This window comes from Eretmochelys imbricata, chromosome 1, assembly GCF_965152235.1.
Source record: "Eretmochelys imbricata isolate rEreImb1 chromosome 1, rEreImb1.hap1, whole genome shotgun sequence".
Classification (NCBI taxonomy): Eukaryota; Metazoa; Chordata; order Testudines; family Cheloniidae; genus Eretmochelys; species Eretmochelys imbricata.
In genome coordinates this window covers 343,974,045-344,117,704 of record NC_135572.1, presented here as the reverse complement: position 1 = coordinate 344,117,704, position 143,660 = coordinate 343,974,045, and the positions used below count along the sequence as shown (strand labels likewise).

The following is a 143,660-nucleotide window of genomic DNA, read 5'->3' as shown; positions in this document are numbered from 1 at the left end:
GTTGCAAGGTTATTGTTGTGTGGGTAGTGGTATTGCTACCCTTACTTCTGTGCTGCTGGTGGGGGAGGTGCTGCCTTCAGAGCTGGGCAGCTGGAGAGCGGCTGCTGCTAGCCGGGCGGCCAGCTCTGAGGACAGTCCCACCCCCAGCAGCAGCGCAGAAGTAAGGGTGGCAGGGTGTGGTGTTGACACCCTTACTTCTGCCCTGAGGCCTTCAGAGCTGGGCCCCTGGCCAGCAGCCACCACGCTCCGGCCGCCCAGCTCTGAAGGCAGCAGCGCAGAAGTAAGGGTGCATGGTATGGGATTGCCACCCTTACTTCTGCACTGCTCCTGGCAGGGCGCTGCCTTCAGAGCTGGGCACCCAGCCAACAGCTGCCGCTCTCCCGGCAGCCCAGCTCTGGAGTCAGTGCAGAAGTAAGGGTGGCAATACTGCAAGCCCCCCTAAATAAACTTGTGACCCCCTCCCGCAACTCCCTTTTGGGTCAGGACCCCCAATTTGAGAAACGCTGGTCTCCCCCATGAAAGCTGTCTAGGATAGGGTAAAAGCACACAAAAGACCAGATTTCACAGTCCATGACACATTTTTCATGACTGTGAATTTGGTAGGGTCCTAGTCATTGTGAATGGCCAAGGGAAGGTAACATAAGAATGTTCTTATTAAAATATAGCCCACACTATTAAAAAGTTGAGTCAAGAGACCTGGGTTCTATTCCTTACTCAGTCACTGTCTGGCCTGGTGGAAATTCACATGATCACCACTTACCAAAGCTGGGAATGATCACATCTGTTTATTATTATTTATTGTTTGATAGTGCCCATAAATGTGCTACATGCTTTATTGTTTCTCATTAAAGCAAGGAGAGATTGTATTTACAGAAGACATGGAGAAATCCGCCATAAGATGTGTACAGTCAAACTTAAGACATGACCAAGGGCCCGATCCAGAGCCTAGTGAAGTACCATTATACAAGGCACTGGTGAGACCTCACCTGGAATACTGCGTGCAGTTCTGGTCTCCCATGTTTAAGAAGGATGAATTCAAACTGGAACAGGTAGAGAGAAGGGCTACTAGGATGATCCGAGGAATGGAAAACTTGTCTTATGAAAGGAGACTCAAGGAGCTTGGCTTGTTTAGCCTAACTAAAAGAAGGTTGAGGGGAGATATGATTGCTCTCTATAAATATATCAGAGGGATAAATACCGGAGAGGGAGAGGAATTATTTAAGCTCAGTACCAATGTGGACACAAGAACAAATGGATATAAACTGGCCACCAGGAAGTTTAGACTTGAAATTAGATGAAGGTTTCTAACCATCAGAGGAGTGAAGTTTTGGAATAGCCTTCCAAGGGAAGCAGTTGGGGCAAAAGATCTATCTGGCTTTAAGATGATGTTAGATGGGGTGGGATCTGAGTTACCCAGGAAAGAATTTTCAATAGTATCTGGCTGGTGAATCTTGCCCATATGCTCAGGGTTCAGCTGATCGCCATATTTGGGGTCAGGAAGGAATTTTCCTCCAGGGCAGACTGGAAGAGGCCCTGGAGGTTTTTCGCCTTCCTCTGTAGCATGGGGCATGGGTCACTTGCTGGAGGATTCTCTGCTCCTTGAAGTCTTTAAACCACGATTTGAGGACTTCAATAGCTCAGACATAGGTGAGAGGTTTTTCGCAGGAGTGGGTGGGTGAAATTCTGTGGCCTGCATTGTTCAGGAGGTCAGATTAGATGATCATAATGGTCCCTTCTGACTTTAGTATCTATGAATCTATGAAATGGATAAACTTCAATGGGCTTTGGACAAAAATAAGTGAGGGTCACAAAGAATAGGGAGAGATCTGTGAATGAAAAGCACTGCAGAAGTGCACAGTAGTATTACGAACATTCTCCAAGCCTTCCTATAATAGCCCAGAAAAGCAATAGCTGTCGTGTTGTGTTATTTAAGTATGAGCGACCATTAGCCCTGTCTTGTTCCAATCAATACAAAATAGATGATGCTTTTGCTTTTTATGCTTTGGTTTATTAAAGAGACACTTCTTCTATCACTCCGTATATCAACATTTAGAGCACTCACCTTTGGCGCGCCGATGATTGATGGTCTGGGGATGTGAGTCTGGACTGTAATGGTATCATGTGTCCAGATGTGATCGTTATCAGGAAACACAGATGAATCTGTAGGAGTAGGTGCAGGCTGAGCAACAACATGATTACTTGAATTGCTATTTGTGCTGCTGTGTTTTTCTGAGCAGCTGCTGGCTTGGAACATCTCCTCCCCAGTGTTCTCTCCCCTGTGACTCTCACTGCCGGCTCCTTTTGCAGATGGTTGCATGCATATCATTGAGTCCGTTTCAGCCTTTTGCACCTCAGCGGCTAAGGGGTTCACGTCGGTTTGGTCGAAAGGAGTGTTTTCTCGCACACTTCCAAAACAGGTAAGCAGGGCCGAACAAGGGAACGGATGCATCTTGGATAACTGGATGTTGTCTCTGCCTAGCCTGCTTTCCATCAAAGCATAGTCAGCAGCCAGTGTTCATATCCTAAAGAGAGCCAAAAATAAAGGCAGGTAGCATAATGTCACTCCAGGCTTCCTAGAGAGAGAGTAGACCGTTCTCTGAAGTCCAAACATTTCCCTCAGTCCTCCGATCTCTAATATCCTCTGGCTGCTATCGTCTTTGGGCAGAAGAGGTGCAGGTACAGTGAAAATGTTTGAGACAGTTTCAAGCTCTTCCCCAAAGCTGTCAGCGGTTAAACAAAGCTCTCACAAAAGCACCATATCCACAGCAGGCTACGGTTACAGCACAGATGCTTCAGCATTAGACAGGGCTAAGTCAATAGGGCTGCGGCCTCAAGTTACCCGGCCAAAGCAGCAAAAAGATAATGTAGCCTGATCTTCCCAGCTATAATCATATCAACGTGTGTATCAGTGACATCACAACAATAGCATAACCGGCTCCAGTGACACAGCTCAAATATTGATTTACAAAGCAAAAATTGAAATCATTCTCCATCACTGATGAAAATCAAAAATGTACTTTCAGGCCCCAGCTGGATCATTCATTATTAAAGAGGGAGGCTGGTTTTATGCTTTCTTCAGAAGGGAGAAGATTAGGTCCTATATTAGCCCTGCATAGTCAATTATATCACGCATCTTTTCAGCCCCACTACTGCATGCGCACATAGGCGTCCAGCCCTTAGAAACTTTCCTTCCTTGTGTCATGGAAGCAATGAATAATGCACTGCTCGTTTCTTTTTATTAATTCATCCACACCTCCCCGCCCCTCTCAGGCAGCACATGCTGTTCTTACTGACCTCCAACCCCTTGCAGAAATACACAGGGGAAGAGTTTCACTTAAAGTCCAGCCAAGAACCAAGACAGTTGAAATAACGTGTAAGGGGAGCTGTTTTCTTTCTCGACATGAAGTGGCTTGATGCTGGCCGCTGAAATGACAGGGACACTTTGCTCAATGAGGAAGGAAGACTGCATGGTTACAGCACCTGAATTGGACTCACGAAATCTGAGTTCTGTTCCCTGCTCTACCCCAGACTTCCTGCGTGATCTTGAGCAAGTAATTTAGGCCCAGATCCTCAAAAGGTATTTAGGCACCTAACTCACATTGAAATCAATTATTTTGATGTGTCCATTTTGGATTGCGAGGCAATTGTTGCTCTATTTGGATGGCTCCATTCATTCTTCCTTTGGCCTTATGCTTTCAGAGGCAGATGTGGTCTACAGCTGCTCAAACTATGGGCCACTCACTGTTTGCTGGTTGTCTGTTGACATGGCTGGTCACATGGTACTGGTTCTCCTCCATGATGGCAGCAGCTACATTGCATTAGTTCCTTTCCTAATATTACATTCATAGAATCATAGAATATTAGGTTTGGAAGAGACCTCAGGAGGTCATCTAGTCCAATCCCCTGCTCAAAGCAGGACCAACACCAACTAAATCATCCCAGCCAGGGCTTTGTCAAGCCGGGCCTTAAAAACCTCTAAGGGTGGAGATTCCACCACCTCCCTAGGTAACCCAGTCCAGCACTTCACCACCCTCCTAGTGAAATAATGTTTCCTAATATCCAACCTACACCTCCCCCACCGCAACTTGAGACCATTGCTTCTTGTTCTGTCATCTGTCACCACTGAGAACAGCCGAGCTCCATTCTCTTTGGAACCCCCCTTCTGGTAATTGAAGGCTGCTATCAAATCCCCCCTCACTCTTCCTTTCTGCAGACTAAATAACCCCAGTTCCCTCAGCCTCTCCTTGTAAGTCATGTGTCCCAGCCCCCTAATAATTTTTGTTTGCCCTCCCCTAGACTCTCTCCAATTTGTCCACATCCCTTCTTTAGTGGGGGGAACAAAACTGGACGCAGTACTCCACGTGTGGCCTCACCAGTGCCGAATAGAGGGGAATAATCACTTCCCTTGATTTGCTGGCAATGTTCCTACTAACACAGCCCAATATGCCGTTGGCTTTCTTGGCAACTAGGGCATATTGCTGACTCATATCCAGCTTCTCATCCACTGTAATCCCCAGATCCTTTTCTGCAGAACTGCCGCTTAGCCAGTCGGTCCCCAGCCTGTAGCAGTGTATGGGATTCTTCTTTCCTAAGTGCAGGACTCTGCCCTTGTCCTTGCTGAACCTCATCAGATTTCTTTTGGCCCAGTCCTCCAATTTGTCTAGGTCACTCTGAACCCTATCCCTACCCTCCAGCATATCTACCTCTCCCCGCACCTTAATGTCATCTTCAAACTCGCTGAGGGTGCAATGAATCCCATCATCCAGATCATTAATAAAGATGTTGAACAAAACCGACCCCTGGGGCACTCTGCTTGATACTGGCTGCCAACTAGATATACCATGTAACAGGAGAGTAAGTGGTCTGTGTCATTGAGAATGGGAATGGAGGTGACATGAGAATGTATATTCTATTAAAATATGGTCCACACTATAAAAAAGGTTGAGTCAGGACACCTAAAACACGGGAATGCAGAGGCAAGGAGGACATCCAGAGGTGGGGTTTTCCCCCGTTTTTACATAAGTTAAGGCAAATGGTGCCCAATTCCCTTAGGTTTCTCTGAAAATTCCACCTTAAGTGTTATGATCCTCTTCTTGTGAGCCCCCTGGAAGAAGTGGCTTCAATAAAGGGATGTGTAGGAAAAGCACATGGGACTCTAGTGGTTTGTGTGAGGAAGAATGGTCTAGTAGTTTGGGTGCTAGCATGGGACTCAGGAGACCTGGGTTCAGTTCCCAATTCTGTTGCAGACTTTCTGGGCAAATCACTTAATCTCTCTGTGCCTCAGTTCCCCACCCATACAATGGGGATAATAACACTTCCCTATTTTATGGGAGTGGTGTAAGGATAAACATACTAAATATTGTGAGCGGCTCAGATACTGCAAAAAGAAAAGGAGTACTAGTGGCACCTTAGAGACTAACCGATTTATTTGAGCATAAGCTTTCATGAGCTACAGCTCACTCTGCAGTAAGGGGGTGGATATATAAGTCCCCTAGAGCAATATCCATCCCGCTTATACCAGTGAACCTCCAAAAGCTCAGAGTTCAAACAAGTACCCAACAGCCTGGGTATTTATTTGAATGATACAGATATGCTGGGTATGTGAGACTGGGCTGGGAATGTCATGAGAACAAACTTTCTCACATGATTTATGGTTCCTCTGTTTTATCCTGGCCTCAGAAGTACAAAGGGCATGGGGAAAATATTCTTAAGACATTTTCCATACATTTCAGAACCTCCAGAGAGGTTCAGTTTGATTCTAAACATGGGCAAAAGTTTGGAGGGATTCTTATTTTTTTCCAAGCCCATTTACCCTTCCCTAAAAATATCTCCTTCTACTAATCTTAGTGCATCAAGCTATTTCGGGGGAGTGGGTTTTTTTCTATTCCCTCCCAAGTTTTCTATGCACCTTCTCTCCTTAATTGTGTATCTTGTCTATGTCTTTGAGTACTTAGTATATGATTGCATATATGAGCTAGATGGGATATTGTACACTATAGCACACACTTGCTCCAGGGATCTACAATAATAACAGAGAATGGGAAGTGAAACAAATGATAGTTACAGACGTAAAGGCATCATGGTCATAGGGGGGATTGAACCTGAGACCGTCCACATCAAAAGCAAAGTCTTTCCACTGGAGCTAAAGGAGTAACTTCTTTCATAAAGGAGTAGTATGGTTTTTTAGATTAAATAATGACTTAAAAGACACCTATCCAAGGCTATAGAGCAGCGGTTCTCAAACTTGTTCAGCCGCTTGTGCAGGGAAAGCCCCTGGCGGGCCGGGCCGGTTTGTTTACCTGCCGCATCCGCAGGTTCGGCCGATCACGGCTCCCGCTGGCTGCGATTCGCTGCTCCAGGCCAATGGGAGCTGTGGGAAGCGGCGGCCAGTACGTCCCTTGGCCCGCGTCGCTTCCCGCAGCCCCCATTGGCCGGGCACGGCAAACCGCAGCCAGTGGGAGCTGCGATCGGCCGAACCTGCGGACGCACCAGGTAAACAAACCGGCCCAGCCCGGCAGGGGCTTTCCCTGCACAAGCAGCAAAACAAGTTTGGGAACCACTGCTCTAGGGGCTCTAACACGCCACTCGTACAATAAAATCCCAGAAGCATTCAAGTAAATTCAGCAGCAGCTCTGACAGCCACCTACAAAACATCCTTTCTACCCCTTCATCAGCTCAGGATGTATACCCTCAGTCCTCTCCAAAAATGCTGTGTATCTAGCAGGTTTAGGTATCTATGGGTATGTGTACACAACACAGCAGCTGGGAGAATGCTAGCTAAATACGAGCTAGCCGTACTCGAGCTAGCATGCTAAAAATAGCGGTGTGGTCACAGCACCATGGGTGGCAGCTCAGGCTAGCCACCCAAGTACATGCCCATTGGGTCAAGTGCAATTGTACTAGGGTGGCCAGCACGAGCCACTGTCCGTACTACTGTGTCCACGCTGCTAGGTTTAGTGCGCTAGCTCAAACATCACTAGTGCGTAGTGGTCTACCTGTGCTGGGAAGCACCCTCCCAGCTGCTCTGTACACGTACCCTTAGAGGGCCAGTCACTAGAGCGGGACATGATCATAGACACTAAGCCAGCCTAGTACTGTGCATGTTGGTTTGAGACAGGGCATGTTCTATAACTGATGCATAGTCCTGTCTGACCTCTGACTGGGAACTGCATTAGCTGCATGGGTCCTAGCATACACGGATCAGCATCTGTAGTTTGTGAACACTTTTAAAAAACACTTTCAATAAACAGAGGGCCAAATCCTCAGCTGGTGTAAGTCAATAGAGCTGTGATGATTTACACTAGCTAAGGATCCGGCCCTAAATTGTAAAAAGACTGAGAAACCGCCTTGACCTGTGGAACTTTCAAGACAATCTTCAGGTGACGTCTCTAAGTAGTGCTGGATCTGAGCCCCAGGGTTCTGATCTGGATCTCAGACTCCTCAAAGTCTGGGGGTAATCAGCTTTGATTTGGACCCATCTCTTTTGCTAACCTCAAAGGTGTAACTCCAGGTTTATTTCATGAGCGCCGCTTTCCTCACACAAGCCAATCAAGTATGTTAGCTACATTTCTATCTGAGACAGGGTCCTATTAGGGCAAGTGATGAGACTGGCTTATTGTTCTGTGAATTTGCTCATAAATCAATTACGAGCTCCGAGGTCCTGGCTTAATGCTTCAGTAGGTTGGACATTGAGTGTAAATGGAGAAGGCAAATTTCAGCCAAGCCACTAGCATGACCTGTCCTCTAAATCATTAGTTCAAAACTACAGTTCCTTTGACGTGGTTTTTCTTGTACTCTTCTAAGGCTCAGAAGGACATATGGGGCCAAATTCAGCCCAGGTGCCCACCTACATCTGGATTCGGCTCTTAATTGTTCTGTTAATTTTGAAAGGGCCTGTTTAAAAGCTTATCACCCTGGGTGCATAGAATCATAGGACTGGAAGGGACCTCGAGAGGTCATCTAGTCCTGTCCCCTGCACTCATGGCAGGACTAAGTATTATCTAGACCATTCCTGACAGGTGTTTGTCCAACCTGCTCTTAAAAATCTCCAGTGATGGAGATTCCACAACCTCCTTAGGCAATTTATTCCAGTGCTTAACCACCCTGACAGTTAGGAAGTTTTTCCTAATGTCCAACCTAAACCTCCCTTGCTGCAATTTAAGCCCATTGCTTCTTGTCCTATTCTCAGAAGTTAACAATTTTTCTTCCTCCTCCTTGTTGTAACAACCTCGTATGTACTTGAAAACTGTTATCATGTCCCCTCTCAGTCTTCTCTTCTCCAGACTAAACAAACCCAATTTTTTCAGTCTTCTCAATTTAACATACTGCCATTTGTTTTCTTCTGTTGCACACATATGGTACTGCTCACTTTACAAAATACTCTTCAAGGGACTGTCTGTAAGCTGAACTACACTTAAATGACAAACTAATGTATCAGACTCTTGATTCCCTGCTGTACCTCATGATAGACCTTTTTCATGTCGATCTCTAAGTGGCAAACTAATACATGTTAAGAAAAATGGCCACTGATATATTAATAAAATATACAATGGTGTATAACGAAAACAGCTTCCACTGCTACTCAAATGCATATGGAAACTCCCCATTGATGTTCAACTTTATGTGTTTATATAGCAGTGGTATCTTCCCTTACAAAGGAGGTTTGGAATGTCAGGTGATTGGTGAGACAATCTAGAATACTGAGTTCGGTTAGAGACATCTATGTATCAGAAAGGTGGAGATTGACTGGAGGGAGTCTGGAGAAGAGGAACGCATGGTGGATGGACTGGTTTATGATGGGAGGTTTAAAGAGCTTTGCCCAGCTAAGCAACAACAAAGCAAGATAACACGATATATATTTGGAAGGCATAAGCACCAAGAATGAAAAGGAATTCTCCTTCTATGCCTTATCTCTGAGTAATCTCATCCACAAACACAAATTCAATTACCAGCTCTATGCTGACAACTCACAGGTCTATGTCTCTATTCCAGACTTGTCTCCTTCTGGCCAAACTAAAAATCACTGCCTGTCTCTCTGACATCACTCAACATGATTAACACACAGGTCATTAACTGCACCCCGGAGCCTCACTGCCCCTTCTCAATCACTGTAGACCACACCACCGTCCTGCCTGTCACTCAGGCACACAACCTGAGCATCATCTTCAACTCGGACCTCTGTGCTTTCTCCCATGCTGCCCATCATGCTTGGGAGGTGCTGTTCATAAGCATCTGCAAAGCTGACTCATTATCCTCCTTCAAATCCCTCCTTCAAACTCTCCTTTTCCATGATGTCTACGGCAAACTTGACAACAGTTGGGCTGCTGGTGAGCTGATACTACTGCCTAGCATGCTGCCCAATACAGTCTCATTGTTTCCTTGTACTTCCCTGTCTGTATCTATCTGTTGTCTTATCTTATACTTAAATTGTAAGGTCCTTGGGACAGAGACTAACTTTTTGTCCTGTGTTTGTACAGCGCCTAGCATAATGGGGTCCTGGTCCATGACTAGGGCTCCTAGGTACTATGATTATGCAAATAATAATAATTAATAATAAAATAGAGAGGTCAGGTTATCCCATGTAAACTGCCAGATTTCTTGCACTTGCTTCTGAAGTGTGTGGTACTAGGCACTCTCAGAGATAGAGACTGAACTAGATGCACTGTTGGTCTGATCTGATTACGGCAATTCCTATATTCCTAATGAGGAACAATACACTGAAATTAGGAGAGGGAAAACGTAGGCCGAATATCAAGAAAAGCTGACAATGAGCTGGTTTAAAAAAAAGTAAAAAAAAAAATACCACAAATGTTTTTGGAATTTGTCACTGGTACCTGACATTTCAAAAAAAGTTGACATTTTACCTTTTGGGTGGGCAGGGGGTGGGGGGGGTATTGAATGATTGAAAAAACAACCAGCTCTGGAGCACAAATCTTCAATGAAAGCTTGTTTTGTTTTTCTCAAATATAATTTTCAATTTTAAAAAATGGTCAAAGACTTGAAATTTGGATAAATTGAAGCAGCCTGGTCAAGTAAATTGTAGAGCATATTCCATGGGTAATCCTGGAACTCTCATAGCTTTGAACAGTTAAAACCAGACTGCACTGAGGCCACCCTGGCTTAACCAGGAGATCTTCAATGATATGAGACTCAAAAAGGAATCCTACAAAAAGTGGAAACTAGGTCAAATTACGAAGTATGAATCTAAACAAATAACACAAGTATGTAGGGACACAATTAGAAAGGCCAAGGCACAAAATGAGATTAAACTAGCTAGAGACATAAAGGGTAACAAGAAAAATTCTACAAATACATTAGAAACAAGAGAAAGACCAAGGGCAGAGGACAGGGTATGTCCGTTACTGAATGCGGGGTGGGAGGGAACAATCACAGAAAAATGTGGAAATGACAGAAGTGATAAATGACTTCTTTGTTTTGGTTTTCACCAAAAGTTTAGTAGCAATTGGATATCTAGCTTCATGCATGTGAGTGAAAATGAGGTTAGCTCAGAGGTTAAAATAGGGAAAGAATAAGTTAAAAAATATTTAAACAAGTTAGATATCTTCAAGTCAGCAGGGCCTGATGAAATACATCCTAGACCTACATTGAATACTCAAGGAGCTGACTGAGGAGATATCTGAGCCATTAGCAATTATCTTCAAAAAGTCATGGAAGATGGATGAGATTCTAGAGGACTGGAAAAGGGCAAATATAGTGGCAATCTATGAAAACGGAAATACAGACAACCCAAAGAATTACACACCAGTCAGTTTAACTTCAGTACCCAGAAAGATAATGGAGGGAATAATTAAACAATCTATTTGCAGACCCCTAGAAGGTGATAAGTAACATCATGGATTTGTCATGAACAAATCATGTCAAACCTTCTTGCTTTCTTTGACTGGGTAACAAGCCTTGTGGATAGGGGGGAAAGTAGTAAATTTGGTATATCTTGACTTTAGTAAGGCTTTTGCTACTGTCTCACATGACCTTCTCAAAAACAAACTAGGGAAATATGTCCTAGATGGAGCTACTAAAAGGTGGGTGTAAAACTAGTTGGAAACTGTTCCCAGAGAGTAGTTAACAGTGGTTCACAGTCAAGCTGGAAGGGCATATCGAGTGGGGTTCTGTGGGGATCTGTTCTGGGTCCAGTTCTATTCAATATCTTCATCAATGATTTAGATAATAGTATAGAGAGTACACTTATAAAGTTTGTGGACAATACCAAATTGGGAGGGGTTGCAAGTGCTTTGGAGGATAGGATTAAAATTCAAAATGCTCTGGACAAACTGGAGATGTGGTCTGAAGTAAATAGGATGAAATTCAATAAGGACAAATGCAAAGTACTCCACTTAGGAAGGAACAATCAGTTGCACACATAGAAAATGGGAAATGACTGCCTAGGAAGGAGTACTGGAGAAAGGGATCTGGGGTCATAGTGGACCACAAGCTAAATATGAGTCAGTGTAACACTGTTGCAAAAAAAAAAAAAAGAAAAGCAAATATCATTCTAGGATGTATTAGCAGCAGTGTTGTAAGCAAGACACAAGTAGTAATTCTTCTGATCTACTCCGTGCTGATTAGGCCTCAACTGGAGTATTGTGACCAGTTCAGAACACCACATACCAGGAAAGATGTGGACAAATTGGAGAAAGTCAAGAGAAGAGCAACAAAAATGATTAAAGGTCTAGAAAACATGACCTATGAGGGTAGATTGAACAAATTGGGTTTGTTTAGTCTGGAAAAGAGAAGACTGAGAGGGGACATGATAACAGTTTTCAAGTACATAAAAGGTTGTTACAAGAAGGAGGGAGAAAACCTGTTCTCTTTAACCTCTGAGGATAAGACAAGAAGCAATGGGCTTAAATTGCAGCAAGGGCAGTTTAGGTTGTACATTAGGAAAACCTTCCTGTCAGGGTAGTTAAGCACTGGAATAAATTGCCTAGGGACCCAGACTGACAGGTGTGGCCCAGCCCCCGCCCCCATCCGACCCCCCTGTTCCCTGTCCCCTGACCGCCCCCGGACCCCCCACCCCTGACTGCCCCCCACCACTCCATCCAACTCTGCCTCTCCTTCCTGACTGCCCCCCCAGGACCTCTGACCCCATTCAACCCGCCTGTTCCCTGCCCTCTGCTGCCCCTGACCCCTATCCACACCCCTACCCCCTGACCACCACCCCGAACTCCCCTGCCCTCTATCCAACCCCCCCTGCTCCCTGGCCCTTTACCACACTGCCTGGAGCACCGATGGCTGGCGGCACTACAGCCATGCCGCCCAGAGCACCAGGACAGGCAGCTGCACCGCCCGGCTGGAGCCAGCCACCCCACCGCGCAGCACAGAGCGCCGGGTCAGGCTGCGGCTCTGCAGCTGCGCTGCCCAGCAAAAGCTCGCAGCCCCGCTGCCCAGAGCATTGTGCCAGTGGCACAGTGAGCTGAGGCTGCGAGGGAGGGGGAACAGCAGGGGAGGGGCCGGGGGCGAGCCTCCCGGGCCAGGAGCTCAGGGGCTGGGCAGGACGGTCCCACAGGCTGGATGTGGCCCGCGGGCCATAGTTTGCCCACCTCTGGGTTAGCTTCATGGAAGAAGAATGATTAAAACTTGAAGCTAGCCAGTGAGACCAAAGAGATCGTTTCTGCCCTTTATTTCTGTTCTGTCCAACAAATTATGCAGTTCTGGTATTAGTTCTGAACAAAAGCTGGCTGCTTAGAAAAGATGCATCCCTCCTCTGCTTCAGAGCAGCTGATGGCTGCATGTATAAACTCTTCTTAGTAGTGAAGTAGAGGTCCTTGTTCATATTCTCTTGTCTACCCAGGCACATAACGGTCACAGAAATCCATGCAAGGGGCATGGGACTGGGCTCCAGGAACGCCTGAGTTCTAATCTTGGTTCTGCCGGTGAAATCTGCAAAATAGAGATAACAATACTTACTTCCCTACCTTCCAGCAGTGCACTTAACATTCATTAGCTAATATTTTGAAAAAGAATATATTATGAATTTACAGGCCATGTGAAACCAAGCATAAGAGGACATAAACTTGGTTTCCCAGGCAGTGTCTCTATTGCTATTGTGGATAAAGCCACAGTTGATACACTTTTAAGAGATTCTCTTGTCTAACTTGCAAATGACTCTTTAAATAAACAGTATGCTGTTCTATAGTTTTTCCATGACCAACCTCTGGCCACACTGCAGGAAGGAATAGCCTGTGAAACATAAATGAAGTTAACCTTTGACACACTGTCAGGCCAGAAAATGTCATACAAATAAATGTTTAGAGAATGTGTGTGCATATGTAAACATCCCATACATCTAAATAGATACATTTGTCGACATTTTCCAAAGGGTTAAAGGAAATTAACAAGTGAGCAGATTCCATATGGACAAAACTATGGGCCAAACTTTGTTCTTATTTTTTTGTATATCTCCACGGCCTTCAGTGGAGTTGCATGCCAACCCCAAACACTCAAAAATCATGAGTCAGCCCTCTTCCCCCCATCCCACAACAACAAAAATGGCCTTGGCTTCTTTTTATTTGCCTTCTGGGTTTTAAACCTTTAGGTTTTGCTTTTTCTCTGCAACCATGTGTAAGCAGTGTCAGGATGAGCTCCACCCTGACATCTGGTGATGAGGTGTGGCAAGTTGTGGAAAAGAACTTCAGGGGCCAATCTCATTTGCATAGGCACACCCACCCCGCCTAGAATGAGACCATAGCTGCCCAAATGGTCACTTTGGCTGCTGTGGGATTCCCAGTGTCTCTGTTATTGGGGCAGAAAGAATAAATTGTTATTACCCTGATTATGGGAACTGTGCTTGGAACTGTATGTGGCCTTTTGTTATGATGGAGGGATTCACCATCAACTAAGTAGCACTTGCTAGGCAAGGGACATGGGTTCCAAAACTCTGTGAATGGAGAGAGGCTGGGGACAAGTATTAATACTTGGTGGCATGGGCTCCTTGGTGAGGGCCTTACATGCTAATTGCACTTCCTCCTCTCTCTCCACTGTAGAATATCAGAGCTAATTTTGATTTCATTAGAAGTCTAGTTACAGACTGCTGAGCTCACTTTGGGCTGACAGTGCACCAGCACTGGGGCTCCCCTACTACAAGCTGAATTCACCTAAGAGCTGAAATCACTGAGTGTTGTGTTAAGTAGTGGGGGAACCTGAAGATATATTGTGGAGCAGTTTGCAGGACAGTTGGAGTGCCTTGTGGACAGGCTGGTGAAGCAGTTCAACGCGGAGCAGTTTGTGGGCCGTGGAGCGGAGTGAAGGAGTTTGTGGGGCGGCTGGTGGAGCGGAGCTATGGGGCGGTCAGCTTCAGATCATGTAAGGTGCCTCTTACCCCTGTCCCATCTCCACCCAGGTTGGGAGGTAAAGCTCCGCAGATAAACTTTCGAACTCTGGGGCTGCCCTGACCAGGGACAGAGACTTTTGGGTCATTGGACTTTTGGGACTTTGGGTGATTTGGGGTTGCTGGACTCAAGAACCAAAGGGAAAAGGGCATGCCCCAATTTGCTTGGGGTGGGTTTTTTTTTTTTGCTCATGGGTTGTGTTATGAATCCTGTTGGTGGTGTTTCCCCAACAGAATGCCACATTGTTTCTCTCTGTTATTAAAAGGCTTTTTGCTACACTCAGACTATGTGCTTCCAAGAGGGGAAGTATTGCCTCTTGGAGGCACCCAGCGGGGGTGGTATATATTTGTCCCAGGTCACTGGGTGGGGGCTTGAGCCGGTTTGCATTGTGTTATTGGAATGGATCCCCTAGATATTGAACCCGGCCCTTGTTGCTGCCAACTCTCACGGCAGAAGGGTTACACTTTAGGTTTTGCTTTTTCTCTGCAACCATGAGGACCACAAAGTTTTGCTTTGTTTTGTTTAATGGAAGCTGAGATACTCATTAAATCACATAGCCCCCCAGGGCTTGGGCTTTAAGAAAGACACTAAATATTGCAATTCCTAGAGCTGGCAATACCTCTGAGCCAATAATTTTAAACTAATACCTAAATAATAATAAAATACCTAGTTCTTATATAGCACTTTTCATCAGGAGATCTCAAAGCTCTTTACAATAGAGATAAGTATCATAATACCTATTTTACAAAGATCCTTCTCCATTACCTCCCCCAAAGTTCGGCAGACGGATTCTGCAGAGCACCCCCTTCTTCACCTAAATTGAAAAGTCAGTTCTGTCCACAACATGCCCCATTCTTAACACTGAAATGTCTTTTAGGAGGGTAAGCTTTGTTCACAGCTTAAGACTTTCCCAGCACCAATTAACAAAGTAAAATGTTCCCTGCAAGTCTCTGGTCAGAAGCAGTCAGGAATAAATGAGATTTTTTTATTTAATACAACTCACCATGTAACCGCCTTCTATTTTCCTCCTTTCTTCCCAGATGTCTTCCTTGAGCTTCCTCCTTGTTCTCAAGTAAATTTTACATTGGATCACTCCTCTTCAGTCAGCCTTAGCAACAATAGTACTTGGTATTTTCCCCATCGCACTGAGATAATATGGTGATGAGTAGTATCAAAACAGATAGATTTAGGAATTTGGTGCTAAATCCAGGTTGCTTAACAGCAGTGCAAATAAAACGGCAGCTTCTAAGAACTGCACTTCCATTTAAGACAAGAACAGAATTCTGGTTGTCCATAGTTCAAGAGATTCAAGACGATACCAAAGATAAAACCCGTATATTGTTTTTAAAATATACTGAAGCAAGCTACTGACACCTTGAGTTGCTGACTTAAAATAACATTTTAATTTTATTGACTTTTCACTGATGGAGCTGGGTGGGTGTTTGTTGTTTTTTTACTTTCTGCACTTCACTCAGTGAAATAGATTTGTCAGCTTCACTTTCTGTTTATAATCAGCTTCAGTTTCTAGGTTTCAGAGTAACAGCCGTGTTAGTCTGTATTCGCAAAAAGAAAAGGAGTACTTGTGCATGCTCAAATAAATTGGTTAGTCTCTAAGGTGCCACAAGTACTCCTTTTCTTTTTTCTTCAGTTTCCAGTTATCGTCCTCTCACAAGAATCTTAGACTGAATTTGCAGCACTGCAGGGCATTCAATATGTCCAAAACAACACATTTTCATGGATTAATCATTTTAAAAGTCAGGAAATACTTTCTAGTCATATTTGAATTTGTAAAAAAAATCCTCTTCCATTATTTAAACAAAATTTAAATGTGGGGCTATTTGGTGAGATTTATAAGCCCGGTCAAAGGCAGTTTACCTTAAAGCAATGAAGGAAAGGGAATAAGTTTGTTTTGTGTGTAAACTCTTCAGGGAAAGGATCTGTCATTCGATTTGTGTAGTACACAGCTAGTGCACTTATGGGCACTATTGGCCTCATCCAGTGTCCACTGAAGTCTATGGGAGTCTGACCAGGAATTTCAGTGGGTGTTAGATCAGGACCAGTGTAAATGAATGATGATAACAGAAAATGGAAATTACAATTCCAGCAAGACTGTCTCAAGGCAGGCAGCCCCTCAGCAGCATAAGTGGGAACAATGCCAATTCAATAGACTGGCATATAAATACAGCAGATGGCTAAGACACCACACGCACGTTTGAAATGTATTTGCTAAAGGCCCATCTGGGAATACTCAGCTCTGATTTCTTTGCTTCCACATATCTATTGTCTGAAGGGATGCACTGCCCTTCCCTTATCTAGCCTTCAGCTGGGTCAACATTCAGCAACAAAAATATAGATTCCCCCTCCGTGTAAGTAGAAACGTCAATCTAATTGACTCAAGCAGAATCATACTCTGGTCTTCCTCTTTATTATTGCACGGAATGAACCAAAACAGACTTCCAGTTCCCCACCACAGATGGCTAATTAGGATCCTGGCATGAGGAAATCTGTTCAGTGGCCTTCTGCACTTGGAATGGGCCCTCTGTGATGCAGCTGATACCGAGACCCACATAGCTTTCATTGATGTAGCCTTTCCCTCACTTTCTCCCGTGCACATGTAACCAAACTGAAACAAGGTGGACTTGCAGCCTCCCCTCCAGTCCAGATTTTGTACCATTACGTATCCGTCTCTCCTGGGCAAGAGTGTACATTGTACTGCCCAAAACATGAGAGATTCACAGTCCCAGCCCTAAGGAACTCCCAGTCTGATTCAGACCCCAATGATTCTGTATGCGCTGAGCAATGGTGCAAACAACAAGAGGTGGCAATGTCTAATAAAGAGCACCGCAGAAAAGCATTACACTAGAGAAAGATGCCTTGGCAATATTCCTCCTTCCTGGAACAACATCCGAAGCCCTTCATTCAACACCATCTGTGCAGCGGTGCATTCATCTCCAGGATGTGTGTCCCTGTCTTGAGCCTTTACCCTCTTCCACCAAGATGATGGACAAGACCACCACCTGTGCTCCAAACTCCTACACTCTCATTCCCAGAGCCTGTAGTCACTGCCGATCTGCTCAGGGTCAGACCTGGCAGTATCATTAGTGCCCGCACGGAGGAGCAGCATGGGGTAGTGGTCAGAGGGACAGATGAGCCTCTGCAACCTTTCAGCGACGTCTCAGATTCAGGCTCCAAACAGGCAGCAAACACTCCGGCATAGATATTAGCACTAGGGGTGCAGGGGGTGCTGGCTTGAAGTGGTTTCCATCACGTACAGGGTTTACAGTTTGGTTCAATGGCTCTCAGCACCCCCGCTATACACATTGTTCCAGCACCTCCGCCCCCCGGGAACATCAGGTCAGGTCAGCAGGGACTCCTCTCAGAAGGGAGTCCCCGGTCACCAACACCCTGCATCTCTTGGGTGTGGTTGCCGTGGCCCTCCCAGCCTTGGGGGGCAGGGGGCTCTTCTTCCTCAGCCTTGGGAATCTGCTTCTCTCCTCCTGTTGACAGAACAGCAAACTGGTTCCTGCTGCTTATTGCACTGGGACAAATTCTTTGCAAGCGTAAACTGGCACAGCTCCATTGACTTTTACTTTGCTAATGGCTAGCTCAGTGCTCTTCACTCTTTTTGGAGTGGGCGCCACTTTGGCAAAAAGACTTCAATGTGAGAGCCACATCAGCCCGGCACAGACGGTTGAACATTCCGAGTTCTTTGTTGGTTGATATGGTAATATTACTGTTATTGGTAATATTGCTTAGGGTGCAGGAGGGGTTATGGGGGGCTGGCTCTGGGAGGGGGCTCAGGGCTGGGGCTTGGGATGCAGGAGTGGGTGAGAGGTGCAAGCTCTGGGAGGGAGTTTGGTTGCAGGAGGGGGCTTCAGGCTGGGGAAGTGTGTTTGGGTGCAGGAGGGGGTATGGGGTACAGGCTCTGGGAGGGGGCTCAAGGTGCAGGAGGGGGCATGGGGGGCTGCTTCCGGGAGACTGCAAGTTGGGTGGTGGAAGAGCTATTCAGAACCTGCCCACTGAAGGGGGCGGCACTTACTTCGGGTGGTCCCGGCCCCACGCCACGCCTGGAAGGGGCTAACACGCCCCTGTGACCCCTGTGCGGGGGCACATGGCTCTGTGCACTGCCCCTCTCTACAGGCTCTGCCCCCGCAACTCCCACTGGCCACAGTTCCCCATTCCCGGCCAATGGGAGCTGCAGGGGTGGTGCTCGCAGGCAGGAGCAGCGTGCTGAGACCTCTGCCCCCCATCCCGCCTACTTCTCCCAGGGGCGTGCTGGCAACTTCCGGGAGCAGCGTGAGGCTGGGGCAGGTAGGGAGCCTGCCTTAGCTGCAGCCCCAGTGCACCGCCCGGGATGGTGCGATCCACAGGGAGCCGCATTTAGGGTTCATGGGAGCGGCCAGTGGCTCGCAGGCCGACACTGACAGAAGGACACATAGATTTTAAGGCCAGCAGAGACAATGATGATCATCTAGTCCAGGGGTTATCAAACTGGAGGTCGGGACCCCTCAGGGGGTCATGAGGTTATTACATGGGGGATCACGAGCTGTCAGCTTCTGCCCCAAACCCCGCTTTGCCTCCAGCATTTATAATGGTGTTAAATATATAAAAAAGTGTTTTTAATTGATAAGGGGGGTCACACGCAGAGGATTGCTATGTGAAAGGGGTCACCTGTACAAAAGTTTGAGAACCACTAATCTAGTCTGACTGGCATAACACCAGCCATAGAAACTCACCCAGTAATTTCTGATATGGGAAGAGATGTTACTCAGATTGCATACCCCCTTGAAAAGACATCATCATCTAGTACTGGAATCACATATTCCATGTATATAGAAATTCCATATGCTTCTACTGAGCAACGTTTAATCTTCATCTCAATGTGTTAACAATTTGTAAGTAATAAAAATGGAACTTTTTTCTCAAAAAAAGGGAAGTATATTATGTGAACATTTAAAAAATTCACTTTTTTTCACAATTTTCCATGAAAACTTTTGGTTTTCCAACAATCAAGATGATTTTTTTTTTTAATTTTATGTTGGGGAGAAAAAACACGTTTTTCCACCAATAGTTAAAAAAGGGGGAGAGCTAAGAGTTTTTTTGATGGAATTTTTTTTCGCTAGTTTTAAATAACTCCTCCTCCCCCATGTAATGGTCTTAAGTAGGAAGATGAATAGTGACAAAAGATAGAATAATCATAGAATATCAGGGTTAGAAGGGACCTCAGGAGGTCATCTAGTCTAACCCCCTGCTCAAAGCAGGACCAATCCCCAATTTTTTGCCACAGATCCCTAAATGGCCCCCTTAAGGATTGAACTCACAACCCTGGGTTTAGCAGGCCAATGCTCAAACCACAAGATATTTGCAACCATTTTGGTTCTTTTGATTTCATTTCAGCTATGTTCACACCTCATTGTTTGCTGTTTGCAAACATTCATACTCTATGTTTGCGGAAATCAATGGTTGTGCCTGTGGCTAAAATATTTGCTTACTCAATAAACAAAATTCAATTTGTGACTAAATCAAATTCATTTCACGCAGAAGCAAAGTAAGTTACAAAGTTAAGGTCATCCATCCAATCAGCACACAGAAACAATGCCATGTGACATAGCTGACTGTGATGGGGTTTAATCCCCCTCACCTGCAAGGCAAGGGAAGAACCCCAGTTAGACATGCTCTGCACCTGGAGGGGGAGGGGTGATTAACCAATTGCCTCCTGGTCAGAGGAAGCAGAGCTAACCTGATAAGTAGACTGAGGGAGCTCAGTTGGAGAGAGACCACAGCTGAGACAGGTCTCCTTGGAGGAGCAAAGCCCTGGGACAGGGTTTAACCAGACAGATAACAACAGAGGAAGAATACTACAGGAGCAGGTTAGGCTCTACAGGGGAAGCTCTGAGGTGCAGCTCACAAAGGAACTCCACTGAAGCCTGAGAGAGGCAAATGAGCTATTACTTTGAAGGTTTGCTTGGAATGGGTTTAGACTTTTGTGACCTGGCAGGTGGGCCAAACCACAGAATGCCCAGAGGGGGAGTTGAGAGAAGAAGCTGGTCTGAGGGAGAGCACAAGAGGGGGTGCCAGAGATGAGGACTCCCTGTAATGCTGTACTCAGGCTTGAGGGGGTTCCCTACAGGTGAGGACACATGCTTAGAGTGGCCAATCCCATTGTTCTACTAGCAAACTGTCAATACGGAGGGCTGGATTATAAATCAGAACAATTTGTGGAGTGAGGTGCTATTCAGCCTGCATAAGGTCGTAGCGTCTGGCCCTGACCGACTGGTCAATATAGAGAGTTGGTGAACAATTTATAAGCTGAAATTTTTGTGTACAACACTAGCCAGGTGTCTTTGTCCCCCTCTAGTGGCTGGACCATGTAAAAATCCTTGAGTCTGCCATTGCCCCCAAGCTAATGAATCCACATTTTTGTTTAAACTCACTGGTCCCTGCAAATGACCCATCCCAAGGTGGTGTTATATTAGCGAAAACTAAATCCCTCTGACTTCAGTTTGTGTAGCCTGGTTGCCATTAGCCTCAATGTATATAGTAAAAAGGCTAGTAGCTTATACAGAGGTCCTGAAACTTTGCTAAACACTGATAGCGCCTTTGGGAGAGACCCTGAACCATTTCTTATTTTTTTTTTTTGCAAGACCATTAATAAGTGATCTCTTACAATACAGCCTCCATACAGCTTCTACGTTGTTAGTTTCACTCTCATTTGATTGAGTTCCGTTATTAAGACTTCCTTCCCTTCTCAAAACCACCCAGACAGGCGCATACACAATGTGCCAGGTGCAGGCTTCCACTTATGAGCTTTTCTCAATTGGTTTTGCTGGCTGCAGCTGGCTGCCTGATCACAGGCTTGAATTCCTGTGTCAATGCCCCAAATGCTTCTAACAGCTGTCTCGTTTTCACAGGCATTCCTGATTTCTTTTCAATGGTTATTTTCCCCCATCCCACACCCCTTCAATTGTGATTTAACAAGGTCAGACTAAACCACAATGTAGGCAATTTTACAACATCTTCAAGAGCAATTGTTTGCCTGCATCGATGAAATCAGTGGTAGTAGCTGGGTGCTCAGACCACTTAAAACGAGGCCACTTATTTAGGTGCCTCAAAAATTGACTTAAGAGCCTAACTTTAGCCAGCAGCTTTGAAATTCTTGGCCCAGCAAAATGTCTTCTCCTGAAGATAAGGGCTAGCAGGTTCCTGGGAGGAATGTCATCTAGTGTGGTGTTTCTCAACCCCAGGGGGGTCATAGGATGGGTTTAGGGGGGTGCAAGTGCAGGGCTGGCATTAGGGGGTGGCAAGCAGGGCAATTGCCTGGGGCCTATGCCGTAGGGGGCTCCGCAGAGCTAGAGTTACATGCTTCAGCCCTGCTGCCCGGGGCTGGGGCTGGAACCCAAGACCAAGCTTAAGGTAAAGGTTTGCAATTGGTTCAAGTGGGGGAGGGTCACAATTTTTGTAAAGTCCAGAGGGGGTCTCCAGCACAAAAAGGTTGAGAAACATTGGTCCAGTGACAGGAATATAATAGTAGGAGTCAAGAGTTCTGGGTTCTATCAGGGCTGGGTTAAGGCATGGGCATGTTGTTAGAGTCCTGGATCCCAGAGGCATGTGATGGTAGAGTCTCAGATTAACTTTTTAAAAGCCATATTTCTAGTGTAACCTTTCTGCTAGTCAGAGTTGGCAGCAACAAGGGCGAGGTTCAGTATCTAGCGGTTCCTTAACAACAACAACACACAGAACTGGCTCATGCCCCCACCAAGTGACCTGGGACAATTATACCTCACCCCCTGGGCGTCTATAAGAGGCAATACTTCCCCTCTCACAAGCACAGAGTCTGAGTATAGCAAAGAAACTTTTAATAAAAGGAGAAAAGTAACTCAGCATTAATTTGGGAAAACACAGCAAACAGGGTTCATAAACATAAACCATGAGCAGAAGACCCACCCCCAAGTAAATTGGGCAGTGTCCTTTTCCCTCAGGTTCTTAAGTCCAGCCACCAAAAGTCCCTTTAATGTGCCCGCCTCTTCTCTGCGCCCCATTCACAGTTGTCCTTGGTCAGTGCAGACCCAGAGTTCAGAAGCACATCTGCAAAGTTCACCTCCCACCCTGGGTGGTGGGGGGGGGGAGTAAGAAGGCACCTTACTCACTCCACTGCCCGGGCACTTGCTCGCCACTCCTCTTAGTCAGTTGCCCTGCAGACCAATCGGTGCTCCCTGCCTCTCCTCCAGGCACCCTGCTGGCTGAGTGCCACACCTCCCCACCAGCTGCCCTGCTGGCCGAGTGCCACGTCTCCCTGCAGGGCTCTGCTCCAGTTCTCTCTACTGGCCAATTGCTGATCCACCAGGATGTCTTCAGGTCCCACTGCTTAACACAACTTTCAACAATTTCAGCTGTTAGTGGGGGAGCCTCCCTGCTGGTGCACATTGGGTAGTCTCTTGCAATAGAGATAATGTTTTAAAGCAGATCTAACGCTTAGACCTACATATCAGTGATTTCAGCTCTGTGGTGTGAACAAGACTCTCAATTAAGTCTAAATTAGCTCTTTCATTACACAGTGAAGATAGGAAGAATCAAACAGTCTAAGACCCTTCAGCAGAACCCACACAGCCAGGCACAAATACCTATCCCCACCCCCTCTCAACTCCCTGGGCTTTGGAACCCATGTCCCCAGCCTAGAGAGTGCCATTTAGTTGAGCGTGAGTCCCTCAATCAGAGTATGCCAGGTACAGTTCTGCTGCCCTCAATTCACACAACAAGGATAACAACGCTTTATTACTCCCACCCCCAATAACAAGAAGACTGGGGATCCAATGCCAGTCAAAAGTGATCATTTGGACAAGCAATCCCATCATGCTGAGCACCTAGGCAGGGTGGGTCTTCCCTTACAAACGAGATCAGCTCCTGAAGTCCTCTTCCCCAGCTCATGACTAGATGTCAGGGGAGAGCTCATCCAGATTCCTCTTACACAAGCAAAGAAAAGTAAAGCTTGAAAACATGCCCAGGGCAACCAATGCACTGATATCTGCCTGATTCTGTAAACAGATTCCAGCAGGGGAAGGAAGAGCAGCCCATAGAGCCGAGGAAGGAGATTCCTGCTGCCAGGCTTACCACTGCAGCCCTTTCTCTGCGAAGGGGGCCACTGCCACCAACGCATGCTCTGAGACAGACTATGATGAGAGAGCCTACTGAGAGGGGTGAGTGCCTGGAGCCTTGGGCTACCTTAATCCAATCCTGGGTTGTGTGCCTCCCCATCTGTAAAACTGGCATATTATTAAAACAGGGATATCTATAAGCACTTAGAGGATAATAGGGATATAAAGAATAGCCAGCCATGGATTTGTCAAGAACCAGTCATGCCAAACCAACTTAATTTCCTTCTTTGACATGATTACTGGCCTAGTGGATAGGGGGGATGCTGTAGCTGTGATATACCTTGATATTTAGTAAGGCATTTGATGCAGCCCTTCTTGAAGTTCTCATAAGTAAACCAGGGAAATGTGGTCTAGCTGAAATTACTATGAAGGTGGACACACAACTGGTTGAAAGACAATACTCAGAGTAGTTATCGGTGGTTTGCTGTCAAACTGGGAAGGCATATCTAGTAAGCTCCCATAGCGGTCCCCTACTCTTTCTGTGTCCAGTACAAGTCAATATTTTCATTAATGACTTGGATAATGGAGTAGAGTATGATGATAAAATTTTCAGGTAACACCACACTAGAAAAAGTTGCAAGGACTCTGGAGGACAGGATTAGAATTCTTGGCAAATTGGAGAATTGGTCTGAATTCAACAAGATGAAATTCAATAAAGAGAATTGCAAAGTACTACACTTAGGAAGGAAAGATCAAATGCACAACTACAAAATGGAGAATAACTGGGGTAGTACCACTGAAAAGGATGTGGCAGTAGTGGATCACAAACTGAATGAGTCAACAAAGTGACGCAGTTGCAAAAAAAGCTAATGTCATTGTGGGGTGTTGTCTGTAAGACATAGGAGGTAATTTTTCTGCTTTACTTGACACTGGTGAGGCTTCAGCTGGAGTACTGTGTCCAGTTCTGGGTTCTACACATCAGGAAAGATGTGGACAAATTGCAGAGATTCCATAGAACAGCAACAAAAATGATAAAAGATTTAGGAAACGTGACCTATGAGGAAAGGTTTAAAAAACTGGGCACCTTTAGTCTTGAGAAAAGAAGACTGAGAGGGGACCTGATAACGGTCTTCAAATGTGTTAAGGGCTGTTGTAATGAGGATGGCGATCAAGTGTTCTCCGTGTCCACTGAAGGTAGAACAAGAAGTAATGGGCTTAATCTGCAGAAAGGGAAATTTAGATCAGATATTAGGGAAAACTTTCTGACTATAAAAAGAAAAGGAGTACTTGTGGCACCTTAGAGACTAACAAATTTATTCGAGCATAAGCTTTCGTGAGCTACAGCTCACTTCATCGGATACATTCAGTGGGAAAAAAAAATGCATCCAATGAAGTGAGCTGTAGCTTACGAAAGCTTATGCTCAAATAAGTTGGTTAGTCTCTAAGGTGCCACAAGTACTCCTTTTCTTTTTGCGAATACAGACTCACATGGCTGCTACTCTGAAACCTTTCTGACTATAAGGACTGTTATACTGTGTAATAGGCTTCCAAGGGAGTTTGTGGAATCCCTGTTATTGGAGGCTTTTAAAAACAAGTTGGACAAACACCTGTCAGGGATGGTCTAGGTTTATTTGCTCCTGCCTCAGTACAGGACTTGATGACCTCTTGAGGTCCCTTCCAGCCCTACAGTTCTATGATTCTATATCAACCTACTTCATAGAGTTGTTGTGAAACTGGCAGTAATTTATAATGTTTGAGATCCTTTGATGGAAGGTACAAGAGGCCAAGTATCATTATTATTTCTGAGACCAACTTGTATCTCTGAATCAGTATGATAACAAAGCCCTAACTTTACAGAAATTATTGGCTCAGATAAGCACAGTCACGCATACAGCAGAGATGTCTCTGCTGGTAACAGCCTCTCCATCTTCAGCTTACAGTAGCCCAATACAGGAGACTGAACAAGCTTGTGTCCTCTTGGCAGAATCATCCTTTATGGCTCAGTTGCCAGTAACAGTAGCTAGTGTTTCACACTTCCTTCTTCACCACCAGCTCTACTATAGGTGAACAAAGGGCTTTCTCTTCTTGTCACAGGACCCGGGGAGACACAGTTCCTCTTCTGCCAGAGTATGGGGAGTGGCATCCTCAGCAGCATGGAGGAAAAAATAGTTGGCATCAACAAATGCAGTTGTTTTTAGAGCCACACAATTCCAAGCTGGAGTATGCTAATAGCAGCTATTCCTCTATTGGCTGACAGGGTATGGCAGCCACCCTTGGTATCCAACAAATTGCACTGTTCCCATATGTTGTCAGTAATGTTTCCCTCTACCCTGGTTTAAAAACTATTGCTAAAATGTCCATGAGTATCCACCCATGTATTATTCTGATGATAAATATCAGTCAAGCTATGAGCCAGATTCTCAGCTGGTGCACACTGGCATAGCTCCATTGACATCACCTGACATAGAGATGGTGAAAATCTGGCCATAGGTGTTCCCTTGGCTCCATGGTAGTTTCATATGAAAATGTAGTCATGACTGAGTTAAAAAAACAAATTCTTGAATAGAAAGTGAAACCTGTTTATCCAACCCTTCCTTAACTGTCTCTCTGCATTATATTTACACAATAGTAAATATAGGTGTATATTGCTACAAAGCAACCTGTGGCATTTCACAAAGTTTACACTCATGTGTGGATAATTTCATGTGCTACTGAAATGCATCTGAGACAAAATGTTGCACAATTTAACACCATGCAGCAAAACTAGACTGTAGTTTTGGGTAGGAAATGCAGAATATCTTATTCAGATCAAACTGGGAGGGACATGCAGGTTGGCAGAATGTTATTAAGCAAGTTGGAGTTTGTCTAGGAACTCGGGGTTAATCACTGATGTTTTGATTAAAAAATGCTTGAAGATCTTAAACGTCCATGAGAGGTCAGAACCTCAGATTTGTTTCTTGCAGAAGACAGTACCTCCACCAGAACAGTGACATTAACACCATTCCCGGGCATTAGTTCATTACTGACTTAGAAGGAACAATGCCACCTACTGGCTCACCAGTATCACTTCCTAGGTTTTCAAGAGCCAGCCACACCTGGACAAGTTTAGCTTGTGAGATATGAAAGGATCATACAGCATTAGGTGATACTAACTTGTGTGTGGGCGGGGGGGGGGGGAATAAATCAGTCTTAAAGTATTAAAACACAAGTTAGTTACTGGAAACCAAGGGCCAAATTCTCCACTGGTGAAGTCGATGGAGTTACATAAGCAAAGAATTTGGTCTAAGGACCTGGTTTCGCTACTGTTTACAACAATGTAACTCTACTGAAGTGTGTGGAATTGAACTACTTTAAATGAGATCAAAATGTTTCTTTGAAGCAGACGTTACATTCTGTCTTTTTTCATACAAAAACAGGATGGACATTAATTTAGTGCATAGGCAAGCTAAGATTCAGCCAGCTGGTTTCTAATAAAAATAGACAACTGGTTTGTTGTAATAAGGACCAATCTGATTTTTTACCGGTAAGTCAAACTGCACTTGAACCATTTCTGAGACTCAAAAAAGATTCTACTTAATTCTCTTTAATCCAGTTTTCACACACCACTGCAGTTCCTTCCTTCAGCGAGAAGCAGAAGTACACAAATAACTCGTGAAAGGGTAATTCTGCAGCAGGAAATACTATAACATTTATGAGAAACCACATATTGCAAGGATACCAGATCACAGATGCCTGGCTATTTCACACCTCTACAGTTGGATACATATCTGAATTGTACCTCAAACCCTTTCGAGATCTGTTCATTACTAGTGTACAAGCCTGGTTCTTTCCTACTACACACACAGCAGACATCTCAGGCTTGATTCTTCTCTCACAGCAGTTTACACTGGAGTAACTCCACTGACTTCAGTGGATTTACTTTTGATTTATACCCATGTAAAGGAGACAGTCATGAAGCCTGTTCTCTAAGAAACAAAGTTGCAATGCCTTTTCAATTCAGTGGGAGTTGTCTCTGTATCAAAGAATAGAATTTTGGCCCACATAATTTAGGATGTGGGCCCACTAATTCCTGGCTCTTCAAAGGCACATAATGCCTAAATACCTTTGAGGATCTGGGCTTAAATATTTTTTGCAAACATAAAACATTAATCGTGCAAATCACCACTGGATTTCAATTAAATGCAGGGATTTATGCAATCAAGATGAAAATATCTGGCAGTGAAGTCATAGTAACCTTTATCTTCCATATTTCAAACACTTCTAAAGATAAGCACTGAAATAGCTTTCTCCAGTGTACACAAAACCTTCTTTTCTGAAATGTAAATGTTTGAGTATTAGGTCACTTTAATATTTCAAAATCAGTTGGAACTTGGTAATCATAATCAGTTAGCCCCAATCCAGAAGAACAATTAAGACCTACTTCACTTTTAGCATGTGAATAGTCCCATTGATTTCAATGGGACTTTTCACATGCTTAAAATTGAGCCTTAAGTGCCTGGCTGGTCTGGGGCCTATGTGCATACATGTAAAGTAATGACTTCAAACAAACTTGGACAAAACTTCTTGATTTAGTGGCACTCTCTGTCAACATTAGTGGTACAACTCACTAACTTCAGGGAATTCAAAGAAGGCCAAATAAAATATGTGAGAGAATGAAGAAACTGAGGAATTCTCAAAAGACTCTAAGGGAGTTAGGGGCCAAAATTCCATTGAAATCCTTTGAAAACCCCATCTTAAAAGAGCAAAATTATGCTTGTTGTGGCCAAACAGCAAGTAAGTTGGATATGCTAGCCAGCTGCAAATACTTGAAGGGTGTCAATACCTAGGAAGGAACCGAACTAGAATGGACCAAAAAGGTAGATTGGTTTGTTTGCAAGTTTCTAAAATGTTCAAACTTTAGCAACCCGAGAACCCCCATTTTGATTTACAATTTTTCCCAGACCCCCAACACTCCTAACTCAGCCCCAGGCCCTGCCCCCACTCTAGCCCTTCCTCCGTGGCCCCACATCTTCCTGCCCCCACTGCACCCCTGCCCCTCCTCTTCCCCACCTCTTTCCATGCCCCCGTGAGCATGCTCCATCTCTGCTCCTTCCCCTCCCTCCCAGCGCCTCCTGCACACAGGGGAACAGCTGTTCTGTGGCATGCAGGAGGCACTGGCCGGGGAGGAGTTATGGGAGGGAGGGTGAGGAGTTGATCAGCAGGGCTTGCAGACCTGCTGGAGTACCTCAACTGGCAGCAATATACTAAATAATCAAATAGGTCTTTTCCGCCTCTAATTTCTGTTTCCAAACTGCTTAAATAAAAATATTGCTTTTCCCTGAATATATCAAGGTGTCGACCTAGGACTGGAAATGCACAAGAGGGACAGTGGATGAGATAACAGCCTCATTCACTACAGAATGCTGGTTGTAAGGCCCCTGCCTCATTCCCTGTGGGAGTTAAAAGGTGTGTAATGAATGAGGCAGAGGCTGCAAAGAAGATTTTCTACGGAAATTTCACCAATTGAATTCAACTGGTGCAAGCCTCTGCATGGAGACTTATTGCATTGGTTTAAACATGGCTTATTTATGTACAAGTTGTGCCTACACATTACAAGCTATACCAATATAAGCCAGGTTTGAATAGACAGAAGAGCTGGTCTCCACACAGTTTGTGTATTGATTTAAACACATTGGTTTAGAAACAGATGTAGCTGAACTGATGCAACCCTCTACTGTGGATGCAGTTATACTATTATCAAATTGCTTATAATGGTATATATGATGTCATGGAAAATAATAGTATTTTGTTAATAATATGTAATGGTTTTTAAACCAATATGATCAAAGCAGTACAAGCCCTAATATTGTCTACACACAACATTACACTGGTTTAGCTAAAGGTCTGTTTTGGGTTTGTTTGGGGGAACAGGTTGGTCTCTCCTCTTCTACTTTAGAGCATAAGATCTCTGGGGCACGGATCATTTTTTTGTTATGTGTGTGTACAGTCCTAGCACAATGGGGCTGAGGACTCTATTTGCTATTGCAATACAAATACAATTTGATTCTTATATATTATGTTCCTTGGTGCAGTGACCTTGTCTTGTCTGTAAAGTACTATGCCCTTCCATGGTGCTAGATAAGCAATTATTAATAATAACTCTGTTTTTTGGCACTTGTGAGTTGTAACCAAATGAAAAGTTTTTTAGCCCAGCTATTCCATTGTCAGTCATTCTTTGTGCACAGAAAGGTGACCTACCATAGCAAGCACTGGGCTGGCACAAGTATCAATCAAAGGTCTGATTTGGGGTTTGTAAGTGTATACTTAGGTGCCAGCTCCTTAATCAAGTTCACAAAGTCTGTTTTCTCTATACATGCTCTGCACACTTCTCCCCAGTTATCCAGGATCTTCCTCAGCTCAGCCACTCTCATCTTGGACAGATCCACCGAATTTAAGTCCAGTTTCCTTTCTGCAAAAACAAAGAACATGAGACATACTTTAGAGACCAAAGGAGGGTTCATATTTGTCCTCAACTCCTCTGTGCTGCCAAAGAAAAAAATTCCAGTTCCTACAAATGTTCCAAAAGTGTCTCCTATAACTCAGGTAGTAGTTGAGTGAAGGACAAAAAGTTAAATATAAGGGGCCAGATCCTCACCTATTGTATATCTGCATAGCTCACGTGCAAAACAATGGAATTATACTGATTTATACCAGCTGAGGACCTGGCCTATAAATTCTGATTCTGATATCATTAACACACTGATGTAAAAGTGGAAACCCCATTGCCTTTAATGGAGTTATTCCTGATTCACATTGTGTGAAAACAGGGTCAGACCCAACTTTTCTTCTCAAAGTGACCACCTGTATAAGAAGTACATGGTTGAAACTATTGAAAATTGAAGTTTTCAACAAAAATCCATCTATTGGGTTTTTTCAACCAGTTACAGATTGTTCAATGTTCTTTCTATTGTTTTTTTTTCAAAATTTCAATAACATTTTTCAATGATTTTTGCAAAATTTGGAATTGTTTTTTGACCAAATCTGATTAAAAGGACAGATCTTCCTCTATCTATTGAATATCCTACCTTCTGTGGCTCAAAACAAGGTCTATATAAAAAGGATGGTGATTCGATCTTTGAAGGAGCTACGACACAGAGCCTTATGGCCCTCATTTAACAAGACATGGACTCATACAAAGAAATTTGGCAACCATTTTTCTGCCTTATTCACCTGACACATGTACCCAGCAGGACCCTTGCTACACATAGTGATGTAATTCCGATCTTAGTTTTTAAGGCAAGTAAGAACATTGGTCTGTCCCGTCATTGCTATTCCTATGGTCCATCTAGCCCAGTATTCTGTCTGACAGTGACCAGTGCCAGATGCTTCAGGGGGGATGAGCAGAAGAGGGCAATTATCCAGTGATCCATCCCCTGAAATCCAGTCCCAGCTTCTGGCAAGCAGAGACTTAAGGACACCCAGAGTTGGAGTTGCGTCCTTGACCATCTTGTCCAATAGCCTTTGATGGACCGTTCCCCCATGAACTTATCTCATTCTTTTTTGAACCCAGTTATAGTTTTGGCCTAGACAACATCCCATGGCAATGAGTTCCACAGGTTGACTGTGCATTGGGTGAAGCGGTACTTCCTTTTGTTTGTTTTAAACCTGCTGCCTATTAATGTTATTGGGTGACCCCTGGTTTGTGGGTTTTGTGAAGGGGCAAATAACACTTCCATATTCATTTTCTCCGCACTAGACATCATTTCATAGACTTCTATATATCCCCCCTTACTCATCCCTTTTCCAAGCTGACCTGTCCCAGTCGTTTTTTAATCTCACCTCATAAGGAAGCTGTTACATACCAATAATCACTTTTGTTGCCCTTCGCTGTACCTCTTCCAATTCTAATATATTTTTTTTAAGATTGGGTGACCAGAACTGCATGCAGTATTCAAGGTATAGGTATACCATGGATTTATATGGTGACAATATTATCCATCACTTTCCTAATTGTTCCTAACATTCTGTTCGCTTTTTTGATTACCACTGCACATTGAGCAGATGTTTTCAGAGAACTATCCACGATGTCTCCAAGATTTTTCTTGAACAGCAACGGTTAATTTAGACACCATTGTTTTGTATGTATAGTTGAGATTGTTTTCCAAATGTGCATTATGCACTTATCAACCTTGAACTTCATCTGACATTTTGTTGCCCAATCACCCAGTTGAGTGAGATCCCTTTGTAACGCCTTGCAATCAGTTCTATCTTGAATAACTTTCTATTGTCTGCAAATTTTGCCATCTCACTGTTCACCCCCCCCTTTCCAGATCATTTATGAGTATGTTGAACAGCACAGTATTTCACGTCTACCTGGAGAGAGACCATCGGTGAGCAGTTTGTGGGGGAAGATGAGTCATGATACATCCCTTTAAAAATAAAATCAAAACCCTTTTAAAAAAAAAAAAAAAAAAAAAGATGGGCAATCACTCTTTTAGAATTTTCAACCATTTTCAACACTTCATAATAAAAAGGAATTGTGCTTTGGAGACTATAGAACAGCTCCCACAACCGCACTGGGGAAAGAATTGGGCCTGTTAAATGTCCAGCTTCTCAACAGTAGCCCTTATTCTGCATAGAAACCTTCACAGCTGGAATTGGCAAAGCTAGACAACACTGCTCACTGATATCAACGGCAGGACTCATGCTGCTTTCAGTGGGCTTTGCATCTCGCCCTGAGGACTCTGAGCTTTAGCAACATATTGGTGTGGTGGACGTTGGGTCAAAGTAACGCTCAGGGGAGGGGGAACAGGACATTTCAGTGTCCTAAAGGCAGGATGGAAATACTGGCTGAATTGGCTACAGAGAATGGAAGAAGGTGCATTTTCATGAGTTAGCAATTTCCTTGGCCATTTCTCACCACCTCTCTGTGGCTTGGCATCCAGCAGTAGAGACTTTATTTTAAATGGCTTGTGTGAGCAGGCTGATTCCTTGTGGAACTGGCTTAGCAGAGCTCACTCCCTAAGCTTCTCAAGCCCTGACTGGCATCTGTTCCAATTCCTGCATAAAAATTGCTTGCAAATATACCCAAGAGTGCCATGTGAGTGGTTCTGCTCAGCTGGGCAACAGGATGCCTTTGCCTCTGGTATAGAGACATTAAAACACAAATGAAGGATAACAGGCATGGAGTCAGCATCCTGCCAGTTCTTCAAATTCAAAGTGACTTGCAAAGAAAAGGACAAAGGGGTTGTGCTTTGTTTCTGCTTCTTCCTGGCGTATACAGGCCTGAAAGGTTTTTTAAGACACAGATAAGTTACAAGGATTTTTTTCCTTGCTTGTTTTTTGCATTATACATTCAGTTTTACCACAGAAAACTACATGGACAAGTGGAAAGAAGTAAGTATTCAACATCAGTTACACAAAGGAAGTGCAGCCTAACTGAAGAGAGAGAAGAGATTTTTTAATTCACCATGTTTAAAATGATTTGTTTTTTGTTAATAGCTACTTAACACAAACACATGCAAAAAAGCTCTCTCTTTAAAGAGTTCCACATAACTGCCCCTTCACATAAGGGCTGAGAGAGTGCCCACCCACATACTTAAGCCAGCCAAAGAATCCTCCAGCAAAAATAGTGAAGACAAGACTTAATGCTCCTGATATTTCTAACTGGGGGAGGGCATTTCTCTCCTAATTTCTGAGAAGCAAAAAGAGTACAAACCTATTTATTTTCCTCTCTACAACCCATTTGACAATGAATATGGTATGTAGGCAGGAGCCAATGGGGATTCATGGGGATAATAAGTAGGTACAGAATGCAGCTAGATCTCTAGGCCCACCAGTTTACTCCAGACTGTGGCCCTACCATATTTGAGCTCACAGATCTGAATGTCGTTCTTCTTCAGTTTCTCGCATATCTTCGACACAGGCACATGAGCACTCATTGGGCGGCTGACCTCGCTGATGATCTTCGTGGCTGCATCACTTGTTGCCCCAATGTAATAGCACTGAAACAAGCAGGACACATCATCAGCACTAAGAGAAAACCGGGAGTGGCTCCTGCCAACCGCTGAGGGGTTCACGTGAAGTACTGTATACCTCCAACTCCCATTGAAGTTGATGGGATTTGAAGATGCTTAGCACTCTGAAGGATTGTACCCTAAAACTCAGACTCCTACCACTTCCTCTTTTGACAGAAAGACCTTCCCCGTAGTGGTGTGTTAAATGGATGCTTTGTTATGCTTGGTGGAATGCTGGGATATTGCAGGTCTGGCACATCTCACAGGAGACGAGGTGTGTTTGTGTTTGATGTACCTTATATATGAGGCAGCTTGGAAGCTGTTATTGTGCAAATAACAGATTTGTGCAAATAACAGATTCCTCTGACTCTGATTACTACTTTGTACAAAGTATTGTTATTAAATAAGCCACTGACAATATGAAATACTGTCTCCAGGACATGAATTATATCACCCTGTTAACACAATCAATCATAATTTGTTACCAATGGGACATTTCCATCTCATCATAACACCTTCTAGAATGGGGTGCATCTGATGGAAAACAATGGCCCATTTTTGTTACGTCTTTCAATAGGCAGAGAGCAAATAGATACTTTCAATCAGAAGGACCTTTGTTTTGTATGAGGGGTCAGATTTTGCCACCCTTATTCATGTTGAATAGTCTCAGTGAGGAAAACGGAACTACTTGGCATATGGGGTACTATTCAGCATGAGAATGGTTAGGCGGTTGGTGTGCTGAGGCCATGGCCCATCATGCTGACCAAGACAGTTTTCTTGCTTCCTTGTGCTCCCCCATCTGTCTGTCTGTATCCACCTGTTGTCTCTTGTCTTACATTTAGACCGCAGTCTCTTTGGGGCAGGGACAGTCTTTTTGTTCTGGGTTTGTACGGTACCTAGCACAATGGGGTCCTGGTCCATGACATGCTCCTACGCAGTGTAGGTACTACAGTAATACAAATAATAACAAAACCTGGCTCTAGGAGGCTAACGAAACAAGAGAGGACACAGTGACACCATTGTGTGACCATGCAGTGTGGGTGTGTCGTTTAACAGTCTTCAGTGAACTGAAAACGAAATGGCTGCCAGTCTTTGCAAACAGCGGTCCTTAAAGATTTAAAGTGGCAGAATACGGACCACCCGTGCATAACAAAGCTAAAAACACCACAGCTCTCATCGGGACTGTCACTAGCCTAAAGCCAGGCTGGTGAGGTGCTGAATAGCACTGCAGCATTGTGCCCTGCCCAGAAGCTCTTCCCTATGGGGCTCAGTGATTCCTCTACCACTCCTTATCATCACTTGGCTGCTTAGCAGAGCAGAAAGAAGAATGAAGGGCATTTTTTTCTCCCCAGCGAACACTGGGAAACAGCTGAAAAGCCTCTGAATTGTGAGGGACTCAGCATTAAGGCATGGCAGGAGAACTTGGCTTTAAAAACTAACATAACATAAAAGTTAGATACTGCAGTAGGCTTCCGCCAGCCCCAGTCTCTTCTGCAGTCCAGAGGCCCCCACTTCCAAAATGGAGGGTGCCTAGTGGCCTTTGGTCTCTGCAGCCTTAGCCCACATCCTTGCACAATGACAGCTCTTCTACTTACTCAGTGCTGTGCAGGACACAGCACAGTAATACTGAGAAGCACCTGCCACAGGCTTGAAATATGTGGTGTCCCCATCGAACTGTAGGGTGTAGGCCTGTGATTAGTGCTACCCCTGAGCCCAGGAAACAGAAATCATCTGTTTATCCACAGAACAGGTATATCATGGGTGGCAGCAGGGCAAACCTCTCCCACATGGTCCCACCAGCTTTGATCTGGAGGGATCACTTCTAGGAACGAAAGGGCAGCTCAGTCCCCCGCCTTGCCCTCTTAGCTAAACTGCCCAAAAGGATGCTAACTAATGCCGATTGTGGTGGTGCATTTGGGGTCCCATCCAATGCCCAATGAATGAAGGGAAAGATTCCCATTAATTTCAAAGAGTGTTGGATCAGGGTCTTAATAATGTGGACACTTATACACCTGAAATTAAACGAAAACCTTCAAACTTATTTTACCTAAGCTAGCAGTTGGTAATAATTTTCAGCCACTGTTGACGTAGCTGGATTTGAACCAGTGCCCTACAGCTCAATACTAAATGACAGTGCAGATTAACCAATATTATCTCATCTAATCAGTATTTTTTTTCAAAGCATCATGAACTTAAAGACAAAAGAGATGAGTACCAAGCGGTGTTCTTTTCCTTTTGTATCCATGCAGCTGTTAACCAGTTCTCTCTCTATGGTGGCCACAGTGAAGTCAGAATGTTTTTCTTTTAATGAGTTGTAAAATCTGTCCAAAAATCCTTTACACACTGTAAAAAGAAAATAAAATATATAAGCCACCCAGTAGGGTCTAGCAAAGCCTCAGGAATTTTAATAACTTGGCTAAAAACAGGGATCCATTAGCACATCATAAAAACAGAAAATGACAGATTTTAACAAATGAAGAATTTAAAAAAACAAACAAAAGGTTTATTTCAGCATTTTAGCTCCCAGTATCGCCAACAACAGGAATGGAAGGAATATGTAGGAATGGAATTCGTCCTGTCAGCTCTGGATGTTTCTCACGCCTTAAGTCTTTTATTATAACAGGAGATCAGAATACATCAGCATTTTGATCTTGGTTCGATTAAGTTAATCTCAACTAGAAAATTTAATTGTATTTAATCACCATGAAAAAAAAATCAGTTTAGGTGAGACGATACTGCCCAGGACTGGCCAGGAAAGACAAGGAAAGGCTGTTGTGTTCTGTCCCTTTTAAGTACGCATCCTGCCCCCATTACCATAGTATCTGATTGCCTCAGTCTTTAATGCAGGCTCAGGTGAAGGATTTTTGCCTAGAATTGGCTAGTTGGCTATAAGTGCAGAAAGCACAGATCCATGAATTACAGACACATTCCCAGGCATTGCTGGAGGAGATGACTTCACAGCGTGAACAAAGCAGGTAGAGGAAAGTTTATTATTCTGTGCTGGCCAATGAAGTTAAGACACTTCTACTTGGCAAAGAAAACGTTTTGGACAGGTGAGGACAAGTAACCCTCCCCCCCACCACCCCCAGTATGAATGGTGGCTCAGGAAGGCCGAGCCAGGTGGACAGCAAGTTTCTCACACCTGTGGATACTGGGGGGCTGTCCACAGAGAGCACAAGAGTTCTTACAAGAAGAGTGGTGCCGGACATGGAGTCTCAAGACCCAGGTGGAGGCAGAGAAAGACTACTTCAAAGAGCAGATGTGTGAAGGAGCCAGACTGAACAGAGGCCTTGAGAAGGCAATTGCTCATCTAGAAAACAGACAGAAGGAGGTGGAACATCTGCTACTTTTGGAGAAGAACTGCTACTCTCACTACAAGAAATGGGGAAAGGCAGTAGCTGAAGCTCAGGACACAGAGAGGCTCATGCTTGTCCTGGAGCAGCAGATGACTGAGCTGAAACAGGAGGAACTTAAAATGGGAGAGTGAGAAAAAGGAAAAGATGCTGCTAAAGGAGCAACTGAAAAGTCTGCAGGTAATAGAGCAGGCTGAGATCTCCTAGCTCCAAGAAGAGCTAGTCACGCTCACTGAAGAGTTAAAAAGGAAGCAAGAGTTTCTCACAACTATACATATAGAAGGAAGCTCTTCATAGTGACAGCAAGGCCGAGATTGTGGTGATCCAGAAGAGGACAGATGAGCGGAAATCTCCGCAATTTTGGAACCTGAAATTACAATAGACTCTACAGACAGCTATGTGGAATGTCTCTGAGGTGCAGGGCCAGCTACAGAGGTAGCCTAATGAACATGCGGAGGCTCTGCAAACACTTCAGACCCAGATTCAGATGTTGGAGACCCAGCCAATGAGTTTGCAAGTCTGAAACGCAGTGCTCAGATGGGAGCTACAGCAACAATGGAGCAAGAAGGAGATGGTCACAGGACAGCAGGATGACCTCAACATCCAAGCCAACAACCACCTCCTGGAACAAATGAAGGAAATGAGAAGACTGAGGTTGATGGTCCAGAAGAGAGCAGAGAGGTGTGATAAGCACACAAGCATGGTGACCGCTGACCAGAAAGCTTGTATTCCCACAAGCAAATGGAGTAAGGATTCAAGCAGCTGGGAAGATGGTATACGTGTGTGGATTCACCACACAGTGACAGATATAATATCAACAGCCACCAATACAGAGATTGTGTAGACTATAGCCTTTACAGCACTCAACAAACCCAACCCCTACTGGAATGGAGAAAAGTAGAAGACAGGTTCAAAGAGGAAATCATGGCTCAATTCAATATCCTACAGGCCCAAAGCGTTGAGCACTTGCAAGAACTCGAAGGGATCCTCACGAGACAGGATGTGAGCTCAAGCTATACAATGGGAACAGGACCTGGCCAGAATTGAAAAAAGAGATTGGAGAACAAGTGTTTGATGATGCAAAGGAGCAGACTAAGCTCCAGAACTTAAGGTCCAACTTGCTTCAGGTCCAGCACGGATAAAGGTAAAGAGCTGGAGAGCCTGAAGGAGCCATTCTTATGTAACACTGACGGACTCTGGTTGTCATCGGGCGGGATTGAACCTGGAATCTCTGGAGCTTAATGCATAAGCCTCTACTGCATGAGCTAAAAGCCACATGGCTCTTAGCTAAGGCTGTAGCAGACTCATTAAGCTCTAAGTGGTCCGGGTGCCACTAGAAGGGACAGAGCACCACACCCAGGAGTTGTGTGGGTTACACTTAGAAAAGAGTTGTAGTGGTTGCACCCTGAACGATAGCTTGAGCCACGAGGGACCTCAAACCGTTGAAATTAGGAGCTGCCCCGCCCTGGCTCAGATGACACAGGGACACGACGAGGCCGTAAGGCAAGGCCACAGCCAGACCCCAACTAAAAAGAGCTTTCCCCAGAGGACAAAGGAAGACTAAAAATGATCCGAACATACTGAATGACATCCATGCAACAGTGTGGGTACAGAAAGAACAAAAGCGGGTGTTGCTAAGCCAGATACTAACAGCTGTGGGCAAAACAGTACAGAAACCTGCTGAACCTGAACCTTAAGATATCCTTAACCAGCCACTGGCAAAGTGACCTAAGCCCTGAGAAGAAGACAAGGCTCGTTTAGAAGCCCAAGCAAAGGACTGAATTTAAAGGCCCTAGAGCTGCAGCTGAAGACCCCTGGCAAGGGCAGACAGTTTGGGCTTTTTGCTACCCCAGAAGGGGTTCCTTTTTGACTGTGTGACCCGACCATAGGGCCAAGGCACTGAAGACCCACCAAGAAAGGTCAGCAACGTACAGGGGGCTCCAGCTGCAGAAAAAGGCCTGCAGTACTGCATGCAGCAACAGGAGGCGCTTGAGGAGTGTCCCATTACCATTTCCCATAACCTATCTCACATCTTGGAGTTATGTCATTAACACAATACTTTTGCATTTATACGGTTCCTTCCAGCCCAGGGTTTCAAAATGCTTCATAAACATTAATTAATTAAGCCTCACAACACTGCTGTGACATGTTGTTAGCACCATTTAATAGGTGGGGAACCTGGGGCCCAGAGAGGTGAAAGGCTAACATTTTCAAACCTTGGCATCTGCTCCTGGGCACCTAAATCCAGATTTTAATACTGCATGCAGACAACATCAACTGAACATAAACTTAAAGGGGCCGATTTTCCCTCCTCATTTCATGAGTTAAAAATATTTGAACTTGCAGAAAGAAAAGGAGTACTTGTGGCACCTTAGAGACTAACCAATTTATTTATAAATTGGTTAGTCTCTAAGGTGCCACAAGTAATCCTTTTCTTTTTGCGAATACAGACTAACACGGCTGTCACTCTGAAACCTGAACTTGCAGAGTAAGTCCTGGCATCGCCAGTTACTACTACCAGTTGAAAATGTTCAGTTGGTTCCTACTAGTTCCAGTTGTTAACTAGGGATCCAATTCAGCAAAGCACCCCTATTCAGTAAAGTACTTGCTTAAAGTTCTGTGTATGCTTAAGTGCTTTGCTGAGTTAGGGTATAGGTTTGGAATAGAGTCTTTTAGTTCCTGGGGCAGTTGATCCTCCAGTAAGAACTACCAGAGGCCAGCAGTGACTACCTGAATGATTTTAATGGAGTCTATCGAAAGTTTCCAGTAGGGTAATCTGGGGAACATGCTGCTTATTTGTTCTTTTATTAATGTGAAGTGCAGGTGTAACTTTCTTTGCAGCATTCCGGTGCCTACCCCTGAGGATAATCCAATGTCCGCATGAATATGATGATTTGCTACGAACATTTTTTTTAAATGGTAACTTGTCTCAAGTCTAGCTATCAAGTATGGAGACATGGAAGATAACTTGGTGGCCTTGTGTAATTAGCCATGTGTACCCTTTCCAAAGGGAAGAATTAGGCAGGGAGCTGCTGACCGAATAGAAGGGATTTAGCAAGTCATTGATTATTTTATTCAGTTCAGTGCTGTTTACAAGCAAACAAAATCAGTTGGTCTCACTGGTCAATTATCCCAGGATTATTTGGTGCAGGAAAGCAGCTTTGTCTAGGACAGTAATTTAATGACTCCTGTTACAGGTCTGGATTTTGGTTGTTTCAGGCTATCAGACAATAGAATTTTTCTATCTCAGTGACTAAAACTTGTGACTCAGTATATTATAAAGGAGGGGTGGTTACCACTTACCAGGCTAGCCATGTCCTTTCAAGGAAAAAGAAGAAAAGCAACAACTCAACTCTTGGACGACAGCAAAGGGAATTTTATAGTTTGTTTTGTAATAACCTAACAAAAAGCCCAGTGATGTTGGTTAATAAACCCTTTGGCACCAAGCTTTCCCAATGCTTAAAACTCTACTGCAAAATCCCCTGTCAAACAGTCTCCAAGCTGCAAAAGACTTATCAGGTGGTAATTGTATGATATGTTCATGCCACCTACAGGAAAAAACACATCCCTTCAAGAGATGTTGCTTGTAAAGCTTTGCATTAATACTTTTTTTTTTTTAAATGGCTGTTGTGCGAGATTGATTATCTAGTATCACTGGACACCCTGCTCATAAAAAAAATCCTATTCAAGTTATCATTAATTAACCAAAACATTTAATGCATCTAATTCACTAATGGCAGGTTTTATAAAGTATTTAATAGTCACTTTCCCCTGTCTGTGTCCCAGTTACCTCAATTGTGAAATGGGGATAATGATAATGACTTCCTTTGTAACGCGCTTCGAGATCTATTGATGAACAACTCTATGTAATATTGTTATTATACTTTACAAGTATATCACAAAAGTGCTCTGAGAATTGTCACTTCACACTCCACTGAAATCCATCCAACTCTGGGGAGCAGCAGGTTAACAGACACACCACACAGCAGTTTGGGACAGGAAATGAAGAGTACCCGTGTCCATCTGAAACTGAAGAAAGTATTCTGACGTGGGCAGAATGTAGTTATGCTGTGTGGAATTTAACCCCACCCCCAGGGGGGCTAATTGCCCTAATTTTACAAAAACTTCCATGAGAACTTTCATGATCACAAGTGATCAGTACCTCAGTTTTACACCCCTTTAAAAAGCCAGCACCTCCAGTAGCACGATGCTCCTAATACCACAGTGAGGAACTTGGTTCTGTACAAACTCAGAGAGGAAAGTGCCACCTACCGGTTCACCAACACCACTTCCTGCAGCATCTGGGTTTACCCTGGGGGTTTCCTAAGTATTGACTCAGTCTGCCCCTGCTTACCTCCTGGGATATGATAAAAGCATAGACAGTGATGATACAGCTGTCATCCACAGCCTCCTACAAGCTTAATTTTCAAGGAATTAAGGCAGCACATGCAAAAGATAATTAAAAGGGGTTCTTTTACCCCCCAGGGACATTTTAGAGCACATATTATTTACTGAGCACCAGCAGTGGGCTGGGCAGTAGTGCAGTCAAGGGTAAATTCAGGTAAATTGAGTTTACCTGCCTCTCATTTGGGGAACATGGAGTTTAGGTTAGATTAGTTCACCCACTTCTTTTTTTTTTTTACCACTACAGCACTGATGCTGGGCACTGCATACATGTCTTTGCTTCCCAGCTAAATATCTAACAGATGTTTCTGCTTGTTTTTATCACTGTGATTTTACTACAGGTACAGGCTAAAATCCAAGGGGGAGCTCTTTGAATCTCAGCGTTTCAGGCTGACCCTGGGCTTTCAGTGCAGTAGTAGCTTGGATTCCTACAGCAGAGGGGCTCACAATGTGCTAACAGCGCATCTCGCTGGCAGGTCCGGCCTTTGAATTTGTGGAGCGCCAATGTGCCAGATGGGAAGAATCATGCCATGAGCTGCCTCCCACTCCTGGGAGGGGGCCTGGAGATTATGCAGGCCTGTGGCAACTTGTGTTCTCCCACACAGGTCTAGCTACTAAGGAAGGAAATAGGTCTGCAAGCTGCAGACTGGGAAGTGTTTGCTTTGCTGAAAGCCTGCCATCAGTAGTTTATACTGAGGCTGGTGCTGATAGTTGGCCATCTGAGTTGAACTAACATATTTCAACAGAACTCTTGGCTAAAACTCTACCTCCCTGCAATTCAGTGTGAGAGCTCTCTATGGAGACTTAAAGGAAATTGAATCTCTTTGTTCAGAGACACATGTGACTCCTTCATCGTAGTATCTGAACATCTCCCAAGTATTTATGGATTTTAGCTCACAAACCCCTATGACATAAAGAAGTACTACGGTGTCCATTTTACAGAGGGGAAACTGAATCTTACGGTCTGACTATGCTGCACTGGGGAGGTCTGATTGCAGCAGGGGTAGACGTACCTGAACCTGCTTTGATTGAACCACAAGAGCAGTGAAGCCGCTGCAGCACAGGATGTACGAGCCCACCCGGGACCCTGGGGACTCTAGCAGCTAGTCCACACTGCTGCAGCTTCACTGCTTGGTATCCAAGCCAGCTTGAGTAACAACAGCAGTGAAGCCATGGCAGCATGGCCTAGCGCCACACACCTAGAACCCCTGGTACATACGTGAGCAGCTGCTGCGCTTGCTGCCACAGTTCCACTTCTGTTGCCACTCGACCTAGCTTTGATCTAGCTGGCTTGGGCCTGCCTACATATGCTGCAATCACACCTCCAGTTGCAGTGTAGACATACCCATGGAGAGTGACTTGCCATATGCATGTAGGAATTCTGTAGCAGACCCAGGAATTTAACCTAGCTGTTAGAGTCCCAATCCAATGCTCTCCTGACCATCCCTCCTCCCCATGCAGAAGAGTGGACACCATTAAGCCTTTAATACACTTACAATACATTGCTATTGCAAACTGGGCATCTCTTCCATTTTCCTTATTTAAGTGTAACTCCTTGGTAGCTGCCCCGTGTGCCAGGCAAGTCCTAGGATCAGGACAGCTCCAGAGCTGCCCACGCACCTTCTGAAGTACTAACTTGCCAATGGAATGGCAGCACTGAGAAGTCTGTCACTGCAGTAGCCCAGAAATTAAAGTGATGGTGCTTTGTTGAAAGTAAAATGTTTAAAGGATTTTTTTGCCTGTGCTACTGTTACCATCTCAGATGGTTAAAGACAAAAGAATTCTTAAAATTTCATTTACTTTCCCCCAGTTATGGTACTTGTAGCCTTTTAGTCAGCTTGGATCAGGAGTGGGCAAACTTTTTGGCCCGAGGGCCACATCTGGGTGGGGAAATTGCATGTAGGGCCATGAATGTAGGGCTGGGGCAGGGGGTTAGGTTGCGGGAGGGAGTGCTGGGTGTGAGAAGGGGTGCAGTGTGCAGGAAGGGGTTGGGGTGTGGGATGTACAAGGGGGCTCAGGGCAGGGGGTTGGGGGGCAGGAGGGGTGTGGCAGGGAGATCAGGGCAGGGGTTCAGGTGCTTACTTGGAGCGGCTCTGATGTGGCAGCGGCACACAGGGAGGCTAAGGCAGGCTCCCTGCCTGCCCTGGCCCCGCGCCGCTCCCGGAAGCGGCCGACACCACGTCCATGTGGCCTCTGGGGAAGGGGGAGCAGAGGGCTCTGCGCGCTGCCCTTGCATGTGGGTACCTCCCCTGAAGCTCCCATTGGCCGCGGTTCCCCGTTCCCAGCCAATGGGAGCTGCGGGGGGTGGTGCCTGCAGGCGAGGGCAATACACGGAGCCCTCTGCCCCCACCCCCTTCCCCAGAGGCCGCAGGGACGTGGTACCGGCCGCTTCCGGGAGCGGTGCGGGGCCTGCGGTGCCATGGGGGTGGCAATCATGCAGGCCAGATCCAAAGCCCTGATGGGCCAGATCCGGCCCGCGGGCCGTAGTTTGCCCACCCGTGGTTTGGATTGTGAAATTAGATTGCTCAATTTCACTTTCTGGTTGGCATGCACTAGCACCATGCTGTTATTACACTGCAGTGTAACACTTAAGATCTTGATCCTGAAACCTGCTCCACATGGGCAGACCCCTGGGCCTCTGTGGAACCACATTGGCTTTGGCCGTTGCATGGGAATGGTTTGCAGGATCAGGGCCTCAATTCTCATGCACTAATACAATGCTGCATTGAGGTTTTCATTTTTAAAGTGTTTAGAGCATAAAACATTTTAATTCATTTTACAATTTGGATTTTGTTTAAAAAAGATTCAAACGGGCCTAAAATTTTTAGTTGACACATTCCATTTAAATCAAGCGTGTTCTAAAACATCACACACACATATAGGCTCTGGGGAACTATGTTTGTTTTCTGTTGCCTAACAGTACTGGTGTGTCCCCATGTCCCTCTTACTGCAAGAAGAAAAGCTGATAGAGAAAGCTTTTGCGTGCCTCACATCAACATTCATCTACTGTTTATGTACTAAGAAAAGGAGTACTTGTGGCACCTTAGAGACTAACCAATTTATTTGAGTATAAGCTTTCGTGAGCTACAGCTCACTTCATCAGATGCATCCGATGAAGTGAGCTGTAGCTCACGAAATCTTATGCTCAAATAAATTGGTTAGTCTCTAAGGTGCCACAAGTACTCCTTTTCTTTTTGCGAATACAGACTAACATGGCTGTCACTCTGAAACCTGTTTATGTACTGATTGTGTGTATATTTAGCATACAGGACCTAAAGAAAACAAGGGGCTGTACAGTGAGAGATAAGAGCTTTTAAAGAAAATTCATGACAGCACACAGATGGTAGGTTAGAAAATTTTATTTACACATTTTACTTAGCACATATTATTGTACACCTATGGCCGAGATGAGCCACAGTTTCATAAGCTACAAGCAAGGAGAGACATGATGGCAAAATGGTATGACTTGAGTCGAATTTTTGCCATTGTTGCACAAAGAGTCTGACTTAACTGGGCATAGGGGTTATTTTTACGACTGTCAATGACACAGGTATCATCCCTCCTTGCGCCCCAATTCCAACTTTTGCAACCCTGTGCACATGCCAGGTTTGACACCCTTGTCCTCTTTTCCCACACTACCTCTTTATGCTCAAAATGTTCTTTGTCAACCCCTCCTTAAGACTCCCTTCTACAAGCCATTAACTAACGTAATGGGGAGGGAGGAGGCATGAAGAAAACTTTCACTGTGTTTTATCCCTCTGCCCTACCCTTCACCTGTTGCTTGATTGCTAGATTGTGAGTTCTTAGAAGCAGAGACTATGTCTTGTATATTTGCACAGTGGTTAGCATATTTACGGTGCTAATGTTACAAATATTATTTATAATGCAGTATTTTCTACAGGTTTTCATGTTGACCCCATTAAATCAAGCAGATACACAACCTGGTGTAACGGACAGAGCCACATGGATCCAGGCAGAGATTCCTAAAAGGTGGCCAAGATTTTGTTTTATTTACTCTATTTCTCCATCAATGGCCAGGTATAACAGGCCAGAGCAACCAGTGCTTACAAAAAAGCCCTCTAATAAATGGAGGCCTGGCTCCATGGAACCGTGGCCTTAATTTTGACAACTGAATTCCAACCTTGATTTCTACCTGTGACGCATGACCAGAAAGGGTTAAGTGTCCTGCAGGATGAATGACTCAAATTCAACCCTTAAAAATATGTGGGGAGATAATGTTTGTGTTTTTGTGTATTTACATATATATTGGTAGAGGTCAACAATGTAATCAAACAGTCCCTGTCTATGCTGTATTCTGTTAATTCAGAGATCAAAAGAACATTTTAGCATTTAAATGAACTGTAAACACAGGCTATCCCTGTATTTATCTCTTTGAAGTGTATAGCCTGTCATCTGCGAATGGTGGAAAAACAGGCGATTGCCTTATATTAATTTGTGTAGCTAAGTACTGGTGAAAGACCTTCTTCGAAGTTGCCCTGATTGCCTATTGTAAGCCAAGGGACTTTGACCTTTCAAAGAAGGCCTGAAATTGTATAAAAGATCCTTGGGTCCTGATCCTCTCATCTCAGATCTGCTTAAGCTTCATCGGGGGAAGTTTGAGTTGCAAGACTGAGATCCCAGTTAAACCAGAACACACTGAATAGGATATTGGACTATAATCTATGGACTAAATTCTAAAAGAACTCCTTGCAACTACAAAGCTCACCATCTCTGCTATGAATCTGAACCTCAAGAATTGAACTCATGCCTATATGTATATTGATCTTTTAACCATACTCTCTCCCTTTTCTTTTTAAATAAATTTTAGTTAATAAGAATGGCTGTAAGAAAGCATGTATTTGGATAAAATCTGGAATATTCATTAACCTGGGAGGTAATGTGTCTGATTCCTTGGGATTGGTAGGAACTTTTTTATATGATGAAATGAGATTTTTCAGAAATCATCATACCTGACTTGGGTGTGTAGGCGGAGGCCTGAGGCTGGGTTACTTTAAGGGGACTATGTTGTTGATTTCTGAGTAACCAGTGAGTATAACAGAAGCTGCTTTGTGCTGGCTTGGTAAGTCTAAGTATTGGAATATCTACTAGCTTGGGGGATTGCCTGCCCCACTCTTTGCAGTTCACCCTGAGTGACCTCAGCTGGCTCCCCTGGGATGCCGGTGACCACCATCTGTCAGTGACACAGAAGCATCATTAACTATGCATGCAAGCAGCATTCAAAATCACTGCTCTAGAGCAACAGGAGCGACGACACGAGGCCTCTGTGTATGACTCCAGCCTGCCTGCCATGTCTGACCTGATTTCCAAAGTTGCTGAGCGAGCACAGGTAGCTCCCACTTGCTTTCATGGGATCTTTGACTAAGCACTTCCGAAAATCAAAGCGAGTAGGCGCCAGGCAGCGGAGGCAAATCTGCCCCAGGGGAGCTGGGAGGAACCCCGAAGAGACTCTCTCGGTGACGCTGCGGGGGCCGGGGCCATGCATGGGGGGGCTTCACTTCCCACGGTGGATTAACCAGTCCTGGGGTAGGGGGGCGGCTCTCCCTCTCCCTCCCCCCCGGATGAGGACGATCGCACTGTTAAGAAACCGCCGTGAGGCACAGGGCGCACGCCGCAGCGAGCAGCCGGGGTCATGCAGCTACTGCTAGCACCGGGCAGCGGCACACGGTGCAGTCAGGCCAGCGGGCCCCAGTCCCTCTGCCCCGCTCACCTTCGCACTGCGCTGCCTGTCCCCACGGGGCGCGGGCGGCGGCGGCCCAGGGGCCCGCGCACAGCAGCGCGAGGGCCAGAGCTGCGCAGGGGCCGCGCGCGGGGGGCTGCGCCATGGTGCTGGCAGCGCCGCCGGGCTCGAGACGAGACCCCGCCCACTGACCCCGCCCCCTTCTCCCCTCCCGGCCGCCGCCAGGAGGAAGAAAAGTGCTTGGGTTGCTGGGCTCGGTGACGACGAACCCCAGCTCGATCTTTCATTGGCGGTTCGCCGCCTCAGTCTGTACCCGGAAGTGCGAGTGAGAAACCTGAGCCTGTCTCTGGGATTGGCCCGAGCGAAAGCTTCGTCGGGAGGCCGATGCGGAATTTGATTGGCGCGGGAGGCGTCGCGGTGCATTGTGGGGGGGGGGGGGAAGCGGCGGCGGCGGCGTGGAGTAAGGGGATCATGGCGGCCATAGGCGTCCATTTGGGTTCCACCTGCGCCTGTGTGGCCGTCTATAAGGTAGGCCGCGCTGGGGGTGTGGTGAGGGGTAGCCGGGGGTTGGGAGCCCTCCCACCGGGCCCGCCGCTTGGGGGTGGGGCCCTCTCTGGTGCCGCTGTGGGGGCCGGCTCGGGGTGGGGTGCCAGGGCCACCGTTTACAGAGTCATAGAATATCGGGGTTAGAAGGGACCTCAGGAGATCATTTAGTCCAACCCCCTGCTCAGAGCAGGCCCGATCCCCAATTTTTGCCCCAGATCCCAAATGGACCCTTCAAGGATTGAACTCACAACCCTGGGTTTAGCAGGCCAATGCTCGAACCACTGAGCTATCCCTCCCCCTGTGAGCAGGGTGTGTGTGTACCACAGTCAGGGCCACAGGCTGTTAAGGGCTGGGATGGCTAAGCCCTGGACAGCCCGCCAAGGGACGTGAGAGATTCTCCCTCCCTTGGTGTCCTCAGGACGATGCTTTTCTGAAAGATGCTTTTGTGGCACACAAGTTATGTAGGGGTCCCTGGGTGCAGTTCTCTGGACTGGACAGGTCACGCTGGCCTCACAATGTGCGAAAAAGCCGTTCTAGTGTCTGTCCGTTGCTGTTAGCAGCAGAGCTGTTCAGTGGGGGCATTTAGCTGTTACCACTCAATAGAGAGATCTTGGAGTCATTGCGGATAGTTCTCTGAAATCCTCGACTCCATGTGCAGTGGGAGTCAAAAAAATGCAAACAGAATGTTGGGAATCCATTAAGAGAGAGATAGATAATACAGAAAATATCATGTTGCCTCTATATAAATCAATGGTATGCCCACCTCTTGAATACTGCGTGCAGATGTGCTCGCCCCATCTCAAAAAAGATATATTGGAATTCGAAAAGGTTCAGAAAAGGCAACAAGAATTATTAGGGGCGTGGAATGGTTGCCATATGAGGAGAGATTAATAAAACTGGGAGTTTTCAGCTTGGAAAAGAGATGACTAAGGGGGATATGATAGAGGTCTATAAAATCATGACTGGAGCGTAGAAAGTAAATAAGGAAGTGTTATTTACTCCTTCTCATAACTCAAGAACTAGGGGTCACCAAATGAAATTAATAGGCAGCAGGCTTAAAACAAACAAAAGGAAATATTTTTTCACGCAACGTATGGTCAGTCTGTGGAACTTTTTGCCAGAGGATGTTGTGAAGGCCAAGACTATAACAGGGTTAAAAAAAGAACTAGATAAGTCCATGGAGGATAGGTCCATCAATGGCTTTTAGCCAGGATGGGCAGGGATAGCGACTCTAGCATCTGTTTGCCAAAAGCTGGAAATGGGTGACGGCATGGATCTCTTGATGATTACCTGTTCTGTTCATTCCCTCTGGGGCACCTGGCATTTGCCACTGTCGGAAGATAGGATACTGGGCTAGATGGACCTTTGATCTGACCCAGTATGGCCGTTCTTATGTTCCCAATAGAGGATCTCGCTCTGCAGGATGGAATGATGAAATGCTAAACTCACTCATAGAGCGCAAGTTTTTAATTGGCACCACTGGCTGTGTTTGGTAATAAATGTTGATGCTGCATATTTCATTGCTAAGGTAGGAAGGTATGTTAATATTTCACTGAATGACTTCTCTCTGCCTTTGGGTGGTGTATTTTGTTTTTAGGATGGCCGTGCAGATGTGGTTGCCAATGATGCAGGTGATAGAGTCACACCAGCTGTTGTTGCTTACTCAAAAAACGAAGAGGTAATTTTTTTATCGCTGTAGCAGTTTTCTGCGGAGAGGAATGTCCATTTTTCATTTCATAATTTCTTTTCCATTTTGCAGGTGGTTGGTTTGGCAGCAAAACAAAGTAGAGTAAGAAATATTGCAAATACAGTAGTGAAAGTAAAGCAGATTCTTGGGAGAAGGTAAGTGAATAGATATGAACGAAAATATACACACACTCCTCAAATGAAATATTACAAATTGGGGATGAAAATAGCAAATGCTTATTTAACGCATATTTGTACACAAGTCTTCTCACTAAAGCTGGTCTGTTAATGAGATATATATAATTTGAGGTCTAAAGTTTAATCAGTTTAATAGTTTGGCTTTGATAAGAGAGGTCATTAGATCCCAAAAATTGTCTTTGGTAGTTTTTCCGTTCTTTAATGAACTGTGGAATAAGAAGTTAGAGACTTTAGAGTATTCTTTGCCTGCATTTGTTTGCAGAATCAAACTGGAATAAGAATTTGCCAATAGGTAATCCTCACACTTCATAACTTGTCCAAAATAATGCTGGGTTTGGCCTACTTATCAACTGTAGTGTGGACTCTTACTACCAAGATTTCTTTATTTGTATGCAGAAAACGTTACAAAGGTTAAAATATGCTGCTGTACATTTACTGAATTATTACCTTGAATTTAAAGTAAACTACAAGTAAATCCACAAATTAACAAAGACCATCTTGTGAACTACAGTGAACACAAGAATCATAGATTCATAGATATTAAGGTCAGAAGGGACCATGATGATCATCTAGTCTGACCTCCTGCACAATGCAGGCCACAGAATCTCATCCACCCATTCCTGCGATAAACTTCTCACCTATGTCTGAGCTACGTAAGTCCTCAGATTATGGTTTAAAGACTTCAAGGAGCAGAGAATCCTCCAGCAAGTGACCCTTGCCCCATGCTACAGAGGAAGGCGAAAAACCTCCAGGGCCTCTTCCAATCTGCCCTAGAGGAAAATTCCCTCCCGACCCCAAATATGGCGATCAGCTGAACCCTGAGCATATGGGCAAGATTCACCAGCCAGATCCCACCACTCAGTGCTCGTGTCCTGAGTCCAAAAGCGGTATTCCACTCTGGTCAGCACCTCCATGAATGCCACAAGCAATCTCGTGTCGTTCATTCATCATTGCAAATTAGCAAGGTTCTACTTTATTTGGTTTTTAGTCCTGCCTAATAAAATGCTCAACTTTATAATCAGAGGGGTGACAAATCAACAAGAAAGGTTTGTAACAGATTAAAATCAAATTAAAATTCTTTAAATGGCAGGCCGAGGGAGAGAATCTACCTGTGTATAGTCTGATTTTTATTTTATTTTCCTTCTGGTGTAGAATTTTAACAGTTAAACTTTTACTCATCTTTTAGAATAAGTTAATCAGCTTGTAACTGCTGTGATTATTTACAACTGATATAACGAAAATGATATTGACATATGGTCCTGAAATAAAAATCACGTTGAATGCAGAAGATACTGTTAATTGTTCAGATTTTATTTTTTATCCGTGAGGGTAGTAAATCAGAAGTGATTGATATTTTTCCAGGGTGCGCTTTGTTTTCTTTCTTCAAAATGTAACTTTGGCTTTATCTACGCTACGCACCTTTTAGCGACACAGCTGTGCCACTACAGCCAGGCCGCTAAAAGGTGCACAGTGTAGCTGCTCAAAGCGCTCCTGCTGACAGAGCACTGTTCACACCGATGCTTTTTGTCGGTAAAACTTTTTTGTCGTTCGAGGGTGTTTTGTTTTTTTTTAACACCCCTGAATGACAAAAGTTTTGCCGACAAAATTCCCGAGTAGACAAAGCCTTAGAAAAATTGTCCCTTTCTCTTGAGTTTTTCCATGACAGGGGTGGGGCCCCAGACTTGCTGTTTATTAATAGTAATTGCAACAGGAGTTTTGACTAAAATAAATAAAATACAAGTGGATCTTCGTAGACGGAGTGTCATAAGCTGAAAAAATGAACAACTAGGTAGGTGGAACCACACATCCAATGCCACCTGCAAAACATCACTCTTAATTTGTTTTGACAGCTCTGGTGACCCACAAGCTGAGAAATATATTGCAGAAAGCAAATGTCCAGTAAGTATGATCCAGTTTTTTTCTTGTCCCTAGAGTTGAAAAAATTGGCATTGGTTCCATCATTTATTTTAGTATCACAAACACCTCATTACAGTGTCTTTGTGCCATATGGGTCTGATCACTATCTGAAGCTCTACAAGACGCCATGTGTGATAGAAGCTTCTTTTTTAATGAGAGGTTTTGCTATATTCTGCTTTAAACCCTCTATTTGTCTCTCTTGTGGAGTTAGAGCCATCCATTATATGTGGGTTCTCCCTTGGGTAATATGCCTGAAGGAGAACTTCGGAGACGGTGATTCTTTAATGCAGTCAAAGAGAATAGTAACTAGCTTTTATTAACATTATAAATAAATGCAGAAAACGCTGAGCATAGGAAGCATGAAATTAAAATGTTTATTACACAAGCAACCACATTATTGAATCTTAAGACAACATTATCCTTGCTACTGGAAAGCTTTGTTTCAAAGAAAGATTTTAAAAAAAACTTTATTAACTCAAGATACTGACCTGATCTCTATCTCAGGAGCTCACAGGCATGGGGGAGTCTGGGTAACAGATCAATGATCCCCTGTATCCAGCCCTTGCCTCACCTCCTTCCTCCCAGAGGAGTGACAGCCAGGCTGTGTTAATCGTTGACCACCCATCTCGATAAATTCATGTAAATTGGCGCAAAAGCTAGATAATATAAGGGTCTGAAAGTCCTCCCTGTGTGCCTGGGAGAAATTGTGTCTTAGACAAATCTTCCCCAACATTTCCATAATATTTGAGGTCCAAATCCTTAGGGGGTTTTTCCCTTGTGTTTGAATGTTATATACCATGGGCTTGGCTTCATGATTCAGGCCTGGATATGACCCCCCCTCCTTGGTCAAATCTGTTGTGGAGTCTTCATACCATTTGGGCCAAACACAAACATGAAAATATTTCCCTGATCTAGTTTTCTTTTCTGGGAATGGAAACCAAATTAGACATAAACATTAATTTTCATTACAAACAAACTGAGACCTACCATGTCACATGCACATATGTTGGCTTTATTCCTAGGTCACTGAGAAGAATGGAAAACTCCAGTATGAAATAGATAACAAACTTGTTTGCCCTGAAGAAGTTGCAAAACTCATATTCAGTAAAATGAAAGGTAAATAGGGAGTAAAACTTTAAAAGTTATCAACACCTTGGCTATATTAAGGCGTCTTTTAAAAATAGTAATATTTTAATCCACATGTTCTGCCTCTGTTTGTAAACAGAAACTGCTCAGTCTGCTTTGGGTTCCGATGTCAGTGATGTGGTTATTACTGTGCCATTTGAGTTTGGAGAGAACCAGAAAAATGCCCTTGGGTAAGAAGAATGACTTCTCTTTTCATTTAGATGCAGGGGGACAGAATGGCTCAAGGGATTACTGATGGTAGGGCCCTACCAAATTCATGGTCCATTTTGGTCAATGTTATGGTCCTAGGATTTTAAAAATTATAAATGTCATGCTTTCAGCTATTTAAATCTGAAATTTCACAGTGTTGTATTTGTAGGGATTGACCCAAAAAGGAGTTGGGGGAGGAGGGGTGTCATAAGGTTCACACACACAAGGGTCACATTGGGTCAGGACCCCCAATTTGAAAAATGCTTGTCTCCCCCGTGAAATATGTATAGCGTAGGGGAAAAGCACACAAAAGACCAGATTTTACAGTCCTTGATGCGTCTTTCATGGCCGCGAATTTGGTAGGGCCCTACTGATGGGATATGGAGACTTCCATATTTGGACCTAAATCCTGTAACTGATAGTGCATGGGGCAGGTTGCTGTGCGTCTATAGAGCCTTCACAGGTGTAGCAATCTGAACATCCACTAACAGTTACAAGATTCAGAGTAGCAGCCGTGTTAGTCTGTATTTGCAAAAAGAAAAGGAGTACTTGTGGCACCTTAGAGACTAACCAACTGATTAGTCTCTGAGGTGCCACAGGTACTCCTTTTATAGTTACAAGATTGGAACCCTAGTTTGCTGGTTCAAATTTGGACCACCCTGGTAATAATCAGGAGTAGAATCCTGGCCCAGTTGAAGACAGTGGGAGTTTTGCTACTGACTTCAATAGAAAAGACTTCACCCCAGAGGTTTTATCACCTGGTGACTGTTGTGTTCCACTTGAAATGTGTCAAAGTTTGACTCAGACTCCCAATTTATCAGACCACTCTGTTTTATTAGCAAAGCTGCTCTGCTAATACATTTAGAAGTGAGCCCCCCGAGTGGGGCTTGTGTCTCTTAATTTATACAGTTTTTTGGAGAACAAGTTACAGAGAAGTTACAGACAAAAGAAGAAAAATATTTTAGTCACCACCCTTCGAGATCCCAGAGACCAGTCATGTATCTTCAATTACGTGCCACCCTTAACAATCTCCTTTAACAGCTTCCAGTTAACTTAACTAATTGCCCTTCACACCTTCCATCCTGATGCCTGCTTCTTAGACGTGCTGGCTCTATCTTAATTGCTTCTCCATTCAAAAGCTAACTGTCCCTACGTGTGCTCCCTCAGATACTTTGTAACATGTTTTGGCGTGCCCTCTCATATACAATGTATCCAGCATGTCCCCTTATACAACGTTATACTTATACAATGTTATACTTCCACAATCCCCCCTTTTGGTCAAGGCTACGCCCATGACCAATGACTTACTGGATTCCATACATCTATCGTTCTTTTTCATTACTTTCACTGATGACATTTAACAACATTAGATTAGCACTCTGGTTAGGGGTAACCTGATGGATGGTGTGTCTTGTGCAGTTTTGGATACAGGAAGAAATCAACTGAAAACACACAAAGATTATTAGAATTCCAAATAGGATAGTCAGGATTCCTTGAAACAACCAGTTTCGCAGACTAGAGAAATTGAATAAGTTACTTATCCATTTCTACAAGGAACTTGGTTCTTCGTGGGGAAGGTATGCAATTTGCTCCAGATGGTTAGCACGATTTATTACCTCATTAGTATTATCAGGTATGTATACACAGCATTCTGTTCCAATTAGAGCACAGGTCCCTCCTTTGGCTGCCAGTATTATATCTAATGCCCGACGGTTTTGGAGGGCCACTTGTCGGACCGCTCCTGCTTCTTTGGCTAGAGCTTTTAAGCTCTCTCCTGTTTCATTGGCCATGATCTCAACCACCGCTTGTAACCTTAAAAGCCTTTTTTGCATGGTGGATTACCCCCCCTACTGGGACTAAAGAAATGCCAACAGCTTCTTCCGAAGTTAGGGGGCTTATGTTATCCACATACCATTTAGCATCTTGCAAGTCCCTCCTTTTTCGCCTGAAATTACGGAGGCGATTTCGTGGGAGGGATTGAAGCACCCGGAATTGTGGGAAAAGCTGAGCAGGATAACAGATACCTGACCAATTTGCTGGTAACACAGTGTAAGCATTTTCCCCACAAACCCAATGATGTCCCATTAAAGCTGGGAAGGGTTGACTGCAACCCTTTGACATGTAAGAATTTACGAAGGAGGAATAGTATCCCCCAAAGGGCACAGGATGATTTTCACTGGGAGAAGAGGTGGCGTTCACATGACATTTGTAGATGGTGCTGTTTTTCTCAGGGAGGCTATAGGGAGAGCAAGAGATTGAATCTTTGGTTTGGTCTCAGGTTGAGAGGAAGTTTTATCTTTCCATACCCGGTTCGCCATTCTCCAACCTTGTTTGAATAGTCCCATACACCATGGGACACGATGTATTGGAGACAGCTGCTCCTCCCTAGATTCAGCCCTGTCCCAGCACAAGTGGCCCTTTCCTTTCACCACACTTATAAGTTTAGGAACATATGTTTTTCCCAGCCCCAAGTGTCATTTTCTTTCCATGTCCTTTTAAGTGGATAGGGTTCTCCAGCAAGCTCTGAGGAATTCAAAGGGATTGCCATGGTGGGGATACTAGCTTGTGAGTGAGTTGGGATGTGGCTCAACAGCAATTAGACCCAGCAATTAGAAATATTCAGGATCTGGGCTATCTGCACCTGTTGTTGGATGAAAGAATTGTCACTGTCACTCTGGATTCCCCAGACCCTCAGGACACAGTAGCTGAGGATTAGGCTTCTCAAAGGACACATGTTGGAAGCAGGACCCTTTCTGGTTCCGACAACCCCTTTCGAGGGAACCGCAGTCACGGTTTTACGTCCACCAGGCAGCAGGCGCTAGGCTCACTACTGCTTCTTGTTTGTTGGGTCCTGCTGTCTGCTTACCCTCTGCTTCTGGCAACCCTTACGAGAGCGCAGATTGTAAGGTATTGCAGGCTGTTCCTCTTTGTCTTCTGGGGTTGAAGCTGGTTCTGCGTGGTCTTGCAGAGGTGCTTGGTCCCCTTGAGGTGGCGCTGGCTTACACTGTGAGGCGTGGATCCATGCAGTGATGCCGGATAATTTCACTGCTGTCTGGGTGGGAGCAGTACCTGGTATGGACCCTTCCACCGGGGTTCCTAGGCGTGCTTCCGAAGGTGGTGCCGCAGGTAGACCCAATCACCAGGCTCAAGAGTGTGACAGGCAGCAGAGGTGGGTTCCGTCGGCCAAGCTGCTCGCACCTGCGAATGGAAGGAGCTCACAGCTTGCATTAACCCTTTGCAGTACTGGAGGAGCGTGCTGTGAGTTAGGTTTAGGTCTGGGGCTGGGGTAATAGTAGCCATTGTTCGTATAGGGCGTCCCAAGATGATTTCAAATGGACTCAATTTGTGTCTCTGGGATGGGGATGACCGAATTTCCATAAGGGCCAGTGGTAAAGCAGCTGGCCAGTTTAACCCTGTGGAACTACAGATTTTTGCCAGCTTATTTTTAAGCACACCATTTCGCCTTTCAACTGCCCCTGCACTCTGTGGATGGTAAGGGCAGTGCAACAGGTGGGTGACATGTAATACCTGGTTTAGATGTTGAACAATTTTTCCAGTAAAATGTGTTCCCCGGTCACTAGACAAAGCGGCAGGAATTCCCTTGGTAGGGATAATGTGGTTTAACAGACATTTTGCAACGGACAATGAATCAGTTTTGCGACAGGGAAAGGCTTCAATCCAACCCGAGAACAGACATATTATAACTAAAATGAATTCATATTTCTGACACTTTGGCATTTGTACAAAATCAAGTTGCCAGTGTAGGAAAGGTGCTTGAGGCAAACCCCGGAACCCTTGTGTTACTTTTACAGATTTGCCTACATTGTGGCTTTGACAAGTAACACAAGCGGCACAGTGGCGGGTTGCAAAGGAGCTGAAATGGGGAGCCCACCACCCCGCCTTACTCATAGGAGAGACCATCCCCTCCTTGCCAACATGCGAAACACCATGTAGCAGGGCGGCTAGAGACGGGTAGAGCGAGAGGGGGGCTACAAAGGTACCGGTGGGCGATCGCCAAAGGGAATCAGAATGCAAAGAGCAACCCAAAGCACTCCAGGAGTCTTTCTCTGTTTCTGGGGCAGAATCCTGGAGCTGAGCGAGATGAGACACGGATGGTGGCGTGACAGAGAGGGGACCAAGAAACGCTTCTGGTGAAGGTTTTATAGTGGCGGCATGTTTTGCAGCAGCATCAGCAAGTGCATTTTACCTTTTGCCACCTCGGTGTCTGCTGCTGAGTGGTCAGTACACTTAACAATTGCCAAGGCAGACGGTAGTAAAACTGCATACAGGAGGGCGGCAATGTAGGGGCCATTCTTGATTGGGGTACCAGTAGAGGTAAGAAAACCTCGAGCCTGCCAGAGGGTGCCAAAGTCATGCACAACCCCAAAGGCATACCGAGAATCAGTAAAAATAGTGGCAGAGAGCCCCTCGGCTAGAAAGCAGGCACGGGTTAGAGCAATCAGTTCAGCCACCTGGGCAGAGGTCACAGAGGGTAAGGGCGCAGCTTCTATGGTCTCAGAGAGAGAGACCACAGCGTACCCTGCAAGAAGGTGGCCTTGGTCATTTCTATAACAGGACCCATCAGTGAATCATACCAGGTCAGAGTTAGGGAGAGGTACATCTGAAAGGTCGGGGCGCGGGACAGTGATAGCAGAGACAGTTGCAAGGCAGTCATGGGGTTCACCATCACTAGGTAAAGGAAGGAGGGTAGCAGGGTTTAACCGGGAGCAGCGATTAATAGTGATATGTGAGGCTGAAAGCAGCAAAAGTTCATACCTAGTGAGGCGAGCAGAGGAGAGGTGAGCAGTGTTGCGTTGCAGAAGGAGAGTTTCCACAGAATGGGGAACCATGAGAGTGAGAGGAGAGCGGAGGACAAGGGACTCAGACATCTCGACCAGGCGCGCTGCAGCAGCTACAGCGCGTAGGCAAGGGGGTAAACCCTGGGCTACAGGGTCCAAGGTTGCAGAAAAATAAGCCACTGGGCGATTTCTGTCACCGTGCTCCTGAGTAAGAACCCCGAGGGCACAAGCAGATTGTTCATGACAGAAAAGGGTAAAAGGCTTGTCATAGTTAGGTAACCCTAAGGCAGGGGCAGAGGCTAAATTCTGCTTAAGGGAGATGAAAGCAGCATTTGCTTCAAGTGGCCATGGCATGGGGTTAGGTACAGAGGATCGAGTGGGTTCTTGGAGTGGTTTAGCCAGAGAAGCATATTGGGGAATCCATTGCCTACAGAACCCTGTCATGCCTAAGAATTTTCTGACCTGGCGTGGAGAGCAAGGCTGGGGAAAGCTAAGGATGGCTTGTACCCGGGCTGGATAGAGTGTACGGGAGCCCTGGGAGAGAAGGAAGCCTAGGTATGTGACAGAGGTTTGGCAGAGCTGCAATTTTGTGCGAGAAGCCTTATGACCCTTGTTCACTAAAGCTGTGAGAAGTGTTAGTGAATCAGTTTCTGAGGCAGACAGAGAGGGGGAGCACAGGAGTAAATCGTCCACATATTAGATCAGCGTGGATCCTGATGGGAAAACCAGATCAGCGAGATCCCTGGCTAGGGCTTGAGAAAAATAGGATGGACTCTCTGTTTACCCCTGGGGAAGGGTAGTCCATGTATATTGCTGACCCTTGTAGGAGAAGGCAAAGAGATACTGGGATTCAGAGTGAACTGGGACAGAGAAGAAAGCGGAGCACAAATCTACAACAGTAAAGTGGGTTGCATTTGGAGGAATAGACGCTAGTATTGTAGCAGGGTTAGGAACCACTGGAAAAGAAGGTATGACAATACGGTTAATAGCTCGAAGGTCTTGAACAAATCGCCACGATTTGCCATCAGCCTTTTGAACTGGGAGGATAGGGGTGTTACCGGGGCTGGAACAAGGGACAATAATTCCTTGTTCTTTTAATGCAGATATAACTGGAGCAATCCCAGCCTCTGCCTCAGGATTCAAAGGATACTGAGACAGGCGAGGCAGAGGTTTGGAATTGTCTACAGTAATCCAAACTGGGTCAGTATTTAATTGGCCCACTTCAGATGGGTGAGATGGCCATAGGGAGGAAGGAACCTGAGAGATTAGGTGCTCTAGGGACGGAGATAAGGGACAGCAAGGGACTGGAGTGGAGAGGGAAGTTTCAGACAGCAGGGAGGCTACAGAATCACATAAGGAAGACTGAGGGATTTGCAGATAGACACCATCTGGGGAGCAGTAAATAGAACAGCCAAGTTTGCATAGCAAGTCCTGTCCCAGAAGGTTTGCAGGGGTGGAATCAGAGAGGAGGAATGCATGCTCCTCAGAGAGGGGACCGACCTGAAAAGACAAAGGTTTTGAGAGGGGAAAAGAGGTAGGGATCCCTGTAATGCCAATAGCAGACACAGATTTTCCAGATCGGGGAACCTCAGGCAAGTCAGTGGTGCGGATTGTAGAAAGAGAAGCTCCAGTATAAACAAGGAAAGGGAGAGAGAGATCATTTACAGTCAGGACACATTCTCCAGTAGGGGACAGAGGTAATAAGGGAGCTAAAACTTTGTGAGGTTCCCCAGCATCCCGTCATTGTTGGGGTGAAAAATAGGTTTGGGGATCAGCTGGAGGAACCAGCGGGGGGTTCACTTGATTTCCCATACAATTATTAGGTCGTCTTGGACACAGCGTCCAGGCTGTTTACAGTAGTTACAAACCCCAGTTAATCCAGCCCCCCGCCCCCTTCCGCAACCCCATCCCTGTCCGCGGTGTGGTCTGCTTAGTCCTGAATAATGCTGTATCTGCAGAGCCATTAACTTTTGGGAGGACTGTTCCTCCTTTCCTTTTAAAGTGCGGTGGCAATGCTCTGCTACTGCCAGCAATTTGTCCATGGTTTCAGTTTCCCATCCCACACTTATTCGTTTTAACATGCTGCCTGTGGCAGGGAGAAGACCATCAACAAATGCATGTCAGCAAGTTAAGGAAGTATGGGCTGGATGAATGCACTATAAGGTGGGTAGAAAGCTGGCTAGATTGTCGGGCTCAACGGGTAGTGATCAATGGCTCCATGTCTAGTTGGCAGCCGGTGTCAAGTGGAGTGCCCCAGGGGTCGGTCCTGGGGCCGGTTTTGTTCAATATCTTCATAAATGATCTGGAGGATGATGTAGATTGCACTCTCAGCAAATTTGCAGATGATACTAAACTGGGAGGAGTGGTAGATACGCTGGAGGGGAAGGATAGGATACAGAAGGACCTAGACAAATTGGAGGATTGGGCCAAAAGAGATCTGATGAGGTTCAATAAGGATAAGTGCAGGGTCCTGCACTTAGGACGGAAGAATCCAATGCACCGCTACAGACTAGGGGCCGAATGGCTAGGCAGCAGTTCTGCGGAAAAGGACCTAGGGGTGACAGTGGATGAGAAGCTGGATATGAGTCAGCAGTGTGCCCTTGTTGCCAAGAAGGCCAATGGCATTTTGGAATGTATAAGTAGGGGCATAGCGAGCAGATCGAGGGACGTGATCGTTCCCCTCTATTCGACACTGGTGAGGCCTCATCTGGAGTACTGTGTCCCGTTTTGGGCCCCACACTACAAGAAGGATGTGGATAAATTGGAGAGAGTCCAGCGAAGAGCAACAAAAATGATTAGGGGTCTAGAACACATGACTTATGAGGAGAGGCTGAGGGAGCTGGGATTGTTTAGTCTGCAGAAGAGAAGAATGAGGGGGGATTTGATAGCTGCTTTCAACTACCTGAAAGGGGGTTCCAAAGAGGATGGCTCTAGACTGTTCTCAATGGTAGCAGATGACAGAACGAGGAGTAATGGTCTCAAGTTGCAGTGGGGGAGGTTTAGATTGGATATTAGGAAAAACTTTTTCACTATGAGGGTGGTGAAACACTGGAATGCGTTACCTAGGGAGGTGGTAGAATCTCCTTCCTTAGAGGTTTTTAAGGTCAGGCTTGACAAAGCCCTGGCTGGGATGATTTAACTGGGGATTGGTCCTGCTTCGAGCAGGGGGTTGGACTAGATGACCTTCTGGGGTCCCTTCCAACCCTGATATTCTATGATTCTATGTGCCAAGGCCCCCTGCCCATTTACATCGGGCTCTTGTATTCCTGAATGTTGTAGGAAAATATCAGTTAGCCGGGACCTATAGTCGCCTGGGCTTTCTCCTTGCCCTTGCTTACAGCAACGTATTGCTGTCCAGTTTGTTTTAGGAGACCACACTTTGGGAATGGCTTGATGCAGGCGCTTCCAAAGAGCCATACACCGGTCTCTGTATGCCGAATCTGGGCCAGTACTTTTTATGGTTGAGTGGCGTGCCTCAGCTGGCCAGTCTGCGGCAGCCAACCATTTTTCATAATAACTGGCAGGAGCTAACAATTTACACAGTTGGAGGAGATCTGTCTCATAGGTTTCACAGATTAACAGAAACTCCTCAGCAAATTTGACAGAGTTTTCCTGTGGTTTGGGAAAACTTTTAACTATAGATAAAAGTTCCGTACGAGTCCAGGGCTTATAATCCCATATGGATTCACTTTCTCCCATCTTAAGGACTCGTAAGGGTGCCACAACAGTTTGATCAGAGTCTCTCATTAACCTCCCATCAGGTTCTCTTTTCCAAGAAGAGATGTCAAGAGAATCTTTGCAGTCTGCTTTGGATTTCTTCTTCATAATATTTTGCAGAGCTGCGAGGCCAATGAGGGTATCTTCTTCACTTTCATTATCTGTAGTCACTGAAGATTTTTCCTTTTCTGATTTCTTATTTGCGCAGGAGTATGGTGGGGGTCGGGTTTGATCCGGATCATTGCACAGGACTAGGCAAAGGGGAGCGCTTGGACTAGTGGTGGGAGAGACTGCATCCGATTGAACTGTTAGTTTTTTGATAGAATTTTTAAGAGAGGTGAGTTTTGACTCAGTCCATCTACGATTTGCCTCTTCCCACCACTGCATGAAGCAGTCTACTTCTCCTCTCTCCAATTTGGTTTTTGGGAGGACGAGTTTGCTTTTTAAAGCGTCCACTCGATCCTTGTCCCAAGAACCTAACAGTGGCCACTGTAATTTGGGGTTCTCTAGAGCTAATTTGGACCATTTTTCAGGAAACCTACAAGAGTCCGGACCCCTCCTAAAATACATAAAATAAGCTGGAGTTCCCTTAGGGAACTGTTCTACCTTAGATTTCTGATTACCCATCCAGGAGGACTTCACACAGCACTCACACAAGAAGGAAATTTGGGCTCAGCAGAGCGGTACCCGGTGCAACACACAGAAAGGAGCCCACAGGCTACTGCCTCAACTGCCCTTGCTTTCACACCAGGGGTTATACCCAAGACGTGGTGCGGCTGCAGCTGTGCAGATTCCACTTATTCAGACCGTGGGGACGGGGACCCCTTGGTCAGCCAGTCTCCGGACAGAGATGGCTCCCGGATTCACACACACACCACGGGGAAGACGGATAGACACAAAGACAAGACAGTCCTCAAACCGGTTAAAGCACAAAAATAATAATTACCTGAGACGTCTGATTCCAGAAGCTGGATCCAAAGACCCCTACCCGAACAGAGTGGGAACCAACAAGTTCAATGGCGTAGACTGCGCTGCTGCTGTGTACCTTTCTGTCTTGTGGAGGATCGCTTGGACTAAGCGTCCAGGCGCCGGCTGCCACGATCGTCCTGCAAGGCAGTCAGGGATCACACAGCCTCAGTGAAGCCGCTTGCCATCTCGGTGGAACCTCCAAATTGTCAAAGTTTGACTCAGACTCACAATTTATCAGACCGCTCTGTTTTATTAGCAAAGCTGCTCTGCTAAAACATTTAGAAGTGAGCCCCCCGAGTGGGGCTTGTGTCTCTTAATTTATACAGTTTTTTGGAGAACAAGTTACAGAGAAGTTACAGACAAAAGGAGAAAAAGATTTTAGTCATCACCCTTCGAGATCCCTGAGACCAGTCACGTATCTTCAATTACCTGCCACCCTTAACAATCTCCTTTAACAGCTTCCAGTTACCTTAACTAATTGCCCTTCACACCTTCCATTCTGATGCCTGCTTCTTAGACGTGCTGGCTCTATCTTAATTGCTTCTCCATTCAAAAGCTAACTGTCCCTAGGTGTGCTCCCTCAGATATTTTGTAACATGTTTTGGCGTGCCCTCTCATATACAATGTATCCAGCATGTCCCCTTATACAACGTTATACTTATACAATGTTATACTTCCACAAATGCAAATGAGTTCAGTGCTGTTCCTCCTTAGGTTTTTACATCACAAATCTGAGCATCAAAATTGGTACCAAATAGCACCTTTATGGGCGATCGTACCAGGGAGGTTAGATGCTGTATGAGCATGGAGACTGAACTCTTATCCCGGCATGCTAGGTTTGAGACGCCCTGGTAGGACAACACAGGACCACTTTCTGTACCACTATTTATTCTTGTAGGGGTTCTCTCTCCAGGGCTGTCAGTCCTTTTTATATTACACAAGCCTAAGTCATTTTAAAAAAAAAAAAAGTATTTTACTATTATAAATCGAAATGCTCCAACTTTTAGATTTTAAAAAAAATCAGATGCCAGATGTCTATTAAAAATCCATTTGGAAATAAGCATTGTGAGTGTCAAAGTCAGATTCAGGACTCACATAATTTGTCAGACCACTCTGTTTATTAGCAAAGCGCTTTGCCAATTCACCCAGATATGTGAGTCCCTCTTTGAGGCTCACACTAACTTATTTATACAAATAAGCCAAAGCCAATTTAACATAAGAGACAAAAGGAAGCAGAAACTGACAAATATACATACATATCTTATTTGCATACTAACTTTTACCAATCTCCTAGCTCAGTAGGAGCTCTAAGTTAATTAGTTTGAGGACCCATTGTCTCTCACTCCTTAATGTTTCTCTTTCTGACAACTATATTTCAACAAACCCTTCAAATAGCATTTCTTTAATGAATTATAATTTCAGTATAATTCATTCTACTTTCACATGAGTCTTAAACCAGCAAATGGTATTTGAGAGTCATTGAGCAAAGCACTTACGAGGTTTTTGTGTTACTGAGGACATTTCATACTTGCCAGTTAATCTGAGAAATGCTAAATTAGTTACATGGCTATTACAAGATGCATATTGGAGTGTGTCACAATGGCTTAGTACTTCTGTTTCAAGCGTAAAGGCAATAGACTTTTATCTGGAAGAAATTTTATTGTAGGCAGTTCAGAGACATTGAATTTTCCAGAGATATTTTTTTTTTTTTTTTTGGACGCAATCAAGGTGATTTGGATCAGATATAAAACCAAACTTTCCTGCTATCAGTGCTGAGAACAATTTATGGGGATTTTTTCTGGAATGTTATCAGTTAGATTTTGTTCTTAAAGTTAAAACTTCTGCTGCCAAATAAAACACAGCCAATTTCACTTTGTTATATTTTGTGTCAGAGACTCTCATGCATTTCAATACATTTTTCCTTGACACTTCATATATACAATTAAGGCAGGGGACCCAGTAACAATTTGCATTATAGACAGGACTTTTAATAGTGTTCCTTGACTAGGCCAAAACCTTGGAAATATCATTTTATATCTGGGTAACATGGCTCTGTGGTGTATGTACATTGAAGAGGCCTCAGTAATATGTACCACTACAGTAAGTGAAATGCAGATCTTTAGCTGTGGTGTGTCTTATCACAGGCAAGCGGCTGGGGCAGCTGGATTTAATGTTCTGAGATTAATTCATGAGCCATCTGCAGCTCTCTTGGCGTATGGAATTGGACAAGATTCACCCACTGGGAAAAGGTAAAATGCTTTTATCTCATTTTTGTGTGTGCTTTTTAAAATAGATTCAACTGTGGTTGCTTGAAAACTGGAGGTTTTGATGAACAATAGTGGTGTGTAATTAAGGCTTTATTGTGACTACAAAAATCGGGAGACGTCATTGTATTGTCATAACAATAAATGCAAAAATCATAACTTTGCTAGGAAATGCCCAGGGAACACAATATTATAGTTAACATTAAAGTTTGTCATTGGAAATTTGAAAAGTTTTTTTATAGCCTTCATTTTCAATACAGATTTGTTTTCAATTACTTAAATGACTTTGAACGGATAACCATAATTTAAAAACCCATACTGTGCTACGCTGAATATGGAAAAAAATATGTAAAAAAGTTGTCTTGCTCGGTAGTGAGCTGACTGGATTGACAAAAGACCATGACTACTTAACTTGAAAATAAAAACTAAAATGTAATTCAATTTGTTAAGGAAGTTATGACAATAGTAAACATAGTACTGTTCTATCCAAGTTTTAAGTTAAAATATGTCACTTCTATTACCTGAGTATTCAAGTGCTGTACAAAATTAAAAAGTTGAGATCTGCCCAGGTGTCAGTTTTCTATCCTGCTGTAAGTATAACTAGGGCTCATAACATCAAGTAAATGTTAGTTCCCAGTTACGCTCCGTTTAGTCATAGGCTGTTTGCTACTTGTAAGCATGCTATCAACTATTGTTCTGTTTCTTGGAGGAATACTGTAAAATAATAGCCATAGATATGATAGATGTATGTATTTCAGTACTTCCAATCAAATGTTATTGACAAACAATTTAAAAAACTTAATTTACATTGTGTGTATATGTTTAGTTAGAAACAATGAGTATGAGGAAATGTATATATTTTACTGATCTAGTTTTCAGGTTTTTGTTTTATTTTGTTTTAACCTGGCAGCAATGTGTTGGTTTTTAAGCTTGGAGGAACATCGCTCTCTGTGACAGTTATAGAAGTAAATAGTGGAATATATCGTGTTCTTGCCACAAACACAGATGATAGTATAGGTGGTGTCTGTTTCACAGAAGCCTTAGCACAACATTTAGCTTCTGAATTTCAGAGGTAAGTGCTGAATATTTTACAGCTACAGAAAAACATACATTGCTATTAATGTTGGGACTACCTTTTTTAAAATTGTCTCTGGAGGCAAAGTGGGGTTTGGGGTGGAGGCTCACAGCTCACAACCCCCCGCCCCCCCGCAATGACCTTGTGACCCCCCGTTTGAGAACCCCCGTTCTAGGTGTTACCACCATATGAATATTGAATAATAATTCCATGCATTTAGCAAAAGTTGGCTTGGGTGAATTCACTGATCCTACATAAAACCACCCTGTAAGTTTCAGATGGATAACATTCTTTTTCTGACTCAAACTGTTGTGCAGTGTTGCTGTAAGCTGCTTTTTTTTTTTTTTTTTAAAGCAGTCTCATTCCAACTCTGGGGTGTTTTGTTTTTGTTTTTAAATAACGGCAGCTTTTATTAAGAAGTTGTTGAAGCAATTGCTATATATTCCTAATCACTTAGTCAAGTTTATAGAATGCTTTGAGATCTTTTGGATGAGGTTGTTACAACTTCTGTTTAATGTTGTTTTGTTTCTTGAAACAACTCTGATGATTGAACTTTAAATTGATTAGCTTCAGGCATCTTCTTCCCATATTGCATTCATTTAGGAGATTGTTCTGAGGAGAGACTGATGAAATCTCTACTTGTTAAAACACTAATTCCTGGCTTTCCCCAAATAGCACTGAAGAATGTGTCCTTTGCTTGAATTTGAAGCAGACATTTTTCTTTATTCTTGTAAGGCCATTCAAAATGTACAGTTTACTGAAGAATGGGAAAAGGAGCCACTTTAATACTAACTTCTTGAAAGCATATCTAATGCATTATGTCTAAAACAGTTTCTCAGTCATCGTAAAGACTTCTTTTTAATACAGATCTTACAAACATGATGTAAGAGGAAATTCCAGAGCTATGATGAAGCTAATGAACAGCGCTGATGTTGCAAAGCACTCTTTGTCAACCTTGGGAAGTTCAAACTGTTTCGTAGACTCATTATATGATGGTCTGGATTTTGATTGTAATGTGTCCAGGTAAGGGTGATCCTTTTGAAATTACTTTTTATATTTTTTTAGGATTGTTTTCTAGGATTGTGTGTGTGTGTAAAATTGAATTTTGGGGTGGAGGGGTACTGAAGATGAAAACTGGGTTTTTGATCTCTCATTCCTGCAATATCTAGAAGTCTCTGCTAATGTGAATAGCTCCGTTGGCTTTAGTGACAGATGAGTAAAGGCTGCAAGAATTGGGCTCTGAGTACTAACGAAGGCTTCTAGCATTGCACTGCAGGTTCTGACTGTTGACTTTTGAAAGGTCCCCCAGAATTTTGTCTTTATTTCATATGCACTATTTTCCAGACTTTTACTTGAAGGATGAATAGCCCTAATCCAGCATAATGACATAGCATCTGACTTTATTGAAGACGGGGCTTGAAAACCTTACCAGAGACCTACTGGCCAGAGCTAGATATCAAAGAAAAGTGGATAGAGAGCCCTGATAAGTGAGAGGTGTAGGGAGCTGGGATTTGTACCAGGTGTTCTGTTCCAAGACCCTGCACAGAGTAAGTTCTATCCCTTTTGCTGAGAGGGGCAGAAACTTTCTCTCCCTTCCACCCCTCCTCAGTTCTCTGGTGTGAGAGTGGACTGTTTATACTACTCTTACCTCTCCCTGGAGGCTTGCTTTTTTTTTTTTTTTTCCCCGTTTGGAGGAGGATTGTCTTCCCCTGTCAATTCTGCTACTGCTCATTGCTTTCCCAGTTGGCAGTAGAAGCAGAATAAAATAGGATGCTTGGCAGTTTTCTTAACAGAATAGCAGCAGTTCCATTTTGCTGCTGCTGCAGCCTGGTATAAAAACAAATTAAAAACAACAAAACCCACCACAGTAGCAGAGACAAAGGAGCAGTCTATCTGCAGACTTACATAAAAACTGTTTGGATTGCTCTAGTTCAGTTTTATGGACTAATATTTTGTTTTAATTAAAGTGATTCATTGTATACCTTCCAACCACGTAAAGCTTCCCCAGTCTCCTTTGGTGAGTAGTATTCTCAAGCTCTGATTAAAGGTAGTAAAACATACTGGGGTCCTCAGACTACTTGCTTGTGAACATAAAGCAAGAGGTTGACCGTTAATTCTTAAGAACTCTTCTTACTTTGTTTTACCTCTGCAGATAAATTTGTTTTTAGTGTTTAATGCATCTTCAGATTAAAAATCAAAATTAGATTCAGTTTTTCCACTTTGTCTCACCACCTTGTTGTACCCCCACAACTTGCATATGGAGATGGTTTTCTGTGGACCATCTGGAGTATGTCTATACAGGAGGAAAAACTGGCCTTGTGATTCTCTACTGGTGTACTGCTGCTGATGGAGTTATAGTGCAGGGAGCATGCAGGCACTTTTTCCACCACATTATCTCAGCAGGGTTAATAATGTGTATTGGTGAAACTTTGGGTGGAACAACACCCAATTTTTTGCATGTCTAAACTGCTGCATTTTTTCAGCTGTTCTTCACAAAAACAAAATCAAAGTTGAATCCACAGCTTTCTTGGTGTATTTATGAAGCCATAATATTTCTGAGACTCTTTCACACCAGTACATTGCTCCTGCTGTTACTTAATCCTGCCACTTCATGGCTATGGAAACAGAGTATGCTGTGGAAAATATCTTTCTCTTCCATTTTAACTGCTAATTCTTCCAACAGCTGAGAGATTGTATTTGCTGTTTACTTAGCATTTTCTCTGTTTGTTAAACAGGGCCAGATTTGAACTGATTTGTTCTCCACTTTTTAATAAATGTGTAGAAGCAATTAAAAAAGTCTTGCAACAAGTTGGATTTACAGCAGATGACATTAACAAGGTAACAATTAATCTTTATTCTCAGGATGTTTATGAACTCATTTGGAAGAACACCTGGGGAATATATTAACAAATAATTAGCCATTAGCTGTTAATTTCTGGGGCTCAAAGTATACCATTGTATGTGAAGCATTTTCTGGCTGCTAAATGTCATGCTAGTTAAAGGTACAATTTACCCTCTGCATGTGTGTAGCTCTTATTACTGCTGAGGGGTGTTGTGTTCACATTAAGGGAAGAATGTATCGCACACAAGACTTTGGGTTTATAAAAGAACTAAAGGGTGACTAAAGCCTTATGGTTTAAAACTGTCCTTTTCATCTCTGTAGCACATTGATGATAAATCCTTGATCAATTCAAGGAAACTAAAATCAGTTATATGATTGATTTATTTTTAATATTTTATATGCCTAGGCTGGGATGGGTGCTGTACTTACCTTATCTAAAATGTTGTCTAAAAGATTTTTGATATACTTGGAGATTTATTATAATTTCATAGGTTTATTTTAGGTTTTTAAACATTCTTAAAACTTAAACCATGTACATCATATAACTGAGGGCTAAGGGACTGTTCCAACACCCACTGAAGTCTGTGGAATTTGTCTTCATCGGGAATTGGATTGTGCTCTAAGTGTGTGAGAGGGGCTTTTTCGCATGTCTTTAAAGGAACTCCTGAGTTCTAGTTCATGTCTGAGTAAATCACTTAACCCAATTTAATGGGCCAGTGAGGCAGAGGTTAATATTTACCCAAACCACAGAAGTATGAGTTGTTTAGCTAGAGTTAAAAGTACCTTAAAGATGGAGAGGTATGTAAAGTACAAAGTAACTACGTAGTAGTAGTAAATTCTTTTTTTTTTTTTAATTTTTAGATTTGCACAGTACTTCTGATTGCAGAACCCAAGATCAATTACACTAATATTGCAGAATAGTAGAGGCCAATAAGTCTTTCAGTTATTCAGCACAAAGGATAATACTACATGCCACTGGGATTTCCATAGTCAATGTTGCACATGTAACGTCTGTTTAGTTTCAGTGATAGGGTAGAGAAGGGATGGCATCTAAGATATAAAGTTCTGCAATAACTAACAGATGCTCTTAGCACAGTGAGAACTGATCCTTGAATGGGAACTTCAGGCAAAAGAGCACATCAAGGTATCCTGTAGGGGTTTGAAAGCTGTGAAAAGCTAACTTAAAAATAGTGCCTACAAGTTTGAACTGAGCGTAGTGTGTTTTAAAAAAAATTTCTAACAAAAGGAAATGGTGAGTAGAGGAGTCAACACAAAACAAAGTGAAAATTGTAACATTAAATTTTTAAAAAGGAAACTAAATTCAGTGAATAAAAGTGGAATGTTAAGTGAAGTATTTTTTAAAAGTGAACATTTTTGATAAATCCCTGAGCGCTGTTTTATGTAAATAGTTGGCTGTCATGAATTTTTGCTTCATTTCCAGGTCAGGTTGGCCTCCGCTAAGACACTGTTGTTGTTTGGGGGGGGAGTTAATTGGTTCTTTCTTTATGGAATGCTATTTTTTAGCTAGCTCACTGATACAATAGGAGGCCTGCTCCAGAAATGATTTCATGCTTGCAAGCTGCCTTTCTTTTGAGACAAACGCTAAGGGTCCAGAGGTCAAGCAAAAATAATGTATTTATATTTTTTTATTGTAGTATTTCTGGTTTTTTTACGCAATGGGTCATAGAGCATTAAACATTACAGAGCAATTTAACCTTCCACAATGTAGCTGTATGTTCACTTATGTTCTGTAAAGTTCTGAAGTCACTAAGGAATAATATTTTCTAGGTAGTTCTATGTGGTGGGTCTGCTCGAATTCCAAAGCTACAACAGCTGATTAAAGACCTTTTCCCAGCTGTGGAGCTGCTGAATTCTATCACACCAGATGAGGTCATTCCCATTGGGGCAGCCACAGAAGCAGGGATCCTAGTAGGGAAAGAGAACCTCTCGTTAGAGGAGGAGGCACTATCTATTGAGTGTTCTGCCAAAGATATTCTAGTTAAGGTAAGTCTCATAGTTTAATGTTGAAACTTTTTTACTCCACTAATTCAAAAATGGATCAATATTGGTGGTGACTCACTTGGAAATGTTATGTTCATTGATTTACAGTGGTGGTAGTCTCCAATAACAATTGCAATTACAATTAGCAATTACATTGCAACTTCCTACTAAATAAATCAATATGTAGGGCCTGATCCATAGCCTATCAAAATCAATAGACATACTCCTGTTGATTTCATTGGGCTTTGGATCAAATCCTTGCTATGCTATAATAGCTGAATTTACCATTCCGTGTGCAGTATTTTCTATAGCTGCAATAGGAAATGCTTCAAATACTACCATGCTGCAGCATTTGCCTTTATTGTGAGTATTAATGCTGAATTATATTTTTAAGCAGAGACCACTGTATGTAGCTATCATCTGATAATTAAAAATCAGTTTTTGCTAGCTTAACTCACATTGAGTAGAGCCGAATAAAACTCTAGACTCAAACGTCTTTAAATGTGAACTCCTTCTGTAAAGTTCAGAGATTAGATATGTCATGCAACTTTTCTTGTTTGTTAGGGTGTAGATGAATCGGGGACTGACAAATTCACAGTGCTGTTTCCATCAGGAACTCCCTTGCCAGCACGAAGGCAGCACACACTACTTGCCCCAGGAAATAATTCCTCTGTATGTCTTGAACTATATGAGTCTCTAGGGAAAAGTCCTGCAAAAGAGGAAGACAAATTTGCACAGGTGAGCACATACAAGAAGTTAATATAAAATTCTTGCTGTGAATTATTTGGAAATTCAGTGGATGTACAAGAACAGACTTTTTGTTGGGAGGAGTGGAAGTCCCTACACTAGTCTCTCTAGATATTGCCTTTAAATCATTCCCATAAACAGATCATACTGACTTTCCAAACAAAGTATTTTTTAAAAAAGGAATTCTACCTTTACCTAGCACCTTTATCAAGCTGAAGAATCCTGCAAGTGCTTTGCAGGCTGCTCATATATAGAGCGCTGCTGAAATGCAGCAAGCAACCAGCCCAGCAACGTACTTCACAATGGTAAGAGAACTTTTTGGCCTGGAATGGTGGGGTAAATAACACACACAGTGCTACAGGATCTATTCAAGTCCACCTAGATTGAATAGGATCTTAGTTTCAAATACTGCTTTGGAAAAAAACACAAAGTACGTTACATGGTACTCAACTTCTCTAAATCAGAAGTATTAAAAATCAGTCAGGTACATCTAATACTCCCTGGATGAGTAGTGGCAAGGATTCAATGTTAGCCTAGTGGATAGAGCACTTGACTGCAAATCAACAGAATCCTTGAAGAAATACCTCCTACAAAAAGCACACTTAGTTGGTCTGCATTCTGCATGGTGCTGATCACCTCTAGCTGGAGGTACTTTCATACCACTTAGTAGCCAAAGACAAAGGTTTGCCATAACTTGAGCTTTTTAGGAAGGGAATGGGAGTGTTCTGAAGTTCACATAGTGAGTATTTTAGGACTTGATCAAAAGAGGTGATGAGCATGCTCAACTGATACTGAAATTAATGGGAGTTGAAGGTGCGCTGCCCCTTTCAGGATCAGACCTTGTATAGCCTTTTCCATTTCAAGGAGCTACCTTTACGTGAAGTGACCTCAACAGAAGGATTGAGCCCTTCCTGTATGGATCTCTCTTGCACGTACACATGGACTTACTGTTTTGCAACCTACTTTGTATCTTAAATTTCCAGTAATAAATTCTGAACAGAATAAATAACATTCGGCATGTACAATTTTGATTATTTTGGGAAAATGCAGTACTTGTGATTTTGTCGCCTCCATTTGGGAGAGTTAGGATCACAGAAATGTAGGATTAGAAGGGACCACAATAGGTCATCTAGTCCAGTCCCTTGCACTTAGGCAGGAGTAGTATAATCTAGACTGTGTCTGACAGGTGTTTATCTAACCTGTTCATAAAACCTCCAGTGACAGAGATTCTACAACCTCCCTAGATAATGTGTTCCAGTGCTTAACTGCCCTTACTTAGAAAGTTTTTCCCTACTATGCAAGATCAATTTCCCTTGCTGCAAATTAAGCCCATTACTACTTCTCTTTATCCAGAGGACAGTACTCCTTCCTAGGCAGTCATTTCCCATTTTGTATTTGGATAATTGATTATTCCTTCCTAAGTGTAGTATTTTGCATTTGTCTTTACTGAATTTCATCAGACTGTTTTCCAATTTGTCGGCTGAGTTTAGGTTCTTGTTTTAAAATCCTAGACTTGAGAGACAGCATCAGCAGAATAGGCAAGTGGGCAGTGGCCTAGAACGTTAGAGCAAGGGATATCATTCCTAACGACGAATGTATTTCTGGAATTTGGACACTAGATCTGTTCATGTGCTTAGCTTACTTTGTATCAGTGCATATAATCAATTTTAGCCTTTTATTATTATTTTTTTTAAACAGATTGTCCTCCAGGATTTAGATAAAAAGGAAGGAGGTCTTCATGACATATTAACTATTCTTACTATGAAAAGGTACCAGAAATCCAAATATTTCCTTGTCTGTGCATTAACTCACTGAGTGCCTATGAAAAGTACATTTGAGAGAAATAGACTTTTTCTGCTGCTGAACTTCATCTGAGAATTGATTATATTTTCTCTCTAAGAAAGAGCAGCAGTTAATTATTTGTGGGACTCTTGCAACCTGGGTATGAATTTGTGGGGAATCTGTGGTTTATCTTTTTCTGCCTTTCCCAAAAGCCATGTTAATGTTGATTCTTGATGTCCCTAAATAAAATTTTTCATACATGCTATGTTAAGATCTATTTTCAAGACTTCTGGTGTACAATATGTAAATATTTATTTCTCTCTTGCTTAGGGATGGATCCTTACATGTTACCTGCACAGATCAAGATACAGGAAAATGTGAAGTCATCACTGTTGAAGTGGCATCATAGTTTCATTTGAAAGGAGACTCTTTTTGTTGGCTTGTTTCCCGTACGTACATACGTGTGTGTGTGTGTGTGTGTGTGAGAGAGAGAGAGGGAGAGAAAAAAATACTTTTAATGAGCCATTGCAGACTGGAATAAATTAGATAACAGCATTTCAGCACCAAATCTTTTTTTTTTTTAAGTTACAAATGAAAATATAATGCAAAAGGTCACCCCAAACTTTCAGATAATAGAGAGAGTAATGCAAATCCCCATCTATCTATCGATATTTAAGTTTCCAAAAGTGACACATCCAAATGTTTTTATTATTCAGTAACGGGTTTATTACAGAATGAAGACTTTTCAAATCATATGATTTAAGTTAGGGGTTCCTGCTTCCTATCTCATTAACCTAATAGAGACATAGACCCTTTTGGAACTGTTGATACATCAGTCATAAACAGCCAACCAGTGAACAAGCAAAAATCAGTCACCTGTTTGTAGTTGGGTCCTTAAAGTTTGTACCAAGTTGTATCAAAACTTGAGTAACGAAACTGCTTCTCAAGACTGCAAGGTGTGATCCCTTTTGGAGTTGAGAGTCCTGTGTGCAGATTTTGCTGTTCAAGCTAATGTCAAATGGCTTTGTGATCACTACATGGAAAACCTGTATGAGGGAAGACATTCGTGTGTATTTGTTTACTTATGGAATAGCAATAAAATGGTTTTATATACATGTTGATGCACACTATACTTAATGGCAGGGATGCAGACAGCTTTTTCAAACCTAGTACGGTAAATTCAGAGCACTACTACCAATTTATGGTGGATAGAAACTTTAGTGTGTTTTGCTGCTTACAGAGTACACTAGGTATAATAATTGAGTTAACCAGACAAGTGCAATTTTTACAGTACTTGGGATCCAAGTTGAGAGGCTTAGCACCAGCAATTTTCAAAGATATCAGTTCACATTGATTTCAGATCAGTACCAATTCAATTCAAGTGGGAGAAATGTTAAATGGTTAAAGTTATAACCCTGATCGATGCAGTAGTACTTCACCTTGACATTTAAAGGGCCACAAATATAAGGATTGGAGAGAGAGGCTGATCTAGTGCTTAAGGTGCTAGGATAAGACTTGAGACCCACACCCAATTCCCTGCTTTGTCACAGACTTCCCATCTGTCCATAGATATGTCACTAAAACTCACTGATACGTTCCCATCTGTAAAACAGGGATAACAGTGTCACGGAAACACAGGATCGGTGCTATCTCCACAGCTTTGGAAGAGTCTCTAGGAGGAACCCTGCAATGTGCTAGACCCCCAAGGGATCTTACTCTTCCTCCAGGGTAGGTCATGCCACAGAACTGCCTCCTTGACTGAACCTCTGGGTATCTTGCATACCTCAAAACCTTTTCCTATAAACCTCAGGTGTCAGTTCAACCATAAGCAGTAGAGCCTTTTTTGATCTGTTTAGAGTCCCCAGTATCAATTTATCAATCTGGCTGTATGCCTCTAAAGCTTGGGCATTGAGGGGGTGAGACAGCAGAACTAGTCCACAGGGTCAACCATGTACAAATTGCAAGTCTTTTCAAAGCCTGTGACGTTGGCATCTCTATCCACCCCTTCCTTGAACTGAGGCAACAATTTGGTATCTAGGCTCCCTGTGGGAATTAGCATCACGGGGTCTTTCTCCTCTTACCCCTCAATAGGTTCTGTTTCCCCTCTGCTACTCCATATTCAGTTCATGCTTTCTCTGCTTCCCCTGGTGCTTTTGCTGATTCCCATGGTCAGGTCGTTCCTTCTCAGTCAGCTAGCTCCTTTGCTCTCAGCTCCAACTCCCACCACTTCAAATCTGTCAGTGGGAAACCTGGTCATAAGGACACACTGCTGGAAGGGGAAGTGAGTCTTGAGGATGCTACGTGGCTGCCTGTGTCCCTCAGACCCTCTTGGAACGAGGCCTCCGGGGCTGACAGTGTACTTGTGGCACAAGGGGTGGGTTTGGTGGCTTCCAAGCCAGGCTATTCCATTGGGGGAAGTGTGAAGGTCAGGCCGCTGGTCTCAACTCTCATGCCCCAGTGTATCCAATTCACAGGGTATACGCAGAGCAGACCCTGAAGCATAATCACTTTATCATGCCCGTAGGAGGTGGCTGGGAAAAGGGTCTGGGGTACCAGGACACAGATGCTGGCAAGGCCCAATGTGGTGGACCCAGATCAGTTTGTGCCCAGTGAATAATCCTGAGGGGGAGCTTGGACCCTCAGTTAAGGTGCCTATAGCGAGAATGTGCGTGAAATGGGGTGCCCAGGAAGGGTGCACAAAGGCTGGAGTCAAGGACCTGCAAAGGTGCTCATGGGAAATTATCTGGATGACTGGCCAGATGGTGCCCAGAATGGCTTGATCCTTACCAGGAGCCAGAACCACAGAGTACCACCCTGTCCGGACCCATAATCACACACTACCAAGCTTGGGGCTAGCGAGCTTCTGACTGAAGAGTGTGCTCCCTGGGACAGGGCTGCATTGGGTTAAGACAGAGAGGGGGAAACCAAGGCACAGCCAAGAGGATTGTGACTTCCGTCCCTGCCAGCAAGGAGGGACAGGTCATACTCCCTGCCCTAGCAGCTGAATTTCAGACAGGACTGCAGGAGGATATTCCCCTATCCCCCCCCTTAGACAAACCGAGGGCCATGGCAGGCTGCAGTGCTGCAAACTTTCTTAAGGCTGACTGCAGGGTAAGATTCCTGTGGGAGAACGGATTCCTGTATAGGGAATGGGTTCCTCCCCAGCACTGAGGCTTGGGTCATCAGGAGACAGTTTGTGGTTCCTTAGAGGTACTGCCAGAGGCTATTGTAGCTGGCCCATGATGTCCCCCTCTCAGGACATCAGAGGATCCAGTGCACCAGGCAAAAGCTGCTGCAGAACATACTGTTCTAGACCTTTGATGCAGTCAAGCAGTACTGCAAGTTCTGTGATCCCTGTCAGAGGGTAGGAGTAAGTGTAAAGCAGCCCTGAGACAACTGCCCATCATAGAGGGAATCCTTCCAGAAGGTGGCGATGGACATTGTGGAGCCCCTTATCAAGGCAACCCGGTCAGGGAAGAAATACATTATGGTGGTGGTAGACCTAGTGAGTGGCAAACTCAAGGCAGTGGCTCTGTCTTCTTGCAAGACAGACGCACTGCTGACCATTGTCAGTAGAGTAGGGCTCCCCAGCGAGGTCCTTACAGAGCAGGGGAATAATTTCATGTCAGCCCTTCTGTGGCGCTTATGGGAGAAATGTGGGGTCTGGTACACCTGTGTCTCTGCACATCACCCTCAGAAAAATGGTATGACCACCCTGTGCATACCTGCTCATCTGGCACAAAGACCAAATGATAGTTCTCATCCATTTGTGATGGGCCTTCTAAGTTATCAAACCATTCAATTAAGTGAACTATGTGGTGGAACTGTCTGCCCCGGCTCACAGCCACCAAGTTGATCACGTCAATATGATGAAACCATACTTTGACAGGGAGAAAGTGGTGCTGGCAGTGGGAGAAGAACAAGGAATATCCCCTGGTAGATTTTATGCCTGAGATGGGAGCCAGGCCTCTTCTAGAATCAATTCCAGCAGGCCTGGGCTCACTAACCTAGCTGCCTAGCAGGTGTAGACAGGAGCCCAATCTCCCATCAGATGTTCCCCATTCAGAGTCACTGGTTCAAGTGACCCAGCTCAGAATGGTCTCGAAGAGGGAAGAGATGAGACATTGGGAATTTTCTGTAATTTTTATGAAGCCTATGTGTGCATCAGTTTCCCCTATATTTTGAAAGGCTTCTCAGTGGAGGAAAAAGAAAAAAATACTTTCTCTGGGGAAAGTATGCATCCGATGAAGTGAGCTGTAGCTCATGAAAGCTTATGCTCAAATAAATTGGTTAGTCTCTAAGGTGCCACAAGTACTCCTTTTCTTTTTGCGAATACAGACTAACACGGCTGTTACTCTGAAATCAGTGGAGGAAAAAAGACTGTTTGGGAGATACAGGTATGAATGTTGCCTAGCTGTCTGAATGGGTCATTAAAAAGGACTGGCGGAGCCAACCCCATATCAATGGAAAATCCAAAAAGACAATTGAAAAGCCAATCACCAGGCACTGACACCTAGCAATTAATGACCCAGAGGGAGATAGATTTCCCTGCTTCTTAGCAGGGAAGCTGAGCAAAGATCCCAGCTCAAGAACAAAGGATTGGGAAAGTGTGTATAGGAGGGGGCAGGGAGGGGAGACGAGGTTGCTTCTGGAGTGAGGTAGGAGGCTCTCACCTGGGAACTGACCAAGGAGGTCAGACTGAGAGAGACAGAGCCTGAACATGGGAGTTCACTACAGCTTGGTTAGGCTCTGGGCTAACCAGGATGATCTATGCCAGGGGTGGGCAAAGTTTTTGGCCCAAGGGCCACATCTGAGTATGGAAATTGTATGGTGGACCATGAATGCTCACAAAATTGGGAGTTGGGGTATAGGAGGGGGTGAGAGCTCTGGCTGGAGGTGCAGGCTCTGGGGTGGGGCCAGAAATGAGTTTAGGGTGTGTGTGGGGGGGGCTCTGGGCTGGTGCAGGGGATTGGGGTGCAGGGGGATGAGGGCTCCAGCTGGGGGCACTGGGGATGAGGGGTTTGGGGTGCAGGAGGGTGCTCAGCGCTGGGACCAAGGGATTCAGAGGGCAGGAGGGGGAACAGAGCTGGGGCAGGGGGTTGGGGCGTGGGAGGAGGTCAGGGGTGCGGGGTCTCAGCAGCGCTTACCTCAAGCAGCTCCCAGAAGCAGTGGCATGTCCCCCCTCCGGCTCCTACGCTGAGCCGTGGCACCGGCCAGGCGTCTCTGCACTGCTCCGTCTGCAGGTGCTGCCCCTGCAGCTCCCATTGGCAGTGGTTCTCAGCCAATGGGAGCTGCGGGGGTGGGGCTTGGGGCAGAGGCAGCGTGTGGAGCCCCCTGGCTGGCCCTACGCATAAGAGTCGGAGTGGGGACATGCTGCTTCTGGCAGCCGCATGGAGCCATGGCACAGGTGGAGCTGGGCAAGCCCCCAAACCCACTCCCTGGCAGGAGCTTGAGGGCTGGATCCAAACGTCTGACAGGCCAGACGTGGCCCACCCCGGTCTATGCTTTAACTTTCAGTTCTCTGTGCTAACCCCCAAGGGCTTCCTATGTTGTGTTCCAGCTGACTTAATAAATGCTACTGTTTTAACACCACCATTTGAGCGCCACTGCAAATGCTTGGTACAAGTCTTTGCCAGCAGCCTTGGTCAGTTGGACTCACTGAACAAAGCTCACAGTGTGAATCAGGAGAGCTAAAACCCCACAGGTCTCAAGGAGACTGTGAGGTAGCATGGCCTACCCTGGAGGAAGAGTGAGAACCCTTGGGGATCCGGCACACTGAAAGGATTCCTCCTAGAGCCTGTTACAAAGCTGGGGGCATAGCACCAATCCTGTGGATCTGTGACAACTAGTACTCTATTTCAGAGTAGCAGCCGTGTTAGTCTGTATCCGCAAAAAGAAAAGGAGTACTTGTGGCACCTTAGAGACTAACATTTATTTGAGCATAAGCTTTCGTGAGCTACAGCTCACTTCATTGGATGCAAGGTACTCAGATAGTACAATCTAAAACTTTTATTCAGTGGCGAAATAAATGCACTTGATCAGTGTTCCCAATAATTCTTCCTACCTTCCTAACAAGAAATGGACTACAATGGTTTAGCAATCTAAACACTGGGTTTGAAGTTACTAGACTCAGTGGAATGAATTGCAGGTGAAATCCTGGCAAATTTGTCTTGATCCTTTGAGGGCTCCATTTGTGGTATACAAAATTTTAGGATAAGACCTTAAAAGCTCGATCTCCCAGAGGCTACTGAAGCCAATCTGGGAGATTTTAGGCTGCTAAAAGTCCGGTCAACAGTGCAACAGGGGTAAGGCAGGCTCCCTACCTGCCCTGGCTCCATGCTGCTCCCAGAAGCGGCCGACATGTCCAGCAGCGGCTCCTAGGCAGAGATGTGGCCAGGGGGTCTCCGTGCACTGCCCCAGGCATGGACTCCATGGGCTGGGAACAGGGAACCACAGCCAATGGGAGCTGCAGGGGCGGTGCCTGCAGGCAGGGGCAGCGCACACAGCCACCTGGCCGCCCGTGAGCCTAGGAGCTCCTGCCAAACATGCTGCTGCTTCTGGGCACCGCCCAGCCAGAACCTGCACCCCAAACCCCCTCCCACACCCCAACCTCTTGCCCCAACCCCCTCCCAGAGCCCTCACCCCCTCCTGTACCCCAATTCCCTGCCCCAGCCCTGAACCCCTCCCACACCCAAACTCCCTCCTGGAGCCTGCACCCCAATCCCCTGCACTAGGCTCAGCCCAGAGCCCCCTCCCACACTCCGAACCCCACCCCTCAGCCCAGAGCCTGTGCCCCCACCCCTGCCCCAGCCCTGTGAAAGTGAGTGAGGGAAGGGGAACACAAGCAATTGGGGGGAGAGGCTGGAGTGAGTGGGGGCAGGGCCTTGGGGAAGGGGGTGGGGCAAGGGTGTTTGGGTTTGTGCGATTAGACAACTGGCAACCAGATCCCAGGGTAAGATAATGAATTGCCCTGGGCACCTCTCCACCACTGCAGTGTGCTGGCTGTGCACCTACTCTAGAGGTGGCTGTGTGATTCCTGAATGTATTTAGCTTTGCAACAGACAAAGAAAACAGAACTGATTATTTTAGTTTAAGCTAATAGCAATGAGACTTACTGTATTGTAGGCACACCAACTGTTAATACGCTCCTATTGTTTGTCAGGGTATCTAGCTAAATGGAAATAGATCCTCTTCTGAAGGGTATTCAAATATAATGGAATTGTTACTGGTCTGGAAATTCTGGTGGGAAAATTCATGCCATTGACCAGCAGGGCTTTAACAATGTGGGTAACATACAGACGTCCTGCAAAATCCAACAAAATCTTGGTTCTTTTTCCTGTAACAGCTTCAGCATTCCAGCTTTGGCTAAGCACAGTGAATAAACTAATTTAGATACGTTCTTTCACAAACAATCTTTCTAAATCCTCTGAGACTGTCTCCTTTAGCAAACACAGAAGGTTTTTTAGAAGCAACAGATTGCCTACTTTTTATCCCTTTTCTTTCCTGTTCAATGGCAGCTGAACTTATTGGTAAAAATCTTTATACATGTGTAGAGCAGTGTACAAAGACTTCTGCCCTGGTTTAGTCCTCTGTCATCCCTTGACCCCCCCCAAAAAATGAACAAGCAAACTGGAGGTCAGTGCTCTGTTACTAGAATAAGAATTTGAAATTAACCTGAGTCCCCAGAATGATACCAGGATCTGTCCAGCAGGAAGGTCATGAATTGGAAGCCCCTTTTAAATTTTTTTTTTTTGGGTGAACAATTGGTACTGTCAAAGTCAGATTCAAGACTCACAAAATTTGTCAGACCACTGTGTTTATTAGCAAAGCGCTTTGCCAATGCACCCAAATATGTGAGCCTCCTGCAAAAGCTCAAGCTAACTTATTTAAACAGATAAGGGAAAGCCAATTTAACATGAGACAAAAGGAAGCAGAAACTGACAAATATACATACATATCTTATTTGCACACTAACGTTTACCAATCTCCTAGCTCAGTAGAAGCTCTAAGTTAATTAGTTTGAGGACCCATTGTCTCACACTCCTTAATGTTTCTCTTCCTGACAACTATATTTCAACAAACCCTTCAAGCAGCATTTCTTTAATGAATTGTAATTTCAATATAATTCATTCTACTTTCACAATACCTATCCACTGACTGCCCAGGTCTAAGACTTTATAATAGGGCAAAAATGCTTTTCTGGGTGTGGAAAGAGCCCAGTGGCAAATAAAGTGCAGAAAGACAGAGGCAGAAAGGAGTGGGAGAACCCAGGAAGGAGACAAAGAAGAAAAAAGGACTGGACAGGAGACGAATTTGTGGTAATGAGAAAAGAAGAAACAATCAGTTGTGGAGCAAAGTGCCTTTCATAAACTAATAGTTTCAAATAATGTTAACTTTCTAGTGCCTTTTCAATGCACTATATTACATGCTGAATGTCTCAGAGAAGCTAAAACCTTCATTCCTGGCACCTACCCGCAGCCCAAGCAGCAACACTGTCCCACAAGGATACCCCAACCTTATACATTTTCAGAGTAAGAGATAATTAATTGTCAGACCTAGTCCATCCTGCTGTCAGTGCAAGTTTGTTTTTTATTGTATATTTACTAATACATTCAGCTAGTTTACATGTTCCAAGTGTTGAGACTTCTACCACTTCCGTAGAAATTTATTTTACAGGCTAGTAGATCCTAAAAGTGACTACCTTTTTCTTTACAGTTTTTTTAATTCTAAAACAACTCTTCTCTGTCCCCAGACATGCAACTTCCTACTAAAAAAAACAAAAACAAAACAAAACAAACATTTTTTGATGGTAAGAATGAGAGTTGTGGCATATAAATGTCCCCGTTGAACTGTGCAGTAGAAAGCAAACTTTTCAGCCACCATTTATTGCTGAAGTATGTGTGCGTTGAATGCAGAAGGCTCTGTTATTTATTTAAAATAGTACCTATGGGATATGCATCTAATTTCTGAGAGACGCTGTTGTTACTGAACTGCCAGCTTTCACTGTTTTGGATTAATTTGAAGGCTGGTTCAAAAGCAAGCCCTTCTTGCAAGGAAGGATATTGTAATGCAATGTCAGAATAAGATATTTAAAATTTCACTCAGAACTGACTATTAAATGAATCCTGTGACAAATCCAGAAGGCACTGATCAGAATATCCCTATTTTAAACCTCCCCCCCACCCCAAGCTTGGTAACTGGGCAAAAGCATTGGTGCAACCAAATATCAGGAGCCTTGGAGCAAACTCAGTGGTTTGATCATTGGCCTGCTAAACCCAGGGTTGTGAGTTCAATCTTTGAGGGGGCCATTTAGGGATCTGGGGCAAAAATTGGGGATTGGTCCTGCTTTGAGCAGGGGGTTGGACTAGATGACCTCCTGAGGTCCCTTCCAACCCTGATATTCTATGATTCTATGAAATGTATCATATAGGGTTGCCGATTTTGGTTGGACATATTCCTAGAGGTTTCATCACAGGACGATCTTTAATTAAAGATCAATCTTTAATTCCTGGGGACAAGGAAAAGAGACAGATTTTTAAAGGTATATAGCTCCCTAGCTGTGTCTTTAGGTGCATAAATACCTTTAAAAATCTGGCTCAATGCTCATGCCTATCATTGTTTCAACAAGAAAATGAAGGTGTTATATAGTCTCCAAAAATGAGGGGATCTGGAACTATTTTTATTAACAAACAGCCAAGCCACAAGTCAATCATGCAAACCAGTGAATAAAGCAAACTCTCTGTGAAATGAAAACAATCTTATGATTATTCCCACCCTCAGCTCTCTCAGGTGGTTAAGGTTATCCCTGCTGGTCCTCCACCTTGCTAGGGGGAGGAGTACAAGAGTGAATAGCACCAAGGCACATGGTGTCAACGCTCACCAGGCTGCAAGGGGAAGAAGTGCTGCATTTGAGTCCAACAGAACAGCAGCACTTCTTCCACCTGCTGATGTGGGTTGCGGTCAAGATGAACTGGAACAGGGGTGGCCAACCTGAGCCTGAGAAGGAGACAGAATTTACCAATGTATATTGCCAAAGAGCCACAGTAATAAGTCATCAGCCCCCCATCAGCTCCCACATCCTGCTTTCAGCACCTCCAACCAACTGGCAGCCCCCATGGATCAGTGCCTCCCCCTCCCTCCCTGCATCTCCCAATCAGCTTTCTTGTGGCATGCAGAAGGCTCTGAGGGGGGGAGGAAAAGGAGTCAGGGCATGGCAGGCTCAGGGAGAGCACGGGAAGGGGTGGAGTGGGGGCAGGATAGGTGCCAACTCTGTGGGTGCTCCAGGGCTGGAGCACCCACAGGGAAAAATTAGAGAGCACCCACTGACAGCCAAGCTCCCCTCTTCCCCCACACCCAAGTGCACCGCGTCCCCACTCCTCTGCCTACCTCCCAGCGCTTCCCGCCGCCAAACAGCTGTTTGGCAGCACTTAGGACTTTCCAGGAGGGATGGGGGAGGAGCAGGGACGCAGTGCTCTCAGGGGAGGAGGCGGAGAAGAGGCGGGGCAGGGACTTGGGGGAAGGGGGGTGGAATGGGGGCAGGAAGGGGGTAGGGACTTTGGGGAAGGGGTAGAATGGGGGCAGGGCGAGGGCGATGTTGAGCACCCACCAGGTACAGCAGGGGTCAGCGGCTGGGGCAGAGCCAGGAGTTGAGCAGTGAGCACCCCCTCGCCCACTGGAAACTTGGCACCTGTAGCTCCAGCCCCGAAGGAGTCGGTGCCTATACAAGGAGCCGCATATTAACTTCTGAAGAGCCGCATGTGGCTCGGGAGCCAGAGGCTGGCCACCCCAGACTAGATCAGTGAATCGGGGAGTCACAGACTATCAGGGTTGGAAGGGCCCTCAGGAGGCCATCTAGTCCAACCCCCTGCTCAGAGCCGCACCAACCCCAACCTGCTCACGGGGGAGGGAGGTGTCGGGGCTCAGGCGGGCCAATCCAGAAGAGAAGCCCCCTTCTCCCCAAGCCTCCGGAGAGCGGGTCTGCAGCACGGACACAGCCCGCGGCCCCGCAGAGCGTTTCCAGGGGCGAGGCGGTCCGCCAGGGCCGCTGGAGGAAAGACAACAGGCCGGGTCTGACTGGCGACGGGCTGGGGCCGCAGCAGGCCGTTGCTAGACCGTGCACACGCCGGTTTACAGGCAGGCGCAGCGGCGGCGGCTGCGGAGGAGGAGGAGCTGCTGGGCTGGGTGGCAGCGTTGTTTCCATGCGGTCAAGCGGGGCGGGGGCCGAGCACCCTCCGTTCCCGCCAAAGCTGCTCAGCCCCGCCCAGGGACACGGCCTGCCCGCGGGCAGTCCCAGAGACACGGGGGGGAGGGGCGCTCGTTGGTGAAGCGGGGCTGGACTCGAGACCGAAGGGCCCCCACGGGAGGCAAATGACCCTACTCCCCCAGAGCACGTTTCAGCGCTAGTCCCGCTTAGCTGAGGGGGGAGGGGCGAGACTCTAGTCAGCGTTTGGCGGGTTCCCCCCCCCATCTTAAAGAGCCCCTCCCCGGAGCGGGGTGCTCACCGCTGAAGGGGAGGGTGCGCGTGGGAGCGACGCCAACCGCTCGGGAGCGCGCGCGGAGGGTGAGGGGGTCTCCCGCCGCGCCGGGTGGCCTGGGGGGCGGTCGCGAGGCGCCTCCCTCCCCCCGCGCCCTGGGGGTTCTCTGCCCACGCGCGCGGGGCGGGGCCGCGCCGCCGGTGCAGCATTGGGGCCCCGCGGAGGGGCGGGGCCATCGGGCGTGGGCGGAGCCTGCAGCTGGCGCCCTCCCCGGCGGCCCAAGTTCCGCAGGGTTTGAATGCAGGCCCCTGCAAGATGGCGGGCAGGCGAGGAGGTGAGGGGCCGGCCAGGGGTGCTCGCTTCCTGGGTCAGCGGGGATGGGGGTGAGGAGCTGCCCCCCACAGCGCACCTCAGGGCCTGTGCGGCCTCCGCCCCCGCACACCCCGAGACCTACGGCAGGGCCCCGGTGGCCGCGGAACCTGCGGGGGGACAGTGTGGGGTGCCCGGGGGGGCGGCAGCGGCGTGCAGTGCCTGGGGGAGGGGCGGGGGTACAGTGTGCGGTGCCCGGGGGGGCGGGGGTGCAGTGTGAGGTGTCGGGGGGGCGGCGGCGTGCAGTGTCGGGGGAGGGACGGGGGTACAGTGCAGGGTGCCCGGGGGGGGGCCGGCGGTGTGCAGTTTCGGGGAAGGGGCGGGGGTACAATGTGGGGTGCCCGGGGGGGCGGCAGCGCCGTGCAGTGCCGGGGGGGCGGTGAGGGTACAGTGTGGGGTGTCCTAGGGGGCGGCAGCGGCATGCAGTGCCTGGGGGAGGGGCGGGGGACAGTGTGGGGTGCCTGGGGGAGGGGTGTGGGGATAGTGTAGGGTGCCCGGGGGGCGTCGGTGTACCTTGACGGGGGGAGGGGCGGGAGGACAGAGTGTGGGGCCTGGGGGAGAGAGGGACTCTGTCCGCTGCTAGGGGAAGCAGGGGGTGGCATCACTGTTCCATGCCTGCGGGAGGCTTTTGGCGGGAGAGGTTGCTGCATGAAGTTAGAAATAGCCAAGGCCTCCCCCAGCCTGGGTAACCTCCAGTGTCTCTCCCGCTCCTCTCCTTTCCAGTGGCTATGTGCTAATTGCAGTCCTGGTTGTGACACAAGTGAACAATCCCCTGCTCACGCAGAGGAAGGAATTCAGCTGTTGTCAAATACACCCTGACTCTTACTAAAACACGGGGGGAAACTGTTGCTTTGGGCTCCAGACTTGTGACTTGCTATAAACTTTGGACTATCCCTCCTAACAGAGTTCTGAACTGTTGCAATTTATTGTTCCATAGTCGGCACCCTTACAACTTTACAATAGTTACATTGTAAATTGTAACCCTCCTAAATTTGGCCCAATTGACAAGAAATCGGAGATCTTTCTGGAAGAGGGATTTGCCTCTGTCTCATCCCAATCACCATGGTTGCATAGCAAGTACAAGAGTGTTGATTCCACTTGGCTAACTGCAGATACTTCTCGGTCTTGTAAAAAAAAAAAAAAGTGAAGGGCTTCTACATAACTGCAGTCAAAAGCATGAGTACCTTCAGGTCAGGGTAATTATTTATTTCTGTTTTGTTTCAAAACTGGTAACTATACTGAGAATCTTTTCCTATGAAGAATTAGTATGTCCTAGGTCAGTGCTACTCAAAGTGGTGGTCCGCAGACCGGCGCTGGTCCGCAAGCCATTGGCTGCTGGTCTGTGCACACATTGGGGGAAAAATTGCCGGTCCCCCACATCAGCTTGAGAAGCACTGTCCTAGGTAGTTTTTTTTTTTTTTTTTTAATCATTGCATGAATACACATAGTATGGAGTGGTGGGTGAAATTCTCTGGCCTACGTTGTGCAGGAGGTCAGACTAGATGATCATAATGGTCCTTTCTGATCTAAATATCTATGAATCATATGCAGAGCTGAGGTTCAGGCAGAGAACTATTACAGGCTTACTTTATACTTAACTGGAGTAGCATTGGTTCTGTCTGCCTGCGTGCTACATTTGTAGTTCTACAAATATATTGTGGATAATTCTTACAAATTACAATCTGGGGGCTCGGGAGCAAACTAAAAATCAAGTGCTTAATTTTTTTCAACTAAGCTGAGACATTAAATTAGTAAAGAATCCTATTTTCTTATTGTAGCTTGGTATGTGCCTTGTCTAGCTTCACTTGAGACCATCCAGGAATTATGTAGGAAGGAAAATCTCACATGTAAATCCCTTGGAATCACCAACAGGAATCTAAAGAGTTATGAGGTGGAATATTTATGTGACTACAAGGTAGAAGAGGTAAGATAAATGTCTAGTCTTACAGAACAATTTGATCAATATTTCTGTTTGAAAGTGAGAGGCAGTAGTTTTCCTTAAGGTTTAAAGTGTGAGGCTAGCTGAGGGCTCTTGTTATGCTGCTGTTGACATTGAACAAAATATTTCAGAATGTTGAAGCCTACATAAAGTGTTCTTTAGCTCTGATTCTGTAAGGAAGGAAGGTTCTGCTGAAATAATGGAAATGTTAATAACAGAGCACAAAATGTCTGACCTTGTTTATCAGTGCTAAAGCAAATCTTACTGTGCTTAGACAACAGCACAGTATGTATTATTATGCTTCTCTTCTCCCTTGTTAGTACTGCAGTCTGTTCCTTGAACAGTTAAGGCCACATGCTACAACTGGGTCCATTGCCAGATCCCAGTTAGGCACCATGTGTGTGCAGAAACCTACCAGTGCGTGTCTGGTTTAAGGATTTGGCCTTATTGCTCTATTCACTTTGAAAACAAACCTCCCTTTGAAATAATTACATTTTACAATACATCATCTTCTTCTTAGTAGTAAATATAGTATTAAGAATTGTTTTTACTGTATTATTCCTCTAGGATGGCTTGTGTAACTATTACAAATAGTACTGTTAGAGGTTTTTTGGTAAGTTTAGATTTTTTTTTGTTTGTTTGTTTTGTTCTGTGTAGGGTGTTACTTTATTCTCTTTCCTTATAAAAGTTAGTATATATGACCTTAACTGTGGCTGTGCTAACAAACTAACCCATGCTGGTATAATTTTATTATTTTGGGTTATTCTATCCAGCTGTGTGGTTATCCATGTCCTTACAAGTGGTGCACAAAGTACATACCCAGTTACCTTGCATTTGAAATGCTTGATCCTCTACTGTTCGGACCAGATGGCTGTGAATTTAACTATGTGGTGTTATGCCTCAATCATAAGGAGGGTGTTACGGATGTTAGTTTGACTGCTCCTCAGTTTATGCATTTTTGCCATCTCCTTAATGATAATCACTCCTCTGTTTAATTTTATTTACTATGGATGTGATACCAAAGCAGTTGTATCATTGAACAACCACACTTTATTTTCAAGATATTTTTGATTAACTGTTGGAAATGCTATGGCTAAATCTGTATCTATTTCTCTATTTCAAGGGCACAGAGCACTTCCTTGTGAAATGGAAAGGATGGCCAGAATCCTCAAATACCTGGGTAGCTTTGAAAAATCTTAAATGCCCATTGCTCCTTCAGTACTTCCATAGCGACAAGAATGAATATTTATCTCGGCTAAAGCGAGGCAAAGCGGTAATATTGAAAAACCATATGAAAGCTTTGAACCCTGTAGTAGCACAGTACATAGTAAAGAAGGCTAAACAAAGAATAGCTCTACAGAGATGGAAGGAAGAACTCAACCGGAAAAAGAACCATAAAGGAATGATTCTTGTAGAAAACACTGTGGATCTTGAGGGCCCTCCTTTAGACTTTTACTACATTAATGAATATAAACCTGCTCCAGGAATAAATGTAATGAATGGAATCACAACCGGCTGTGAATGCTCTGATTGCCCTGCTGAGAAGTGTTGTCCAGAAGAGGCTGGATTTTTCTTGGCTTACAATAAACAAAAGCAGTTAAAAATCCAACCAGGCTTGCCTATCTATGAATGCAACTCATATTGTAGATGTGGTCCTGAATGCCCTAACAGGATAGTACAGAAAGGCACACCGTATTCTCTTTGCATCTTCAGAACTAACAATGGACGTGGCTGGGGAGTAAAAACCCTCCAGAAAATTAAAACAAAGAGATTTGTGATGGAGTATGTTGGAGAGGTATGTATTTATCTCAGAGATAAATTATTTTATAAGTATATAATAAAAGATTTGTGTTCTCCTAACACTTTTATAAAATATTCTTTCCTTTTTCAACACTTTTGGATTCTGTTACATAACAGATAAATATGCCTTTGCTGTTAATGAAGTACATTGAAGACCTCTCATTTGAAAGTCAAATTACCTTTATATTGTATGACCCAGGGTGTTTTCTGCACCAAAGCAATGCTAAGGGGCTGAAGTGCAAAAAAGATCCTTGGCATTGATTTGTTATATCTTAACTTTTAGAACCAAGTCTTGTCTCTTCTTTCACAATTTTTTTTTTTCTTTTTAAATCAGACCCTTCTTTACCTCTTGTCAATCAAATTCCTTGTCAGTATCCTGATCGTCTTCTCATCTTGACTACTATGGCCTTCTCTTCTAAGGTTCTCTTAGTACTGATCTCATCCCAGGCCAAATTACTGCAAAAATTATTTTTATCACTTGTCATGCTGATCACTTCAGCCCTTGTATTTCACCATGTGTAAACTTGGAAAATAGGTTGTGCTTTAAAATGTATTGGTCAATACCAGTTCACACGTTGCTTGCCCTGTCTACACTAGGTGCAAAGACCTGTTTAAAATAGTTAGTTAAAATGTGTTAGATAACATGTCTTAAAATAGTGAATTTTCCTAGTCTAGAAATGGCCCTTGAGTCACACAGTGCGACCATGAACCAGTGAAGTATCAGGTTAAACTTGTCCTTCCTTTCAGGGCTCTACATGATCCAGTTTCTGCTTACATCTCTCCCCAACAATCTGTGGTACACCACTGATGCCAGCATCAGTATTGTATTTGTCCCCTTGCACAGCTATTTCTTTCTTCTGTGTGCTACTTCTATGCTTACCCTCCCCAAGCTATCCAATTCACATTCAGGTCCTTCCTAAAAACTCACTTAGAATGTACAAAAAGAAAAGGAGGACTTGTGGCACCTTAGAGACTAACCAATTTATTTGAGCATGAGCTTTCACGAAAGCTCATGCTCAGATAAATTGGTTAGTCTCTAAGGTGCCACAAGTCCTCCTTTTCTTTTTGCGAATACAGACTAACACGGCTGTTACTCTGAAACTTAGAATGTACAGGAGATCAGTTTCTCAAAATAGAATTAATCCTGTGTGATGTTATAAGGATACTTTTTTTGGAGGGTGGGGGAAGAGAGAGAGGCAGGACTTCAAGTGAAGGTGGTAATTAGTTGTTTGTTTGTCCTTCCCTTGTGGCCGCCTCCTCCTCCCCTCCCCTACCCCCCCCCCGCACGGCTGTATGTGATTATACTTTGTTACTCAGAAGGTATAACTGAGTGGTAAGCTCCCAAATCTTCAAGGGATTGTTAAAATGTTCACTGTTTTTCTTTGCTGGTAGAGTTAGCACAACAAAATCTTTTTCTGGTAATAACAAAAGTAAAGTATATATTTAAAGTAGAAGACTGGGGATAAAATTGCATAGTCTGCAGCCTGAAGCAGGAGCCCTCTTTCAGACAGCTTCTGCATATCTCCATTCTGCTAATGTGTGCTGGCCATCTCTGACTAATGATAAGCTATACCAGTAAATGTGCAGTTTTGCTTGTATAATTGTGTCTACACTAGGGGCTTCTGCCAGCACCGCTGTCAGTCAGGGATCACAACTCTTCACACCTTTGACCAACATAATTGTGCTGGCAAAAGTCTGTAGTGTAGATATAGCTATAAGCCCAGTACTGTAAAGCGATCCATTTGCAAAAAAGTCACATTGAAATCAGTGGTACTTTATCTGGGCATTAGGGTCTGCATAGGTAAATTATATTACAGATTTTGTACCATACGTAGTAACTCAGCAGGGAGTGGGGAGAAGTTTTGAGAGTAGCTAAAGTTACAAGTATAACCTGATATATTGATTCTCTCATACACTGAGGGAACTGGGGGGAACATGACTGGTTCCACCTTCCCTGAACCTTTTTGTGGTTCTGCTTGAAGTGAACTATTTTGTACAGGTGGAAAAGTAATATGGAGGTTTAAGTAGTAAATATAAACTCTTTAGGAGAAATGACAAGGCCCTGTAGATAGGGTAGATTGTAATTGTCTATTGACCACATCCTCCTTTAGGGAGTCAATGATTTAAAGTTCTCTAAAATGTAGTTATAAAGATTACTTATAGAGGAGTTCAGAAAAGTTGGGGGGCAAAGATAAATTATTTTATAGCAGGTCTTTTTATATTCAAGTTTTTATTCTACATTGTATAGAAAGCAATGGGAACATCACTTATCTGTAAATACATATCCAGGGAAACTGTCCAATATTATATTGCCTGAAGAGAAAATACCATCACTATCTATAAATGCTACTAATTTTTTTCCCCCACTGTTACTACACCTTCTTCTTAACTATTTGAAATGGGCCATCCTGATTATCACTACAAAAGGTTTTTTTTCTCCTGCTGATAATAGCCCACCTTAATTAGTTGGTCTCCTTACAGTTGTATGGCAACACCCATTTTTCATGTTCTGTGTGTGTATATATCTATGTATATCTTCCTACTGTATTTTCCACTGCATGCATCTGATGAAGCAAGTTTTAGCTCACAAAAGCTTATGCCCAAATAAATTTGTTAGTCTTTAAAGTGCCACAAGTACTCCTCTGTTTCTACAGAAACAAACCATCAGTAATTAGTCAATTTAAATAGCTATGTTCAAGTGTTCCTTATTCCTTACAGATACACAGCAACCTTCTTACTTCCTTTTAAAGACAAGTCTCCCTACTTCTGTTCAAGAAAATGTAAAAGTTTTTTCTAACTTTTGGGGTTTTGTTTCAGTTCAGTAACAGTTAATAATATGATGCAGGTTTCTTTTTTTAGGTGATCACAAGTGAAGAAGCAGAGAGACGAGGTCAACTGTATGACAACCAAGGAAATACATACTTGTTTGACCTGGACTATGACTCGGATGAATATACGGTGGATGCAGCTCAATATGGAAATGTGTCCCATTTTGTGAATCACAGTGTAAGGGCTTTTTTTTGTATTCGAGAACTGTCCAGGTTGCACCAAGAATGCCTTCTCCTTTTGTAAATATCTTGATATCAAACACACAACTTTCATGGAATGACTTGTTTCATACCAACCTCTTTTTCCCCTTCCGAAGAAAATGACTTGAGAGTGGATTAATGCTGTTACAGCAGCACAGTCATGTGAACTTGAAATCTTTGAGGAAAAATTGAAGTCACTTTGTCTCATGTTTTTAAAAGTCTAAATTAAAATTTTTATGAAACAATGAATGTGAGGGATCCTAAAATGGACAGAAGTACCATCCGATGAAGTGAGCTGTAGCTCACGAAAGCTTATGCTCAAATAAATTTGTTAGTGTCTAAAGTGCCACAAGTACTCCTTTTCTTTTTGTGGATACAGACTAACACGGCTGCTACTCCGAAACCTGTCAAAATGGACAGAGTGCATGAAAATGAAAGGGGCCTCAAATATTCCCACAAACCCCACAATCCTAACTTTTATTAATGCTTTTTTCTTGGATGCTGCAAGAAAGGCATCTTTCTAAACATACAACATAACCGAATGATCAGTTAAATAGGATGGAAGAAATACTGATACATACCTTATTTGGAGCGAAATTAAATATGAAAGAATATAAAGTAGCTTAGATTTAAGACAATGTTTGAAACAACAATTATTCTTTAGTTTTCACAAACATTGGGAGTGCAAGGTTGGTTTTTATTAACAGGATCACTCCACAAGACAGCACGTTAAATAGCAATTTTATTTTACCTGTTGAAGTAAAAATAAAAAGAGAGTTTTCACTGTTCCTTATTCTTTCAGGCTCAGAATTACCTAAGAGGAAGGTATCAGCAGTTTCTGAATTAGGGATTTTCATTAAAATGTAAAATAACATGATCAGTGGTCCTGATCCTGAAATATGATCTATGTGGATGGATCTCTGAGCTCAAGCAGAGACCCACTGACCTCATTGGAACTCAGCCTAGGGATAAGGGTTTGCCTAAGTAGATCAGATAGCAGAGTTGGAATCATAATCTGTATTTCCAGCATATTCAGTACCTGTTTCCAGACACCCAAAACAAATTTTTCTCTTCAGATAATTGAATACCAACAGTATAGGAAATAACTGCATAATTTAACCCCTGGCTGTTGATTAAAATTATATGAACTATTAACGTCTGAAATACAAGAAGAGGAAGAGAGTGTTTGAATGTATTTTTGTTGTAAGTAATGGAGAGAAGGAATTTTCCTGCCTTTTCCATAGCATATCTCTCCCCTGCAGTTTTCCTCCTTTCCTCAGCACCATTTGTAAACTTGCTGGGGAACTTGAAATTGAAATCCCACCTTTTCATCCTTTAGTAATTCTTGTTTAAGTCTGAACTTACTTTAGATTGCCTTTTATGAAATTGTTTTGATTCACCCACTCCACTCTACTCAGTTGCAATCACTTTCAAGCTTTAACTTTTTTTACTAGGTTGTTATAGTTTTAGTGTGCTATACCTGAAGAAGAGCTCTGTGTAGCTCAAAAGCTTGTCTCTTCACAAACAGAAGTTGGTTCAATAAAAGATATTATCTCACTCACCTTCTCTGTGTACTATACCCACACAGCCATGGTGTCAATACTGTTGCTTAACAGGGTCCTGCTTTCATTTAATAGTGATGTTTCAACAGCTGTAATTCTGTTGACTTACAATGGCAAAAATCACAAGTAACTCCACTGAACCTGAGAGGAGACTCAGCCCCTAAATTGTTATAGTGTCACTTTCTTCTCGCTAGTAGCGCACAATATGTTTTAATTGCCATTCCCTACACTGTGTCTACCAGTTCTGTTTTGTTAGCAAATGTACACCTGAATTACAAAACTATAACTTTGCTTTGCAGTGTGATCCAAATCTTCAGGTCTTCAATGTTTTCATTGATAACCTTGATCTACGTCTTCCTCGGATAGCGCTGTTTTCTACGAGAACCATCAAGGCTGGAGAAGAGCTCACCTTTGATTATCAGATGAAAGGTATGTACAGTGTAAATCTCTGTGTGCAGGATAGATGGTACTAGCTGGTTTTGTTGCAGCCTGATCAATTTTCTGCATGGGTTTGCTGAAATCAAAGTGTTTAACTTCCTCTTTTTGGACACACCACTCTCTTCTCTGTTTTTACCCACTTTGTTCTGCCAACACCTCCTTCCAGCTCCTACTTAATCCAGTCAATAATCTGTGCAGGGCAGGTTTAAAGAATGATGCACGGCACCCCTATGCACATGAAAGTATATTAAATGAAAATTAGAGCCCTGCATGGGACTATTTTTAATCCAAACAAAAAAAGATTGGTTTACGTATTGAGAGCTGGGTGGCTGGAGAGTGCTGGCTGGCAGCCCAGGTCCAAAGGCAGAGCTGTCTCCAGCAGCAGCGCAGAAGTAAGGATGGCATAGTGTGGTATTGCCACCCTTACTTCTGTGCTGCTGCCTTCAGAGCTGGGCCCTCGGCCAGCGGCCACCACTCTCCTACCACCCAGCTCTGAAGGCAGCAGCGCAGAAGTAAGGGTTGCAGGGTATGGTATTTCCACTCTTACTTCTATGCTGCTGCTGGTGGGATGCTGCCTCAGAACTGGGCACCTGGCCAGCAGCTGCTGCTCTCTGGCCACCCAGCTCTGAAGGCAGCACAGAAGGATGGCAATACTGCGACCCCTCTCCTACAGTAAATTTGCAACTCCTCCTCCCCCACTACCTTCTTCTGGTCAGGACCCCCAGTTTGAAAAACGCTGGTCTTCCCCGTGAAATCTGGTCTTTTGTGTACTTTTACCCTGTACTATACAGATTTCACGGGGGGAGACCAGGTTTCACAGTCCGTGATATGTTTTTCACGGCCATGAATTTGGTAGGGCCCTAGTTATGCATTTGGTATGCTGAGACCATTGCCTATTGCCCTGACTAATATTCTCTCATTACTTCCTTTTGCTTCCTTATCTGTCTGTCTAGATCCACTTGTTGTCTTTTTGTACTTCAGATTTCAAGCTCTTTGAGCAGGGACCACCACCTTAGTCTGTGTTTATACAGCATCTAGCATATACAGCATCATCCATGATGAGCTCGGAGCCAATCCACAATAATCTGTACAATAAGATTCCAGGATTGTTACTTTGAAGCCTAAAATGTCTGTGGAGTCAGTGTGAAGCAGTGAAAACATATACAAGCATGACTGAGAACTCTTTATTTAGAACGTCACCAGGTTCAATCATCAGTAGGATTCATGGTCTGTTACTGTTCAACCCTTAAATTCTCAGCCATTTAGACTTCATGAATTTCACCCATGCAACAGCATGAGCTTTCAGCTACTAGTAAATAATAATTTTAGGTAACAATTCTTTAAAGATTTATACTAATGCTTAACTTTGCGCGCACACAAGTAGTCCCATATAATTTAGTGGAACTTACTCACATGTGTGAAGCTAGATACATGCACAGGTCTTTTGAATTGGGTCAAAAATTGTAAGCTTTTTGGGGCAGAGACTACCTTTTTTTCTTGCACAATAGCAATGCCTAATAAATAATATCCTTTTCCAACCACCATCAATTCTGTTTTTGTATATTCTTATGTATTTAGGTTCTCTCGATGTGACTTCAGACTCTGATGCTGTCAGCCCAACGAGAAAGAGGATCAGAACTGTGTGCAAGTGTGGAGCTGTGTGTTGCAGAGGGTATCTCAACTGAATTCTCAATAGCCAAAGTTGCAAATAAATTATTTCATTTTGTGTCTTTTTTTTTAAATGTATTTTAAGAAGACTGCTGTTCTAGTTCACTTATACTTACAAACTGGAGTATTTTTACATATGAGTGAATCAATATAATGAAAACAAAGCATTAAATTTGTATTTGAAAATGTCATTAGCCAAAGAAAGAGATATTACAACTGCTCTTAAGTATGAAAACTGGCTATGTGGATTAAAAACTAGATCTCCTTGGAATTATTTGCACACTGTGGTTTAAGAGCTGATGGAGGTGCATGTTAATGTGAAGTCAAAGTTGAATATTCAAGTGTGTGTATGACTCCAATCCTGTGAAGAGCTGATTTCAATATGAGGTTGTTCCACATCTTGTGCTTTATGAAATGGAAATCTAATACCATTGATATACTAGAAATCATAGTTGACTTACCATTTTTCTTAAAAGGTTTCAAGAAGTAGCAGTAAAATTTGGGGCCCTGATCCTCCATTGGGATCTACTACCATTAAATTCTGCATAGGTATGAAAGTTCATAGAGTACACTTAAGAAATAGTTTGTTTGGCTTTTGTTTTTTTGAAGTGTCCATGGAACTTCACACAAGCACACTGATCAATGTTAGCAGATGCTGGACACAAGATTGGGTAGTCATCATTGGTGAAATTATTGGTGAAAGTTTGGAAAGCGATAGACAGGAATTGAGTAAATAAAATTAGCCAATATTTCTTTCATGAACCTAGTGCATTGATATCCAGTTATATGGCATAGACATAAAAGTATCCCAGCAATGTAATTGTATCAACAGCTGTCTTATGTTACAAACTTTTACATATTACGAATTTTTTCTACCTCGTGGTAGACTTTAAACACATTATGCCTGTTTTTTTTCCTGTTGTAATAACATAACTTCAGTGAAGTTACAGAAAGGGTGAATTTGCCCATTTACTGTAGACAATAGTAGGACATTCTTTGAATCTTGAATGTAAAAGGCTGAAAAACTTACTGTTATTCAGCTTATTGAATATTTGTTTTTTCTCTTAATCTTCAAAAATATCAGATGTTTATTGAAAATGTGATGATGAATGCTAAATTGTTCTTGACTTCAGAGAAGCACCCAACAGCAATTAAGTTAGTTGTAGACCATGGGTGGAACCACAAAGTAATTGTACTCCAGGGACAAAAGTTCAAGTCTTATTTTTCTCATTGATTGATTGATTGTAAACATTGCATATTTCTTGGAAGTGATGTACAGAATCTTTAAGGGATCAGGCATAACTGTTTCTCATCAAATAGACATTTGATGTATATCATGAAGACAGCTACTTACTGTTATAAGGTACAGTGCTGTTGGCTCAGGTGGTTGAGGTCAGGTGTTCAGCCTATGATTATCTAGTTGGTTTGTTAAAAATATGCCTTAAATTTCATGTTTGTTATTGGCACTGCACCAAGAGTCTTTGAAGGACAATATGAGCATTTGTTAATGTTAAAAGCACAAATGTACTTGAACTGCAGAACTGGCTCTCTGTAGGATAGTGAAATTTTGTACACCAAGGCTTATCCAATTTGTGATTGGGCATACACATTTGGGACTATTAGCAATGTACAAAGCTATGTATCTGCTTGTAAACTGAAGTTTATAATTTTGAAGTAGATGATTTATATTGTTTAATGAATGGCATACTAATTGCTTAGGTTTAAACACATCTAACATTGCTATGCTACCTGGAGTCCATACTTGAATGAAACTGCTGCATCTAGTTATTTTTAAAGGTATTATTGTTAGTAGATAGAATTAGTCATGTGTCTCCCCCATAAGTATTTTATAAATCTTAAGGGAATCTTAAATGCCCTTTTTTTAAAAAAAAAAAAAAAAAAAAAAAATTGTTTGAGCCAACTTCATTCCTTTTCCATTTACATACTGCCCCAATAAATGGGGTTGTGTGTACCCATGTAATCCTTCATTTCATTTCCTTGCCCCTGTCCATGCTACAAGACACATGAAAGGCCTCAGACACCTTGGTTGGCTGCTTCGCTCCTTCCTCTTTGGCCCTGCTCATGGGTATCCTTAACCAAACTACAGGGATAGGCAATTACAGCTATCTACATTTTAAATAGATAAAGGTCTTACAGCTGTCAAAATCTGAATTTAGGTCCTGTTTTTTTACAAGTCAGTGTGTATAGCACCAGGTGCTCTTCTCTAGGGGCTGTGTGTTACCTCTCCTGAATTCAAATCTTGGGAAGTAACAGGAAATTATTAGATATAAAGTCTACCGCTGTATCCTGTTACTTATTTAGGACCTCAAAGCTTGTTTTGTGTTTACCAATTTACAGTGCATTTCAATTTGCCTTCTGTTAATTGGACATTAAGTTGTTTTTTTTTTAAAGTGACATTGAAAAAGCTGTTTTCAGTTTCTTAGCAAGCCCAGACCAACCTTGCTTTGGCCTTTGCTTTTTTGTGGGCATTACCATGGTTACCACTGTAGCTGTGTGAATAGCACTTGGGTACTGGTAACCTATTAACTGGCTTCTGGCTGGTTTTGAGGTAGCAAAACTAAAAATGCTGCAGCATCCTCACCAAGCAAAAGCTACTGTGTATTTAAGTTCTCAGTTCTACCAGCTCTGTTTGGTTATTTCCATTATGGGTTGGGGCTGTGTATTTGTTTATAACCTCAGGAACATTACTTTTGCATAAAATGTGACATCTTTCTTTGTAATAGCAGTTAGTTTCCTATAGTTCTTTTGGTAAAATAAATTAAATTTAGTTTTTTCTTTTGTTGGCGGTGTATAATAACTACCATCCCTTCTGTAGGTCTTAAATTTTGTTCATGTACTCTCATACAACATTAGCTAGCAGCTCAGAAAAAGTCCTGATGAATTACTTTTGCATGTCTGAGTGACCTCATTTTACCAGCATTTCTGTGAATGTATTCATAGCCCTATAGTGTGATAGAATAGTAAATTCACTCTCTTCCCTCTCCAGCCCCTTGTCAGTTGCCTCTAATTAAATAAGTAATAACCCTTCTGTAAGTTTAGAGAATGTAGTAGTCTTAGTGAGCTGATCATCTATAATAGCCCAACTACTTTGATGCTGTACACTAGTAACCCACAACTTCAGACAAAGTCCAGCTCTGGTGGGGGGTGTTTGCTAGTTACAGATTTATTTGAGCTCCCTCTCTTGAAAGGGACACCAGACTGGTATGAGAGGATCTAAATGCTGAATCCATAAGGTGCTTTAAGTCTCCAGAGTCTGAATGGAGTCCAGGCCCTGTACCTGGATTGAGGTCTCTGGCATGCTGAGAACATACATAATCATCAGTCTAGCACCACCCAGGAGAGATGAGACCCCCCCGTCCCAGAACAACCCAGCTGGGTGAAGACTCTGAGTTTACAACTTACCTCTTCAGGGACACCATAGGTGTAACAGCACAGAAATGTGCACAGGATTCTAAAACACCCTTGCTCTTTACTTAAAAGCATGAGAAACAGGTCAGAAAAATAAAGGGTTTATTTCCCTTCCTTACCCCTGTAACATTCTTTGGGGCTCATAGGGTAACCAGAATTCTTCTACAGCAAGATGGGTCAGTCTCTTTCTCCAGGGCTGCATACTTTGAGCTCAATTGATCCCATAGCTAAACCAGGGCCCCCCTAAAAATTATGCTTATCTTCTCCTGTCCACAACTTCATATCCCAAGAGTGCTTTTTACTCTCCAGCTGTCCCTCACTTGCTCAAACTGCTTTCCTAACACGTGTCCACTGAGGCATTTGAAAATACAGCATTTTGCAACAGCTTTAGAATGATACCCCACACACACAGAGTGAGTCCCTCACAGCCAACAGGTATAAGATTTAAGAGGGACTACCTCTGATTGAACTCTTATAGTGAAACCTTGTTTACAAGCCTACCTTCCCTGAAGCTCAGTGCTATTTGGTTTATCTGAGAGCAGCACCAAGTAGGGAACTAGAATTTTAGCAAGGCTTTCAAACATTTGCCTGCCCTGAGCCTTTCCAACAGCTTATTGTGTACAGCAGAAGGGATATGGCACCCTAGAATAGATAAGTTTGCAGGTGCTCCTAAATTAGGCTTAGTCAACTTTTTTGAAATTTTAAATTTTTTTTCAGTGAGTTGTAAGTTATTTCTTAGGCACAAGAACATGGATTTTATCTGTTTCCCCATCTGTGGATTAGTCAGTCCTACTTCATATTCAAAGTCTCATGGATTCCATTTCTCTCCTCACTCAAAACATGAACACCTCATAGATTCCAAAGCCTGAATGACTCCTGTCCCTTTCAGAACAACTTTGCTTGAGGTAGCACACATTAAAAAAAAAAAAAAGAAAAAAAAGGCCAAAACTTCTCTATGTGAAAGTCTAAAACCAATATTCATAGATATTTAGGTCAGAAGGGACCATTATGATCATCTAGTCTGACCTCCTGCACAATTCAGGCCACAGAATTTCACCCACCACTCCTGCAAAAAACCTCACACCTATATCTGTGCTATTGAAGTCCTCAAAGAGTAGTTTAAAGACTTCAAGGAGCAGAGAATCCTCCAGCAAGTGACCCGTGCCCCATGCTACAGAGGAAGGCGAAAAACCTCCAGGGCCTCTTCCAATCTGCCCTGGAGGAAAATTCCCTCCCGACCCCAAATATGGCAATCAGCTAAACCCTGAGCCTATGGGCAAGATTCATCAGCCAGATACTACAGAAAATTCTTTCCTGCGTAACTTGGATCCCACCCCATCTAATATCCCATCACAGGCTATTGGGCCTATTTACCATGAATATTTAATTACCAAAACCATGTTATCCCATCAGACTATCTCCTCCATAAACTTATTGAGTTTAATCTTAAAGCCAGATAGATCTTTTGCCCCCACTGCTTCCCTTGGAAGGCTATTCCAAAACTTCACTCCTCTGATGGTTAGAAACCTTTGTCTAATTTCTAGTCTAAATTTCCTGATGGCCAGTTTATATCTATTTGTTCTTGTGTCCACATTGGTACTGAGCTTAAATAATTTCTCTCCCTCTCCGGTATTTATCCCTCTGATATATTTATAGAGAGCAATCATATCTCCCCTCAACCTTCTTTTAGTTAGGCTAAACAAGCCAAGCTCCTTAAGTCTCCTTTCATAAGACAAGTTTTCCATTCCTTGGATCATCCTAGTAGCCCTTCTCTGTACCTGTTCCAGTTTGAATTCATCCTTCTTAAACATGGGAGACCAGAACTGCACACAGTATTCCAGGTGAGGTCTCACCAGTGCCTTGTATAACGGTACTAAAACCTCCTTATCCCTACTGGAAATACCTCTCCTGATGCATCGCAAGACTGCATTAGCTTTTTTCACAGCCATATCACATTGGTGGCTCATAGTCATTCTATGATCAACCAATACTCCAAGGTCCTTTTCCTCCTCCGTTACTTAGAATCATAGAATATCAGGGTTGGAAGGGACCTCAGGAGGTCATCTAGTCCAACCCCCTGCTCAAAAGCAGGACCAATCCCCAACTAAATCATCCCAGCCAGGGCTTTGTCAAGCCTGACCTTAAAAACGTCTAAGGAAGGATATTCCACCACCTTCCTAGGCAACGCATTCCAGTGTTTCACCACCCTCCTAGTGAAAAAGTTTTTCCTAATATCCAACCTGAACCTCCCCCACTGCAACTTGAGACCATTACTCCTTGTCCTGTCCTCTTCCACCACTGAGAATAGTCTAGAACCATCCTCTCTGGAACCACCTCTCAGGTAGTTGAAAGCAGCTATCAAATCCCCCCTCATTCTTCTTTTCTGCAGACTAAACAATCCCAGTTCCCTCAGCCTCTCCTCATAACTCAAGTGTTCCAGACCCCTAATCATTTTTGTTGCCCTTCGCTGGACTCTCTCCAATTTCTCCACATTCTTCTTGAAGTGTGGGGCCCAAAACTGGACACAGTACTCCAGATGAGGCCTCACCAATGTCGAACAGAGGGGGACGATCACATCCCTCGATCTGCTCGCTATGCCCCTACTTATACATCCCAAAATGCCATTGGCCTTCTTGGCAACAAGGGCACACTGCTGGCTCATATCCAGCTTCTCGTCCACTGTCACCCCTAGGTCCTTTTCCGCAGAACTGCTGCCTAGCCATTTGGTCCCTAGTCTGTAGCTGTGCATTGGGTTCTTCCGTCCTAAGTGCAGGACCCTGCACTTATCCTTATTGAACCTCATCAGATTTCTTTTGGCCCAATCCTCCAATTTGTCTAGGTCCCTCTGTATCCTATCCCTGCCCTCCAGTGTATCTACCACTCCTCCCAGTTTAGTATCATCCGCAAATTTGCTGAGAGTGCAATCCACACCATCCTCCAGATCATTTATGAAGATATTGAACAAAACCGGCCCCAGGACCGACCCCTGGGGCACTCCACTTGACACCGGCTGCCAACTAGACATGGAGCCATTGATCACTACCCGTTGAGCCCGACAATCTAGCCAACTTTCTACCCACCTTATGGTGCATTCATTCAGCCCATACTTCTTTAATTTGCTGACAAGAATACTGTGGGAGACTGTGTCAAAAGCTTTGCTAAAGTCAAGATACAATACATCCACTGCTTTCCCTTCATCCACAGAACCAGTAATCTCATCATAGAAGGCGATTAGATTAGTCAGGCATGACCTTCCCTTGGTGAATCCATGCTGACTGTTCCTGATCACTTTCCTCTCATGTAAGTGCTTCAGGATTGATTCTTTGAGGACCTGCTCTATGATTTTTCCGGGGACTGAAGTGAGGCTGACTGGCCTGTAGTTCCCAGGATCATCCTCCTTCCCTTTTTTAAAGATTGGCACTACATTAGCCTTTTTCCAGTCATCCGGGACTTCCCCCGTTCGCCACGAGTTTTCAAAGATAATGGCCAATGGCTCTGCAATCACAGCCACCAGTTCCTTTAGCACTCGGATGCAACTCATCTGGCCCCATGGACTTGTGCACGTCCAGTTTTTCTAAATAGTCCCTAACCACCTCTTTCTCCACAGAGGGCTGGCCATCTATGCCCCATGTTGTGATGCCCAGCACAGCAGTCTGGGAGCTGACCTTGTTCGTGAAGACAGAGGCAAAAAAATCATTGAGTACATTAGCTTTTTCCACATCCTCCATCACTAGGTTGCCTCCCTTATTCATTAAGGGGCCCACACATTCCTTGGCTTTCTTCTTGTTGCAAACATACCTGAAGAAACCCTTCTTGTTACTCTTAACATCTCTCGCTAGCTGCAGCTCCAGGTGTGATTTGGCCCTCCTAATTTCATTCCTACATGCCCGAGCAATATTTTTACTCTTCCCTGGTCATATGTCCAACCTTCCACTTCTTGTAAGCTTCTTTTTTATGCTTAAGATCCGCTAGGATTTCACCGTTAAGCCAAGCTGGTCGCCTGCCATATTTACTATTCTTTCGACTCATCGGGATGGTTTGTCCCTGTAACCTCAACAGGGATTCCTTGAAATACAGCCAGCTCTCCTGGACTCCTTTCCCCTTCATGTTAGTCCCCCAGGGGATCCTACCCATCCGTTCCCTGAGGGAGTCGAAGTCTGCTTTCCTGAAGTCCAGGGTCCGTATCCTGCTGCTTACCTTTCTTCCCTATGTCAGGATCCTGAACTCAACCAACTCATGGTCACTGCCTCCCAAATTCCCATCCACTTTTGCTTCCCCTACTAATTCTTCCTGGTTTCTGAGCAGCAGGTCAAGAAAAGCTCCCCCCCAGTTGGCTCCTCTAGCACTTGCACCAGGAAATTGTCCCCTACGCTTTCCAAAAACTTCCTGGATTGTCTATGCACCGCTGTACTGCTCTCCCAGCAGATATCAGGAAAATTAAAGTCACCCATGAGAACCAGGGCATGCGATCTAGTAGCTTCTGCGAGCTGCCGGAAGAAAGCCTCATCCACCTTGTCAAGGTTCCTCCCCCACTCTGAACTCTAGGGTACAGATGTGGGGACCTGCATGAAAAACCTCCTAAGCTTATCTTTACCAGCTTAGGTCAAAACTTCCCCAAGGTACAAAATATTCCACCCGTTGTCCTTGGACTGGCCGCTACCACCACCAAACTAATACTGGTTACTGGGGAAGAGCTGTTTGGACGTGTCCTTCCCCCCAAAATACTTCCCAAAACCTTGCACCCCACTTCCTGGACAAGGTTTGGTAAAAAGCCTCACCAATTTGCCTAGGTGACTACAGACCCAGACCCTTGGATCTTAAGAACAATGAACAATCCTCCCAACACTTGCACCCCCCCTTTCCTGGGAAATGTTGGATAAAAAGCCTCACCAATTTGCATAGGTGACCACAGACCCAAACCCTTGGATCTGAGAACAATGAAAAAGCATTCAGTTTTTACAAGAAGACTTTTAATAAAAAATAGAAGTAAATAGAAATAAAGAAATCCCCCCTGTAAAATCAGGATGGTAGATATCTTACAGGGTAATTAGATTCAAAAACATAGAGAACCCCTCTAGGCAAAACCTTAAATTACAAAAAAGATACACAGACAGTAATAGTTATTCTATTCAGCACAATTCTTTTCTCAGCCATTTAAAGAAATCATAATCTAACACATACCTACTAGATTACTTACTAAAAGTTCTAAGACTCCATTCCTGGTCTATCCCCGGCAAAGACCCAGCATACAGACAGACACAGACCCTTTGTTTCTCTCCCTCCTCCCAGCTTTTGAAAGTATCTTGTCTCCTCATTGGTCATTTTGGTCAGGTGCCAGCGAGGTTACCTTTAGCTTCCTAACCCTTTACAGGTGAGAGGAGCTTTCCCCTGGCCAGGAGGGATTTCAAAGGGGTTTACCCTTCCCTTTATATTTATGACACACCCCCCAAATCTCAGCTAGGGTGAAACACTGGCTGGGATTTCTTCCTGGAGCTCTAGGAAAAACAGAGTTAATAAGACACATGCATCTCTAAATATACTACCAAGTACATAAAGACTAACAATATTTTCCACATCTCAAGGACGATTTTAACCAGTTGATTCTGGGAAACTTTCACGGGAGAGTGCATCAGCCACTTTGTTAGAAGCTCCTGAGATGTGTTGGATGTCGAAATCAAAATCTTGGAGAGCTAAACTCCACCGAAGAAGTTTTTTGTTAGTTTCCTTGATGGTGTGAAGCCACTTCAGTGCAGCATGGTCGGTTTGCAGGTGGAAACGCCGTCCCCAAACATATGGGCGTAGCTTTTCCAGAGCATAGACAATGGCGTAACATTCTTTTTCAGTGACTGACCAGTTGCTTTCCCCCTCAGACAGTTTTTTGCTGAGAAACACTACAGGGTGGAATTCTTGATCAGGTCCTTTCTGCATTAAAACTGCTCCCACACCACGCTCGGACGCATCTGTGGTTACTAGGAACGGTTTGTCAAAGTCTGGGGCCCTTAGTACAGGGTCAGACATGAGTGTCGCTTTAAGCTTGTTAAAGGCCTTCTGACACTTTTCGGTCCACTGAACAGCATTTGGCTGTTTCTTTTTGGTTAGGTCTGTCAGTGGGGCAGCGATTTGGCTGTAGTGCGGTACAAATAGTCTGTAATAACTGGCCAAGCCTAAGAAGGATTGAACCTGTTTCTTTGACTTTGGGACAGGCCACTTTTGGATAGCATCCACTTTGGCCTGTAGGGGGCTGATAGTTCCTTGACCCACCTGGTGTCCAAGATAAGTCACTCTGTTTAGGCCTATTTGACACTTCTTAGCCTTAACAGTTAGTCCTGCCTCCCTTATGCGCTCAAGGACTTTTTGTAGATGTTCCAGGTGGTCTGCCCAGGAATCTGAAAATATGGCCACATCGTCAAGGAAGGCGACTGCATATTCTCCTAATCCCGCTAGGAGACCATCTACAAGTCTTTGGAAAGTGGCGGGTGCATTTCGCAGCCCGAAAGGGTGTACATTAAATTCATACAGCCCGAGATGTGTGGTGAAGGCTAACCTTTCCTTGGCAGATTCATCTAGCGGTACCTGCCAGTACCCCTTGGTTAAGTCCAAGGTAGAGATGAACTGGGCCCGTCCCAGTTTCTCTAATAGTTCATCTGTGCGTGGCATTGGATAGTTGTCTGGGCGAGTTACAGCATTTAGCTTACGGTAGTCCACGCAAAAACGTATTTCCCCATCTGGTTTGGGAACTAGAACCACTGGAGATGCCCATGCACCTTCAGAGGGGCGGATTACACCCATCTGTAACATATCCTGGATCTCCCGTTCTATAGCAGTTTTAGCTTGAGGAGACACCCGGTAAGGTTGGACCCTAATTGGGTGAGCATTACCTGTGTCAATGGAGTGGTATGCCTGTTCAGTCAGTCCTGGGGTGGCTGAGAACGTTGGCGCGTAGCTAGTGCACAGCTCCTGGATCTGCTGTCGCTGCATACGCCCAAGGGTCATGGAGAGGTTCACCTCTTCCACACCACCAGCACATTTCCCTTCGTAGTAGACACCTTCAGGCCACTCAGCGTCGTCTCCTCCCTGGGCTGTAAACTGACAAACCTTTAATTCTCTGGAATAAAAGGGCTTTAGAGAATTAATATGGTACACCTTAGGCTTTCGGTTGTAGGTGGGGAATGCTATGAGATAATTAACAGCTCCCAGGCGCTCCTGGACCATGAATGGCCCTTCCCACGATGCTTCCATTTTATGGGCCTGGAGCGCCTTTAAGACCATGACCTGGTCTCCTACTTTGAAGGAACGCTCTCTGGCATGTTTATCATACCAGGCTTTTTGCTCTTTTTGAGCATCCTGTAAGTTTTCTCTAGCAAGGGCTAAAGAGGTTCTGAGGGTGTTTTGTAGGTTGGTTACAAAGTCCAGAATGTTAGTTCCTGGAGAAGGTGTAAATCCCTTCCATTGCTGCTTCACCAACTGCAATGGCCCCTTAACCTCACGGCCATATACAAGTTCAAATGGGGAAAACCCTAAACTGGGATGTGGTACAGCTCTGTAGGCAAAGAGCAACTGCTGCAATACTAGGTCCCAATCATTGGAGTGCTCATTTACGAATTTACGTATCATGGCCCCCAAAGTTCCATTAAACTTCTCCACCATGCCATTTGTTTGATGGTGGTAAGGAGTGGCAACCAAGTGATTTACCCCATGAGCTTCCCAAAGGTTTTCCATAGTTCCTGCCAGGAAATTAGTCCTTGCATCTGTGAGGATGTCGGAGGGCCAACCTACCCTGGCAAAAATGTCTGCTAGTGCCTGGCACACACTTTTAGCCCTGGTGTTGCTTAGAGCTACTGCTTCCGGCCATCGGGTGGCAAAATCCATGAAAGTCAGTATGTACTGCTTTCCTCTGGGTGTCTTTTCCGGAAAAGGACCCAGAATATCCACAGCTACTCACTGAAATGGAACTTCAATGATGGGGAGTGGTTGTAGAGGGGCTTTGACCTGGTCTTGGGGTTTTCCCACTCTTTGGCACACCTCACAAGACTGGACATAGGTAGAAACATCCTTGCCCATTCCCTCCCAGTGGAATGACCCCCCCAAACGGTCTTTGGTCCTGTTCACCCCAGCATGGCCACTAGGGTGATCGTGGGCTAAGCTCAAGAGCTTGGCCCGGTATTTAGTTGGAACTACCAACTGTCTCTGAGGATGCCAGTCTTCCTGGTGTCCCCCAGAAAGAGTTTCCTTGTATAAAAGTCCTCTTTCTACAACAAACCTGGATCGATTAGAAGAGCTGAGAGGCGGTGGGTTGCTCCGTGCCGCCGTCCAAGCTCTCTGGAGGCTTTCATCTGCTTCCTGTTCGGTCTGGAACTGTTCCCTTGATGCTGGAGACATCAGTTCCTCATGGGATTGTGGACCTAGCCTTGGTCCCTCTGGAAGCGATATAGGGGATGGAGCTGTTTCTGTTGACTGTGAACCGCTCTCCGCTGGTGCACTATGTTGGGATTCAGGCTCCGGCTGAGCCTCTTGTGTAGGGTTATCGGCTGCTGCCAGTTCAGGTTCGGTGGGGCCCTCTGGTGTTGAGGTTGCAAGTACTGGATTCAGTGCTGACACGGGGTCTGGTGTTGGTTGTTCGGCTGGTTCCGGTTCTGGGACTGGTTCCGTCTGGGTCTCTGGGACTGGATCCACTACTGCTGTTGCAGACATTGGCCTGGGGTCCAGGTCCATCACCTCTGACCGGGTCCTGATAGAAGTTTCCGGAACAGAGCTAGGCCTCACGGCTTGTTTAGCCTGGCTGCGGGTGACCGTTCCCACCCTCTTGGCCTGCTTCACATGCTTGGCCAAGTCTTCGCCCAACAGCATGGGGATGGGATAATCATCATAGACTGCAAAAGTCCACATTCCTGACCAGCCCTTGTACTGGACAGGCAACTTGGCTGTAGGCAAATTGAAAGAGTTGGACTTGAAGGGTTGAATCGTCACTTGGATCTCTGGGTTGATTAAATTGAGGTCCACTAAGGAAGCATGGATAGCTGACACTTGTGCTCCGGTGTCCCTCCACGCGGTGACCTTCTTCCCGCCCACACTCACAGTTTCCCTCCGCTCCCAGGGTATCTGGGAGGTATCTGGGCCTGTGGACCTCTGGTGTGATTCCGGTGCAATGAACTGTAATCTGTTGGGGTTCTTGGGGCAGTTGGCCTTTACATGCCCCAGCTCGTTACATTTAAAACATCATCCAGCTGACGGGTCACTGGGGCGAGGAGGGTTGCTGGAGAACGGGGTGGTGGGACGATAAGGGGTCTGGAGGGTTCTTTGGGAGGTAGGTGGGGCTTTGGGTGGCCCCCGGTAATAGGGTGTGGTCTGGGGTGGTCCCTTCTGGTCTCCGCTCCAACTGCGACCAGTTTTCTTCTTCTCTGCCACCTCCACCCATCTGGCTCCAATCTCTCCTGCCTCGATTACAGTTTTGGGTTTCCCATCTAGGATGTATCTTTCTATTTCCTCAGGAACACCCTCTAAGAATTGTTCCATTTGCATTAGGAAGGGCAAATTTACTGGAGAGTCAACACTTGTTCTTGATATCCAGGCATCCCAATGTTTCACAATGTGGTAGGCATGTCGGGTAAATGACATGTCTGGTTTCCACCTTAGGGCTCTGAACCTCCGACGAGACTGCTCGGGTGTTATCCCCATTCTGACTCTCGCCTTGGATTTAAACAGTTCATACTTGTTCATGTGTTCTTTAGGCATTTCAGCTGCCACCTCAGCTAAGGGTCCACTGAGCTGCGGCCTCAGCTCTACCATGTATTGGTCAGTAGAGATGTTGTACCCAAGGCAGGCCCTTTCGAAGTTTTCTAAGAAGGCCTCAGTATCATCACCTGCCTTGTAGGTGGGGAACTTTCTGGGATGGGAAGTGGTACTTGGAGAAGGATTGCTAGGGTTTGTTGGGATATTCCGCTGAGCCTTTATCTTCTCCACCTCCTCCACATGCTTCCTCTCTTTTTCCTTCTCCTCCAGTTCTTTGGCCCTTGCTTCCATTTCTTTGTCCCTTGCTTCCATTTTCAGCCGCATGAGTTCTATCTGTCTTTCATGTTCCCTTTGTTTTTCCGCAGCCTGAAATCTGGCTAATTCCAGCTTTTGTCGAGCTGTGGATTTTGTCATTCTAACCTCTCTGTTTTTAACTAACTTTACACCCAAGGTTTAGAAATAAACAAACAAAACTTGGCTGTAAAATTTTGCTGTGCTGGAATAGAATACCTATTCTCTGATAGTGATTGTCAGCCTACAGAAAAAGACAATTCCCTTGTCTCTGCTCTGGGCCCAAATCAAAGCAAAAAACCTCCAACTACTTGGAAACCTGCTTACCAGCAGCCCAAAGGAAAAAAAAAATTCCTTTTCAAACCTGTGCTCCTTGTAAAACAAAAAAATCAAAATCCTAAAAAAAAAAACCCTGCCACTTTTGTCTCCAGGCAAATGGGTAGAACACACACCCCCTATTTACTTTTAGGAAGAAAAGAAAAAAAACCCTCTGGGTTGGAAGACTGTGAATTTCCCTGCAGGAGTTAAGTACCCTGCCTCCAGGCAAAGAAAACCTGCAATTCACAAAGATAATCCCCTTTTGTCTCTGCTTGGCCACAAAGCAGAGAAAAACCAAGCTGCTTTCAGTTTCAGCTGCTTTCTGGACTTCCTTTCCAAAGGAAAAAAAAATTTCCTTTTTAAAATCTGTATTTCTAGTTCAAAAAATCTCAACTGGATCTCAAAATGATTTCAGGTTAATCCCACCACTATGCCACCATGTCAAGGTTCCTCCCCCACTCTGAACTCTAGGGTACAGATGTGGGGACCTGCATGAAAAACCTCCTAAGCTTATCTTTACCAGCTTAGGTCAAAACTTCCCCAAGGTACAAAATATTCCACCCGTTGTCCTTGGACTGGCCGCTACCACCACCAAACTAATACTGGTTACTGGGGAAGAGCTGTTTGGACGTGTCCTTCCCCCCAAAATACTTCCCAAAACCTTGCACCCCACTTCCTGGACAAGGTTTGGTAAAAAGCCTCACCAATTTGCCTAGGTGACTACAGACCCAGACCCTTGGATCTTAAGAACAATGAACAATCCTCCCAACACTTGCACCCCCCCTTTCCTGGGAAATGTTGGATAAAAAGCCTCACCAATTTGCATAGGTGACCACAGACCCAAACCCTTGGATCTGAGAACAATGAAAAAGCATTCAGTTTTTACAAGAAGACTTTTAATAAAAAAATAGAAGTAAATAGAAATAAAGAAATCCCCCCTGTAAAATCAGGATGGTAGATATCTTACAGGGTAATTAGATTCAAAAACATAGAGAACCCCTCTAGGCAAAACCTTAAGTTACAAAAAAGATACACAGACAGAAATAGTTATTCTATTCAGCACAATTCTTTTCTCAGCCATTTAAAGAAATCATAATCTAACACATACCTAGCTAGATTACTTACTAAAAGTTCTAAGACTCCATTCCTGGTCTATCCCCGGCAAAGACCCAGCATACAGACAGACACAGACCCTTTGTTTCTCTCCCTCCTCCCAGCTTTTGAAAGTATCTTGTCTCCTCATTGGTCATTTTGGTCAGGTGCCAGCGAGGTTACCTTTAGCTTCCTAACCCTTTACAGGAGAGAGGAGCTTTCCCCTGGCCAGGAGGGATTTCAAAGGGGTTTACCCTTCCCTTTATATTTATGACACACCTCATCCCCCTGGTCCGGTGGTCTAGAGCAGACTCCCACCACTACATCACTCCTGTTGCTCACACTTCTAAACTTAATCCAGAGACACTCAGGTTTTTCTGCAGTATCGTACCGGAGCTCTGAGCAGTCATACTGCTCCCTTACATACAGTGCTACTCCCCCACCTTTTCTGCCCTGCCTGTCCTTCCTGAACAGTTTATAACCATCCATGACAGTACTCCAGTCATGTGAGTTATCCCACCAAGTCTCTGTTATTCCAATCACGTCATAATTCCTTGACATCACCAGGACCTCCAGTTCTCCCTGCTTGTTTCCAAGGCTTTGTGCATTCGTATATAAGCACTTGAGATAATCTGCTGATCGCCCCTCATTCTCAGTATGAGGCAGGAGCCCTCCCCTCACAGACATTCCTGCCTGTGCTTCCTCCCGGTATCCCGCTTTCCCACTTACCTCAGGGCTTTGGTCTCCTTCCCCCGGTGAACCTAGTTTAAAGCCCTCCTCACTAGGTTAGCTAGCCTGCTCGCAAAGATGCTCTTCCCTCTCTTCGTAAGGTGGAGCCCGTCTCTGCCCAGCACTCCTCCTTCATGGAACATCATCCCATGGTCAAAGAATCCAAAGCCTTCTCTCCGACACCACCTGCGTAGCCATTCGTTGACTTCCACTATTCGGCGGTCCCTACCCAGGCCTTTTCCTTCCACGGGGAGGATGGACGAGAACACCACCTGCGCCTCAAACTCCTTTATCCTTCTTCCCAGAGCCACGTAGTCTGCAGTGATCCGCTCAAGGTCATTCTTGGCAGTATCATTGGTGCCCACGTGGAGAAGCAGGAAGGGGTAGCGATCAGAGGGCTTGATGAGTCTCTAATAAGACTTCTAATTGATGCGTCCCTAGCTTATAACTAAAATTCTTGTTATTAATCCCTAAATGCATGACCTTACACTTCTCACTATTAAATTTCATCCTATTACTATTACTCCAGTTTACAAGGTCATCCAGATCCTCCTGTAGGATATCCCTGTCCTTTTGTAAATTGGCAATACTTCCCAGCTTTGTATCATCCGCTAAACACTGAGGATGGAGTGGAGGTCAAGGATAATCTAGGCATCTATAATCTAGGCATGTATTTGTATCATCCGCAAACTTTATTAGCACACTCCCACTTTTTGTGCCAAGGTCAGTAATAAAAAGATTAAATAAGATTGATCCCAAAACCAATCCTTGAGGAACTCCACTGGTAACCTCCCTCCAGCCTGACAGTTCACCTTTCAGTAGGACCCGTTGTAGTCTCCCCTTTAACCAATTCCTTATCCACCTTTCAATTTTCCTATTGATCCCCATCTTATCCAATTTAACTAATAATTCCCCATGTGGCACGGTATCAAATGCCTTATTAAAATCTAGGTAAATTAGATCCACTGCGTTTCCTTTGTCTAAAAATCTGTTACTTTCTCAAAGAAGGAGATCAGGTTGGTTTGGCATGATCTACCTTTTGTAAAACTATGTTGTATTTTGTCCCATTTACCATTGACTTCAATGTCCTTAACTACCTTCTCCTTCAAAAATTTTTCCAAGACCTTGCATACTACAGAGGTCAAACAGGTCTATAGTTACCCGGATCACTTTTTTTCCCTTTCTTAAAAATAGGAACTATGTTAGCAATTCTCCAATCATGCGGTACAACCTCTGAGTTTACAGATTCATTAAAAATTCTTGCTAATGGGCTTGCAATTTCATGTGCCAATTCCTTTAAGATTCTTGGATGAAGATTATCTGGGCCCCCCAATTTAGTCCCATTAAACTGTTTGAGTTTCGCTTCTACCTCAAATATGGTAATGTCTACCTCCATATCCTCATTCCCATTTGTCATGCTACCATTATCCCTAAGACCCTCTTTATAAAGACTGAGGCAAAGTATTTGTTTAGATATTGGGCCATGCCTAGATTATCCTTGACCTCCACTCCATCCTCAGTGTTTAGCGGTCCCACTTCTTCTTTCTTTGTCTTATTTATATGACTATAGAACCTTTTACTATTGGTTTTAATTCCCGTTGCAAGGTCCAACTCTACTTGACTTTTAGCCTGTCTCACTTTATCCCTACATGTTCTGACCTCAATAAGGTAGCTTTCCTTGCTGATCCCTCCCTTCTTCCACTCCCTGTATGCTTTCTGCTTTTTCTTAATCACCTCTCTGAGATGCTTGCTCACCCAGCTTGGTCTACAACTCCTATGAATTTTTTCCCCTTTCTTGGGATGCAGGCTTCCTATAGCTTCTGCAGCTTTGATTTAAAATAATCCCAGGCCTCCCCTACCTTTAGATCTATAAATTCTTCAATCCAATCCACTTCCCTAACTAATTTCCTTAATTTTTGAAAGTCAGCCCTTTTGAAATCAAAAACCCTAGTTGCAGATTTATTTTTGTTAATCCTTCCGTTCAGTTTTGAACTGAATTAGCTCATGATCACTTGAGCCAAGACTATCCCCTACAACCATTTCTTCTATGAGGTCCTCTTTACTCACCAAAACCAAATCTAAAATGGCATCCCCACTAGTCGGTTCAGCAACTACTTGCTGAAGGACTCCATCAGCTATTGCATCTAGGAAAATCTGAGCCCTATTATTATTATTTAGTAGAATCAAAAAAGGGCTACAGCAGCTCCCTAGCTGAGAGCAGAGGGTACGTGTTTAGGAGCTAGCGTAATCTGTTTTAAGAGTAAAAAAAAAAAGTAGGGGTCATTTCAGGTGTTCGTGACATACCCACTTAAGGTCTACAGTGAAGGTCTGTCAGACCTTTGTTATTTAGAGCATTCCCTGAAGAGAGCTCCAGATTACAAAAAACCCACAACCCAACACTTCAGAAGACTGCTAGTGTGTGAGTATTGAAAGACAAGTAGCGTAACACCAGTATATTCAGGCCTGTTAGCTTGACATGAATCCAGGGCAAACTAGAAAAGCTGATTCAGGATTCATTTGCTAAAGAATTAAAAGGACAGGAATACAGTTGCCACCCTTTTATGGAAAACAGATTTTGTCAAACAAACCTAAAAACTGGAGATGGGGCGGAAAAGAGCCACACATTATTTGAAGGCTGGAGAAAATGTGTTACAGGGAGAGAATTAGAGTCCAATCAGTTTAGCTTATCAAAAACAATGAGACGACTATTAAATTTTAAGGTACTGCACAGGGAGAAAATACCAGGTACTAAAGAGCTCTTAAATCTACCAGAAAAAGGCATAAGAAGAACCAATGGCTGGAAGCCAAAGTCAGATTTAAATTAGACAACTTTTTAAATAGTGTAAAGGTCATTAACCACTGGAAGACTACCAAAGAGAGGATTCTCTGTCTCTTGGAATCTTCAGCTCAGGACTGGATGCCTTTCTGGAAGATATGCTTTAGCCATACACAAATTATTAGGCTCCATACAGAGGTAACTCTGTGAAGTTTACTGACTTGTGACATACAGGAGGTTAAAATAGATGATCTATTAATTGTCCCTTCTAGTCTAACTCTAGGGGGGGGTGACAATTCACAGGAATTGGTTACGTCAAGACTTGATCCCAGCACTACGATGATTATACATTGAAATTCACTTAGGGACAGCTTCAAGTTTACCTTTTCCAAACCACACACGCAAGCAGACCAGGAACCAAATGGAAGAATAAGAAAAACAGCTTGTGTGAAAACAGAAGTTTAAATATTAGGAAATATTTTTCAGCAAGTAATGTTTTAATCACTAGACAAATAGTTTGGAACTTTTCTTGAAAGCTGAGCTGTGGAGGACTAATGACAAGAGAGAGTGGGTAGGAGGTGATGTTTACGGTTGATTTGCAACATCTCACTTAAATTATTCTTTACAGCCAGGTTTCAGAGTAACAGCCGTGTTAGTCTGTATTCGCAAAAAGAAAAGGAGTACTTGTGGCACCTTAGAGACTAACCAATTTATTTGAGCATGAGCTTTCGTGAGCTACAGCTCACTTCATCGGATGCATACTGTGGAAAGTGTAGAAGATCTTTTTATATACACACAAAGCATGAAACAATACCTCCTCCCATCCCACTCTCCTGCTGGTAATAGCTTATCTAAAGTGATCACTCTCCTTACAATGTGTATGATAATCAAGTTGGGCCATTTCCAACACAAATCCAGGGTTTAACACGAACGTCTGAGGGGGTGGGGGGAGGAAAAAAACAAGGGGAAATAGGTTACCTTGCATAATGACTTAGCCACTCCCAGTCTCTATTCAAGCCTAAGTTAATTGTACCCAATTTGCAAATGAATTCCAATTCAACAGTTTCTCGCTGGAGTCTGGATTTGAAGGTTTTTTGTTTTAATATTGCAACCTTTAGGTCTGAGATCGAGTGACCAGAGAGATTGAAGTGTTCTCCGACTGGTTTATAAATGTTATAATTCTTGACATCTGATTTGTCGCAACATTAAAACAAAAAACTATTTCCCCTTGTTTTTTCCTACCCCCCCCACCCCCGACGTTCGTGTTAAACCCTGGATTTGTGCTGGAAATGGCCCACCTTGATTATCATACACATTGTAAGGAGAGTGATCACTTTAGATAAGCTATTACCAGCAGGAGAGTGGGGTGGGAGAAGGTATTTTTTCATGCTTTGTGTGTATATAAAAAGATCTTCTACACTTTCCACAGTATGCATCCGATGAAGTGAGCTGTAGCTCACAAAAGCTTATGCTCAAATAAATCGGTTAGTCTCTAAGGTGCCACAAGTACTCCTTTTCTCTTTACAGCCAAAAATCTACCTTTTGACCTTAACAACAGTTCCTGGGTAGGCCCAAACCATTTGCAAGGTCTGTTGAAAAGTAAGCAAAATCCAGTATATTTCTAAGACTACAGTCTTTCCTAGTCTGTTGACTGGGAAGTAGCAAGTGTACTTTGTTCTCTGAAAGAATCACTCTTCTATGTTAAATATATGCAGAGTTAAGAGTTTTATAAAAAGTTTATTAAAAATAGCTTTATAAAGATTGCCTTCGATATAGACATATTTACAAATTCAAAGATCTGGTTAGCTATCTGCCGACTCTTAAAGACAGCTTGATATCACTCAAATAAACTTCACTTAGTGCTCCTTTCACTTTCTTTGGTTTATTTCTCCTTCCCTTCTCTACTGCACAGCTACATGTCTCACCAACCTAAGATGCACTGTCCACTTTCTTCTTGTTGTTAAAGAACTTTTTCAGTTTGTCAGCTTAGTGTTTTCCTCCTACCAAGTACAGCGTTTTCATTTCTCTTACAGGAATATCTTCCTTTTCAGGAGTTCACTGAGGAGGAAAAATGTACAGCACCATCCTAGTGTCTCAACAATCAGTAATGAGAGATTTCTAAGGAAATGTAGTAAGTCTGCCCCAAACAGAGCAGTGGGGATAAGTACAATTTTTATATACCTCTGAATACAGCTTCGGTTGACTCGTACGTGTGTCTGTGTCTATATTTTAAAGAAAAGTTCCTAAATTCAGAAGAGATTCCCTTCAGTCAGTATATCGTTTCACCTGCTGCTAGTTTCTTGTACAGACAATGCAGCTTATCTGGTCTAGGTAACTCAGCTTCGGGGGTTGAAGGGATTTCAAAGTCAGAGGAGCTCTCAGAGTCTCTTTCCAATTCTGAGTTAGGAGTCTTCAATTTCTCATTATTTACTTCAATTAGTGTGTTTTGTGTCTCAGCAGCACCAGCTTCTGCATTCATCTCTTGGTTTTTCCCTTTCAAATCAGAGTCAATATTATCTGGGCAAGGTGTATTTTGGTCCAAAGGCTTCCACCTATGGGATTCAGTTTGATTATCCATGGCCATGAAATGTGACACAGAAACTGTTACCCTGCTCCCACCTTTGTTCAAAAAGCTGAAATCCGCACCATGTGCCTGTTGGGAGGTGATAAGCACTGTGTCTGCTTGGCTGTCCACGCCCTGGCTCCCCTGCTCCGATATGTGGGTTGACTGAGAAGAATTTTGTGAGGAGATATGGGTAGAATCACTTAAACTATCTGAATCACTGAACAAGTTTGGTGACTGGGACCTACCAGCATCTATGGAAGATGGGGGATGGTCCTCATTTTCAGAGCTATCATCTGTCGTTTTAATATCTCGCTTAAAGAAAACATCCCACTGTGGCATATCTGCATTAGACTCCTGCTGGCCACTAGTCAATGCACAGGTCAAGTCTGAATGGGCTTCTTCATTTGGATTTCCCAGTATCGAAGTGGAGTCTAGATTGTGAGCTACAACTTGAGCCCAAACTGTATTTTTTTCAGATTCTTCATCATCATCATCTTCACCATTTGATTCCTCACAGTCTATGAAGTGTACCTGCGAACACATAGGCATAGTGGTTGCTTTGTAACTTCCCATGTTCTCACTATGGTTTCCTTCAGAATTTTCAGATGAAGCTTTTGTCTCAGGCAACGTTGTCTCTACTTGATGTTTTGGAATCTTATGCCTTACAGGAGTCAATTCTGTATCGAAGAGATCATCACTGCCCTCATCTGTCAAGACAAGCAAAAAGGATTGTAATGAGCAGTCTTAGAGAATTTAGCAAAGGGATTTATAGGGACGACACAAACTCGGTCAAATATTTATACACAAATTCCATTACTTAAAACAGAGTTCTATCTCTAGACAGACACCAAATCAATTGATCATGCATGGGGATGACTGTGCAGATCTGTATTAACATGTAGTAAATGAACACTTATCACAGCCATCATCATAGACTCGTTGGCCAATGGGCACAACTGGTTCCTTGTGCTGAGTTGTAGCATTTTAACGGATAAGACTCTACCCTCATTTCAGTGGGATTGCCCCAGGTATTGTTATTTGTCATAAGTATTTGCAGGCTCAGCCCTGTTGTGGGTACAGAACAAGCAATCTCCGTCTCAGAAAGTAGTTTCAAGAGAACAGGTGTGCCACTCACTAGCTACAAGTTTATTTTGCTTGAGCGAGCACAGGAGGGAAAGAAAAGTTGCTTCCCCGAACTGCCCCTTAACATATCTAGAACGACGGCGTGTCTTGTAACGAGCAACACAGATTTGTGTGCAGAGTCCTTTAGTCATAGATAGCATTGAGATCTATTTGGAAAAGTCATACAATTGGGGAGTCTGATAAATTAAAAGCTTTTAATTTAGAAAACTGCTCATGTATTTCAACTGTGAACTATCTTTTAACAAGCTGCAGTACCGAGTACAAGCTATGAAAGCAGGGGCAGCCCTTGAATACAGCCTTGGAAACACTATGGTGTGGATCAGATACAGTATTTGTCTTTAAAAGCTGCTGCTGTTCCTGACTAACTCCCATTTCACAAGTACCAGGATAACAATTATGGGTGAGAGAGCTGCATTCATGCTAAACTGAGAGAGTGGTTTTGTAACTGGGAGCACAAATAATGTTGGAATTCTTTTTAATACATCAAGAGAAAAGTTACCTCACCTGGCCAGACACTTTAGAACCTGCAGCAGTAGTTGAGTGCATTGTCAGGTTTAACCTCAATCACTGGTATCCTGTTTCATAAAGATTCAGACCTCTGTTGACCTGACATTACCTGAAGCCCAACTTCATTTGAATCTATGTTTTCCCCTCTCCACGGGCATTTATGAAGCACCTATCAGGAGTAGCTACATGCTAAAGAGTCAACAAAACAGTGTTTCATATCTGTTTGTCAGTGCTTGTTTGCTACCCTGTGCTTGATCAGATGGAGGTGGCCAGAAATATCACTTTCAACTGACATTGGGACTATAGTAACAGGTCCATGCATGCGTCACTGACCCAAACCTGTCTCCTTTGCTATAATCATCCATCCCTGCAGGATCCTCTTTCCGTACCTGTGTCTGTTAAGTCCATTGTTCTGGATCTCTTCAGAGTTCCAAGTGGTTTATATTTGGGCTCGCTCTTTATACTGTATGACTTGCATAGTGGCTTTAAGCTGATAAGAACAAGGAAAACAGATCTTTAGAACTCTTCAGACATGGAAAAATATTATGCAAGAAGTTCAGGAGCAAAAGTAAATTGGTTAACTCTTTCAACACCACTGCTTTCATGCTAGCTACTAAAATAAAGGTGCTAATGTTACTGATGACTTCAGGAGCAGAGGTTAAAATGTATAGCTTCCTTGATAGGTTACATGCAGTTCAACAGGATCACAGGGCAGCACTCCTGATGCTATCAAGTTAAATGCATAAAAAGCGTGCACCAGCCACAAAGGTAGGGCAGGAGGAAAGGAAGATGGGAATTCAAGCCAGACTTTGGAGAAACTCAATACTGCTGAGTAAAAGCACTTCTTTGTAAAAGGGCCTCTGTAACAGAGATCAAGATCCTCACTCTGGCCCTTTCCCCTCCAGCACTAGCTTTCTGGGCTAGTATTGCAAAGCTCTTCTGACCCCTGCATTTGCTCAGCTGGAGGGGCAGGATTAGAGACACTGGTGATAGTGGGAACACTGGAACTTTGTACAGAGAAGGTAGGAGTTCAAGTCCCTGTGGAGATTTTATTTTAATTTTTAAAAGGAAGTGTCCAACTGAGTTTCTCTAAAGTAGCATTACTAAAACGGGTGAGAGACGGTATGAGTTACGTTCAGCGGACAGGGATGTCCCTAATACAGCTAGCATAAGAGCATCAATGGAGATGCCTAAAAATGAATATACATAATTCAAATATGTAAGAAGTGGGTGAGAATTACACACACCACATTTAAGAATAGTAACAGAGCAGAATGTAGACATGACAGCTCCTTGAAAACCAAACAGGATGAGGGTGTTGAGTACAGGAGACTAAAGGAGAGTATGAACAGATGGGAGGAAGAGGAAAAGGAAAATCATGCTGGCTATGGAAGATTTGGAGGATTTCCTGCTTGAGGCACAGTGCAGGTTGCCGTCATCTGCTTTACAGCAGTCAAACCAAAGCACCACCCTACACCAACCAGCCAAACCACACTTACATTTTTACAACTTCATCTGCCGTTGAACCCACTGGAATTACGTTGGGATACACATTCACAGGGCAGATATAACCCAAGAAATCCTTAATCTAAATAAGGGGGAAAGTAGCTTATTACTTTCATTGAAATACATATATTCGTAAGACTGCCCCATGGCAGTGCATATCACAGCACATACACCAAAGGAGCCTCAAAGCTGACCAATCAGCACAGCTCACATTTTGGAACCATGTCAAAGTGGACAAATAAACTATAATTTAAATAAGAGACAGAATATTTTGATTAGGGTTGGTTTTTTTTTTAATTAAAAGTTTCCATGCCCTTTCCCTTGCAGTATTAAAATCATCTCACTCGTATTTTAAAACTGAAATCTACTTCCCTAGGGAAGTGAGTTGTCCTCCATTGCATATGTATTGGTTCATGATTAGATGGTTATTTGTCAACATTAACTTGATTTTTTTTTTAAATGGTGGAAGAAACATTTGTATTGTCCTTTTAAATTAAGCCTCATGATCCTGTACAAAGTGCTATGATAACACAGAGGTAGGAATTCTCTATGGCACAATTTAGATCAACAGTGACAGCCAGGATACGGAAAAGTTGTATGCTCTGTTCTCTCCCCAGAGCAACAGAAAAGAACAAACAAGCCAAATGCAATACCTAGATGTTTCCCATTAGAAATGCAACAGTTTTGTCTTGTATTCTGTAACATTTAAAAAAAACCAGCCATGCTTAATTATAGTAGTAGCCCAATCAAAAAAGATTGGAATTGGAAAGGGTTCAGAAAAGGGCAACAAAAGTGATCAGGGGTACGGAACAGCTTCCGTATGAGGAGCAATTAATAAGACTGGGACTTTTCAGCTTGGAAAAGAGACGACTGAGAGGGGATATGATAGAAGTCTATAAAATCATGACAGGTACGGAGAAAGTAATAAGGAAGTGTTATTTACTCCTTCTCATAACACAAGAACTAGGGGTCACCAAATGAAATTAATAGGCAGCAGGTTTAAAAACAAACAAAAGGAAGTATTTTTTCACACAACACACAGTCAACCTGTGGAACTCCTTGCCAGAGGATGTTGTGAAGGCCAAGACTATAACAGGGTTAAAAAAAGAACTAGATAAGTTCCTGGAGGATAGGTCCATCAATGGCTATGAGCCAGGATGGGCAGGGATGGTGTCCCTAGCCTCTGTTTGCCAGAAGCTGCGAATGGATGACTGGGCATGGATGACTTGATGACAACCTGTTCTGTTCATTCCCTCTGGTGCACCTGGCATTGGCCACTGTCAGAAGGCAAGATACTGAGCGAGATGAACCTTTGGTCTGACCCAGTATGGCCTTTTAATGATCTTAATCATACATAACTGCTACAGAAATGATGTTAGCCCTGGTACTGGGCAGGATTACAACATGGGTTTGCCACAACTATGTTGGAGCATGGTTGTTTTTACAGTGCTTTGCTCCTTATCTTTTCAACATACTGTCCTTCTCATCACCAGGCAACTTGTACCAAAACTTGACAAGTCAGAATGCAACAACCCCTACTCTAAAGTGAACAAAAATTACTTCTAACATTCATTCCTGAAGCAAACACCATTGTACGTACCTCACTGTAAGAGGAGTGAAAAGAGAAGCAAGCTCTGTATGAACTCTCCCCAGTCCTATAAACAGACATGGCAAAATAAATACTACTTTTCCAGTTAGCAGTTGCAAGTTTCCTATCAGTAAGTGATCACTATCAAATTAAAAGGGAAACAAGCGTGCTCTGAGGAAATCCATTTTAAGGCACAGCAAAGTGGATACTGAATATGCACCCTCAACTGCACTTCTTTGAGCACTCACCAGTTAACTGCTATGTAAGCACATTCTACTATAATAAGCAAACTCAGAATTGCCAAACTTATTTCAGCTGCAGTTTAAGTAGACTTTTGGAATTATTTCAAATTCTAGAGATGACTAAATAGCTGTGAACAACTCAGACAAATCATTAGTGAGCACCCAAAGAATGGTTTGATTCGTAACCCAAATGCCTTGATAATACTCTGCTCACCTTACTACTATATTGGTTTTTCTTGTCCTCTCTCCAAACCACATTGTGGAAGGTTTGACACTAATTATACATAAAGGGGTTCCATTTCGGGAAGTCATTCCACAAGGCAACCTATTCCCTCGAAGATAGTCATCATCCTATCAGATAAGAGTGTCAAATGAAAAACAGAGGCAATGCAATCATGCCCTTTCAATCCCTATGTCATTTAACTAGGTCTTAACGTACAATTTGAATGGGAACATGAGCAATACCATACCTGAGCAGACCAACCTTCCAACGAACCTCCTCCACCTCTATTGGAATGAGAATCTTGAAAGACTATGTCCTCTCCATTCCATCTGGGTTCCTTCCCATTATCAGATTGGCTTCCTCAGATGTGGTATTGGGCCCTGCCTGCAATGACCCTGTAGGCTGTCTAATTCCATCTATCCTCCTCCAGTTCAGACCTTCAGCTTCAAGATGCTGTACTTGGCTCTGAGGGTCATGAGCTTTTTGAACAAGTGCACTCATACACCACTTGGCCACAGAGCAGGTAATCATATATTCTGCTTTATGTGCGTTGGCTTACAATAGTTTAGTCTCCTGTGGTATACTTTGGTCCAATTTCCATTGTTGGGTTTAGCGTGTGGGTACTAGGTGGTGTCGGTGGCCTGATATACAGGGTCAGACTAGATGATCTGATGGTCTCTTCTGGCCTTAAACTATAAATAGTTTAACCTCCCCACCACCACCACACACACCCTGTTTAATCTGAATTTGGTCTTCCTCCTCCAGAAGGAAACTGGGGTTTTTACTCTAGATACTAGTGACACCTGGGATTTGTTGAGGTGTATAGGGGGTGCAGAAGGTTTTACAGGGATCCCCTGGGTCAGATATATGCATATTAGTTCACCAAAGGGTGGCATGTAAGGTCTCAACTGAGAGCCAGTAGCCTACTGGTCATAATCATTGCAAAAGGTATATACAGATAATATTTAAGAAATCTATACAGAAAATTATGTTAAGGTCTTGGGATTAAGGCAGGTGACCAGAAGGTGACATACCTCAGCAATCTGCCTTTCAAGCAGATGGTAACAGATGCTTATCTCCCTGTCAGGTCATATGTGTTTTGTCCCACCTCACCACATATGTCTATTTGTATACTGAGCCTGAGGCTAAGCAAAAGATTGCAAAATCAGCAAGGAAAGCCAAGCCACAGGAAGAAACAATCAGCAAGGGGTGTCCTGTTTAGGAATAAGGACAAAGGATTGTTCTGATAAGTCTGAGTATCAAGAGACACCCTGAATCCTTCACCAAAGAGACAAGCTAACTGCTTGTTTGTCTTATGAAAGGAAGGTCAAAGCCAGCCTGGCTGTATAACGCTGAAAGGACTTTGGGCGAGCATTACGCTACAAGACATGACAGCATCTAGTTAATTAAGTCTGTGTTCTAAAATGCATGTTATGTTTTTATTTTATATGCAACCATTTGTTTCCAATTACTTCTACCTGCTATTACTTGAATCTCTGTGGCTTGTGAAATAATCTTCTACTTGATTTCACTATGAGCACATGTAAGTGTTGGGTGGTAAGCAGAGTGGTGATTGAGTGGAACTGGTTAGCTGGGGTGTACTGTTTTTTGGAAGCCACACATCCAGGAATACTATGAAGGTTCAGGGGCTGGATCCTCCAGGAAGATACTTGGAGGATTTGATGGTTGGAGTGGACCTATTGCTAACGTGTAGAGAGAGCGAGCGCAACCTGTGCAGGCTAAAAGGGAAGTACTTGTGTTACCCATGACCGGTGGAGCTGGGGAGCTTACCACCAGCAGGCACAAACAAGTCTTCCTCACGCTAAGGGCAGGTGGTTTCTGAGGTGCCTCACAGCCCTGGGTATCCCCTGGAAGTATCACAACTAGGTTTTAAGTACGAAACTAAGGTTTTTTTTGTTGTTTGACTAACGGTTCCTTTACTTTAGTCCATTAACTACTGGCTCAACTTCTTACTCCCCTCAGTACTGTACTGCCACTCTGAGTTTCCTCGGGGAACTCTCTGCTTGAGAAGGTTAATATTGTAAACATTAGTGTCTGCAATCACTCATTTTAAAAAGGAAGTTCACAGTTGATTTACAAAATGATACGCACCCGTGGATGTCGACATGCATGAATCTGAGTGTGCCGATCCGTGGTAACATGGTAGAGGATTTCCGGCATGTTATTGAACATATCCAGTTTGTTCACATGGACCTAAAGAAAATATACTGAGTCTTGTAAGTAGCTTCATGCATTTAACAATCTGGACTTGGACTAGATCAATAACCACTCATCAGGAGTAAATCTGATACCAGAAATACTGGCAGAGACCAAGAAAAGGAGAATGAGCAATTACTCAGACATTATCAGCAAGGGAAGTAGAGCTAAGAATTTGGCAAATCGTTGGCTAACATCTACAACAGGTAGACATATTCTAGGAAGGACAGGGACTCCCTGAACATGCTCAGTGACATTCACTGCCCATCAATATTAGGATCTTACTTCTCACACGTAGCCTAGGGAACTCCCCACCATAGACTTCCTTACAGGGCATCCCATGGCTGCCATAGGGTAAACAGCAGAATGTGTCTTTTGGAGAATCAGGATTAACTTCTGACTGTAGAACCCAGAAGTCTGAGTAGATAGCAGCCACTAAGTGGTTTAGTAGGCATTGTTACTATGCACCACAAAAGCTCATTTACCAGGTTACCATTAGTATAGTGAATGAAAGTGTGCAAACCTTTCAGATACTGCAGAAGTCCTCTGAATGGTCATTTTCCAGGTCAGTATACTGCTCACAATCAGCACTGAGGTTCTGTTTATAAAGCAGTTATTATTAAAGTGTTACCTTGACTCCAAGTTCTTCACTGAGGTTTGTGAATAAATATTCATATCCATAGGCAGCTTTGCAATTTAGCCATACAACATGATGGCGACTCAGAGTGATCCAGCTTCGCACTAACTCTAATATCCCATTTAAACATTCCTCCTAAAAAGGTTAGAAAAGTTTGTGTGTTTAACTTTGTAGATGTATCCAAGTTACTGGACTTCAGAAATGTTTTAGATCAGTGTTTCTTAACCTGGGAGTCATGACCCCCGAAGGGGTCACAGGGAGTGTTCAGGGGTCACAAACAGAGCAGTAGCCTTGGGTCTCATGCCACAAGAGACCGCACAAAACTAATTTACATGTTTCAGCCCAGAGCCCTGAGTTTAAGGTATGGCATCATTATTCTGAGGGGCAGGGAGAGGGGCTGGAGGGGGTGTCACAGTTTTTTAATTTTCATTTTTTTAAATCCAAAGGGGGTCACCAGCACAAAAAGGTTGAGAAACACTGTTTTAGATAATGTGTTTAAAAAAAACTGTTGCCTTTCAGGATTATACAAAGACAAAACACTGATTAATTACATCAATGGCTTTATGTGCCTCCAGCTAAAGCTTGATTGGACTTACTCTGCTTGGTATCTGATAAAATCTGGGATCACAGAAAGTGGTGTCTAAATATACACTCTGAATGTCTTTCACTCTGAAAGAGAGAATTGAGATATTGTCATGTCAAATACTGCATCGCGATACCCAGGCGTGCCCCATCGACTGACTGATCTAGTCAGAAATTTCTGTCTATTTCAAAATGGAAACAAGAATTCCATTATGGAAAATGGTGAGTCAAGACACCAGATACCAAACTCTGATTTTAGTAACACAAGTTAACTGCCCACAGATTGGGCAAGAGTACAAGCAATTCTTCAATACTGTAGTCCAAACACCATATAAAATAGGTATTAGAATACCAATTCAACACATAGATCTTATATTGTACTATTACTTATGGTGATATTTATATCATTGGGGAAACTGCTAATCTCAGCTCATAAGTGCAGTATGAACACACAGACTGTAAATATAGAAACAAGCTATTGGTGATTTTAAAGATACAGATTTCAGAGTGGTAGCCATGTTAGTCTGTATCAGCAAAAACAACGAGGAGTCCTTGTGGTACCACAAGGACTCCTCGTTTTTTTTTTTTTTAAAGATACAGTGATTTGGGAAATACAGGGGCTTCCTATGTTTTCTTTAACACATGCAAGACTGTCATTAACATTGCTGTTATCACAATCACAGATTCAGAGGTTCTATACATTACGGTTATTGAAGAAATTTTAAATAAGCCATAACTCAAATTGGAATACCTGTAACTGTATTAGTACATTTTACAGCACAGTAAAGTTAGATTTGTGTCTTATTTCAGATTCGTCTTACAGTACTAACATAGTGATCTTTTTAAACTAGCTTCTGTGGCAGCAGTTTTCAGGTCTGTGAAAGCCACCTCATTATCAAGAGGAACGTGGAGTCATTAGAAATGATTTCTGAGTCAATTATCATAGAAACACCTTGCTAAGGACTACATTTTTAAAACCACAAATTACGTGGGAGTTGAAGGAATAAGATGTCGTAAGTCTTAAATGTCCATGACCAGAGTGTCTCTAAGTCTTTCTAAATTTCACACCCAGATGAACTCTCACCAGAAAAAAATAATTTAAGATTGTTATGAATTTTTGTACCTGGTCCCCGAATGCAAGAGCTCCATTCTAGCTGCTTCTCCTTTTGCTAGTCTGAAATCTCCAGTATAAAGTACAGTGCCATTTTGGCCTTGAAACAAAAACCTAGAAATAAAAGCACTAGTTAATTACAGCAACACAAAGTACTGCAATTGTTGAGCTCTATGATAATTTTATTTGGAGAAATCTGTGCAAATGCAGAGTTTCAGAGAAAGCCCATGATGCACAAAAGATAATGGGCCAGATTTATCCTTGCAGTAATTTCACAGAAACTGAACTACAGAAATACTAAATTTGGCCCAGTGAATCAAAGTCTGCTTTCACACATGTCCAACCTCACTGCAGACTACGGGGTTCGCACGGGTATTAGCAAGGGTAGAATTTGGGCCCTTTTGTAGCCACCAGTCCCAGAAATTTACCATTGAAGCTAAACTTGAACTTGTTGTTTAATTTTAATATCACACTGCAGCAGAGGATGCTTTATTTTACTAAGTTCTTGCATTGCTTTTTTAACTACTGCTGCAGTCCTGAAAGGTACTTATTTGTTGGAGTGGAAAAAAGTGTGTTCTGCCTCACTGGGACAAATGAAAAATCTTGTAACAAGGAAAAACTAGAGAACACACACACACACGCACAAACCAAACAACAGGTAAAAGTATCATTTCTTTCTTTTAGTAGCAGTCAGAATTTCCCATCCTTATCCAAGCAAACACCCCTGATGTCAACTGTGCTTTGCAGTACGATTTAAGAAGCTTAATATAGGATCAGAGTCTAGAAGTACCTAACTAGGGAGAATATATCTGACGCTAGACAAATATTTCATCCAGCAGACCCCGCCACTGAACCTAGTTATGTAAACTGAAAATAAGACAGATTTTTAACAATGACGGTAATTAACTACTGGAACAATTCATCAAGTAACATGGTAGCTTCTGCATCATTTGACCTCTTTAAAAATCAAGATTGGATGCCTTTCTGAAAGAAATGGTCCAGGCCAACTAGTTACTGGGCCTGATGCAGAACTACTGAGTGGAATTCTGTGGACTGTGTTATGCAGGAGTCAGACTAGATAAGCAGACTAGATAAGAAAATTGTTCCTTCTGGCCTTAAAAATCTAGAAAGATCTTGGCCTCAATTGAAGATGTGCTGAATTCCCCAACTCTCATTGAAACCACAGGGAGCTCAAATGCTCGGCACCTCTCAGGGCTGGGTTCTTTGGACCCAGTTCTGCTCCCATCAAAGTCAATGGCAGAATACCCACTGCCCTCAACAGTAGCAGGAGTTGGCTGTTTGCAGGGAACCCTCCTACAACTCAAGCCATGTCAAACTGATATATTATGATTCCTAATTTTGCATGGTTTTCCCACCCCTCCACACAGAACAAATTATTGTTCTGCCACTTGCCTCCAGACCAACCTGACCGAGAGGCTATGACTTCATGCTATTGTTCAAAGTCAGACTTAATCATTAGGGCCCTACCAAATTCATGGTCCATTTTGATAAATTTCAGTCATAGGATATTAAAAATCATAAATTTTGTGATTTCAGCTATTTAAATCTGAAATTTCAGTGTTGTAAGTGTAGGGGGTCCTGCCCAAAAAGGAGTTTTGGTGGGGGGTGGGGTCGCAAGGTTATTGTAGGGAGGGTTGCGGTACTGCTACCCTTACTTCTACGCTGCTGGTGACAGTGCTGCCTTCAGAGCTGGGCATCTGGAGAGTGGCGGCTGCTGGCCGGGATCCCAGCTCTGAAGGCAGAGCCCTGCCAGCAGCACAGAAGTAAGGATGGCATGGTATGATATTGCCACCCTTACTTCTGCATTGCTGCTGGCAGGGCGCTGCCTTCAGAGCTGGTTGTGCGGTCAACAGCCACTGTTCTCTGGCCGCCCAGTTCTGAAGGTAGCGCAGAAGTAAAGGTGGCAATACCGCGACCCCCCTAAAAGAACTTTGCGACCCCCCTGCAATTCCCTTTTGGGTCAGGACCCCCAATTTGAGAAATGCTGGTCTGGCCCCATGAAATCTGTACACTAGAGGGTAAAAGCACACAAAAGACCAGATTTCACGGTCCGTTTTTCATGGCTGTGAACTCGGTAGGACCCTATTAACAATGTTTACGGAAGCAGTTAACAAAGGGGCTTTCTGAGAGGAGAGAAGGAAAGGGCAGGGGCAGCATGCAGAAACTGCTTCCACGGTTTTATCTAGCACAATATGAAATTTTAAATAAAAACTAGGTAATTGAAACCAACTGATCCAAGTTCCCAACTGATTTCCTAAGGGCCATATTTTCCAAACCAAAGCCCTAAAGTGCATCTGCTAAAAGACAAAAACGCACACAGAAAAAAAATCTGTTACTTAAAAAAAGGTTCCAGAACATAGCAACTGCAAAGTAACATGCTCCTAGGAATATACCTATCATACAACCACTAGAAAAAGCAAGGTTCTTTATGTTTGTAGATCTCATACAGCATGATGCTGCTCCAATCCTGAAGGGGGGGGTTGGGTGCAACCATAATATTATTAATAATAAATGTAAGTACTAGCAATTAATCTTCACTAATTTATTTTAGCTAGAAAAATGGAATCTATTTCTACAAAGAACTGTTCTGTACATTTAAAAATATGCAGAATCTACTGAAAGCACATACATGACTGATCCTGGGCAGTGACCAGCCGGTAGAAGCGTCACCACTATTTCTTCTTTCTAGAAATCAAGAGACATTTTAACCGTTTAGTGTTAGTTTCAGTCTGTGGGGCAATACTGGTGACACTGGACGTGACAGTGATCAAAGTGTACTAATTTATGTAGCCACTTCAAGTGCTCTTGGAAAAGTGAGGGTGTCTTCTCCCCGCACCCTGGTCTCAGGCCCTGTATGGCAGTGATTTTCCGGGCAACTCCAAGCAGCCGAGTAAAGCTCCCACAGGACAAATCATAATCCCCTTCTCCTTTGTACCCTCAGAACTTGTTTACAATCTCAAAACACACTGTTTTGCCCCGGACGGGATGTTCAGGACAAAGTGTTGCGTGCATGCGCATATGTTTCAACCAGCCTTGAAACGAGCTATGAAAAAATCATGAGAAAAGAAAGAATAGGTTGGAGACCTCAGATACAGCAGAGAGAAAGGCAGAACAACACTAAGCAGATGGGGAGAATAAGTGATCCAGACATGGGGCACAGGGGGGAAACGGTCTCTAAGTAGCGAAACATGGGTTGGAGCATGGGGAATCTCATTTCTATCCAGTTAAAGGGAGCAAAAAAGTGACATTGAACTTAAAATTCTTTAAAACTTTAAATTGGTGGTTAAAAATACTTGTTTTTAAAAGGTTACCTCACCAGACGCTTCATCAAGTAAAGAAATCTGAGTTGGAGTTTCAACTTCAAGGGTAACCTACAACAAACAGAAAAAATGCATCATAAAATGTAGTACACATGGTGTTTGATGTATGATTACGTCTAGCTGTTGGCTGACATGCCACAGACATCTTAAATGTCTACATGCCTACGGCAGACAATCCAAGCCTGCAGAAAAAGGAAAACAAATTAAACTTCCCCAAAAACTCACGTACTTTCAATTTCAATAAAAAATATACATTCTGACAACTGTAAATACGTAATGGATGGAAGCTAACTAAGCTGAGCACACCTGGATCAAGAGACACTGTTACACCTGACATTCCAACATTTTAAAGAAGCTGTGTTCACTTTCTCAGTATTATAAGGCTTATTTTTGGTGGAGAAAGCAATGACGCCAGCCTCAAGTGTTTAAAAAAAAAAACCCCGCAAAAATAAGCAACCATGAATCAGACTCCCCCTTATCCCCCGCCCCCAAAAAATCATGAGATAAGCTTGGGACTTTTTTTTTTAAAATGGCTCAGTTCTTCATCTCTTGTGGGTTTTGAACTTGTACAACACATTGAAGACATGTTTTCAAGCTTCAATCCTGCAGATTAGAAGCATATTTGACAATAAAAGTTATGCATCTCACAAAGTAATATGACTCCAGGTGCTGGGGCTTCAACATAAACTACCACAATTTGATCACAAGTCTCACAAGAGCTGGAAACAGAGAGTGGCTTATTGTTTTTCTGCATTAAGGGCTATATCATTCCCTACACGAAAAATCCAGGAGGCACCAATGAGTTACTCTGAGAACTTTTGGGGGGAGGGATAGCTCTGTGGTTTGAGCATTGGCCTGCTAAACCAAGGCTTGTGAGCTCAATCTTTGAGAGGGCCATTTAGGGATCTGGGGCAAAAATTGGGGATTGGTCCTGCTTCGAGCAAGGGGGTTGGACTAGATGACCTCCTGAGGTCCCTTCCAACCCTGATATTCTATGAACTCCATGGGGTTTTGAGGCTGTGGGGTTCCCAAAGCACCATCATGTCATTGGGTGTGGTGGGTATGTCTTCCTGTGGAGAAGACAGGGAGTGCAGCTCTCCCAGCCCAGTGATTTCAAAATTCCCCAGATCCTGAGCCTTTCCCGGGGAGATGTCTCTCTGCATCATGACCACCACATCAACACAGCTTCCTTTAGCTTCCCATTGATTCCTGGACTCTATCCCCTCACCCCTGAAGAAAGGAGCCACAAAGCAGCTTTTCAGAAATCAGCAAGCTGTTGGAATTTCTGCATATTTACATGCAGATGCCATGGAGAGGAGTTATCCCCCCATTCTGCCCCATCCCCCTTCCAAATACCCTTGGAACCTCAAACTAACATACCATATAGAAGCCCCTCTGAACTACTGATGGGGAGAAAGATACTGCTAATCAGGCTCCTCTCCTATTCTCAAATTTTCTGTTCAGTTCTGGTCAGTATTTCCAAGCATTTCACCTTCTCCTGCCAAAAAGCAGAGATGATCATTTGGCCTCTACAGGTTAAAAACCCAACACTGGGGGAAAACTGGAAGAGTGGGGGCCATCATGCCTCCAAGCAAGAGCTGCAACACTTGATATCCCAGTTTCTTAGCTAAGCAACTAGCCTACACATCGCTCTAGGTTTTTTATGATAAATAGATTCAAAGATTCCAGGACCAGAAGGGACCCGTCTGACTTCCTGAATTACATAGTCATAGATCTTCCCCAAAATAATTCCCAGAGTATAGCTTTTAGTAAAACATCCAATCTTGATTTAAAAATTTTCAGTGATGAAGAATCTACCATGACCCTTGGTAAACAGTTCCAGTGGTTAATTATTCTCACCATTAAAAATGTATGCCTTATTTCCATTCTGAATTTGTCTAACTTTAACTTCCAGCCATTGGATTGTATTATACCTTCTCTGCTAGATTGAAGAGCCCATTATTAAATATTTGTTATTTATGGACTGTAATCAAGTCACCCCTCTGCCTTCTCTTTGTTAAGCTAAACAGATAGTGAGTGAGCTCTGAGTCTATAAGCCATAGATATCTTACAGTTTAATATTTAATGGTTTGTGCACATCAGTAGTATGGACTATGATGAGACAATCTCAGAGCTGTGGTGTTGGATTTCCCAGCTAGCTAGCCAAAATTTAAACAAAATACATAGAAGTATATCAAACTTGTACATTACCTAGCCACAAAATATAGCTACACATGCCAAAAATGCGAGGAGCTGATACGTAAGGAACAATAGCTGTGTGTCACTTTTGTAGTATTAACACCACAAATACTGAAATTCATAACACCTTGGACTATCAAAAGATTTTAAAACTATAATTAATACTGATACACTTTCTACACTTCATTCAGCTTGGACAATTAAAACAGGTTGATGATCAGTTTCACTTTGCTACTCTCATGACTTAGCACAACGCTGCAGTGTTGGGGTTTCAAACATTGGTTAGGAATATTTCACTCCAGAGATAAACCTATTTCCCACTGGAATTATCAGAAATCTAAGTTTTGCGTCTAAATTTCCCGAAAAATGGTTTTACGATCGGCAGAAGAAAATTTGCTTTCATAGGCACAAGTAAAGGATAGATTTCTGGCCATATTCCTGGCAATTTTAATTTTAAGCTCTCAATAGATCAAAAGATGCTTTCTAGATATCTTATTCACACTCTCAGACTTCTCGTCAAGCTCAGATCGCAAATCATAAACAATTATTTAGACAGAAGCTGATATTTTGAACAGCTCTCCTATTCTAATGAATATCAACCCAGTTTTAATCAACTTTACACTGTAATGCACAGTGATGCAAAGAGAAAGCTTATCATTTGTTATGAGACAAAGTTTGTGAACAAGACACCCACTCAACTACTTTCTGATTTAGTGGCTGTACACAGAGCCTTGCAAATCTGCAGATATCTGTTTCATATCGGATATCCATAGACCATTTTTGCAGATTGCGGATCAGATGCAGGGCTCTAGCTGTACAGTTCACTATAACACTGTAAGTCATTACAGGGCGCAACATCGGCAACTCCTCTGCTTTTTAAATTTGTGTACTCAGGCATGCAAATCTAGAAGGTGCAACTATAAAACTCTTATTACAAGGATGTTTTAAAATCAGAAGATCAGGATAATACGTAGCACTACAGGAAACTTCCATGTATAATCTTAAATACTACACAGAAATACAGCAATCTGCAAAAAACCTAAAATTTTCAAATCACCTACTGTAACCTTCCCTCAGAAATAAGAACCTAGTACAGTATACTTTGAAAACCCACAATGCTAGGTAGATTGTAGAATAAAATAAATAAATAAAAACCCTATACTTCAACCATCATATTAGTATGTCACCAAGTTCCTTTGTTTGTAGATTACTAAAGATACACAAAGTCAAAGTAATAGAAACAAAACTTTCTATAAAAGTGTTACAGAAAGCTAATGGAACTTGATGTTCATGCAATGCTGTGAAATATGTAAAATACCATATTAAGTACTTATAATGCTTTAGTATAAAGAACAATACAGTAGGTTTTACAGCTCTTTATAAAAGGTAGCATTTGCCAAATAAGAACAGGACCCCTGTCTGAGGAGCTTTCAAAATACAGGTTCATACGAGTACAAAGAAAGACTAGTACCATCTAGACAGTGTGATGAGTGTTCATTGTAGCTAAATGCCATGTTGAAAAGACAAACTGCAAGTAGGTCACATTTATACAATCCAACACTTGCCCAATGCATAGTGTTTATATTCACTCTGTTTACAGCTAAAATTCATGGAGACAAATAGGCTCTGGGGTGATTTTGTATCATGATATGAAGTTTTTGAGGCTGGAAGACAGACATTATAAAGCAGGAGGGAAACAGCACTCCTTCAAAAGATTCCTCCCCCCTCCACACATAAAAAAGGAGACTTTAAACCAAGAGAAAGAGAGAAGTAAAAGAAGGGACACAAATAAATCAGGGCAGGCAGAGAGTGTTGCAGACATAAGGGAAGGTAGGACAACATCATGTTTAGAGGAGAGTAAGAGAAACTAAAAGAAAAATCAAGAGAATTGCTAGGTTTGTGGAAAGAAAGATAGGACTACTGGCTGAATAGAAATAAACATGCGGTTCCAAAGAGCATACAACGGACACTGAGGCTATGTCTACACCAGTGGTTCTCAAAGCCGGTCCGTCTCTTATTCAGGGAAAGCCCCTGGCGGGCCAGGCCAGTTTGTTTACCTGCCGCGTCCGCAGGTTCGGCCTATCGCAGCTCCCACTGGCCGCAGTTCGCTGTTCCGGGCCAATGGGGGTTGCAGGAACGGCAGCCAACACATCCCTCGGCCCATGCTGCTTCCTGCAGCCCCCATTGGCCTTGAGCGGCGAACTGCAGCCAGTGGGAGCAAACAAACTGGCCCAGCCCACCGGGGCTTTCCCTGAACAAGCGGCAGACCGGCTTTGAGAACCACTGATCTACACTACATCATTTACAGCGGTGCAGCTGCACGAGTGCATCAGCAACTCTAACGCACCAATGCAGCTGCACTGCTGTAGCGCTTCTGGTGAAGACACTCTAAGCCGATGGGAGAGAGCTCTGCCGTTGGCTTAATAACTCCTGCATTCATGAGAGGAGGCAGGTATGTCAGCAGGAGAAGCTCTCCCGCTGACACAGTGTTGTCTACACCAGTGCTTAGGGTCAGTGTAATTTACATCGCTCAAGGGGAGGGAAGAGGCTTATTCACACCCCTGAGCGATATAAGTCATACCAAAGTAATTTGTACTGCAGACATAACCTGAAAGGGAAGGGGATGACATGGCGTGGGGTGAAAATTAAACCCACAGATCATTGTAGAACTGGACACCAGCATCACTACTTAAAGACTGTTGCTTTGGACAATTTGGAGTAGATTGTATTTTTCAACATGGTGGATTTGGGGAGGAACAATGTCTGATATGATTAACAATTAATTATGTTGGATCATATTAAAGAAGTTCTGTATTAAAATCACAAATGAGTTTGATTCCCCATAGTTTAAATTCCAGGGTATTACTAATTAAGAGGTCTCTTGGTTTTTGGTACTGTTTCTCTCCCTCTCTGTGTGAAACTTGCAAGCTGCTAATTGTGTTAGTACATTCTAAGACAGAGTCTGTTCTCAAAGCAATTCTTTGTAAACAACAACTACTCACACAGAGAGAGACTCAAAGCAATACTCTGTAACAGAAACAGCACCCAGAGACTCCCCGCCCTTTTGCTGTATTTATCTCGCTTTGTTAACAATTGTGATTAAAATAGAGATAGAGGATGTATGTGGATGGATGCTCGGTGTGGATAATAACTGAATGATCAGGGAGGTGCCAGCCTAAGAATCCAGTGTCCATCGACTGAAGAAGGCGTCAAGTGGAAATAACCAGAGGATCCCCGGAGGGCAGACTGGAATCCACCCAACAGCCTCAAGAATGGGAGAATCAAAGAACAAGATAACATCTGGCAGCATGGAGCCATCAGGAATGTGCCATCTGCTGATTGATTCAGCAACAGCATGATGAAGCAATTCCCATAGACTGGCATAGGAAGAAATTCCTATAAAAATGGACTCTAGAAAGTGAGAACTTTGAGGGGTCTGATTCTGCAAACCAACTTCCAGGAGCATCAGATGAGCATGTGACAAGGCCCTGCTCCCTCCTCATATCCAGGCTACCTGGCCAGTGGCTTGACATGAGCAACTCTAAGGCTGGTAACTATGATATCAACCTTACAGAACCTGTGTGTCTGTGTATGAATGAATGTGTGAATAAATATGAGATTGAATGGAATGTTATAGCTATAACTAATTGCTTACTATGATTCTTTCTGTATTCACAATAAATGTGGTATTTTGCCTTTTCCCCTTTAATAAGATCCTGCTGGTTTTTCTTGTATTGGTATAACAATGACACCTGCTTTCATGTTAAAAAGTTAACTTACAATGCGATTCTCCCAAAACTTGTATTTCGGGCTAGTCAGCAGCAACTCCTTGGTTACCGGTGAACAGTACAAGTGAACTTTCAAGCTGCACAGAGAGAAGAAAACAGATCAATAAGGCTTTCAAAATACAGAACAGGGAACAATCAAGTGTCATGTGCCACTCCGCATATCCTCTGGACCTTTCCCCTAGTTAGAAGGGGAGTAACAGAACCGTAGAAGCAGTAGAGTTCATGAAGTTGTCCTACCACAGGCTGGAGGCAGACCACAGGTCAAACAGAGTCACTCCACCAGGTGTGTGGGTCTTCCTAAGACACGTATCTAAACTTATAAATACTTGCTTTAAAAAAAAAAAATCCTTTCCTCCTTTGCTTACCTATCAAGATCTGAGTTTAAAGGTCCCCATACTTTCCTGGAATAGTTGATAACTATCACAAACACCTAATTCGAGCATTGGAATGTAGTTTCTTACACCATTCCAGGCTTTAGAGAAAACCATAAGATCTCTAACTCCTTTCTTGAGCTTCTCAGTTCGCTTTTAAGAAGGGATCAAGTAAGCTACCAACTTGTAAACCCAATTTGGGTTCTAGGGAACAACAGAGTTTAGCAGTGGACTACCAAATGGCTATGAGACATTCGCCTATTTAAAATACATCACTGCAAGGGTAGGAAATGGCAAAACACTAGACATTATTTATTTGCACTCCAGGAAAGTATCTGTTGCTATTCCACTCACACCTAGGGGATGTCTACTGTATAAACTTAAGTCAATCTAGTCCACACTGCCCTTCTTCTGTTGGTGGTGCGCGTCCTCACCAAGAGCGCTTCCACCAACTTAAGAGGGGCAGTGTGGGAGGCTGAGTCAGGACTCTCAGCTCTACATGCAGCTCCCCACTGGGAATGGGGCAACCTCACTGGGCTTCTTAAATCCCCGCCGGGAACAGCGCAGCCAACCCTGCTACCTCCGGGCTTTCCACCAGGAACAAGGCAGCAACCAGACTCCAGGCACAGAGCTCCCTGCTGGGGGAAGTTGGGCTCCTGGCAGAAAACCGAGAAGCCTGGTGGGTCTGCCCCTTTCCTGGTGGGGAGCTGAGAGTCCAGGTAGCAGCCTGCATCAGAGCAGGGAGCTAGGGCAGCAGCCCAGATGAGAGTGGGGAGCCAGGAGGGCAGAAGGGCTCCCCATGGGGAGCCCAGGCAGTAGCCGGGCTTGAAGTGGAGACCAGGAGCAGCCTGGCTGGGGAGCCAGGAGCCAGCTTTTTTGTCAATTTCACAAGTCCAGAAGAGACGTGAAATTGACAAGAATTACAGCCAATAGATGCAAGTAAGGCAATGTCTACAAGGACACTGCATTCCCGAATTACACCAACATAAGCCCTACATCACTCATGGTGGTGGAGTTATGTCAGTGTAGTAGGGCACTTACATCGGTGGAAGCAAGGCTGCAGTGTGTACACTGACAATTAGGTTGACGTAAGCTGCCTTACGTCCACCTAACGCTGTAGTGTAGACCTGGCCTTAGTATGGAAGAAGAAACAGTGACAGAGTGGGAAGGGCCAAAATTTGCTCTGTTGCCTTGGTAACAGGGAACAGAGGACATTATTGGAGACAATAGTAAGCACGTATCTGAACCCAAATGGTCTGGAGTTAGATCAGAGATCCCAGCTCACTCCTCTCTCCTTAATGGGCCAAATCCAAACACATCAACCTAGATCTGGATTTTGAACTGCTGAGTTTGAGAGAGTTTAGAATCCAAAGTTTAGCTCTGTCATTTTAGAAATACAAAGGTTATATCTGGAGCTTGGATCCTGGCCCACATCTAGTTGATAGTAAAAAAGGTTATGAGCAGGTAACTGCAGTGGTCAGGCAAAATTTGTAGACGATTGTCTTGAAGATATAATTTAATAAGCGGTTACATTTGCTGTGGCTCCCCACATTTTGGTGAGGGGGCAACAAATAAATTCAAAAGATTCTGAACAAAGGACTGAAGGATGAGGAACCTGCTCCTGGGTAAAACTACACCCAACCCAAGCAGGCTCCAGATTTCTAGCACCAGAGAGCAGCAATAGTGGGGTAGATACAGCCCAGGCCACTTGAACATAGGGGTGTCTGCTCAGACATCCCACTGGTACAAAGCTGCATGTACTCCTTCCCCCGAGCCAAGCAGGCTGGCAAAATAGCGATGTTCCATGGGAAGAAGTCCAGATTCCCAGCAGGAAGAGGCAACAGATATTCACAGCCTTTGGACCCTGGTAACATCGCCACATCATCCATATTTACTAACTTTGTATACCGTTGTCTAGTCTGACCTCCTCCCAACCCTCCCTAACTCCTACACTTCCTCTGCAGCAGCAGCACCAGCAGGAGCCAAAAGGTGCACCTCAATCCCAGTCCCCTTCCCATCCCGGACCACCTTCATAGACTATAATGTCATCTAGACTCCCATCAGAACTCTGCACTGACATACTCTAAACTAGTACGATGAGGAACCAGATTTGCCATGTACAGAGTCCACGTGGAAAAGGTGAATTAGAATTAGTTTAAGTAGATTCCATCCTGGTCCAGCAAGAGCTTTTTTATTCACAATTTTAAAGTCTGTTATCTAACAACCCTGCAGGGCTAGAAACTTTATATCGCTGGTACAGGTAGATTCCAAATGGGATCCAGCACTCACTTTTACCTAACCCTAGAAGTCATTACATGTTTAGGTATAAAAAAAGTATTTAGGTCATTTTAAGAATTACTTCCCTCTCTGAATATGATACTGTGGGGCTTACGGTAGCAAACACACCTACCTTTATATGGAAAGAGATACAAAATACAAACCATCAGATTGTTTTAAAGCTCAAATAAAAGTATTCTAGAAATTGTACAATGTGCCATATATGGAATGTATGATGTGATAAGATTTTAATCAGTACTCAGATGGGTTGATTTGTGTGGAAGCCAATCCGTACTCAGGTTGGTATACTGCATTTTTTTCACAGATCTTATAAAAAAAAAAAATCTTCAAAAACACCAAGTTGAGCAGGTAAGTAGTCTATGTAACCACCTATATCCCTGTTACCATCATCGTACTCCTTCAGATTGTTATACCTACTTGTGTTTTGTTTTAAATTAGATTGTATACTCTGTGTGTTTGCACAGCACATGACACAATGGGACCTCCAATCCTGACTAGAGCTTCTGGACACTACTGTAATATGTAATACACTTTTCTACCCAATTATAACACAGTATGTGTAGTATTTGAACTTTTGCCCACTTTGATCAGAGAAGTAGGAACACAGCTATTTGAGGTAATGCAGGGTTGGGGTAGGCTTTGTTAAGGAAAAGTTAGCATATGTTAGCATAGCACTTTGGTTTGGGGCCCACCATTATCTAAAAGCAAGCACATCGTGCACCAGGAGGAGCGTTCCTTAGATACTGCATTCCTGTGAAAACCCTCCCCCTTGTTTCCAGCCTGTCTCAACTCCCGGTTTCTGTTCTTTGTCTGTTCCTAACTCCCTGCCTCCTGGCCTTGATGTGAGCCTCCCATCCTGATAAGAAAGGCTACTGGTGCATTGCTTTAAGACCATGTTGTGTAGTTGAAGTAATGGTCTAGCATGGGGAACGTACCTAGCAGGGATAGGTGGTATATAAGGGAAGGGTTTGTCTATTGGCTAAGGTTTCCGATGCATGAGGGCAACGTGCTTTGCTAAAAGGTATATAATCTCTGTATAACCTTCATTCGGGGTCCCCTCCTGACTAGCAGGGGGGCATCACGCTCGAGCGTAATAAACTTAGTGTCTCTGGAAACTCTGCAGTTGTGGACTTTGTTTGTGTGCCTCAGCCTAGACTCAAACTGTGAGTGACCTATCAGGTATAATTCGCAGCAGTTCTTGTGCGTGACCTATCAGGTATAATTCGTAACAGCTTTGGCAGAGAAACAAAGGGAAAGTGTCATATTGCAAGAGCAAGTGCTGGCGTGGGGGGGAGGGGGGGGGAACCACAGCAGTGGGGTTGTCTCCAGGTCCCAGTGATCTTTCAAGAAAAGTTTACTGAGAAAAATGAAGTGTGTAGACCTGAATTTCCCCAGCACTTAAGGGACAAGTTCCAATGATATTACTTTAGTGAAAGCCATTACCTGCACTCCAGTCTTCTTTTCAAGGAAGGCGCTCTCAGCCCTTTCATGTGATCTAACAGTAAGACATAAAGTTCATAACAACTTTATTTTTTTTAAAGTTACCATACATCACAGCTTTTATATTTAAGAGTAATAGAAAAAAATCACAGATAGGTTTATTATTTATAGCATAGTGCTATACAGTAAAATAAGACTATGATTCCTGCCCTGTGAAGAGCTAACAATCTCAGGCCCTGATCCTACAATGAGCTCCATGAAGGCAACCCCCGTGCCAGCTGCGAGCTCATTGCATGATTCTACAAATGCTTATTCTCCCCAACAGTCCCACTTAAGTTTGCATGATGAAGCCCCAAATAAACATGACACAGACAAAAACAATGATAAGGGGGATGGATTTATACAAAGAAGTCTGGTTTTGTAGTTACTCCTGGGGGAATTCTGCACCACTGTGCATGCGCAGAATTCATGTCCCCCACAGATTTCTTTGCTTACCCACAGAAAAATGACTTTCTGACGGGGAAGCAAAAGGAAACTGCAAGAGGAATCACGCACCGCTCTCTAGAGGCACAGGTACATCATTTCAGCACCTAGAGCAGCTGGCAGAGAGTAAGTCACCATGGGGCTGGAGACACCCCAGCCAGTGGCTCCTACCTTGAGCCAGGATCAGCTGCTAGTCCCGGCTGGGCTGGAGAAAAGACAGGACTTCCTCTTCCCCTGCAAGGAGTGGCTGAGGCTGTCAGACATACCCCTAGAAACCTCTCCCAGGTGCAGGAAGCTCAGCATCCATCCCTACTTTCTGCTCCCATCGCTCCTCAGCTGTGGGGGGAGGGGTCACTGTACGGGGAGCTGCTCCCCCATCCACCCAACCTGCATGCATCTGGACCTCCTACATCCAGACACCGCTGCCAAGCCTCACCCAGTACATCCAGAACCCCCCTAGCTCTCCATACCCAAACCCCACTGAACCTCAACCCCTACATCTGGACACCCCCTTTCACCCAGACCATCTGCCTCCGGACCCCCACCCCTGCACTCAGACCACCCACCACTGAGCTCCCTGCACTCAAATCCCCACCCTGATGCCCCAACCCCTACACCACCCTGAGCCCCTACATCCAGACCCCCACGCCACTGATCCCCAACCAGCTGCACCCAGACCTGCACCCCACCAAGCTCTACTCCCCTAGCCCTCCCGCTTAAAGCCACACACCCAGACCCCTCTGCTGAGCCCCAACCACCTTCACCTGGAAGCCCCTGCAGAATTCCATTGCCCCTGCACCTGGAAACCCCCCCCCCCAACACACACACACACACACACACAAGCCTCTGTACATCCAGATCCCTCCACACCTATACCCTGCCCCCCACTGAGTTGCCTGCACCCAGATTGTCCCACACAGAATCCTCTCACCCCATACCTGGATCACCCCACATTGAGCCCCTCTACACTTGGATCCTGCCTGGTTGACTCTGCCTACCCCACACCTGGTGTGCCTGGCGCAGAGAGGCAGCACCCCAGGGTGTTTCTGGGGCAGGCCCAGGCCTTGTGCTGTGTCACAGTTGGGTGCAGCCTCACCGCTGAGTCCATGTCCCAGTGGCAGGGAGGCTGCAGGGTGATCTCCCATCTGCGTGCAGCCAGTGCTCCCCACTGCCATGCTGAAGCCTCTGCATTTACTTATTGACAAATGAAATGGGAATTTTGCGGAATTTTAAAATATTGTGTGCAGAATTTTTATTTGTTTTTTGGCACAGAATGCCCTCAGGTGTATGTAGTGTACATCATTACAGAAGTTTGTTCTGCACAAAGGAAGGAGAGAAATTCCTGCCCCCTTGAAGATAAAAATAAAAAAAAAAGTGACTCCCCAATCAGGTGCAGAAAAATCTATGGTCATGATACAGCATTCAGTCTGAACGTCCTCTTAGATACAATGACATGTTACTCTTGTGCATGGCATGAAAAAAAAGTATGATTGTTTCTTTAAAAAAATAAAACCTTAGAATGCAGCAGGATATAATGCTAAAGGGAAACTGATTTTCAATTTTCCATTCCTGATACACCCGGTTACATTTTACCTCTACTTTCGCATTAGCTGTATTACTTGATTATCAATAACACACCCTTCAAATTAGTCTCACTAGGGTGGTGGGCAGGGTAACATGCCCAGAAAGGATATGATGGGAACGGGGGGGGGGGGCTCCAGCACAGTTCTGGGGTAGGGGAACTTGGGGCAAACTTTGGAGCAAGGTGGTACAGCCCCACACAGAGAGGGGAAGTGGAGAAGCAGGGCGGGGATCAATAGCCCCACACATAGAAGCCACAGGAAGTGGAGGAGCGGGTCGGGAACCAGGGCAAATGCAGCATACGTGGCTGTGCAGTGCACCCAAAAATTTGGGACACCATTCCCCTCACTGGCTGCAGCTGGACTCCTCCCACTCATGGTCTCTCACACTTCCCTAACACACACACACACACACAGTCTCTCTCACACAGACTCACACAAAGGTGGCAATTTTGCAAAAGAAAAGCTTCAAAAACAGACTCCAACAAGAAACTGCTGAGCTTGAATTAATATGCAAACTAGATACCATTAACTTGGGTTTGAACAAAGACTGGGAGTGGCTGGGTCATTGCACATCTTGAATCTATTTGCCCATGTTAAGTATCCTCACACCTTCTTGTCAACTATCTAAATGGGCCATCTTGATTGTCACTGCAAAAAAAAAAAAATTTCTCCCGCTGATAATAGCTCATCTTAATTAATTAGCCTCTTACGGTGGGTAAGGCTACTTCCACCTTTTCATGTTCTCTGTATATCTATCTATCTTCTTAAAAAGAAGAGGAGTACTTATGGCACCTTAGAGACTAACAAATTTATCTGAGCATAAGCTTTCGTGACCTACAGCTCATTTCATTGGATGCTCACGAACGCTTGTGCTCAGATAAATTGGTTAGTCTCTAAGGTGCCACAAGTCCTCCTTTTCTTTTTGCGGATACAGACTAACACGGCTGCGACTCTGAAACCTGTTTATCTTCTTACTCTATGTTCCATTCCATGCATCCGATGAAGTGAGCTGCAGCCCACAAAAGGCTCATGCTCTAATAAATCTGCTAGTCTCTAAGGTGCCACAAGTCCTCCGGTTCTTTTCACGCAGACTGGCTCTCACACCCACATACACTCTGCCTCTCACGGGTCACAGTCCCCCAGTCTCTCTCACACACACACGTATTATTGTTGCTATTACCGCTTGGTACTTCCTGTCAACAGGCTCTGGGTGAGGCAGGCGTGGCGCGGGGCTGCAGGAGGGCCCTGGGCTCCGGCAAGATGCGACCCCCACGTGACAGCGCGAAGCCTGCCTCGAGCCACTGCCTGCATAGGAAGCTCCAAGGGTGTCAGCAATGGGGGGGGGGTTCTGGGGGGGTCCACAGGCGGGGGGTGGTGGCCGGGCCCCCTTGACACACCGGGGCCGGCTGGGGACTGCCTTCAGTGGAACACAGGGCACCAGTTTAATAATACTGCCAGGGGCCCCGTAAACCCTACGGACGCTGAGGAGGGATTCTGAGGTGCGGTTAAACAGCTCCGAACGGAAGTGGGGCGGGGTGAGGAACGATTCCGGGATGGGACGGGGAGCGGAAGGGAGAAGCTGAAGCTCAGAGCCGGGGGAGGGGAGGATGACAGGGTCTTCGGGAGGGCAGCCGCCGCCACGCAGGACACCCCCGGGAGGGCGGCGGCGGGGGCGCCAGCCGTGTGGGGCGGGGGAGGGTCTCCCCGGGGGCGGCGCCAGGCGCGCGCGGAGGGAAGGGCACGCGCAGCACGAGCGAAGCGGCGGGCGCGCGCGGAGCCGGCGGGACCTCTCGCGCCCTCACCCTTGTGGCAGTGGGACAGGAAGTAGGCCCGCGCCCGCAGGTTCTCCCGGTCGAAGCGGTCTATGGACAGCCAGGGGTACTCCCGCATCCTGCCTCCGAAGCTGCTCATGGCGCAGCCCTGCTCCTCCGACTCCGTCCGACCACCATCCCTACCTCTCCCATTGGCTGCAGCCCAAACCAATCACAGAGCCGCCTTTGCAACCCGTTCGCCTACGAGGAAAAGGCCGGGGCGGGGCCTTTTCTTAAAGGGCCAGTAAAAGAAATGACTCAAGTTTTTCTACGCCGGATCTTGCCGTGAGGTTTGGACCTGCTGCTCTGTCCGTGTGAATATGGGGACAGAAGGGTCTCGCCGCCCGGCAGGATGGGGAGAAGGGTATGCCTGTGTACTCCAGGCCCGCTCACTCTTGAGTGCAGTGATTTATCAATAAGGAATTTAGGTAATTAATAACTGATACCCTTAGCATCAACATCATTAATAATGACTCTTGGTAACTGAATAATATTGAGTATGGATAATTACTGCATTAGGAATTCATTTCCTGCCTTAGACATTTACAAAGCAACAAACACTGCACTATCATGAATAATTATAATTAATCCATTAGTAATTGGTTGTGAGTAGTTC

The 143,660-nt window shown here is 44.1% G+C and overlaps 4 protein-coding genes and 1 long non-coding RNA gene across 13 annotated transcripts; 2 read left to right on the top strand and 3 right to left on the bottom strand.

Moving 5' to 3' along the window:
• Window positions 1-28,500: 28,500 nt before the first annotated feature.
• On the bottom strand, window positions 28,501-47,174 carry CDNF (cerebral dopamine neurotrophic factor). Its single transcript, XM_077836318.1, is given in 5 exon segments — window positions 28,501-29,885; window positions 33,279-33,420; window positions 35,648-35,775; window positions 46,918-47,048; window positions 47,050-47,174. Coding segments are annotated over 5 exon segments (705 nt in total). The 3' UTR covers window positions 28,501-29,706.
• A 158-nt stretch (window positions 47,175-47,332) lies between these two features.
• On the top strand, window positions 47,333-73,878 carry HSPA14 (heat shock protein family A (Hsp70) member 14). Of its 2 annotated transcripts, none has more exons than XM_077836298.1 (14): window positions 47,333-47,415; window positions 49,031-49,111; window positions 49,193-49,275; window positions 51,168-51,216; window positions 52,257-52,350; window positions 52,460-52,550; window positions 64,199-64,303; window positions 65,229-65,390; window positions 66,261-66,416; window positions 68,129-68,231; window positions 70,024-70,239; window positions 70,801-70,974; window positions 72,682-72,752; window positions 73,096-73,878. In XM_077836298.1, the coding sequence occupies exons 1-14, from the start codon at window positions 47,359-47,361 to the stop codon at window positions 73,172-73,174; spliced, it is 1,521 nt and encodes a 506-aa protein (XP_077692424.1). In that variant the 5' UTR covers window positions 47,333-47,358; the 3' UTR covers window positions 73,175-73,878. The 2 variants fall into 2 exon arrangements, with proteins under 2 accessions (XP_077692424.1, XP_077692419.1); XM_077836293.1 differs by having other exon boundaries at window positions 65,226-65,390.
• Window positions 73,717-84,386, bottom strand: LOC144276331 (uncharacterized). Its single transcript, XR_013348226.1, has 3 exons — window positions 84,267-84,386; window positions 82,646-82,761; window positions 73,717-73,811 (listed from the first exon to the last, which is right to left on the bottom strand). It is a non-coding gene; the product is annotated as an uncharacterized LOC144276331 (long non-coding RNA).
• A 105-nt stretch (window positions 84,387-84,491) lies between these two features.
• Window positions 84,492-97,844, top strand: SUV39H2 (SUV39H2 histone lysine methyltransferase). 5 transcript variants are annotated; one of them, XM_077836259.1, is made up of 6 exons: window positions 84,492-84,573; window positions 86,387-86,532; window positions 87,671-88,342; window positions 91,207-91,353; window positions 93,238-93,367; window positions 94,955-97,844. In XM_077836259.1, the coding sequence occupies exons 1-6, from the start codon at window positions 84,555-84,557 to the stop codon at window positions 95,059-95,061; spliced, it is 1,221 nt and encodes a 406-aa protein (XP_077692385.1). In that variant the 5' UTR covers window positions 84,492-84,554; the 3' UTR covers window positions 95,062-97,844. The 5 variants fall into 5 exon arrangements, with proteins under 5 accessions (XP_077692385.1, XP_077692411.1, XP_077692401.1 ...); XM_077836292.1 differs by having other exon boundaries at window positions 84,538-84,622; XM_077836265.1 differs by lacking the exon at window positions 84,492-84,573 and adding an exon at window positions 87,115-87,160 and having other exon boundaries at window positions 86,454-86,532.
• Window positions 97,845-114,955: 17,111 nt separating this feature from the next.
• Window positions 114,956-143,206, bottom strand: DCLRE1C (DNA cross-link repair 1C). Of its 4 annotated transcripts, none has more exons than XM_077836215.1 (14): window positions 143,036-143,206; window positions 139,171-139,222; window positions 135,051-135,135; window positions 129,063-129,122; window positions 128,381-128,436; window positions 125,743-125,844; window positions 124,634-124,706; window positions 124,032-124,172; window positions 123,296-123,397; window positions 121,175-121,311; window positions 120,731-120,785; window positions 119,124-119,212; window positions 118,014-118,114; window positions 114,956-116,681 (listed from the first exon to the last, which is right to left on the bottom strand). In XM_077836215.1, the coding sequence occupies exons 1-14, from the start codon at window positions 143,142-143,144 to the stop codon at window positions 115,678-115,680; spliced, it is 2,166 nt and encodes a 721-aa protein (XP_077692341.1). In that variant the 5' UTR covers window positions 143,145-143,206; the 3' UTR covers window positions 114,956-115,677. The 4 variants fall into 4 exon arrangements, with proteins under 4 accessions (XP_077692341.1, XP_077692357.1, XP_077692348.1 ...); XM_077836231.1 differs by lacking the exon at window positions 143,036-143,206 and adding an exon at window positions 142,414-142,430 and having other exon boundaries at window positions 114,959-116,681; XM_077836222.1 differs by lacking the exon at window positions 143,036-143,206 and adding an exon at window positions 139,822-139,894 and having other exon boundaries at window positions 114,959-116,681.
• Window positions 143,207-143,660: the final 454 nt, after the last annotated feature.

Excerpts from the sequence above, each read along its gene's own strand:
- SUV39H2 (XM_077836292.1), top strand. The coding sequence starts at position 84,538 with ATGCAGGCCCCTGCAAGATGGCGGGCAGGCGAGGAGGTGAGGGGCCGG. Across the intron at positions 84,623-86,386 it reads CTGGGTCAGCGGGGATGGGG|CTTGGTATGTGCCTTGTCTA; the intron begins GTGAGGAGCTGC and ends TTCTTATTGTAG. Across the intron at positions 91,354-93,237 it reads CCCATTTTGTGAATCACAGT|TGTGATCCAAATCTTCAGGT; the intron begins GTAAGGGCTTTT and ends TTTGCTTTGCAG.
- HSPA14 (XM_077836293.1), top strand. The coding sequence starts at position 47,359 with ATGGCGGCCATAGGCGTCCATTTGGGTTCCACCTGCGCCTGTGTGGCC. Across the intron at positions 52,551-64,198 it reads AACCAGAAAAATGCCCTTGG|GCAAGCGGCTGGGGCAGCTG; the intron begins GTAAGAAGAATG and ends GTCTTATCACAG. Across the intron at positions 70,975-72,681 it reads AGGAAGACAAATTTGCACAG|ATTGTCCTCCAGGATTTAGA; the intron begins GTGAGCACATAC and ends TTTTTTAAACAG.
- DCLRE1C (XM_077836215.1), bottom strand. The coding sequence starts at position 143,144 with ATGAGCAGCTTCGGAGGCAGGATGCGGGAGTACCCCTGGCTGTCCATA. Across the intron at positions 135,136-139,170 it reads AAAAGAAGACTGGAGTGCAG|CTTGAAAGTTCACTTGTACT; the intron begins GTAATGGCTTTC and ends CTCTCTGTGCAG. Across the intron at positions 123,398-124,031 it reads GTGAAGAACTTGGAGTCAAG|GTCCATGTGAACAAACTGGA; the intron begins GTAACACTTTAA and ends TATTTTCTTTAG.